General features: G+C 51.2%; 10 protein-coding genes across 14 annotated transcripts; 5 read left to right on the forward strand and 5 right to left on the reverse strand.

Annotated features, from left to right (window-relative positions):
* Nucleotides 1–19,684: 19,684 nt before the first annotated feature.
* On the forward strand, nucleotides 19,685–35,142 carry TSPAN16 (tetraspanin 16). The gene is made up of 6 exons (XM_087816166.1): nucleotides 19,685–19,753; nucleotides 22,812–23,009; nucleotides 25,024–25,098; nucleotides 26,712–26,816; nucleotides 29,558–29,707; nucleotides 35,086–35,142. The coding sequence occupies exons 1-6, from the start codon at nucleotides 19,685–19,687 to the stop codon at nucleotides 35,140–35,142; spliced, it is 654 nt and encodes a 217-aa protein (XP_087672292.1).
* RAB3D (RAB3D, member RAS oncogene family) lies at nucleotides 32,610–42,313 on the reverse strand. Its single transcript, XM_016207877.2, has 4 exons — nucleotides 42,052–42,313; nucleotides 41,240–41,358; nucleotides 41,028–41,152; nucleotides 32,610–37,098 (listed from the first exon to the last, which is right to left on the reverse strand). Exons 1-4 carry the CDS (start codon nucleotides 42,277–42,279, stop codon nucleotides 36,911–36,913), a joined length of 660 nt encoding a protein of 219 aa, XP_016063363.1. The 5' UTR covers nucleotides 42,280–42,313; the 3' UTR covers nucleotides 32,610–36,910.
* Nucleotides 42,314–45,695: 3,382 nt separating this feature from the next.
* Nucleotides 45,696–47,950, reverse strand: TMEM205 (transmembrane protein 205). 4 transcript variants are annotated; one of them, XM_016207838.2, is made up of 4 exons: nucleotides 47,837–47,950; nucleotides 47,293–47,401; nucleotides 47,025–47,188; nucleotides 45,696–46,055 (listed from the first exon to the last, which is right to left on the reverse strand). In XM_016207838.2, the coding sequence occupies exons 2-4, from the start codon at nucleotides 47,390–47,392 to the stop codon at nucleotides 45,750–45,752; spliced, it is 570 nt and encodes a 189-aa protein (XP_016063324.2). In that variant the 5' UTR covers nucleotides 47,393–47,401; nucleotides 47,837–47,950; the 3' UTR covers nucleotides 45,696–45,749. The 4 variants fall into 4 exon arrangements, with proteins under 4 accessions (XP_016063324.2, XP_016063320.2, XP_016063319.2 ...); XM_016207834.2 differs by having other exon boundaries at nucleotides 47,293–47,445; XM_016207833.2 differs by having other exon boundaries at nucleotides 47,293–47,453.
* Nucleotides 47,951–48,266: 316 nt separating this feature from the next.
* Nucleotides 48,267–54,932, forward strand: CCDC159 (coiled-coil domain containing 159). Its single transcript, XM_087816022.1, has 13 exons — nucleotides 48,267–48,346; nucleotides 50,494–50,612; nucleotides 50,706–50,932; nucleotides 51,642–51,675; nucleotides 51,935–52,020; nucleotides 52,232–52,313; nucleotides 52,490–52,679; nucleotides 53,221–53,288; nucleotides 53,372–53,448; nucleotides 53,791–53,912; nucleotides 54,143–54,225; nucleotides 54,582–54,695; nucleotides 54,859–54,932. The coding sequence occupies exons 1-13, from the start codon at nucleotides 48,342–48,344 to the stop codon at nucleotides 54,861–54,863; spliced, it is 1,212 nt and encodes a 403-aa protein (XP_087672148.1). The 5' UTR covers nucleotides 48,267–48,341; the 3' UTR covers nucleotides 54,864–54,932.
* A 564-nt stretch (nucleotides 54,933–55,496) lies between these two features.
* On the forward strand, nucleotides 55,497–63,719 carry PLPPR2 (phospholipid phosphatase related 2). The gene is made up of 10 exons (XM_087816023.1): nucleotides 55,497–55,661; nucleotides 56,848–57,022; nucleotides 57,721–57,801; nucleotides 58,734–58,922; nucleotides 59,047–59,182; nucleotides 59,942–60,213; nucleotides 61,594–61,770; nucleotides 62,293–62,415; nucleotides 62,685–62,736; nucleotides 62,850–63,719. Exons 3-10 carry the CDS (start codon nucleotides 57,736–57,738, stop codon nucleotides 63,191–63,193), a joined length of 1,359 nt encoding a protein of 452 aa, XP_087672149.1. The 5' UTR covers nucleotides 55,497–55,661; nucleotides 56,848–57,022; nucleotides 57,721–57,735; the 3' UTR covers nucleotides 63,194–63,719.
* A 5,138-nt stretch (nucleotides 63,720–68,857) lies between these two features.
* On the forward strand, nucleotides 68,858–70,530 carry SWSAP1 (SWIM-type zinc finger 7 associated protein 1). Its single transcript, XM_016207830.2, has 2 exons — nucleotides 68,858–69,106; nucleotides 69,819–70,530. Exons 1-2 carry the CDS (start codon nucleotides 68,858–68,860, stop codon nucleotides 70,332–70,334), a joined length of 765 nt encoding a protein of 254 aa, XP_016063316.2. The 3' UTR covers nucleotides 70,335–70,530.
* A 1,232-nt stretch (nucleotides 70,531–71,762) lies between these two features.
* EPOR (erythropoietin receptor) lies at nucleotides 71,763–76,809 on the reverse strand. Its single transcript, XM_016207829.2, has 8 exons — nucleotides 76,600–76,809; nucleotides 75,650–75,785; nucleotides 75,147–75,325; nucleotides 74,912–75,069; nucleotides 74,330–74,483; nucleotides 74,159–74,246; nucleotides 72,815–72,902; nucleotides 71,763–72,721 (listed from the first exon to the last, which is right to left on the reverse strand). Exons 1-8 carry the CDS (start codon nucleotides 76,712–76,714, stop codon nucleotides 72,116–72,118), a joined length of 1,524 nt encoding a protein of 507 aa, XP_016063315.1. The 5' UTR covers nucleotides 76,715–76,809; the 3' UTR covers nucleotides 71,763–72,115.
* A 3,687-nt stretch (nucleotides 76,810–80,496) lies between these two features.
* RGL3 (ral guanine nucleotide dissociation stimulator like 3) lies at nucleotides 80,497–93,737 on the reverse strand. Its single transcript, XM_087816167.1, has 18 exons — nucleotides 93,705–93,737; nucleotides 93,182–93,295; nucleotides 92,419–92,642; nucleotides 92,206–92,259; nucleotides 91,879–92,093; nucleotides 87,235–87,377; nucleotides 86,931–87,146; nucleotides 86,126–86,229; nucleotides 85,942–86,026; nucleotides 84,735–84,791; nucleotides 84,539–84,625; nucleotides 84,104–84,339; nucleotides 83,323–83,418; nucleotides 83,154–83,222; nucleotides 82,969–83,065; nucleotides 82,217–82,339; nucleotides 82,014–82,128; nucleotides 80,497–81,267 (listed from the first exon to the last, which is right to left on the reverse strand). Exons 1-18 carry the CDS (start codon nucleotides 93,735–93,737, stop codon nucleotides 81,149–81,151), a joined length of 2,187 nt encoding a protein of 728 aa, XP_087672293.1. The 3' UTR covers nucleotides 80,497–81,148.
* A 520-nt stretch (nucleotides 93,738–94,257) lies between these two features.
* ODAD3 (outer dynein arm docking complex subunit 3) lies at nucleotides 94,258–101,838 on the reverse strand. Its single transcript, XM_087816024.1, has 13 exons — nucleotides 101,451–101,838; nucleotides 100,107–100,228; nucleotides 99,918–99,995; nucleotides 98,505–98,675; nucleotides 98,297–98,398; nucleotides 98,075–98,200; nucleotides 97,754–97,876; nucleotides 97,400–97,552; nucleotides 96,334–96,494; nucleotides 96,027–96,252; nucleotides 95,316–95,471; nucleotides 94,774–94,858; nucleotides 94,258–94,595 (listed from the first exon to the last, which is right to left on the reverse strand). Exons 1-13 carry the CDS (start codon nucleotides 101,686–101,688, stop codon nucleotides 94,477–94,479), a joined length of 1,860 nt encoding a protein of 619 aa, XP_087672150.1. The 5' UTR covers nucleotides 101,689–101,838; the 3' UTR covers nucleotides 94,258–94,476.
* Nucleotides 101,839–102,268: 430 nt separating this feature from the next.
* PRKCSH (PRKCSH beta subunit of glucosidase II) lies at nucleotides 102,269–113,452 on the forward strand. 2 transcript variants are annotated; one of them, XM_016207876.2, is made up of 18 exons: nucleotides 102,269–102,355; nucleotides 102,700–102,852; nucleotides 103,058–103,174; nucleotides 103,736–103,831; nucleotides 103,927–103,984; nucleotides 104,853–104,970; nucleotides 106,693–106,822; nucleotides 109,039–109,123; nucleotides 109,902–109,980; nucleotides 110,686–110,772; nucleotides 111,057–111,233; nucleotides 111,305–111,398; nucleotides 111,819–111,888; nucleotides 112,154–112,243; nucleotides 112,458–112,532; nucleotides 112,617–112,716; nucleotides 112,823–112,984; nucleotides 113,121–113,452. In XM_016207876.2, the coding sequence occupies exons 2-17, from the start codon at nucleotides 102,777–102,779 to the stop codon at nucleotides 112,967–112,969; spliced, it is 1,599 nt and encodes a 532-aa protein (XP_016063362.1). In that variant the 5' UTR covers nucleotides 102,269–102,355; nucleotides 102,700–102,776; the 3' UTR covers nucleotides 112,970–112,984; nucleotides 113,121–113,452. The 2 variants fall into 2 exon arrangements, with proteins under 2 accessions (XP_016063362.1, XP_016063361.1); XM_016207875.2 differs by having other exon boundaries at nucleotides 112,823–113,452.
* Nucleotides 113,453–115,098: the final 1,646 nt, after the last annotated feature.

Raw genomic sequence — 115,098 nt, forward strand, 5'->3', positions numbered from 1 at the left:
TCCCACCTCATTCAGTATAAAAGCCAAAGTCCTTACCACGCCCCACAGGCCTGCCCTGCATGATCTGCCTTTGTCACCTCCCTGTCCTCCCCTCTTCTCACTCTCTCCCTCAATTACTCCACTCCAGGGGCTCAATTCCTTAATGTTCCTCTAAACTCTAGGGCACAGCTCTATCTCAGGGCCTTTGCACGTGTTGTTCCCCTTCCCACATGTGGGTGCCATCATCATCTCCCTTTTACAGATGAGAAAATTGAGTCCCAGAGAGGCAGAGTGACTTGCTGCATTTGGCCAGTGAATTAGTGTCAGATCTGTGACCCAGGGATGCTAACCCCAATGTGGTATCTAAATACCAGCCTGGCCCCCATCTAGGCCAGGCTGTGTAACCCAAGGTAAATCTCTCAACCTTTCTGAGTCTCTGTTTCCTTGCCTGCTTCATGAGGGCTCCTGGTCAGATACAGCATGAGGCACAGACATTGGGAACACCACGCTCCAGGCCTTGTGGGGGCTGATTCCACACCAGAGTCAATGAGAGCTATAAACTCCAAGCCCTGTCTTGGGAACACGCTGCAACGATACCAACAAGGAAAGGCCCTGCCCAGCTGCCTGGAGCCGAGTACCTGCCCTGGTGCCTGCTAGACCTGATTGGTGAGGCAGGTCCTCTTCAGGGTACACGCAGGCCTGACTCAGCTAGGCGGGGCCGGGTGACCTAGACAGCTGCTCGAACAGAGGCCAAGCTTGGTGGGAACTCTGGCCTCCTTTGGCTGCTGTGGGAGAACAGGCTGCATCTGAGGGCGGAAACCTGCAGACCTGGGAGGAGGGACTGCACTGGTCCAGGTGGGGGACGACTGGGCTGGGTGGGAGTGGGGCCGAGGAGATGGCCAGAGAGGGTGGGTTTTTGAAGATCAACTTGCTGGCAAGTGGAACATCTGTGTGATCACTGGAGTGGAGTTGAAGATCAGGTCTCTTCACACCGATCAATGTCCAATGCTGTTCCCTCCACCTAGAATGTTGTTCCACCTACTCCCCATCTGACTCCTTCTCCAACCTTAAATCTCACCTTGGACATGCCTGCCTCCCACAGCTGCCTGTGCATCCCCACTGCCGCCCTGGTCTCACTGCATCCATGTGGCTAGGTTATGTGTCTTCAAGAGGCCCCCAGCACCTGGCACATAGTTGGTGCTCCATAAATATCTACTTCTGGCCTCTTCTGTTTTCTAATCTGCTGTTCAGTGCTTGTTCCAGGACCTCACACTTTGAATCAGTGTAGCATTAAAATGTGCTTTTTTAATCTTTCTGCGCATGTGTGCATGTGCTTGGGGGCGGGGGGGGAGTGCAGCTGCTTCCAGAACTTTGCAGAAGCCTTACCCCCGCCTGGAGCACTGTTTCCCCTACTCTTTGCCTGAATGAACTTCTAATCATTCCTTAGGTTTTAGCCTTCCTTGACCACCTCTCTCCCCTGCCCAAGTTGAGTCAGGGGCTTGCTCTCCTGGGCCCCCTCCCCAAGTCCCTGGCTTTCCCATCGCAGCTCTGACCACCCTCAGTTGTAATCTCCTGGTATCCTTTATCCCACTCAAATGTCAGCTCCATCAGGGCAAGGATTTTTCTATTTTATTCACTGCTGTGTCCCTAGCACCAGAGAGGGCTGTGCATACAGCAGGTGCTCAATAAGAGAATGAATGAGGCAGAGTTGGACAGGGGTCTAGTGGCCAGAAGACCCTGATGCCTTCCTCTCCCCTGGTGCCTCCCATTCCCACCATCAGTGTGGTGGGAGAAGCCAGCCTGGTGGCAGAGGGATCAATTCCTCGGCTTCCCAAACTGAGGAGGCACTGGTGGTAGGTGGCCATGAGGATGGGGAGTGGGGGCAGAATGGGGGTGCCCACTGCCCCTTGGTGCCCACGGCAGGGGTAGCAGGACCGGTCAGCCCAGGGCACTCGTCTTGCCCCCAGCTCTCCTGCCCATGGGCAGGGAACCCTCTCACCACAAGGTGAGGTGAGTGGGGGGAGTAAGCAGATAACACAAGGTGGGGGTGAAGGGTGCAAGGACATCCATCCAAGCATCTCCTGAGCACCGGCTGTGGGCAGGCTTCGACTACCCCGGAGGTGGTGTCATCATCCTAGGCCATCAACCTATAGGTGCAGGAAACTGAGGCCAAGAGAGGAACAGCCACTGGCCTAAAATCACACACCAGTTGAGTCATAGAACTTGAACTGTGTCTGTTGACCAGGTCTGCTGTGTTCAGAGAAACCTCTCCCCTGGTTCTTCAGATGCATTTTGACAACTTGGTGAATCACTTGATGAATGAATTAATGAATGGGTGGGTGTCTTGCAGTCAATGGTGAACTCAGAGTAAGAACTGTCACAAGCAAGACTTAGAGTCCAAAGAGACCTAGATTCCAGTCCTGGCTTAGTCACAGCCAGGCTGGGTAACCTGGGGCCATTCTAGGCCTCGATTTCCTCATCTGTGAAATTTGGACGGCACTCTCTGAGCTGGCCCTTATGGGACTGTGATGGGGGCCCAAGAGGTGTTGTCATGAGAGCACAGAGCCCAGGAGACGCTGAGCACAGAACTTGGGGAGGTGCTGCCTTGTCAGATTGTTTTTCCTGCAGCATCCGGAGCCAGAGCTGGGGAAGGAAGCTAGAAGCCAGCTGGGGGGGTCCTGCCTTTGGGAGTTTAAAGCACAAAGGCTGGGCCCAGACAGGCCGGAGGGGCAGGCCACAGGCTTCCTGTTTGTCTTTGGACAGATGGCCCAGCTGCCTGTTCCCTGTCGCTTGTCTGCCTGGATGCCTGCATTATCCCTGGAAATCACTTGTCCCTCTTGGTGACACCTCTGTCTAGTTTGCTCATTTTCCGGGTGTTCTCACCACATCCCAGCATTTGGCGGGTTTTCATCAAGGTCCCCAGACACCCAAGAGGTCTGCAAATAGAATTCAGGGGGTTGCATAAACTTGGGGGGGGGAGCTTGTATCACTCACACTCACTCCGCTTCTAATGATAAGTCACTAGACCTGCCAATCTGCCTCACTATTTAGTATGCTTAGAAAGATGCACACATTTCATCACAATTAAAACATATTTTGATAACTGTATCCCAATGTAATGGATTTGTAATGGGTTTCCTTTACCATTGAGATCAAAGTGTTTTATCTTATGCACTCACAAACTTCCATTGTTGAGGGCCCATGGCACAAAAAGGGCCCCTGTAAATAAGAGGAATTTTCCCAACATGCCTCTACCCTGCTTAAAATCTGCTCTATTACCCCATTGCCCCGGGAGGGAGCTATGCCCTTCCCTGTGGCCTATAGACCCCCTCATCTGCCCTGTAAGCCTGTCCCTTCCCCTTTCCCCATTCATTCATTCATTCATTCATTCATTCATTCATTCATTCTACCACCATTTATTGAGCTCCTGCTATATGCCAAGCACTGGGGCTTCTGGAAGGAGGTGAGGCCTAAAATTCAAGTGGGTGTCAGCCAGGCAGAATCAGAAAGGGAGGAGTTCCAGGCAGTGGGACCAGCAAGGCAAAGATCCAGAGGAGAAGCACCCATGTAGAGAGCAGGGAGGAGAGGATGAGACTTGAGGTGGTGGGTTTTCAGGCCCAGGTCTTGCAAGGCCTCCCAGTGGGGGCCTGGGCATAGCCCTGCGGGTAGTGGGAGGCAGTGGAGGGGTGGTGGGCAAAGGAGCCCTGTGGTTTGTTTCAGGAAGATCCAATTCTCACGACAGTTGCAGGAAGGGGTGTCCTTAAGCATATGTCAAGTGGAGGAGAAATCAGTTGCACGTTTCAAAATTACAAACCTATAAACCCTTGGACGCAGAAAGTCCACTTCTAGAAATCTCGTCTTTATATAGAAAATGAGGAGGACATTTGTGGCAGTGTCGACTAAACAGCCCAGATTGGTAATGACCATCCATCCACATGGGGCTGGCTGCACTCTCTCCGCACAGTGGAAGGTTATGCGGCTGTGAAAAAGAATGAGAATTGTATTTCACTAAAAGAAACAATGAGAACACCATCTGTGCACGCAGAGCACGGAATGGGCAGCGATGAGAAAAACAAGGCGCAAAGCAGGGTATACAAGAAGCCACATTTTGTGGATTTGGGAAATAGGTGTATATACCCATATTTACTTGATTTTCTAGGTGTCCTCTTCAAAGAGCTCTAAGAAGATGGTGAGGCTGGGGTAAAGGGCAGGAGAGACACTTTTCTTTTCTTTCTTTTTTTTAATGAGTAGATGTTATTTTTTTAGAGATGTTTCAGTTTGCAGAAAATTGAGCAGATAATACAGAAAGTCCCCATATGTTCCCTCACCCCCCCCCCCACAGTTTCCTCTATTATTGACATCTTGCTTGAGTGAGATACATTTGTTACAACCGGTGAAGCAAAACTGATATATTATTAACTGAAGTTGGTCCACATTAGGCTTCACTCCTAATGAAGTTGTACATTCTGTGGGTTTAGACAAATGTACAATGACAAATATCGGCCATCACAGTATCACACAGAAGAGTTCCACTGCCCTAAAATCCTCTGTGCTCCGCCTAGTCATCCCTCCTTCCCCCAACCCCTTGGGACCGCTGATCCTTTGACTGTCCCCCATAGTTTTGTCTTTTCCAGAATGTGACATAGTTGCAACCATATGGTGTGTAGCCTTTTCAAATATGGCTTCTTTCACTCAGCAATATGCATTTAAGCTTCCTCCATGTCTTTTTATGACTTGAGACCTCATTTCTTTTATAGTCCAGGAAGGGACACTTATGCATCATATCCGTCATCACTCGGGCTGCAATACGGGCTCATAGTTTCCATCCCTTTTGGTGGTTGGACAGCCTGAAGCCACGTGAGCTGCCCCAAGTCCCCAGAGTCCTCAGGCCTACCTGGCTCCCCCCAGATGGCCCCTGCAATGACTTTCTCTTTCTGAGTTTCCTGGGCCACTTCTTCCACCACTGAAGCACAAGTGGAAGTAGACTGTGAGGAGCTAAGGCGAATCTTGCAGGAACTTTCTCACTAACTGGCCAGGGCTCCAGGGAACACCTCGCCCTTGCCACTGTGAGATGGGACTTCCAAGACGCATTCACCTGATGGGACAGCTAGGACTCAGCAGGACCTGGGCCACCCAGATGACAAGTGGTAGAGTTTGGGTTTGAACCCAGAGCCACCTCTTGCACCAAAATCCTGCCCTCCTGCCTGTGGTGTTTCCTCCTCAGCAAAACCCTTTGGAGCAGGCAGCAAAGATTTTGACAAAACTCCATCTTCTAGATGGATCAAGTTTTCTCAGCTCAGCTACCTCCTTTTTTCTCTCCTCAAGGAAACTGTTTTATTCTGATTGTGGGATATGAGCTGATTTTGAGGTTTTTTTCAGTCCCAACGTGGCTTCTTCTTCATATCCTTAGTTATAGGACTTCTGTTCAGCTAGTCCTCAGGTGGCTCTCCAGGTTAATTGTTCTATAATTTAGTTGTAACTTTGATGTGGTCGTAGGAGGAGGTGAGCACAGCGTCCACCTACTCTGTCATCTTGATCGGAACTCCCAGTTACTGCCTTTATCTCTAGAAGACAGCTCTGACTTCAGCTCACAATGCCAGACTTTAAAGCCTCGTTTCAATCCTATTAGAACAGCTAAACTAAAAATACTGACAACATCAAGTGCTGGTGAAGATGCTAAGAAACTGGACCCCTCAGATGCTGCTGGTGGGAATGCAAAATGGTAGGGCGACTCTGGAAAAGTTTGGTAGTTCTTAAAACACTAAGCATGCAACCACCACTCGACCCAGCAACCCCACTGCTGTGTCGTTAGAAACGAAGATTTACGTTCACATAAAAGCCTGTACACGAATGTTTATAACAGCTTGATTCATGATCACCAATAGCTGGAAACAACCCAATTGTCCTTCAGTGGGTGAATGTAAGACAAATTAGGGTCCTGGCTGGTGTGGTTCAGTTGGTTGAGTGTCATCCCATGCACCAAAAGGTCACTGGTTCAGTTCCCAGTCAGGGCACGTGCTCAGGTTACTAGCTTGATCCCCGGGGGGGGGAGGGGGGCAGGGGGCAGCCGATCGATGGATCGATGTTTCTCCCTCTCCCTTCCTCTCCCTCTAAAATCAATAAAAACATAGATAAAAAATTAGGGTCTATCCACACACTAGGATATTCTTCAGTAACAAAATGGAGCAAACTATTGATACAGGCACCAAAGCATTATGCTCAAATGCTTCATGCTGCAGGGAACGAGGCCAGGCTCAAAAGGCTACATATTGTATGAGTCCCTTTAGCTAAATTCTCGGGAAGGCAGGACTGCCTGTGGGAGCGGCCGGCGCTCCGGGGCTGGGGGAGGCGCTGACTACATGAAGGAATTGGGAGTGTTTTGGAGTTTTGGAGCCGCCTGGCAGGACAGCAGATGGATGGTAATCAGGGATCTCACTCCTGTGGCAGCCCTGAGGCAACGTCTGACCCAGACAGACCTTTATTTGCCTGGAATACAGAGAGGCAGTGTGTGTGTGTGTGTGTGTGTGTGTGTGTGTGTGTGTGTGTGTGTGTGTGTTTAATCCATTTGAGGGATGAAAACTGGAGAGAAAGGAAACTGGAGAAGTTGGTAGGATCTAAGTAGAATTTAGGGCACTGGGGAGCCTTGGGAGGGTTCGGAGCAGGAGAGGAAGGCAGCCAGACTTTATATTTTGTTTTAGAAAGATTGCGCTGGACCTAAAGTGGAGGGTGACTTGGGATGGGAAAGACCGAAGCTGGGAAGGACAAGCTAGTGACACCCTGAAGGAACAAAGCCAGGGGCTGGCGGTGAGAGAAGTGGGCAGACTTGAGACTCAGAACAGAGGGATGGAACCTGTGTGTAATGGAAAGTGCCCTCCAGTTGCCTGTATTATGGGAGGTAACATTTGCAAGGTCTGAAACTAACCAAGACTTGGGCAACTTGTGCAGATCAACAAGAACAGGGCAGCCCCTGACCCTAATGTAGAAAATGTGCCAAGAACAGGAACAGGTTACTCACAAAAGAGAGTCCCACATAACTCATCATATTGGATACATTAAGTATGTACAGCTTTTTGTATGTCAATTGTACCTCAATAAAGTGGTTTTAAAAAAAGGAAGACCAGAAGGTGCAAGAACTTGTAAAGAGATGATCATACCACCGTTGATCAGAGACATGCAGATTTAAAAGAGAAATCACTTTATAGCTACCAGGTTGGCCAACACTAACAGGATAATGCCCTGCCTTGCCCTGCTCATATGCTGGGTGAAAGCAAACGTTTGTGATGTGATTGAAAGCTTTTCTTAGCCAGGAGGGGGCTAGGAAATGAAAGCATCTATAATTGATAATGTAGGAAATACAGGAGGTACCCCCACCTCCCAACAGACAGACCAGTGCTGAGCCTGTGAGTTCTGCCTCCTTTGGGATCTAGCCAGAATCTACACACTTCTCTCCCCTTCCTCAGCCTCCCACCCTGGGCCAACCTCTTTCATCCCTCACTTGGACTTGCAGGAACCTCTACCCTTGTCCCCTGGCTCCTGCGGCCCTCACCCCCACACTCTGTCCATCCTGTAGCAGCCAGGAGGCACCGGTGAGCACCCGAGTAAAAACACCTCCCTCTTCTGGTCTGAACCCTCCATGGCTGCCATTTCACTGTGGGCAAAAAGCCCAAGTCCTCCCCATGGCCCACCTGCCCTGTCACCTCCGTGGCCTCCCCTCCTCCCACTCTCCCCTTCGCTCATTCAGCTCCAGGCACACCAGCCTTCTCGTTCCATTCAGCTCAGGGCCTTTGCACTTGCTGTTTCCTCTGCCTGGAAGGCTCTTCCTCCAGGTATCCATGGGGCTCCTCCTTCGTTTCTCTTTCAGGTCTCTATTTAAAGGCCATATCCCCTGCCCTGCTTTGTTTTTCTTCACGGTGCATCCCTCCACTTGACATTTCACATTATTTTACACATCTGTTTGTCACTGCCACCCCGCCCCATCTCCTCTCCTCCACACCACGAGGATGGCAGCTCCAGGCACGAAGGTATGCCTGTCTGCCTCGCTTACGTCTGTGTCCTAGAACACAGCTTGCCACATAGCAGTTACTCAATAGATCAAAGTAAGGCTCAGAGAGGTGAGGTCACCTTTTTGTTGTTGTTGCTAATCCTCACTCGAGGATATATTTTCCATTGATTTTTTAGAGAGAGTGAAAGGGAGAGAGGGAGAGAGAGAGAGAAACACTGATGTGAGAGAGACACATCAACTGGTTGCCTCCCACATGCACCCCTACTGGGGCCAGGGGTTGAGCCGGCAACCCAGGTGCATGCCCTTGACCAGGAATGAACCCACAACCCTTCAGTGTGTGGGCCAAAGCTCCAACCACTGAACCACACCAGCCATGGCTGAGGTCACCTTTTTAAGGCCACATAGCAGGTAAGTGGCAGAGCTTGGATTTGAACCCAGCCCCATGTGAGTCCAGCCTTGTGTTCATAACCAGCCTGTTTGTACTTCCCCTGAGGCAGAGAAGAGACCCTGCACTAGGTAGCAGGATTTACCTGGGATCCTACCCAGGCAGCTCCAAGCCAGGCTAAGCCCTGAGCTATGAACCCAGCCTGGCTTTATTCTCTCACTGTTCCATGGCTCCCATTTTACAGATGAGAAAACCAAGACTCAGAGAAGTGGTGTATTATCTCCTGCTGTGACCTTGGGGACAACAGGATTAAGTGCTCATATTCTGGGGTCAGTCAGGTCTGGGTTTGATGAACGTGTTTAAAAAGGGTGGGGAATTCAAGGAAGGCTGCCTGTGGAGGTGATACTGAAAGCTGAGGTATGAATAGAAGTTTGGTAAACTCAGACCTTGCCATTGAAATCCTCACAGGCTCTGCTCCAACACCAGGATGCCTTTGTCAGACAGTTTTCTCTGGAGGCTGCATAGAGCAGGGAGAAGTGCCTGAGGATTAACTCCTCCTGGGAGCAGCTCTCAGACAGTGGTTCACAGTAGCAGTGAGCTGGGGGCTGTAGAATCAATCCCCAGCTCCCTGGCCTAGGGGTGCATGTCCTAGGGGCTATCTCCCAGAGGTCCCAATTGCCCAACTGCCCATGAAGCTAACCAACCCTAAAACTCCCTTTACCAGTGCCTTTTCTTCGGGGTGTCACTTCCTTTTACATACTGAATTGTGCCCCTCCCCATTCATATGTTAAAGCCCTGCCCTCCAGGACTTCAGAATGGGACTGTATTTGGAGACAGGGTCTTTAAAGAGAAAATTAAGTTCGAGTGAGTCAAATGAAGGCAAAGCCACTTGGGGTCCAGAAGGTGGCATGAGTAAAGCAGAGGGTCTAAGGGGACTGGGGTCAGCAGTCAAGAGCCAGTGATGCAGAGGGAGAGGGGCTCCAGGAGGGTTAGGACCAGACCTCAGGGAAACAGAAGTCCTTGAGCTCGCTCCAAAAACCCAAGAGGCAAAACTTCCAATGTGGGATGGGAGATACCACAAAGGGAACCTCCTCCATGGCTTCAGGCCACAAAGTGAGGCCACAGCTCATTTCTTTAAGGCCACAGGGGAAATGGTTACTAGCTGGGGGCTGAGCTGACCTGACCTCAGCCTTCCGGGCTGGGCATCTCCTCCCTCCTCTGTGGTTCTAGTTTACTCCCAGGCACCTTGGGTCTCCTTCGACCAGCAGCTTCTCTTCAACCCCAGCTCAGAAGCAAAAACTATTTAAAAAAAAAAAAAAAAAAAGCTTTACCGAGATATAATTCATATATCATACAATGCCCCATTTAAAGTATGCAATTCAATGGTTTTTAGTACATTCACAGATACATGCAACCTTCATCATTTTCCTCATCTAAAAAAAACCAAAACCAACCCACAAAACAAAACAACAACCCTATACCCTTTCGCTCTCACTCTCCTGTCCCCTGTCCCTTGCACCCTAAGCCCTAAGCAACCAATAACCTAGTATCCTGGGCTTTCATATGACTGAAACAATACAATATGTGGCCTTTGCATCTGGCTCCTTCCACTCAGGGAAATGTGTTCACGGCTCATCCTCGTTGCAACCTGTGCGAGAACTGCATTCTGATTGTGGCTGAGTGATATTCCATTGTGTGGATAGACCCCGATTTGTTTATCTGTTCAGCTGTGAAGGACCTGTGGGCTGTTTCCACCTTGCAGTGACTGTGAATAGAGCACTGAATATCCGAGCACAAGGATTTGTGTGGATATGGGTTTTCATTCCTCCTGGGTGCATATCTAGAGGGTCCTTTGCTTATTCTATACTTAACCTTTTGAGAACTGCCAGGCTGTTTTCCAAAGTGGCTGCCCCATTGTATATTCCCACCAGCAGCACATGAGGGTATCAATTGCTCCCCATCTTCATGTGAAAACACTTCTTGAGCCCATTTTGCAGGTAAGATTCAGGTATACTGAGGCCAAGCAATGGATCTGGGTCCCACAGCCAGCGAAGGCCAGAGCCAGGGCTGCGCCCAGATCTCTAGACTCCAGACACAAAGGCTTTTTCATTTCATTGAAGCTTGAATAAAGAGTCCATGGGTCTTTATTGAGCTCCTACTGTGTACCAGGTACTGTAGACAGCCAGTGAACAGAGCAGACAGGAATTTTTGAAACTGTAGGCCTGGGGTGACATAATGAGGAAGGATCCAGACTGTTTAAAATAATAATAAAATAATAATAAGATAACCTTGGCCGGTGTGGCTCAGTTGGTTGGAGCATCAGCCCAAACACCAAAGGGTCACAGGTTTGGTTCCCAGTCAGGGCAAATGCCCACCTTAAGGGTTCAGTCCCGGGTGGGGCGTGTGCAGAAGGCCTCTGGTCAATGTTTCTCTCTCACCTTGATGTTTCTCTCTCTCTGTCTCCCTCTCCCTTTCTCTCTCTCTAAAATCAATAAAAACATTAAAAAAAGAAACAAAAACGGTCACCTTAAAAAAATAAAAATTAAATAAATAAAAAATAAAATAAAAGGGACTTTCCCTTTCCAGGTTGCTATAAATTTTTACAATGTTTAGATGTTTTAAGACTTTTTTTGGCTTTTAAAAATTGTGGTAAGCCCGGCCGGCATGTTTCAGTGGTTGAGCACTGACCTAGGATCCAGGAGATCGTGGTTCAATCCCTGGTCAGGGCACATGACCGGGTTGTGGGCTCGATCCCCAGTGGGGGCGCGCAGGAGGCAGCCGAACAATGACTCTCTCATCATTGATGTTTCTGTCTCTCTCTCTCTCTCTCCCTTCCTCTCTCTGAAATCAATAAAGATACATATATATATAAATTGTAGTAAAATATATATAACATAAAATTTGCCATTTTCACTATGTTTAAGTGTATGTGGCATTAGTTACAGTCACAATGCCATTCAACCATCACCGCTATCTATTTCCAAAATTTTTCATCACCCAAGCAGAAATTCTGTACCCATTGAGCAATAACAACTTTCTCCCCCACCTCTGGTAACCTTTAGTTTCCTTCTGTCTCTATAAGCCTGCTTATTCTAGATATTTCATATAAGTAGAATCATAGCACAGGGTGCTTTTGTGATGAAAGAGGGCCAGACTTCATTTTGTTTTTAAATAATGGAAGCTAGACATTGGTGCCAGCTGCTCCACTTGCCCACATTAAATACACAAAGGGGGTCTGGTGATGCCTCAAGGGTCTTCTAGTTTTCAAAGGGCGAAAGGGTAAGGGTCAGAGGCTACCCCTGGAAGACTCTGGAAGCCAGACCCAGGAGGAGGAGACAGTGATACAGATCTAAGGCTGTACTTCCAAATGGGACAGTTGTGGGTTCGAGTCCCCTTGGCCTCATGGAGGCCTGAGCACTTCTTCACCCAAGGAATAAGGGGGTCAGACAGGAGCCCGCCAATAATGAACCACATTGCTTTTCAGATAGTGAGATACCTGTCACCCAATGTTCTCAAAAAGAAGCTGGGCTCAATAATTTCATTGTCTGTTTACACATCTAGGTCCCTAAAATATCTGAGTTCAGGAAGGCAGGCACTGCGTCTGTCTTGTTTGGTACAGTGGTTGGCATACACTGGGCACTCAATTGATGCTTGCTGAATGAATTCGTGAATGGACAGGCACCACCCTTCAGAAAGAAGCCCTGACTTTGGACTCAGAAGACCAGGCTTCAAATCTCAGCAGTGTGACCTGGGGCATGAGGTTCTCCCATTGTGCCTCTGGTTTTACATCTGTAAACTGGGTGCAACCACAACACCTACCTCCAAGGATGGGAGGGAAGATTCCAGACTATTTGTTAAGTGCCTCGCATGGAGTAAAGACTTCAAGAAATGCAGACACCAACTCTTTCAGATCTTTTAGGAGAGAACCACAGAAGACAGCCTGAACGCAGCCTGCAGAGGAAATGCCTGTGCTGGGCGGGTTGTTTTCCCTGACCCCCAAGGTCCTGGCTAAGTTTGCGTCAGAGCTGGTTTTGTTTCTGAAACTTCTGTTTCACTTGAGGTCCTAGCTTCCAGTATCCCGCCAGGCTCAGCAAGGAGCATCCCCTGAGATAGTGAGAAAACTCTGCCAAGGACGCAGAGGCCTGGGCTAAGGATGGTCATTCAGCGACTTTGATCCTTCAATTCTGGTCTCTTTTTTAAAAAAAGTGTTTTTTTAATGTTTTTATTGAGTTTGGAGAGAGGAAGGGAGAGGGAGAGAGAGATAGAAACATCAGTGATGAGAGTCATTGATTGGCTGCCTCCTGCATGCCCCCTACTGGGAGCAAGCCCAGGACCTGGCCATGTGCCCTAACCAGGAATCAAACTATGACCTCTTGGTTCATGGGTCAATGCTCAACCACTGAACCACGCTGGCTGGGCAATCCCTGGTCTCATTTTACAAACAATCATAACATCCCACCATGTTCTTAACAATTTTTTTCTCTGTGCCAAAGGAATACATGCTCATTCTAGACAATCTGTGAACATTTTCAGAAAGGACTACGTAAGAAAAAACAGTGCCCTAACGCCCCCCAATGCTGGCATTTTTGTGGATTCCCTTCTGGCCTTTTGTTCTACAGGGCAGGTATCTGGTCTAATTTTTCAAAATTGAGATTGTTCTGAATGCACAATGTTGGAACCTGCCTCATCCTCTTAGCAACACCTTGGGATCATTTTTTCATACCATTGAACCTCCAAGGCCCATTGGGTTTAGGGCTCAAACCCACTCTAAATACAGATGGATTTCATCTCGAGATCCCTAATTGCATCTACAATGATCCTATTTCCAAATGAGGTCTCACGTTCTGAGACCCAGAGGGACATGAATTTTGGGCTTGGGGAGGACCCTCCACAGCAGCTGCAGGAATGAAACTGTGTGCTCAGCCCATTTCCACCTCTCCCCACCGGGAGGCTCTATTCCTGGCACACATAAAAGTTGCTGGTTTTTAAATTAAAATACAGTTAAGGTACAATATTATATTAGTTTCTGGAGTACAACATACTGTAGTTATTCAACATTTCTATGCCTAATGAAGTGACCACCATGATAAATCTAGTAACTATCTGTCACCATACATAGTTATGATATTATTGACTACATTCTCTGTGTGGTACATTTCAACCCCATGACTTATTGGTTTTATTTTTATTTTTTTAATTGATTTGAGAGACAGAGAAAGGGAGAGAGGGAGAAACATCAATTTGTTGTTGCACTTATTTATGTATTTATTGGTTGCTTCTTGTATGTGACCTGACCAGGGATTGAACCCATAACCTTGGCGTATCAGGACAACACTCTAACTAACTGAGCTATTTCGCCAGGGCTAGACTAATTAATTTTATAAATAGCAGTTTGTATTTCTTAATCCCTTGCCCCCCACTTCCATCAGCTTGTTTTCTGTATTTAAGAGTTCGTTTATTTTTAATGTTTGTTTATTTTGTTTTTTAGATTCCACATCTAAGTGAAATCACGTATTTGTCGTTCTCTGTCTGACTTATTTCACTTAGCATAATACCCTCTAGCTCCATTCATGGTGTTGTAAGTGGCAAGATTTCATTCTTTTTTATGGCTAAGTAATATTCCATTGTATATATGTACCACATCTTTTGTTGTTTAAGCCACTCAGTCTGTGGTACTTAGTTAAGGCAGCCCGAGCTGACTAATACACTTGCTTACTACACTCAGCTTATTTTCACTCATGTTGTAGCATGTGTCAGAACTTCCTTCCTTTTTAAGGCTGAGTAATAGCCCATTGTAAAGATATGCCACATTTTGTTTATCCACTCATCCACTGACGGGCACTTGGATTGTTTCCACCTTGTGGTTATTGTGAATAGTGCTGCTGTGAACATTGGTGTACAAATATCTGAGTCCCTGTTTTTCATTCTTTTGGGTATATAATAGGAGTGGAATTGCTGGCTCGTATAGTAACTCTATGTTTAATTTTTGAGAATATGTTCCTTTCTAAGACAGGAGATAAACCACCAGATTCATTCTGCGATTAGAACAGGCCTTGAAAGGATATTCACAATTTTAAAACAATGACAATTCTGGCTGGCATTGCCTGAGGGCTTGCCACATGCTAAGCCCATTGCATGGAGCATATGGGGAAGCCCTGGGAGGCAGATGCCATCATTATCACCTTTTGGCAGGTAAGGAAAATGAGGCCCTGCCAGGTGAGTGCCATGGCTTAAGTCACTTGGTTAGCCAGTGGGGACACTAAGTTCTGAACAAACAAGTATTAAGGCCCAACCCCCTGACAATGTGGCCTCCCTCAAGAGTTCACCAGCTCCATCTGTCAATAGTTGTTTGGGAAAGATCAAAATGTTTCTGCTTTTATGGGGGAGGTCAGGGTCAGGTTCTTTTTTTATTAAGGTGAAATTCACATACAGAAAGTTAACCATTTTTAAATGTACAATTCAGTGACATTTAATACATTCACGATGTTGTGCAACTCCACCTCTATCTAGTTCCAAAACATTTTCATCAGCCCAAAAGGAAACTGTCCATATTAAGCAGTCAGTCCTATTTCCCCCTCCCCAGCCCCTGGCAACAACAAATCTACTTTCTGCCTCTACAAATGATTCTGGACATTTCATATAAATAGAATCAAACAACATGTTGCCTTTGGCACCTGGCTTATTTCATTCAACCTGATGTTTGGAGGTTCTTCCACATTGTAGCATGTGGCAGAGCTGCATTCCTTTTTATGGCTGAGTAATATTCCAATTTGTCTATTCATTCATGCTTGCCATTCACGTGACTCTGTACTTCATTTCGTCTCCTAAGAGACTGTCACTTGGAAAGCTTCTTATGCCAGTACCTGGGTACTGTTGGTACTCAGCACTGGTTTTCTCAGCTACAGAGTATCCCTTGGTCGCTTGGACCATTGTAACAAATCACCACAGACTGCATGGATGAAAGGACATTTATTTTCTTATGGTTTTGGAAGGTAGAGGTCTAAGACCAACGTGCCAGGGTTGATTTCTGTGAGAGTCCTCCCTGGCTTGTAGCTCATGTCTTCTCGCTGTGCTTCACTGAACATTTCCTCTGTCCTTGCACAGGGAGATCTCTGGCGTCTCTTCCTGTTCTTATAAGGACACCAGTCCTGTTGAATCAGGGGCCCACCCTTATGACCTCATTGAATCTTAATTACCTTCTTAAAGACCCCTCCTCCAAATACAGTCACATTGGGGGGGTCGACTATATGAATTTTGGGGTAACACATTTCAGAGCTTAACACCTTTCCATGGCTGGATCCTGTCATGTTTAACCAGTCCCCTTGTGAAGGGCAGTTAGGTTGTTTGTACTCATTCGCCAACTCAAACTAGGCTTTAGAAGAGGTGTTGACAAAGCCACGCCTGCCACCTGCTTTTGTAAACAACATTCTCTTTGTTGTTTACACCATTGCACAGCCACGCCCATTTGTTTGCATTTATTTGCATACTGCTTATTTACTGTTTGTAGCACTACCTGGGCTACAAGAGCAGAGTGGTAACAAAGATGGTATGGTCTGCAAAGCCAATAATATTTACTCCCTGGGTTTGCCAACTCCTGTTTTCTGTTGTTGTTGTTGTTATTATTTTTTTTAATCCCGAGGATTTCCAGGATTTAAATATCCCTAGGATATTTTTTTTCCATTGCTTTTCAGAGAGAGTAGAAGGGGGAGAGAGAAACATTGATGTGAGAAAGACTCATCAATTGGTTGCCTCCCCCACTTGCCCTGACCCCAGGGATTGAGCCTGCAACAGAGGTATGTGCTGGTGGCAGGAATCAAACCTAGGACCCTTCAGCCTGTGGCCAGCACTCTAAGCACTGAGCCAAATAGGCTAAGGTGCCAACTCCTGGTTTATGTGTTTGAATAAATCTGTAGTAGAAATTTCTAAAGGGGAAACGCTCCCCACATAATTTTGAAAGTCCCATTTGCAATTGTTATAGGTCCCCTCTGAGACCTTAGAGGTGCAGAATCTCTGAAAGCTATTTATGAGCTTTTCAGTGCGATGGGAATAGTTTTGACTGCCCAGGGACCAGCCACCGGGTCAACAGAGGAAATTATAACCCAAGACCCACATGCTAACAAAAGCTGGAGCCCCCTTGAGGAGTGTCGCCTGCACCCACTGGTCCAGTGGCCACTCTGCCTGAACTCTCATCAGGACCTCCCAGGCCTCCTGGTCCTACACAGTCGACATCCCCGAGATCCTCTGCTCTGTCTGGCCCATTGCTGCCTGGGCACTACTTGGTGGGTCAGTATTTTGAAAATCATCCAAAATCTCTTGGTGTTCCTTAATTGACTCCCTCTTTTCCAGAAGCTCAGTCTCTGCTGAGCTACAGGGGTAGAAATTCCAGATTTATTTGTAGAGAGAAAGAGGACCTGAGGAGAGCAGCGAGTGTTCCTACAGGATGGAGCCTTCTTGTCACCCACAGGCCCTCAGCACTCAGAGCACAAAGGCTCAAAAATGAGTCAGAATGTGAAAAAGATGAAACAAATGTAATTTTTAAAACCAACCAGTCAAACAAACAAAAAAAATCCCTAATGGTGGAAATGCTGTCTGCTTCTCTTTCAGTTGGCAGCAATGATTGTTACTATGATCCTCTACAGTCTCACCGAAGATTGCAGCCCACAGTGTCACAACTTGGCAACATCCATGTGCTCATCCCTGGCTAAGGTTGAGACCTGTGGCCTGGGAGCCCCAGGATGAGTGAATGACCGGCCTCAGCATGGACAGCCGCCTTTCTTTCCTGAGCTCCAGGCTTTTCTGTTGGCTGGTGAATTCTGACTTGTCATCTCCTCCCCCAGTGATTGTTACTAAAATATCTTAAACCATAAAATGCCTCTTGTCAGGGGGTGGATCCAGATTTTGTGGGCCCTAAACACTCAAATATAGGGTGTTCCAAAAAAATGTATACACACACTTTGAATAATTATAAATGCAGTGGTTATTAATATACATTTCATTTTCAAAATTAGGCTATCAGCCGTTAAAGTATGTATACATTTGGAGGGACACCCTGTATATTCTGCAAATTTTACATGAACAGTCGACAAAATGCAGCTATCTCCTGAGACCCCTGTTGTTGCTGTTGATGACAAATCCATGAATTTAAGGACAGTTCATGGACTAACATGGGCTACTAGCATAAATTAGCATGTGTGCATGTATTTAAGACACTCCCTTTTCTTGCAAATTGTGCTTTTAAGAAACATCTCCTAAAATATCAGGAAGGAGACCAAGCACGTGGAGAAATAAACTAGAACTATGTCATCACACCCTAAGCCCTGTTAGTAAGGAAATACTGGAGCGGCTCTTGTGTTATTTCTACAATGGTATTTAAATGTCCTCCTAATGGCTCTGTAGCACCACCTCAAGAGGAACTTTTCACTGTTTTCTAGGACCTTATAACTGTCCCTGATAAATTTGTACTGGTTTTCTGGATGCTTCCACCCCCCCCCCCCCCCCCCCCAATGGCTCGCATTTGTAATTTGCCGGATGCCCGCACAATTCTGCCTCTTCGCATCAATTCAACGGATGTGTGTTGGGGGAGTCTGGGGATTAGGGATTGTCCCTCCATTTTCTCCCAAATGACACTCTTGGAGCTTTATGACACTCATGACACTCGCGAGCTGAGCTGCGGTTCTGGGGCACCGGTGTATCTGCCGGGGAGACCCCAGGGTCGAGGGCACCTTGCCTTAGACGACAGGCGCTGCGCCGCGCCGCTCCCTCCACGCCACCTTCTGTCTCCCACCCTCCCAGCCCTTATCCGCCCCTCATTTTCCCGTCTTTCTTTGCTTCCAGCCCAACCCTCCTTTGCACCTTGCATTTTCCCATGCGCCCATCACCCCCATTTCCTCGCCTTCCTTTGTGCTCCTTTATCCCTGGCTCTGAGGCTCCTTATTTTAAAAGACCATGTGGGCCCTGACCAGGTAGTTCAGCTGATTAGAACATCCTCTGGATATGCCAAGGTTGCAGGTTCCATCCCCCACTTAGGGTACATACAAGAATCAACCAAGGAATACATAAATAAGTGGAACAACAAAGTGATGTTTCTCTCTTTCTCCCTTCCTTCCTCTCTCAAATCGGTTTTTTTTTTAAAAGACCATTTAGAGAAAAACATGGAAGGACATACTCCTAGCTGTGAACATGGCCCATGGGCCAGGGAGGAGACAGTTGCTCTTCAATGAATATCTTGCTTAGTTCCATATGTTCCAAGAAGAAGGAGATTTGAGAAACACTCATTAGATTAATTCAAGTGTAAAGTATTTTCTTCCTTTGAGCTGGACCCTGGGGTCACAGAAGATTCTGAAAGCCCTGAGCCCTCCAGGATCTGGACGTAGACAAACTGCAGCCCAGGACTGGACAGAGGGGGCAGAGGTTGGTGTAGCCTGGACTTGGATGGGGTGGGGTCAGGGAGACAATGTGGGCTAGGGGCTGCAGGGGCTGGGCCTGGGGGCTCTCTGCCCACACGCACATTTTTTGCCCTGAAATGCTCTCTATGCCTCTGTTATCATCAAGAAAGCCCCAGGGATCAGTGACACATGGGCTCAAGGACAATCACTTCACCAGCTTTGGCTGAGCAAGCCTCAGATGGAGAGAGTGGGAGGGGCCACAGGTTCTGGCCTTCGTGACACTCTTGGAGCTTCAAAGCCCAGCCTTGATCCCGCTTCCCGTGTGGCCTCAGGCAGTTGTCTCCGGCCTCCCTGAACCCCATGAGAAGGATGAGCCAAATGAGCTTACGTGTGGGCAGGGGATTTGGGCACTCAGTGGCTTGTAGAGTCCTGCATCATGGTGCCTGCATCATGGTGCCTCTTGATTCATTCACTCCACAGTCATTTCTTGAGCACCTACTGTGTACAGGCTTTGGGAATATAGTCATGAGTAGGGCAGCCCAGGTCCCTTCCCCCTTGAAGCCCCCCAGTCTAACAGGGGGCATCAACCACATAAGTGGTCAGTGCTGAACACTCTATCCATAGGACCCCCATGGCATCTGGGGGTACAGGGGTGGCACATCATGCCTTTTTTCCACCCCTCATGTGTCCTGTTTGGAGGAGCCAGCAGGAAGGCAGTTTGGGGCATGGACTCCAGCATCCACTTGTGATGTGATAAAGGCTTATGAATGAATCCCCCCTGCTGCAGGTGATCAGGCAGCCAGAACAGAGAGGGGCAGAGCAAGTCAGCTTTAGTACCCCCCCTCCCCCAAACCTCTACCATCTCAGGGAACAGTAGCTCAGAGGTTTAGGAAGATGCTGACTTAAATGTCCAGGGCACCCCAGTCTGCCAACATGGCTGAAATGCACAGTCCCTATTCTTCTTTGAAGAGACTGTTATCTTTCCTCAATGGCTTCATGGCTGTAAGTATGTCACAACCCAGGCCCCGTGGCTTCACAGCCCTTCCTCCACGCCTAACTCCCTCAAAGACAGAAATAAGTTGATCCAAATTCATTGGCATCCAGATCTGTGGTCCCCAGGGAAGCAGGAGGAATGTGGGCCAGGCCGAGGAGGAGCAGGACGCGTTGGTAACAGGCGTAGTCCGCTGCCCGGAGCTGGTGAAAATCACAGAAGAGCGTGACCTGGGAGCCCAGAGGCAGTGGAGGGACAGCTTGGCTCTAAGTCAAATCCTGCAGAAACTAAATTGTTTTGGGAGGGCAGGAGGGAGTGGTCATTTTCTTGGTCCTTTAAATTTTTCAAAACGTTTTTTTCTTACTATAAAAATAACTTGAAATGTGCATTGTTCAAGAAGTAATTGTTTTGATAGTAGACGAGTATAAGGGCAGGCTACCAGGAAGAGAGGATATTAAATATCACTCCTCTTGTTACCTGTACTATGACATTTTGATGGGAATTAAAGGAGACAGTGCATTTAAAGGGCTTATGCCTATCATGGGAACATTGCTCAATAAAACTCACCATTATTAGATCCTTCCAGACTTCTCTATATATCTTGTAAAAACAGCATAACAAACATGGGAAGCTATTACTTTACAATCCACTCTTTTTACTTTAAAAAAAATTTATCTTTATACCCCTTTTCAGTAGAATTTCTTTTTTTAGAGCAGTTATAGGTTCACAGCAAAATTAAACAGAAGACAGAGATTTCCCATGTACCCCCTGCCCCTACAGTGCACAGCCTCCCCCACTATCCACATCCCAAGAGTGGTGTATATGTTATAATTGATCAACCTACATTGGCACAGAATTATCACCCAAAGTCCATGGTGTGCTTTGGGCTTTACTCCTGGTTTTGTACATCTTATGGCTTTTGATGACATAGCCATCATTTTAGTACCATATGGCAGTGATTTTCAACCTTTTCCATCTCATGGCACACATAAACTTATTACTAAAATTCTGCAGCATACTAAAAAATAGATTTTTTGCCGATCTGACAAAAAAAATAGGTAACATTTTGTTTCATTCACACCAAACGGCTATTGTTTTGTTGGCTGTTGTCATTTTTTGTTTGACAATCTAAGGGAAAAGAGGTCGGTGCCCTGACTAAATGGTCAGGTGTTGCATGTTTTTTAAATTCTTGTGGCACACCGGTTGAAAATCACTGCCATATGAAGGAATTTCACTGCCCTAGACTTAGAATCATACATCATATAGTCTTTCTTTCACTCAGCAATATGCCTGTAAAGTTCCTTCGTGTCTTTCCAAGGCTTGATAGCTCATTTGTTTTTAGCACTAATATTCCACCATTCGGATGGACCACAGTTTATCCGTCCATTCACCTGCTGAAAGACATCTTGGTTGTTTCCAATTTGGGGCAATTATGAATAAAGCTGCTAAGACATTCATGTGCCAGTTTTTGTGTGGACATGAGTTTTTAAAAATATTCATCCACAATGCTACATTTATTACATTCTCTTAGAAAAATGGAGAACTGTTTATGTACCCAATTCATACATATAAAACTTTATACAGAATATGTATAGCACATAAAGGCCTCTGGTACAGCTAAAATCCTGAAGCTACAATTCGGGTAATCCTGCTGCAGGGTCTCCAGTTTATCAAATCTGTGTGTGGACATAAGTTTTCAACTCCATTGGGCAAATACCAAAGGGCGTGACTTCTGACAGTCCACTTTTTTTTTTAAACTTTCACCCAAGGATATTTTTCCATTGCTTCTCAGAGTGAGTGGAAGAGAGAGGGAGAGAAACATCGGTGTGAGAGACACACTTTGATTGGTTGCCTCCTGCACGTGCCCTGACCGGAATTGAACCTGAGACCCTTCAGTTGGTGGGCCAACACTCTAACCACTGAGCCAAACCAGCTAGGGAACAATCCACTTTTTTTCTTTTAATATATCTTCATTGATTTTAGAGAGAGGAAGGGAGAGGGAGAGAGAAAAACATCAGTGATGAGAGAGTCACTAATCGGCTGCCTCCTGCATGCCCCAGACTGGGGATCGAGCCAGCAACCCAGGCATGTGGCCTGACCAGGAATCGAACCTCGATCTCCTGGATCCTAGGCCGATGCTCAACTTTTGAGCCATGCCCGGCCAGGCACGATCTACTTTAAAAAAACTGATTAAGGCATTGAAAAGATATTTTTGTACTAATAAACATTCTCCTACAATAGGGGTCAGCAAAGTACAGCCAGATAAGTAGACAGGTAGAAAGATGACAGATGATGATAGATGATAGATAGATAGATAGATAGATAGATAGATAGATAGATAGATAGATAGATAGATGATAGATAGATGATAGATAAATAGATGATAGATTGATGATAGATGATAGATGATAGATAGATAGATGATAGATAGATAGATAGATAGATAGATGATAGATAGATAGATAGATAGATAGATAGATAGATAGATAGAAAGATAAAGATAGATAATAGATAGACAGGTAAATAGAATTTCTAGGTAAAGATTTCTTTACCATAAAACCTTTAATGTTTTAAATATGAATTGCAGCTGAAGGTTCCTGGGTTCAATTCCGGCCAAGGGCACATTTTTCGGTTGCAGGCTCGATAACCAGCCCCAGTTGCGGCTCGTGCGGAAGGCAACCAGTTGATGTGTCTCTTTCACACTGACTTTTCTCTCTGTCTCTCTCTCTCCCTTCCACTCTCTCTGAAAAGCAATGGAAAAGATATCTTTGGATGAGGATTAAAGATCAATAAAAATAAATAAATAAATAAATAAATAAATAAATAAATAATAAATAAATAGATAGATATGAATTGCAAGTGTCCTCCTGTCCCTCCCCCCCAAAAAAGTTTGTTGCCTGGCAGCTATGTATAAGAATGTTTCTCCACCTCCTCACCAACACCGGGTATTATTTTTTAAATGTTTTTGCTAATTTTATTGGCCTGTACTCTCCTTTTCCTTCCCCCAGGAGAGTTTTATTTATATACAACTGACAAGCTGCCTTTCCGTTTCTGATTTCTGTTCTAAAGATGTCTGGTGTGACCCTCATTGGCCTAGGCATCTATGTCAAGTTCAGAGGGGCTTTCCTCACAAGAGGCCTCGGGCTGCCCTCTGCATGCCTGTTCCACACTGGCTCCCTGTGCCTGGTGATGGGCTGCATCACGGTGCTGCTTGGCTTCGACAGGTGGTATGGAGCAACCAAAGAAAGCAGAGGCACTCTCTTGTTTGTAAGTTGGATCTGCATGCAGACCCCAAAACTCCCTTCTTACATACAAATCCTCACTGCACATGCTGTAAATCCCTATTTTACAGTGTTTACGGTGTCTCATTGGATGGCATCAATACATTCATCTTTTCCTTTATGATGTGTCTCACTTAGAGCTCTTTCCTGTATCCTTCAGGGGTTTAATCATGTGTGGTGTGAGGTAGGGATCTGATTTTATTTTTCCCCCAGCAGATGATATACTACTGTATGTGGCCTGGGGTGTGGGAATGAAAGTTTTGAGCATGATCAGGCAGATAGCATGTCTCAGATTTTACATGCCTTATTTTCACACACAGCCTTGGCTAAACATCTCTTTAAAATCCAGCTCTCGGCTTCCCCATTCCCATTTCCCTTAGACTCTTGTCTGAGCAGATTATCCCACCTTATGTTTAATCTGTCTCCATTGGTTTGTTTCCCTTCCTCTACTGTGTTGCTACAAATATCCAGTTATTTCGATCTGAAGATTTCAGGGAGATTTTTACTCTAGTCACCTCTTAGAGCACCTTGCCCCCACCCTCTTCCTCCCTGAAACTCCATCATCTCTCATTTCCTTTCTTAATTATGTTCAGCAAATATTTATTAGCCATGTTCTGTGCCTGCATTATTTTGTCTTATTTTTAATATGATATGGAGACTGTTCTCACCATAGTTTAACTTGGAGGAATCAGAGTCCTCTCTATCACACACCCCACATCCAACCCATCTGAAAGCCTGATCTGCTTTACCTTCAATATCTGTCCCTCCAAAGCCTCTGAGATCTCACTCACAAAAGCAAAGTTTTTTTGATTGTGTTGGGAGCCACAGAAGTTTCTGAGCAGAGAAGGGACTTGCAGGGCTCAGGTGCTTGTGGGCGCCCTCTGGTGTCCATGGGGGGAACAGTGTGAGGGGACCAGAGCAGAGGCACTGTGCTTGTCCAGGTGGGATATGGTGGGGGCTGGACCTGGTGGAGTTGTGGGAGGGGGTGACAATGGGCAGCTTCTTTTGGGATAGATTCTGAAGATAGAGCCACTAGGACTTGCTGACACCCAGAAGCAGGGAAATAGTAACATTGATATTAATATTAGTCCTCATAATATGTTACATGAGCCACTCGTCTGGGGTTCTACAATTGCTAAACCCTGCACCCCCGTTTACCCCTGTGGGCTCTGGAGACCTCAAGGGTGTATCTGCTGCACTTTCTTGCCTCTCTGTGTCAAGGCCAGACAAGCCTGGCCATGAGCCAGCCTGGTGACTCAAAGCCTCAATTATCAAATAGATCTTTAATAATAATAATAATAATAATAATAATAATAATAATGGTACGCATAAATGGAAATAGGTGAAGCCAAGAGCTGACCTTACTTGCCCCTTTCTGGCCTCAAGAAATTCCACAGAACCCACAGAGACCCCTGGAGCTGGTCCCACCTCTATATTGTACAGATGGGGAAAGTGAGACACCGGGAGGGAGGGAGGTGGTTTCTCCTTAATGGGTCACTTGAAGACCTCCCCTCTTCTTGCCAAATTTCCCATTGTTTTTCACTGTGCAAGTAAATTTATTGGAAACGTTAGCAAATGTTGATATTTTTCTTCCTGGCACCCACCAACCTGTCACCTGTCCCCCTCCTTCAGGTGTCACCCCTCTTCCCACATTGGCAGGTCTGAGGCTTCTCCCCTCCTCCTGCCTCTGCTTTGTCCTACCCACCGCCTTTCTGCTTCCCACCGCCCCTGCCATCTGCAACATACAGAAGTCCCCACTTAAGCCTCCCTGACGCCCATAAAGTGCTGGGTGTGAAATGGGGGTCCAGTTAGCTGGCTCCTAAGAATACCCTAGTGCCGGCATCCTGGACAACATGTAGGAAAGTGACACATGAAGGAAATAACACCTCCCTACCCCACTGGGTGTGAGTCCTTTCAAACCGGGGCGGTTATGTGGCCTGCGGTGTGGGCAGAGATGCCCAGCAGGCTCCCGGCTCCCACCCACCCCTTGTGTCTTCCAGTGCTTCTTGTGCATGGTTGTCACTCTCACTGTGGAAATCGCGGTCGCCACAGCGGTTCTTGCCGTCCTCCCAGGTGTAAGTACCGTGCTGCTCCTCTCCTTCCGCATTAGAAACAGAACCAACTGAACCTCCTCACGCCCACCCCCGCCGGGAGGCCCTCAGGCTCTGCGCTGCCCGCCGAGATCCAGGGGTGGCTGGACCTCAGGTCCCTAGCAAGGGAGTTTGGACCTTCAGAGATGGGATGAAAAGCCGAAAACCTCAGCCCTCCCCTCGAAGGCTTCAAGAAACTGGCCCAGGTCATCCGACCATCTCTCCTGCTTTGGGTGGTGGGGTGGTAGGAAGTAATGGGAAAAGCTGTGAAAGTTGTTGGGGCTTTTGAAATACATTGAAAACGGGGCTAGTTAGCAAAATCCATCCAGATGACAACGAGAGATGCTTTGACCCATCCATCCCATTTTTAGGAATTATTCAAGGATTTGTTTGTTCGTGGGCAGAATGACATACATATGGGATATACAAAAGATTGCCCCTGGCCTAGTGAGCCTCACTGGTGGTGGGGTGTGTGTGTTTAATTTATAATAATCATTACAAGAGAGTCCAGTGCAGCTGGAAAGAAGGAAGGAGAAGGCTCTCTATGAATGAGATGGTATGTTCTTCAGGACTTAGTGATGTCCTCATTTGTGTCCCCCCAGAGGCCAACTCTGAGACAAGAATTGGAAGGCTCCGTAGGGACAGGGAAGTGAGGCAGGAAAGGGAAAGCAGTTTCTAAAAGGTGAACTGTGGGCAACTGGGTTCAGTTCTGCTGGGGGACATCTGGGGCGCAGTGCAGAGCACACATCTGCTTTTCCACTCAAGGGGCAAGGAAGCTGCGGCGTTGGCCCACCACCTTCCATCAGTCACGGCTTGAGTGCTGCTGCCAGGACGCATGTGGTCGAGAGGCCACAGAAAGCCCTTGGTTGCTGGCAGTGGGCACCCAGGCACCCCGTGCACAGAAATGCCGAAGGCCACAGGGGCATGAGCAGGAAACCAAGAGCAATTGCCACCCTTGTTAGAGAACAGCCAGATGCAGAACAAGAGTAGAATAAAGCAAGGGGGGAAAATAGAATATACTTGCCTTGACACACAGAATATCTCTTTTGGGACACAGGAAACAGTGACAGTCGTCGTGGAGTGGGAGGAACTTGTTGGCTGGGAGGAAAAGGTGGGAGGGAGCCTTTTCATGGGCTACCCTTCTGTGCTTTGTGAATTTTGAACCATGTGATTATATCACCTCTTCAGGGGAAATTTTTAAAATTTAGGCCTTTATTTAAAAAGTAGAAATTTAAATGTGTGGTGGTGGTTTTTTCTGTGCAGAGAGAAAGATTGAGAGAGAGAGAGATTCAGTTTCTAACGTTGATATTCAATCTTTAATAGAGTTACAGCCAAATTGGAGGGGGTGGCGGATGTGTGGGCGACTAGAAAGAGCAGATGATTCAAACTGGCCTGTGATGGATGCGACCAGATGCGCTGGGCTCGCGACCCACGCTCCCCGTGTCTCTCCCTCGGCTGGCGGAGCCTGAGTTTGTCATCCGAGGGGAGGGAACGTGAGGGAAGCGGAACCGAAGCCCCCACCGCTCTGCTCTGTCCCCAAGAAACCTCACCAAACGGGCACCTCGCTTGTGCCCATGGCTTCACGTTTGGTCTTTGAGGTTGGAGAAAGAGCCCTGGAACACCCCTTGGTGACCCCGAAGAATTACAGAGGTTACAGTGAGCCAGGTGACTATTCCGCGGGATGGAACCTGGTCACGGAGAACGTGAAAGTCACATCTTTTTTTAATGTGGTAAAATATACATAACATAACATTTACCATCTTCACCATTTTAAGTGGCATTAAGCACATTCACAGTGTTGAGCAGCATCCCCACCATCCGGCTCCGGAACCCTCTGGCCGTCCCGGGCTGAAACTAGGCCCCATTAAACCCCAACTCCCCTCGCCGCGCCTGGCTCCCACCGTCTACTTTGTGTGTCTATGGATCTGACTCCTCCAGGGACCTCCTGTAAGTGGAATCACACAATATTTGTCCTCTTGGGACTGGCTTATTTCACTCAGCACAATGCCTTCAGGGTTCATTCGTGTTGTGGCATGGGTCAGAATTTCCTTCCTTTTTAAGGCTGAAAAATATTCCTTTGTATGGATGCAGCACATTTTGCTTATCCGTTCATCCTTCAGTGGACACTGGGGTTGCTCCCCCCTTTTGGTTGTTATGAATAATGCTGCTGTGGACATGGGTGTGCAAGTTCTCCTTGAGTGTTTGAGATCCTGTCTTCAGTTCTTTCCTTCCTTCCTTCCTTCCTTCCTTCCTTCCTTCCTTCCTTCCTTCCTTCCTTCCTTCCTTCCTTCCTTCCTTCCTCCCTCCCTCCCTCCCTCCCTCCCTCCCTCCCTTCCTTCCTTCCTTCCTATCCTCACCTGAGGATATTTTTTCCATTGCTTTTCAGAGAGAGTGGAAGGGAGAGAGAGAGAGAGAGAGAGAGAGATCGATGTGAGAGAGACACATCGATTGGTTGCCTCCTGCATAGCCCCTCCGGAGGGCCTGGGATCAAGCCTGCAACTCAGGTACGTGCCTTTGGCCGGAATCATACCTGGGACCCTTCAGTCCAAGGGCCAATGCTCTAACCACTGAGCCAAGCCAGCCAGGGCTGCTTTCAGTTCTTTTAGGTCAGCGATTTTCAACCTTTTTCATCTCGTGGCACACATAAACTAATTACTAAAATTTTGCAGCACACCAAAAAATATATTTTGCCTCTCTGCCAAAAAAAAAAAAGGTATAATTTTAATTCATTCACACCAGACGGCTATTGTCGTGTTGGCTGTTGTCATTTTTTTATTTGACAATATAAGGGAAAAGAGGTCAGTGCCCCTGACTAAAGAGTTAGGTATTGCATGTTTTAAAAATTCTTGCAGCACATTAGTGTGCTGAAGCACACCAGTTGAAAATCGCTGTTTTAGGTGTACACCCAGAAGTGGAATTGCTGGATCATATGGCAAGTCTATGCTTAATTTTTGGAGGAATTTCCATACTGTTTTCCACAGCAGCTACACCATTTTACATTCCCACCAGCAAAGCACGAGGGTTCCAGTTTCTCTACATTCTTGCCAACACTTGTTTTTTTTGTTTGTTTGTTAGTAGCCATATGCATGGGTGTCAGCTAGTGAGACTTACAATTTGAATCTTGGTTATTTAAGGAGAAGAACCAGCATCTTTGTGTCATCTAAGTTCCTGGGGCAGGCAGTTGAGGAGGGTCTCTGAGGCCAGGGAGCATTTGGAAGGAGAAGCCTGTTCTTAGGGATGCTCCACATCTTAGTTTGGTTCAGGAACTGCTATGGGGCTTGGGAGGGATCACACAATGCGCAGAGGGCTTGCTGCACCCCAGTTTTGCCTTCTCAAGCTTGAGACAGTAGAAGATATCTCTCATTCATTCAGACAGCACTTCAACTAATCTTATTACGTGCTGGGTACTCCTCAGGGCTCTGGGAACACAGCTAAGCACAAAACAAAATCCTTGCCATTCTGTTGCTGATACTTGAGTGGGAAGATGGACAAGAAGCTACCAAGTAAGCATTGCTATAAGGGGTGATGAGTGCTATGAGAGAAAACAAGGCATGGAAAGGGCACAGAGAGCAAGGGTTTTGTTGACTTGCAAGTACTATTTGTCACATATTTTCAGCACACAGTAGAAGGGCCTGTCCTGGCCCCCTGGAAGTTAGTTGGGGGTCATGTGATGAGTTCTGGCCAATGAGCAGAAGTGACGTTTGTCACTTCCAGGTCAAATTAGTTAATTGCCAGTGCCAGGCTCTCCAGAGCTCTCCTTTATTTTGTTACAATAGTGGAACCATCTGGATGGTAACTGCTTCATCCACTTGAATCTCTGAGTAACTTTGATAAACAGAGTTCCCCTTCCAAGTTGTGATGGGCCCGGGGGGGTGAAGAGAAACAAATGGCTGAGATTGAGGAATTGTTTGTTACACAGCATCACTTTGCCCAGCCTGACTGATACCAGGGCTGTGGCTAACTTGGAAGAAGGGGTCAGGGCAGGCCTTCCTGAGGAGGGACATTTAAACAGAAAGCTGAATGAAGTGAGGGAGAGAGTCTTGCAGATATTTGATACAACAGCATTCCAAAAAGAGGGAATAGCCTGTCTAAGGGGCCTAAGGTTGGAGCTTGCTAAGTGTGTTTGAGAAACATTAAGGAGACCACAGGCTAAAGCTGAGTGAGTAAAAGGGAGAGTGGGCAGAGATGAGGGCCTGGAGGAGACAGGGCAGGTCATTCAGGGCCTTGTGGGCCATGATGAGGAGTTCAGCTTTTATCCCAAGTAAGATGAGAACCATGGGGGGTTCTGAACCATGTGGGGGTGGAGGGTAAGGGAGGCACTTAGCCAAGACCCTGGAATATTATGGCTGCTTTAGATGGTAGTCATGGTGACTGTGATTTCTATTGTTTCTGTTATTTTAATATTTGAAAGGAAGTCTTCAAGTGTTTATTTTCCTCTCTGCAGCTGAAGTGCTGTGGGGTGAAGAACTACACAGATTTTTCTGGCTCTTCCTTTGAGATGACGACTGGCTACACCTATCCAAGTAGTTGCTATAAATCCATCGGGACCAGGGCCTGGGACTGGCACGTGTCCACAGATGTCATCCACCAGATGGTAACTCCAGATTTTGTTGGCGATCACCATGGTAGACCCCAGGTTGTGAGTTCAATCCCCGGTCAGGGCACATACAAGAATCAACCAATGAAGTCATGAATAAATGGAGCAACAAATTGATGTTTCTCTCTCTCTCTCAAATCAATCAATAAAAAAAAATTTTAAAGAAAAATAAATAAATTGGAAAATGTATGATAGTGATAAGTGTTCAGGAGAAATATAAAACTAGGAAGCTGAGAGGGGAGGTCATTTTGAGCAGGGTCATCTCATTAATGGTTCACTTAGAAAGGGTGAGGAAGGCACGTGGGTGCTGGAGCCCTCAGACGTGATTCAGGTGAGAAACACCTTACCCTGGGGATATGCCCTCTTCATCCAGCTAATGAGTCTGGCCGGCACTTCTCTGGGTGGGCGAGGGTGGGGGCTTAGAACCACATGAGTCAGGACCACAGCTTCACTCATTTGTAAAATGGGCTGCCCCTTAGTTTGCTGTTAGGCATTGGTGAGGTGGAGCGCACTGGAGGCTTTGCACAATGCCCTGTGATTCCGGGGAGTTATTGTGATCAACTCGAGAGAGGTCTTATCCAAGGCAGGGATCACAGGGAGGCAGTGGCAGAAATATGATGAGTCCTTCATGCACCACTAGATACGCTCGGAGGCCGCTCACCATGAGAACACTATGCGCAGGAGCTATTCTCATCCCTGAGCCTGTCCAAGGAGCGGCTCTTTGCTCAGAGCCAACTTCAGATAAGCCTCTGAGAAATTTTTTTTGTTTGTTAAAATTTTTGTTCTCCTGCCCGGCAGGCGTGGCTCAGCAGTTGAGCATCGAGGTTCAATTCCCCGTCAGGGCACATGCCCGGGTTGCAGGCTCGATCCCCAGTGGGGGGCGTGCAGGAGGCAGCCGATCAATGACTCTCTCATCATTGGTGTTTCTCTCTCTCTTTCTCCCTCTCCCTTCCTCTATCTGAAATCAATAAAGATATATTAAAAAGTAAAATAAAAATTAAATAAAGACATATTTTTTTATAAAACCTTCTCTTCTCCTATCTTATTTAAAGATAATTGCGTAAGGCAATAACTAGAAAACTGTGTTGATAGACTTATGTTAAAATGTAATTTACGTGACAATAATAGCATGAAGAAGGTTGGAGAAAACAGAGCTATATTGGAGCAAAGTTTTCGTAAGCTATTGAAATTAATTTACCTTTAATCCAAACTAGATTTACAAACCTGACAGGAAGGAAGAGGGCAGGGGTTTCTGGAAAATGTAGTTTGCAGGACCCAGAGGAGAACAGTAGAGGACAGAGAAAAGACCTGGGGGAAGCGAAAGGAGAATGGCTCATGTGCATCATGAAAGGCCTCCACCTTCTACCCACCACTGAAACTGTCTGTTTTAACAGGTCCAAACCATCCCCAACTTGGCCCTGAGAGACCTTTGGCCATCTATAAAACCCTGCCCCTGCCCTTTCTGGAACAGGATGCTCTTCATCTCTGTGTATCCAATTTGATTCAGGTTCCAGAAGTCCCTCAAGTTGGTTCAATGTTTCTTTAGTCCCCAAGTTTAGCTGCCAGGCATTATTGCCACCTTGTTGCTGTTTGTCAAGCTGGGAGGACAGACCTGGGGAAGGCAGAACACCGGGGCCCACATGGTGCTGGAGATGTGGCCTCCTTTTTGTTTCTCTGTGTCACTCATTGCTTTTTGAAGGGAGATTGAAATAAGAGACTTGGGAAAGCCCTGTCAATCTGACTCCTTTCTCCTTTGCTTTATTTTCATACTAGCTGGCAATGATTTTGGTTCTAAGTGCCTGCATGGGGTGGCATGGCCTGCTTTCTCATGCAACTGTCTTGTTTTGTAAATTATTATGTGGGGGAAAAATTGAAAATGTTCACAAAAGATAACTTGTCCAAAGAACCCCCCATATTCCCCTAACCCAGATTCAGCAATCACCAAGAGCTCCACATGATTTGATTCACTATCTCCTTTTTTCTTTTGGTGAATTTAAAACAAATCCCAAACAGTATTATTGTCCCCCTTCATACTTCAGTACACATCTTTAAAAATGTATACAAAAATAAAATATAAAAAACAAATAAAAATAAAAATAAATGTATACATTTGTGTTGGCAACCCTAATGCCATTGTAAAATCAGACTGAATATGTGTGTATGTGAGTATCCTCAAAATTCATAAGTTAAAACCTAATCCCTAGAGTGATGGTATTAGGAGGTGTGGCTTTGGGAGGTAATGAAGACATGAGTGTGGGACCCTCATGAATGGGATTAGTGCCCATGTAAAAGAGACTCCAGAGAGCTCCCTCACCCCTCCCCACATATGAGAACACAGTAAAAAAAAAAAAATCCATCCATGAACCCAGGTGATTCTAACAGGTGGCCATGGTCACAGCTGAGAATCAATAAAACTAGGGCTTCATCCAGTGACCATAGCAGGCTGCAACAATTCTTCCATTGGGGATTGCAAATTTATCTAATTTTTTCATCTTTCTTTTAGGGAGATTTTGAGGAGGATAATAAAATGGGCACAGTCATATTTGTAATCACTGCAATTAACTCCCACTTCCGTAAAACACACCTAGCTTTCTTTGGAACCAGCCCATATCTCAGGTTTCTGTCCCTAAGCCAGTTGCAGGCAGGTACTTCCAGCCAGACAATCAGCACGTTTCATCTGTCTGACCTCAGTCATTGGTTCAGGCCTGGGCTGGGATCCAAGTGACCAAGAGAGCTGGTTTTGGGACGTTAGCTAGGGTGACCAGGAGAGAGCAGCCCCCCTCCCCACACAACTCACCTTGTTCAGAGGGGGCCACCTCCTGGGGGCAAGGCTGCAGAGAGAAGGCATGGAGACCAGGGATGAGAATCTTGGTACCGTATGCAAGTCCGAGGACCTGGCTCATTCTCGGGCTCTGCAATCCATTCATTCACTGAACCTACATCTATCCAGTACCTGCTGTATGTCAGAAATAAACTGTTTTTACTCATACTTCTGACACCAAATTGGGGGATTTTCTGTATCAAGCAAGCCTCTGCAGGTACCAACTGGGCGTCCTACCCTTTAATTCAATTCTGATACTAAGTACCCAGAGTCCATGTTAGAGGCTCAGTCCCACAGGAATGCCCCCATTTCAGATGCCAGTGGCAAGTATTGGGTCCCCAGGTGAGACACACTTCCGTCTGAGTTGGCTACAAAGTCAGGGGGTTTCAACCATCCTTCCATTTCAGGTTTGATAACTAGAATGACTCACAGAACTCAGGCTTTACTTGCTATTATGTTTATTATAAAGGATATAACTCAGGAATGGTCAGATGGAAGAGATGTATAGGACAAGGTATGGGGAAGGGGTGTGGAATTTCCATGCCTTCTCTGGCCACAGCACCCTCCCAGCACCTCAATGTGTTAACCAACCAGAAAGCTCTTCCATAGTTTAGGGTTTTCATAGAGGTTTCATTGCATAGGCATGATTGATTAAATCATTGACCATTGATTTTCACTCTATCTCCAGCCCTTCTTTCCTCCCTGGAGGTTAGGAGGCCGGACTGACAGTGCCAACACTCTAATCACAGCTTGGTCTTTCCAGAGACCAACTCCCATCCTGAAGCTACCACCCCCCCACCCCCACCCCAGTGCTCTTATTAGCATACAAAAGACACTTAGCACTTGCGAGATAACAGGGGTTTTAAGAGATGTGTGCCAGAACCAGGGACAAAGACCAAGTATTTCTGTTTTACTATAGCAGACAGGGACAGAGCTGGGTACGGTGGTGAAATATTCTTAAATCCCTGCAGTTGAGGAGCTAACCCTGCATTGAAGGAAACACTTGTTTAAGTTAAATGAGTAAATGATATAGTATTTTATATTCTAGGGGCTACGGGAAGGAGGGCACAGGGAAAGAGACATCAGAAATGCTGGGAGAGGGGTTGCAGTGCTAAAGTACTGAAGTGGGGGGCAGTGAGAAGGTGAAATTTGTAGAAAGACCTGAAAGAGGAAATGAGTGAGGGAAGCTTTGTGATGACCTGGGATAAGAGGGTTCCAGGCACAGGAAAGGGCAATGCAAAGGCCCTGAGACAGGGGCCTGGTCTATTCAAATAGCAGCAAGGAGGCCAATGTGACTGGAGCAAAGCAAGAGTAGGAGGCAAGTGGGAAGAGCTGAGGGGAAGGAGGTGGCAGGTCAGACCATGCAGTACTTTGTAGGCCACAGGGAGCACTTTGGTATTTAGTCCCAAATGTCAAAGTGGGAGCCATGGAGGGCTCTGAGAGGGATGTGACCAGACTGGGGTGCCCACAGGCGCCCTCTCGCAGCTGTGGGGGAGGACAGACCTTCCTAGTAGAATTCGTTGGGGCACCATTATCCTTCCTGCCCTCCGTGCAGAGGAACTTTCCAGAGCCAAGTTCCAGCTAGACACAGCCCCAGGCCTGAGCCTTCCTGGCCTAATCCGGGATCTGCTGCATCACGCATGGCCCTCAACCATCTGCTCAGCTGTGATTCAATTGCCCTCTTCCTGGAAATCGCATTTCACTAATGGAAATAAAAAACAACTGCATCTGGCACAACGGCTTTATTTTTTTTTTTTCTTGTGGAGAAAAGTGCACGTCTTTCCAATGGATATCAAAGAATCGCCTATGCTGGGGAACCACATCCAGGACAGGAACAAACAGGCTGAGAGCTCGCTCCGTAGTGTTTTGGGATTGTAGGGAAGAAGCCAGTTAGCAGAATTAGCGCTTCAACACTGAGGCCAAATTTCACCCTTTACTTGTTTTTCTAAGTGGAGCAGGAGAGAAAGACACAAGAATATGACCCCCAGAAAAGCAACAAGAAAAAGGAAAAAGAAAGCAGAACCCTAAACCACAGTGATCATGGCAATTTCCCACTGAACTGCCTGTGGAAAGGCAAATTGCTAAAAGCAAATGGTAGGAAGGGACAGCACCAACACAGGGCCCAGCCTCAGGCGACAGCTCCGGGCCCATCTCCCTGGAGCTGGAACGTGGTTTTCCCACAGCCTTTGGTTTAATTTTGTTTGTAAACTCAACAAACCTCCTTCCCCCAGTGACCTGGAGGACATCAGTTTCTGTTCCCCAGAGAGCATCTTGAGTCAAACCTCCCCTCAAGCATCATAAAATAAAATCTTGCCTTATTTTCAGAAGAAACAAAAATACGTTATTCTCCTGCATTAATCCCAGTCTCGAGAGAACCCAGAGGCAGCTGTCTCAGTTGCTACTTGAAACTGAACTGTTGAAAAATCTTGTGTAAACAGAAAGGTTGGGCCAAATCGGGTACAAGATAAAGCCAAAGCAGGTTTTATCACTCAGGCGGTGACAATAGGCTTGTCCCTCAGATAACTGCTGTCTGAACCACCATTTTTTCTGGCAGCAGCTTAGGGAAAATGGATTGGCCAACAGCATCCTGACAGCCCGTGGTGCATCTTAAGACATTCGGTTAATTTAATTTCACTTCTATATTAAAGCTACTAACATTTCTGACTCCCACCCCAAACATTCAGATCTTATACTTTGTGTGTTTCCAAGAATTTGACCATTTCACCAGTCATTTTACTTGTTGGTGTACAAAGATATCCTCACTTTGAAACTCTAAGGGCACACCCTGGTATGGGGTAAATAGGGCCCGCTAGAAACAGATTCAATCTAGAGTTTCCATAAAGGTAAGAGCTATGTTACACTTGAACCAGGCTTTCCCGATACCCCAGAGGAGGAGGCTGACATCTTTAAGGCTACAGGAGGTCATTTTGCCAGCAGGGCTGGGAGGGTAGAATTGGGAACACAGATTATCGGTTTAGGCTGTCCTCACAGTGTCTGTCAAGTTATGGGGCGTCAGTTAGTGTTCCAGGGCAGAAAGGGCCACTGAGCTGTGCGGGGTCTGTATGAAGACAGAAGATTCCCAAACTGCACATAACCTCTCAGCAGGAGCCCCGGGCAGCTGGGAACCCAAGCCTCAACCAGGGAGACTGACCCCAGCCCAGCCCCATCTGCCTGCCACTCCCAGGCTATATCACGAGGTGCAAGTGGCAGTAGCAGTTACACAACCCTACCCTCTCTCTCACTCCTCCGGCCAAAATCCAAAACATTCCTTAGAGTGACTCCTCCATTAGCAAAAACCGTCCCATTCCTGTGCCACACTGATGACATGGCTGATGAAATGGACGCTGGGTCTTCACCAGTCCTCAAGTGAAAGGAGACCAAGTCCTTACATCAGAAAGTCACCAGCGAGGGCAGGTTATGGGAACATTGCTCAATTTCCTTCTCTAGCAGGATGTAAGATGTGGAAAGACCTTGCTTAAAACATCAACTAGCCAAATGGGCCCTAGGAGGCAGGTTTGGGTGGGAGGTACAAGGTTCCAGGCTCTGAGGTTAAGTCCTGGCAAAAAACCCCAAGCAGTAAGGCCAGGAGCTAAGCAATTCTCTGCCTGGCCTAACACAGTGCATAATTCCAGAATTCAATCCCAGCTCAGGAATACCATGGAAAAGCCAACAGCAACACAGTGGCAGGGTCGTGGTGGTGTGAAATTCTAGGCAAACTCAGAAGGCACTTCTGGGGTCCCCAAAGCCAGGGGGCTCTGACTCCCTATCCCTTCACAACAGGAAAAGCTGCTTTAATACTGTTTTCACAGACAGAGGATCTGCAAGCCAGAAGGGAGGGGTCTGCCAGGGTCAGTCACCTCCCTACCTGGGAGCCTTGAGATCAGAGATTTATGGGCAGGCTTGGGATCAGAGCAGGGGACCCTGAGCAAGGAGCCACGTTCCTCTTCTCCAAGGATGAACTCTGAGAACCCACATGGCATGAGGAAGAAGGCAAGTCATCTTCACCGGCTCGTGAACTCCAGACAATGCCCAACACAGAATGGATGTGGACTGGCTCTCACCCAGAAGGCACTGTGGAAGCCCCACAGGCTGCCCATGTGCCCCCACAAAAACACCTGAAAAGCAGCAAGCTCATGCATGTCAACTTCCCCAGACTCTGCCTCTAATGCAGAGTCCCCAGGGTCTGGAGCTTGAGACAGGGGCTGCTAGGGCAGGCTGGCGGCTACGGTGAGAAAAAGAGCCATGCGGGGAGTGAGTGGCAACTGACAGCTGACAGGGGGGAAGGGGGTGCCCTGAGCTTGGAAACAGCCCTTGTGGCTCATGCCTCAGTCACATTCCCTGCCAAGGCAGGAGGGGGTGGGTGGGGGTTGGGGCCATCTCTAGCAGCTGCAGCTGCTAGGCTGGGGAGGTGGGGCATCCCCCAAGGTGGGGCCTTTCCCATTGCTGCCAGGGCTGGAGCTGGGTTCCAGGGACTCATTCATCTTCTCACAGATGACATCCACCAGGCGCTCGAAGACCTGCTTCACATTGATATTCTCTTTGGCACTGGCCTCAAAGAACTCGAAACCTGGACAGACACAAGTGGGGACACCTGTGAGACCCTGAGGGGCAAAACCTGGGCTGTGACATCATCCAAATCGGGTTCTAAGCCCACTTCTGTCTGTTATGCAGTTGTGGGATCTCAGCTCAGTGCCTTAGTCTCTCTGAGCCTCAGTGTGCTTGTCTATAAAATGGGAACCATGTTAATAAAAACCCGTGACAGCAGCCCTGCTCTAAACTGTCCTAAGAATCTCGTTGTCCCAAGGCAGTGGCTGCAGGAGTCCAGGCAGTAACATTCCGGTGCGTAGAGGGCATGGGTGCCCATGGGTGGCTGCGGCTTACCTTCCACCCAGTTATACTGCACAGGAAGGTGCAGCGAGGGTGCCCACAAAACTAGATGTTTATATGCACTTTTGAAATGTTCTGGAAAATGTGCTCAAGACCAAGTAAAACATAGCTCAAGACTGGCTTCAGCCCAGGAGGCTACCAGTCTGCAGTCTCTATCAGGCAGGTAATGGCGGGTTTCCCAGTGTTCGTGGAGAGCGCGTGATGCATAGTTCCTGGCCTACAGAATGCACTAAAATAGTGATAATAATGATGATGATAAAGAGTGCTTATATCATGCTTACTATGTGGCAAGCACTTTCTAAGAACTTTACATAAATAAACACCTTTAATGGTGCTCTGAGGTTCATCCTCTTAAAACCCATTTTACAGATGAGGAAACCAAGGCACAGAGAGGGAAAGTTACTCACCTAAATTCACATAGGTAACATGTGGCAGGGCCAGGGTTCACGCTAGGCTGCCTTGCTCAATAGCAGTTAATAAATATTAAATAAATATTTTAAATATAAATAAATAAAGAATAATAAATATTCCTATTATACATCCTTGGGTCTTGGCTGGCTGACTCCTTCTGGGGATGGGGGATGTGAGGTAGCTTTGGGTATATTCTTAGTGACCATCATAACTTGTTTGCTCTCCCAAAGGTGGGAGGTGAAACAAATGCTTTGGGGACTTGTCCAACGTTCCTCAGCTACAAAAAGTGGCCAGTCAGATTGAAAATAAAGATGTACATGACAATCCTTCTTGCATCCCTAAAAAGGCTGGTTAAGGATCTGCCTGCAGGGAGCTGCCCCTAAAAGTCCCTGATGTGTCCCCACCCGCCACACCCATCAAGGTGGGCCAGAAATTCAAACACACACCCACCATATTACACATAGCACAAGATAAATGGGCCTCTAACCTGGCACTTGTCATGCTACACTATAAAAATGTAATTGTAATTAAATAGTTAGGTGTGTAATTATCTGTTTCCTATCCGTCTCCGCTACTAGACCACCAGCTCCAAGAGTGCAGGATTTCTGTCTGCCTTGTCCACTCTGTAGCCAGTGCCTAGCACAGAGCAGGCACTAGGGAACTACTTGCTCAATGACTGGATGAATGAATGAATGAATGAATGAATGAATGAATGAATGAATGAATGAATGAATGACAAATAACAGGGGCAGGGCATGAACTCAGATCTTCTACTCTGAACCTAGTGGTCATCAATGTTACCCCACTGCCTTCCTGAGCAAACCTGGCATTTCCTTAAACATGTGTAGCTCTACCTCAAACAATCTCAGTTCTTTTCCAGCTCCCCATCATAAATATTTGCTAGAGAAGGTAAACACTGCTGAAAAAGATCAAGACAAATATAAAAGCCATTTGTAGTTTCATCACCCAGAGGCAATTATTATTGGTGTTTTGATATTTAGCTTTCTACTTTTAAAAATACAAATACAGCCCCACTAGTGTGGTTCAGTTGGTTGAGCATCAACCTATGAACCAAGAGGTCACCAGTTCAATTCCAGTTCAGGGCACATGCCCACAGTGCAGGCTCAATCCCCAGTAGGGGGTGTACAGGAGGTAGCCAATGGATGTTTCTCACATTGATGTTTCTCTCTCTCTCTCTCTCTCTCCCTTTCTTTTGCTAAGATTAATAAAAAGATATTGAAAAAAACAAAAACCAAATACACAATTGTTGGATTTGGGTTTGTAGGGGTGTGTGTGCACGCACATGTGTGTGTGTTGTTTTTTTTTTATTAGGATAAAATTTCATCTCCTGCTCTGTACTCTGGTACTTTAAACATAATGACAGAGTAAGAATTCCACCCCCAGCCCTGGCACTAGACATTCTCTGCAGGAAGGTGTGGGCAACATCCACAACTGGGTTGTAGGTGATTTTACCAGTTCCAGGCAAATTGGGGATTTAGGACTCTCCAGCACATCTGGACATGAAACCCAGGCTGGAGTTCCCAGAAAACACATGGGACAGAGGAGCAGGTTAAATGACACCATGAGGGAGCAAAGAGCCGAACCTCAAATGGAAGACATTCCATAGAACAAAGACCCAGTTTCTCTCACAAATTGATGGCAAGAAAAAAGAGAAAGGGGACTATTATAGTCCAGGGTTCTTTGGACTTTTTCTGTAAAGGGCCGGATAGTAAATATTTGAGGCTTTGTGGGCCATGAGGCTTTGCGGCCATAAGGTGCTCACAGTTTTACATGCAGGCATCAACGATAGTTCACAATCATGCCAGCTAACAGATGCAACCTACACATGTGCCAGAATCTTATAACTGCTACACATGTGGTAACTCATTTAACCCTCATGATAAGTCAATGAGGTAGGGTTGTTATTATCTCCATTTGACACATAGGGAAGTGCAGACCCAGAGAGCTGGAGTCACAGGTATACAAGATCACAAAGCGAATGAGAAACAATATGAGTTAATGTTCAACTGAGGCCAGCTTTTGCCTATTTAATCTTTCTAACAGCCCTATGAAGTAGACACCGTTTCACCCCTGTTTCCTAGGAGGAGAAATGGAAGCACAGAGAGGGGAGGCAATGTGCCCTAGATCACACAGCAGTGGGCTGCAGACTGGGGTTCTAGCTCGAGTCTGGGTCCTTAACCCACCCTACCCTACAGTAGTTACACCACCTCCTGTAAGGAAAGTCCTAGGAGAGCCTAGAATACTAGAATACTCCAGGACAAGGCTTTCATTGAGCTTAAATTTTGAAGAGATCATTCATTCACCTGATTCAAAAAGATAAACTGAGAAGTCCCCCTCCCACCCTGGTTTCCAGCCACCCGGTTCTCGGGCACACAGGTCACCTCTGTTACTAGGTCCTTCTGTATCCTCCCAGAGTTCCTGTAGGCAAACATAAATATATATTCTTACTCTCATCCTTTTTATACACTAATGCAGGTGTTGGCAAACTGCAAGATGCCAGCCAAATCTGGCCCATCGCCTGTTTTTGTAAAGAAAGTTTTCCTGGCAGTCACACTCATTCATTGATGTATTGTCTATGGCTGCTTTCAGGCAGAATTGAATAGTTATGAGAGACCCTATGACCAAAAATACTTCCTATCTGGCTCTTTAAGCATATGTTTGCTGACCCCTGCCTGAACTCAAGGAAGCAGCCATATCCACTATTCTGCAATTTGCTTTTACCACTTAACCATATATCCCAGAAATCCTGCCATAGTGAACATAAAGAATGCCCTTACCCTTTTTCATGGCCACACAGCATTCCACCACATGAATATACTTTATGTTTTGTTGCTTCCTCCACTGTGAGACACCTGGGAGGTTGCCAAGGTTTCCCTGCTACTAACAGTACTGCAATTTGACATACTTGCTGCTTCCCATGTGGGTGAGGATGTTTGTGGGATAAATTTCCAGAAATAGTTTTTTGAGTCTGGGTTCCTAGGGCAGGAGTCAGGGAGTGGGGATCAGTGGGTGAGTCCCTGGAATTAAATGGAGACGGTGGCACACATGTGGGCATTTTTCTGGGCAGATCCTCAAAGAGCAAAGGGTTGTAGACTGTGGTTGGACCTGGGATCTGAGCATGGGGATGGGGGTTTGTTCTGGGAGGTCCAGGGCCTAAGGCCCAGGTTGGGCACTCACCAAGGTCATCGGCAAGCCTCTGGCCATCCTCAGCAAGCACAACACGCTCATCCTCCAGGTCACATTTGTTCCCCACAAGGATGACCTGAGCATTGTCCCAGGAGTAGGTCTTGATCTGGGTGGCCCTGTGGAGTTTGAGGGCTGTCAGGCCAGAGATTTGGGGTTAAAGAAGAGGGCAAAGGTCAGGGGATCAGTGATCAGCAAGCACTCACCAGTCCTGCACAGCGGTGAAGGACTCCTGGTTGGCAACATCATACATGAGCAGGAAGCCCATGGCTCCGCGGTAGTAGGCTGTGGTGATTGTACGATAGCGTTCCTGTCCTGCTGTGTCCTGGGGAAACAGTGGGGTCAGCCTGCTAGAAGCCACCTGCAGGACACTGTGCTCACAGCCCCAGTCTGATGGGGACGACATGGACCTGCCCTCACTGCTGGGGTCTGATGGGAGAAATATGGGCCTGCCTATACAACCTCCAGTCTGATGTGAGACATGGTCCTGTGCTTGAGGAATTTCCAGTCTGAGGGGTCAGTGCCTCTCACAGACTTATAAGCCCCTATGACCTCATCTCCAAGAACCAACTTAATGACCACAAATAGGAGCCACCTGGGCCAGAGGATACTATCTTGATGCAGGCACCTTGGTGCTTGTTACCCTGACAACTGTTACCAACAGCTGCATTGCGGGGGTGGGGGGTGACTCTGACACCTGGCAGGCTCAATGGGAGCCTCTGGATTCACACTTGAGATGGTACTCAAACCACTTTCCCATTAGTCTTTAGGACTTCTAGCTGCCTTGGGTTACTACCGATTCCCCCTCAGACCTCACAGGGCAGGGCATATCCCCTCATCCTGATGAATTCACCTCAGATAATACTTCCCTGCTCTTCACACCTCCCCCACCTCCCTGACTCTGGGCTACTCTCTCTCACTGGGGATCCCTTCCCACAGCCCTACACCCTCCCATGAATGTCCCTAGAGGGACTCCAGGCCCTTCTAGCTGCAGACCCAGGACAGCAGCTGGGCCCACCCAGATCTGCAGCTTGATCCTCTTGTCGTGGCGGTAGACAGTCTTGACCTTGAAGTCAATGCCCACGGTGCTGACAAAGGCGGGTGTGAAGGAGTCATCTGCATAGCGGAACAGGAAGGATGTCTTGCCCACACTGCTGTTGCCAATGAGCAGGAGCTTGAACATGTAGTCGAAGTTCTGGTCTGCTGCATCACGTGAGCCGGTGGGGGGGTCTCCAGCTGAGGCCATCCTGGCGGGGAGCCCCCTGGGGTGGAGGCCTGGAGCCCTGCAGGGAAATAAAAGACAAGTAACCTGGGTTCAAACCTGGTTCTGCCACTTGGAGGCAAGTGACACTGGGTGCATCACTTGCTCTCTCCAGGACTCAGTGTCCTCCTCTGGAAAGCGGGGATGTTTGAAAAAAGCAAAGGCCCAGGTTGGGGGCCACATGGGGGAACCAGATGGCCACTGAGGAACCAGACCCTGGGAAGGTGCAGGTGTGGACTTTGTTCCCTGGTGAGCAGCCAGTGTGGCCCAGGTGTGAGCTAGGGGGAGGGGGCCCGCCAGCTGGATAGAGCCCCCCCTTGCAGACTGGGTGTTGACTTTGGCAGGTGTCAGCCACCACTAGGGTGCCTGCCCTGCCCCCACCCAAGCTGAGCTTAATCCCTTCCCTGATCCCCAGAGGGAGGGGATTTCAGTAGATCCAGCCCAGGGGTTTCAGTGATCCAGCCCAGGTGTAAGCCTAGCTTTGTCCCTGCAATGGGTACTGCCACCTTCTGTTTGTCAAAGGGGCCGGGCCCATTTCATTCTGGATAGAGCTGACTCAATCCAGCCCCAGCCCATGGAGGCTGGGGTGATGGTCCTCAAATAGAAAGGAACCACTCCAGTCACCTAATAATCAAGAACCCCACTACCAGGACCACCACTCCTCGCAATGTGTCCCCACAGCTGGGCTGCTTCTTCTGGGTCCAGGACACCCTCTCAAGCTCTCATGGCCTCCCTAGACCTCAGTTTCCCCAGCCGTCTATGGCTGCTCCCTGAGCCACACAGGGAGGTTCCCGAAGACGTGGGTGAATGGAGGACACACCTGCAGAGGAACCACGGGCAAAGCTCTTTCTCAACTGCCTGTGGGGCTTTTTTCCATTTTAAAGGACAGGACCGGCCCCCCTTTCCTGCCCAGCCCTCAGCCCCACCCCCTGTTCCGGGAGAACGAGTTTCAGGGGAAGACAAGAGACAGGAAGCCTTTCCCCAAGCTGGGCAGGGCTGCCAGGCTGGGCACCCGCCCCCCCCAGCCCACCTGTCAGCCGGCCCAGGGCAATGTGCCCATCCTCCCTTAACGCCTGGCACTTGGTAAGGGTCCTGGGATTTGGCCCTGTCCCTCTTTGCTGGATTTGGGGCGCCCCAGCCGGTGCAGGGTAGCTCTGGAGCTTCCTCCCATCACCATATGGTCCCATCTCTTGTTCCCAGCGGGGCTCTCGGCCCCGCCCGCGCCCCATTAACGCTCCCGGAGGAGCCCAGCTGGGTGGGGGCGAGGGAAGAGGCGTCCCCCGCTGCCGGCCTTTGTTCCCCCGGGGCCTCCCCAAACCCCCTCCTCCTCCCCAGACCTGCTGGGACGCGAAGGTGCGGAGCGGGGTGTGCTCCCTCCGAGGGGGTCAACTCGCCTGGGGGTCGTTGCCCGCTGGGTTTCCGCCTCTGAACTCGCTGCAGCCTGCCCTCGGCCGCAACCGCGACCGCGACCCTGACCCCGCAGCCACTGCCACCACAGCAGCCCGCAGCCACCCGCAGCCACCCGGATCCCGCGCCGGCTCCGCCCAGACCGGGGAGGAGGGGCAGCTCCCGGGGCAGGGCAGGGCGGGGCCGAGTCCGGGGCGGGGCTTGTGGAAAGCTGGGGCAGGGGCTGGAAGCGGCACCACGTGGGCAGTGGTCCAGAGTTCTCCCCAACAATGAACTACCTATAGAGATCCTACTATGTGCAGAGCTGTTGAGAGAGGGGTTTCTGGAGCCAGGTTCGAATCCCAGCTCCACCTCTTTCTAGCCCTGTGACTTTGGACAAGTTACTTAACCTCTCTGGGCCTCCGTTTCCTCTACAGCCAAGAGTCTCCACCTCACACGGTTGTGTATGGTTTCTGGTTAGAATTAGTGTTTGTAAATTGCAGCACCTGACCCTAAAGTGGGCTAGATCCCTTTGCCAAATACTGTTATGGGCCCTTGGAATTAATCCCCCTTTTACAGATAAGAAAACTGAGTCTCAAAAAGGGTCATCTCCTTGACTGAGGTCACACACTATGGAAATTTGGCACATCCAGCTGAGGTCCTATAGTTTTCTTTATGCCAGCAGGACAACATCTGCACTTACAATAGTTTAGGCTTTGCAAGTGTTCAAATTCCAACTCCACCTGAAGCCACTTGCTGAACTTCTCTGAGTACCACTGCTTCATGAGAACAGCAGGTGCGTCTAAGGACTGCCATGAGAATAAACAAAAATGACATGCATCAGTCAGTAACAAGCAGCCCCGAAATTTCCATGGCACCCAACCCCACTGGTCATTATGGAGAATGGAAAATGTGGCGAATCAAAGACTGGCTTGTATAGTAGTCCTCCCCTATACCCAGTTTCCTTTCTGTGGGTTCAGTTACCCAGTCAACCAGTTTGAAAATATCAAATGGAAAATTCTGGAATAAACAATTTATAAGTTTAAAATTGTGCGCCATTCTGCCCTAGCCGATTTGGCTAAGTGGTTAGAGTGTTGGTCCATGGGCTGAAGAGGACCCTGATTCTTCCCCAAGTACATGGTCAGAATCAAGCCTACCTTGGTTGCAGGCTTGATCCCTGGCCCAGTTGGGGCACATGCAGGAGGCAACCAATCGATGTGTCTCTCACATCGATGTTTCTCTCTCTCTCCTTTCCACTTTCTTTGAAAAGCAATGAAATAAAATTGTGCACCATTCTGAACAGCATGATGAAATCTTGCACCATCCTGCTCCATCCCACCTGGACATAAATCACCCCTTTGTCCAACACATCCACACTGTGGACACTCCCCAGTCATTAGTCACTTAATAGCCATCTCAGCTATTAGATCAAATGTCATGGTATCACAGTGCTTGTGTTTAAGTAACCCGTATTTTACTTAATAATGGCCCCAAAGCACAAGAGTAGTTAGTGATGCTGGCAATTCAGACATGCCAGAGGAGCCATAAAGTGCTTTAACTGAAAAAGTATGTATGTATAGGAAAAAAACATATATAGGATTTGGTACTATCCACGGTTTCAGGCACCCACTGGGGGTCTTAGAATGTATAAGGAGGGGACCATTATACCCTTCTCTTTGGAAATGACTGGTGGGGTCTTTGTTTACATTTCACAGGCCAAAGCAAGACACATGGCAACTCCCAATATCAATGGGGTGGGAGACACACTTGTCCCCCAGGGATCAAAACCAGCTATTGTTACAATAATATATGGTATGTACAATGGTTAGCTCCATGCCTGGCACACAGTGGGTGCTCAACAAATGGGCACTGTTATAGGAAGAGCTTAGGGGCTGCAATAGCTAACACTCCAAATCATTATGCCTTGTGAATGGGAAAATAGAGGCCCTCACCTCCATCCTTGTCCACCCTTCCCCTGCTTCCCAGCTGGAGAAAAATGACAGCAGCCATTTCCAAAGAAGGGTTTATTAACACTTGGGGCCCCAGCAGGGACAAAGCAGCAGTGGGTGCTAGAGACTCCTGAGGCCCAGGGCAAGGCCAGCAAGACAGAGCCCATTGCTCAGGAGGCAGCCCAGATTGCAAATGGAGGACAGGCCATGGTAGCGGAAGAAGATCTGGCGGAGGGCACTGTACTTGGGATCCTGCTCCCGCAGCTGGCGGTAGAGGTCAGGGCCCTTGTGGCTGCCTGGCACCTCCCCACCCAGGCCCTGCTTCTTCTCCATGGTCTGCAGGGCCCACATGGCAGCCGTGGTGCGGGGCTCCAGCCAACGGGCATTGATGGTGGCAAGCGTGAGGCTCAGGAACAGCAGGCAGAGCTGGCAGAGGTAGTGGGAGGTGAGCCATACCTGGGAGGCAGGAGGGGCCCTCCATAGGGTCCTTCTGCATCCTCAAAGTCCAGAGGGGATGGGGGATAGCCGTGGGTCAAAACTAGACCTCCCCCTCCTTCCCCAAACCCGGATTAGGGGCCCCAACCTAAGCTCCAGCTCTCATAACCTGAAGCCAGCAAAAGCTCCATATTAGCATCTCCTTTATCCCCCCAAAACCTTCTGAGCCTCCTCTCCTGTGATACTCAGACTGGAAGTATCCAGAGCACAGCCTTGTCTCCTCTTTTCCCACAAACTGAGGGTATCTCAGGGTAGAACCTCTCTTCCCCAAATTGGGTCAGCACAATCATTCCTCCAAAAAAGAGCCTAAGATAGCGTCCATCTCCTCTGTGGCCCCATCCCAGACCCCAGAAGCTGACATTGGGCCCACAGGGAGTGAATAAAAAGTCCTTAAAGTTCTAGTTACCCATAATACTCTCCTGTCTCTGTGGAATTATTCTTAAATCCCTCTCAGGCTTTACCTGCCCACATCTGAGGAACATAATAAGGGCAGAGGGAGGGCTGGATAGAGAAATATGAGATACAGAGATGGTCTCTTGCCTGGTGGCTGGGTAAATGTGTGGATGGGGGTGGGGGACTTTAAATTCCCAGTCAGGCTAGTTTTTAAACAATGAGCTGGGGTCAGTGCCCCAGCCCAGCTGAGTCACCACAGCTTGGCGGCAGGCCCAACCAGAGGGAGGAGAGGGAGCAGCAGCCAGCAGAGACACTGGGAAATAGACAGGGCTGCTGGGGATGGTCATGCAGGCTGTGTACTACTCAAGGGTATCCAGAGCCCAACTTTGTGTCCACCAGGAAGAAGGCAAAGTTTTGTTGTTGTTTGTTTAATTCTCACAAAGGAGTGGCCATAGTGGGATACTGGGAATGAGTCTTCAGAAGGTAGTGAAGCCCAAGTCTGCATACCTGGCTGGCCTCCCAGAATGTGAGCTGAGACCAGGTGTGCTGTGGAACCAAGATGCAGAAATTGACGAAGGCACAGGCCATGGAGATATGAAAGTAGAAAGGGAAGAGTTTGCTCTGCACAAGACCGAAGGTATGTCGTGGAAGGCCTCGGAAAAGCAGGAAGCCTGTGGGGTGTAGGGGACCACATGTCTGTTAGGATACTCCAGGGCCCCCTCTCATTACTGTCCCCACCCTGGGTATCCATGACGTCCAGACCAAGGGTCCCTACCTGAGATGAAGGTCACCCACATTTGCATGCCCCAGGCCCCGGACAAGACCAGTAGATGGACCACCTTAGTCAGGCTTCCCGGGTTCCCACCTTCCTCCATCTTGCAGGCCTGGGAAGGAGGCACCAGGTGGCTCAGAGCTTTGCCTTTGGCACCTGTGAGCCTGAGCAAGACCAGGGTCACCGCCAATCCAGCAGATATCCCGGGCGAGCAGCCCAGGAATAGGGGTGGGTAAGGCTCATAACAGTCCTGCGACAACCCACGACCCCATCTCTCTAGATGTCAGCTCTCAAGATCTCAGGCCCTCTGGACCCCAACATCCATGCCACCTCCAACACCCCCAAATTTCAGCCCCAGCAGCTCAGGCTCGTATCCCCAGATCTTCAGAGATCACCTCAGTGACTCAAATATCACCTCGAGGTCCCAGTTTTAACAGCAAAGGCTCCTGCTCACAAGATCCAAATATCTCTATGAAGATCCCCAAGGCACCTCCGAGACTCCATCTAATCCTGGGAAACTCCCAAATCTCATCCCCAAGACACCGACCCCACCAGCAGGAATCCGGACCTCAACCCGCAACACCCAGGAGCTCGAGACCAGAGGCGCCGAGGCCGGATCTCGGGGCCAGGGCGCTGGGCTGGGCGCCTCGCTCCCGCGGTCCTCCGCGGCCACCTCTCCCGGCGGGATCCAGAATTCGTCCCGCCTCCCAGCTAAACCCGAAGCCAATCCAATCGTAACCTATCGCCTCCTGTACCGCCCTGTTAGATATTGACTAATCGATTAGCAGAAACCAGCCTGAAATCCCGCCCCCTCGCGGGAATTTTATCCATTTACTAGGCGGCTCCTAGGATCCGCGGAAGCGGAAAGGCGCCGACGAGGCCGCGGGTTGCAACGGCGGGGGCGGAGCTAAAACGCCAGCCACACCCCTCTCTGTGACTCCGCCTTGGGCTCCGAGCGTTTTAAAGTGATGGTGTCCCCACAGGATCAAATTTCAGCATCACAGCTGGGGGCTGGCTTCGCGGTCCCTGATGGGAGAGCATGAGCAGGTGCTATGTGGTACGTGGAGCTGGAAAGGGGTCGGGAGCCTGGACGGCGCGGGATTCACGGCCCAGGGGGCGGGGCCCAGGCTAAAATGACCCCGCCCCTCCTCCCAAAGAATTCTCCCTGGAGGGACTTGGGAAGGAACAACCGATGTGGAAGGGGTGGGGGCCTCGTACTGGGGATCTGCCTGCAGTTGGCACTCAGAAATGGGTCTTCCCTTTCCCTCTCCAATCCTCTCAGGGCTCCTATGGTCCCCAGGTCCCAAGTTCTCAGCGTGACATTCAAGGACATACCCTGAGGTTCTCACTACTGAACGCTAAGCATTGGCATGGATTAATCTACTTAATCACAACTCAATTATGTGGTAGTATGATATCCCATTTTTATAGTTGGGGACACTAAAGAATGGACAGGTTCAGTAACTCTTCCAACATCACACAGCTAGGAAGGGACAGAGCTAGGATTTGAACCCAAACCATCCAGCTAGAGGGTGTCCAGTGCCTCTTGAAAAGGTACCCTAGAACATTTCAGGCAGAAGAATATATGTCACAGGGTAGGTGTGAAGACCCAATGAGTGCTGAGGGTGGTGCCCAGCACTCAGAGCAATACTCAGAAAATATGAGTTTAAAAAAGGATTAAGTTCCTGGCCCATGTTGCTCAGTGCTTAGAGCATTATCCCAAGCACCCGAAGGGTTTCCGGTTTGATTCCTGGTCAAACTCCTGTACCTGGGTTGCAGGTTCAGCCCCAGCTGGTCCATGTGTGTGCCCGAAGTAACCAATCAATGTGTCTCTCTCACATAGATATCTCTCTCTCTCTCTCCCCCCCCTTCCCTCCCTCCCTTCCACCCTCTAAAAATCAATGGAAAAAATATCCTCGGGTGAGGATTAACAACAGCAAAAAGGATTAAGGGCCCTGGCCCGTGTGGTTCAGTTGGTTGGGCGTTGCCCCATGCACTGAAAGTTTTCGGGTTCAATTCCCAGTCAGGGCACGTGTCCAGGTTGCAGGCTCTGTCCCCAGTAGGGGTCATGCAGGAGGCAGCTCATCAATGTTTCTCTTTCACATTGATGTTTCTCTTTCACATAGATGTTTCTCTCTCCCTCTCCCTTCCTCTCAAATCAGTAAAGACTTTTTTTTAAGGATTAAGGAAGCTGTTACAGAGTAGATGCTGAGTAGGGTTTTGAAGGGTGTATAGGAGTCTTCAAAGACTGAGCAGAGGAAGGACACCAGAGGGCTCAAAAAGGCCTAGAGCTTGGCCTTTCTGGCTGTGATCCAGGACAAGATCCCCTTCACCTGGAAGTTTTTCCAGACAGCTCTATCCCAGGTGACTCCATTGGTGCCAGCCCTGACTACACTGGAGGGGCAGGGGTGTGTGGATACGAGACATAGAGCTGACTTCTTTCTTGTTCCCAGCCTCACCTAGCATGGGCCTGGGCCCCGATTAAGCTAATATTTATTGAATAGATATGCCCTACCTCTCCTGTTCATACACTATGCCTCCTGTTTACCTGGGGAACCAGGTCCAGACTTCCCTGCTTGGCTTTCAGTGTCTGCTTGAGCTGCCCTGCTAACCTCCTGCTGCTTCCTCTTGGACTCTGCCTCCAACCATCCTGAATTTACCATCACAGAGGACATGGTTTCACACCTTCAAGCTTTTGCACATGACGTTTCTCTTCTTTTTTTTTTTTAAGAATAGTTTGTTGATTTTTAGAGAGAGAAAGGGAGAGGGAGAGAGAAAGAGAGACACTGATGTGAGAGTGAGCAAAACAACAATCAGCTGCCTCCTGCACACCCCCTAGCGGGGATTGAGCCCACAACCCAAGCATATGCCCTGACCAGGAATCTAACCAGCAACGTTTCAGTGCAGGGGACGATGCCCTACCAACTGAGCCACACCAGCAAGGGTTGCGCATGCTGTTTCCTACCAGGCCCCAATGTTAAGATTTTTTTTTTTTTTTTAGACTCTTCTGAGGCCTCACTTTCCCCTGTGGGGCCTTTTGGGTTCTCCTCACTGCCCAACCTAACCCCCTGCCCACCCTGTTCCTACCATAGCTGGAGGCCCTGTGTTCAGGGCTGAGGCCTCTCTGAGGTGATAGGGAGGTTCTGGGAGTGTTGGGACACAGGGGCTGGTCTCAGTGCAGCTCCCTGTCCTCCCTCCGTGAAGCGACCCTCTTCTGGCCGGCCTGCCCCAGGACCCTGACTACTCTGTGTCCTGCTACTGCTCATCTTCCTCGTCCTCCAACTTGTGTTTGCTTGCTAACAGGAAGTGTGACAAGTATTGGGGTTCGTTGAGGGGCTGCTCCAGGGCTGGGAAGCTGGGAGGGGCTGGAGTGCTCTGGGCTGGCCCTCAGGAAGCCCTCATTCACACACCCCCAGGTGATTCTTCAGACAAGACCTTGGACTATACGATTCACTGGTCCAGCACCCCAGAACCAGAGACCTTGCGGCCAGCTGCTTTAGAGAACACAGTGACGAATACAGACTGGAAGCCAGGGAGGGACTCAGGGCCTCAGTCACATGGGTCTCCTCCCTTCCCCAACTCAGACACTCAGGAGAACTGCAATGACCAGGAACTTGTGAAGAGGCAACAGAGCAGCGCTAAGGTCACCCCCACCCTGTAAACCCCTTCCTGCTGCACTGCAATCTGTTGCTGTGGGGTTTAGGGAAGGGATTGTAGGGGCAGGGAGGTCCTCCTCAAGAATCCTCCCACCATGTGTCTTCAGCACCAGGAACACCTCCCAGTGCGCAGCAATCCTGCGATGAAAATGTCTTAATGGATGAGGGAAAGAATGGAATGGATGTGGGACTGTGTGTTTTAGTGGGATCTTGTCTGTAATTGTCTCTGAGTATGACTGCCTATGTGTCTGTGTCTGGTTATGTATCTGAGATAGGTGTGTGTGGATTCCCTGGGTTTTATGACTTGGAGTACATGGCTGTGTGTGAGGTTGTGTCTGTGTAGCTGCAGTTGTGGAATTACGCATAGTTACGTGTCAGTGCTATTGGTGCTGCCTGCAGACATTGTCAATGTCGTTTGCCTCTAAGGAGGAGGGCCATTTCCTGAGCCCAATCATGCATGCTGTCAGGGGCAGCCCAGAGGCCCACACATGTAGGGTACAAGCCACATAAATGCACTTCTGAGTATGTACAGGCCAGGAGGGATTCACACATGTACCTGGAGGCGCCTTGCCTGCGCTCATTGTCTGGGACACCCAGAACTCAACAGACCCAACTTAGGTCCAAACACTGGGTTGGGGTGAGCAAAGAGGCAGCCCAGGGATGAATTTCTACTGCCCTCATATTCCCCTACCCTAGAAGCCGTTGGAGACCAGCTCCTCCAAAGTCAAAGGTGAGAACCTTCCCTCCAAACAAGACTGTGTGGAAGACCTGCTGGTTCCTACTTCCACCCTCTTCCCCAGCCTCCGTGGAACCCTACCATTGCTGCCCACTCAGCTCTGCTCCAGCATCAGCTGACTCTTGCCCTCCATTCCTGTCCCTGAGCTTGACCCCTACTCCTGCCTCTACCTCAGCCTAGGTGAATTCCTGCTCCAGACTTTGCCCTTGCCCCGACCCTCCCCAGCCTGGCTGACCCACACTTCTGCTCACAGTTAAGTGTACCATGATTCCTGACACCTCGAAGCTCCTGCGATGTGAACTGGAGTCACTCAAGAACCAGCTACATGCCCAGACCAAGGTTAGCTTCCTAAGCCAGCTCTACTCAAGCAACCTCTGTCCCTGTCCTCCAGCCCCCTCCTGCCTCCAGGTATAACCTCTTCCCCACAGGCTTTTTTTTAAAATAATACTTTATTAAATTTATTGGGGTGACAATGGTTAATACGAACATATAGGTTTAAGGTGTGGGTTTCTATGTTACAAGGTCTGTATATTGCTCTGTGCGCCCACAGGCTTTCGAGTTCCTAAATCACTCAGTGACCCTGCTGGAGAAGGAGAGCTGCCTGCAGCAAATCAAGATCCAACAGCTTGAAGGTGAGGACTGGCCTTGGGTCAAGGTCAGGCTGGAGGCTGCCAGGGTCAGCTGGGTCAGGGTGAGAGAAGTGGGTGAGTCTGGATTCAGGGTTGGGATCCAACCAGACTAGGGCAAGGTGGGTTCAAAGCTGGGCTTGGTGTGGTGGACCTCAGTCAAGCTCCCACTGTCCCTGCAGAAGTGCTGAACCCCACAAGCCGCCAGACAGAGGGACACAAATGGGGCATGGAGCAGGAACAGCAGGAGCTTTATGGGGCCCTGGCGCAAGGCCTGCAGGGACTGCAGAAGACCCTGCGGGACAGTGAGGAGGAGCAACAAGCCCGCACTACCCACTGTCTGCAGCTGCTGGCCCAGGAGATCCGAGACAGGTGGGTGCTGCAAGGGAGGAAGCCTGGAGGTTGTGGGAAGGAAGGCCAAGATGGGGGAAATAGGAGAGGCCTGAGTAAGGGGGGTGGGGAGCCATGGAAAGCTTAGAAGACAAGAGGAGGGGATGATGGGGGGAAGATAGGCAGTGCTTGTGTGTGGGGAGACTGGGGGGCCAGAAGGCAGGAAAGACAGGAAGCTGGAGGTGGGATGGGAAGGAGGCCAGGGGATCAAGGAGCTGAGGGGTAAGGTGGTTGAGGGGGGCTGGTTGGGAATATGGGAGGTCAGAGGGCAGAAGGTGGAGAGATAGAGGCCAGGCAATGGGAGGCTGAGGGAATGGGAGGCTGGAGAGAACTGGGGGCTGGGGAGGGGAAGTGGGGGAATAGTAGTTGGAAGGTAAGGGTGGGTGGGCAACTTGGGGAGGGACCAGAGCCTAGGGGGAATGGGTGGTTGAGGAGGTGGAGGAGGTTTGGAGAGACAGGTGGGCAAATTGGGAGACCAGGAAGTTGGGGACTGGGCAGGGACTGTGCTGCACTAACCCCTCAGCAAGAAATTCCTGTGGGAAGAGCTGGAGCTGGTTCGGGAGGAGGTGACCTTCATCTATCAGAAGCTCCGTGAGTGCCTGGAGCTCACAGGGGGTGGGGGGTGCAGGCTGTCCTGCTGCTGCCTGTCGCCCCTGAGTCCTCTCCCCTCACAGAGGCACAGGAGGAAGAGATCACTGAGAACCTGGTGAACATCCAGAAGATGCAGAAGACCCAGGTGAAGTGCCGTAAGGTGAGAGGGGCGGACAGACTCCACATGAGTTGGGAATATGGGGAGCTCTACCGGCCTCCACCCTTGGACTGGAGCCAGAAGGCCTGGACATAAATCTCAGCTCTGCCACTTACTGTTGTGTGACTGTGAGCAAGTTTCTTCACCTCTCTGGGCCTCATTTTCCTCATCTGTGTAATGGGTATAACACACACACCGCTACCTGAAGGGGTAGCTGTATAAACTGTTAAACCTTTGAGGACAGCCTGGCATGTAATAAGTGCCATGTAATGGTCACCTTGCACCATCATTATTATTATTACTATTGCTCTTCTCTCATTCCCTCTACCCCTCTTTGAGCCCCAGGTCTTAACCAAGATGAAGCAGCAGGAGTGTGAGACATCCAACTGGCTGGAGACAGAGGAGATGCCATTAGGAGGCAATGGCTTTAGGAGGAATGACCTCCAGAAGGAGCTGAGTGACATATGGTGATGCCCAGCTCCCACTCTGACCTCTGACCTCTGCCCCCTGACCCTCCTCTGCCGTGCCTTGCTCCCAGTCTGATCAAACAGTGACCACTAGAACCTGGAAGCCATCTGAGTCCAGACCTCAATCTCCAAATAGGACTCCCTTCCTCCTTTGCCCCCCAACAATCCCCTGCCCCAGCCTCAAGCAGTCCAGAGTTGCCTGGGACCCCCAGCTCCCCATCTTCCTGCAGGTCTGCTGTGCACATGCTACAGAACTCCTTTGATGGCCTCACCATGTCCTCGGGAATCCGCCCCAGGGCTTCGAGCCTCAGGGGTGAGGGGGGCTGAGCCATGCTCCAGGGTGTGTGTGGGGGGCCATTCTCCAGCTTCACACATGGAGGTCATGTTCAGACGCCATATTTGGAGGTCACATCTGTTGGATTTTAATCTGGGTCACATTAAGGAGTCCCTGGAGGTTTCATCTAGGGGTCACTCAGGGTAGGGTCACCAGGGTGTTTTTTAAGGATCATTGGTGTAAAATTCAAGGGTCATTGAGGTCATACTTTGGTGTCACATTGGGTCACATAAGGGACAAATTCAAGGGACACTGGCCCAAATTCAGAGGTCTTTCAAGGGTCACATTCAAGGTTTATGCATAGAGAGCCAGAATGGCACCTGTCCCTCCTGCAGGCTGCAAGGGGCACCGATGCCTGAGCCCTCCACTTCACTCCTGGGACTCTGACACCGACTCGGACCAGGACCCTTCCCAGCCACTGTTCAACAAAAGTTGCTCTTTCCCACCAGGTGTGGATCCTCCCCTGCTCCACCCACCCTGCCCCTCCTGACCAGCCCTGGAATCCCACAGTATGGGCCCTCCCAGCTCCCACCCCGGGGTTCCTGCACTCTGGCTGCCATCCCTGGGTCCCCTGGGCCAGACCTGGCCCTTACCCATCCTCTCTCCTCACAGCCTGAGCAGCTGGGACTGCTCTCCCCGAAGACCCTTCCAGAGAGAAAATAAACTAGGCGAGACCCTCCTTCACCTGTGGACTGTTGCTCCTGCTGCTTCTTGTGCCTGAGAATGACCCACCCTCACTTACTCCCCAGTGCTGGGGAGGGCATGGACACCCCAGGGACTGTTTGGGATGTGTGGGCCTAGGGTCAGAGGACAGTGTGAGGCCAGATTAGTACACTACAGGTCAGGGATTGATCTGTCCAGATATGAGTGCCTAGATAAGCTGTTTCACACTAGCCACCAGCCTTCCTTTCTAGGGGGCCTTGGCGGTCTGGCCTGCTGCCCCTACTGCCCAAATGGGGAAACTGAGGCCCAGAGAGGGAGTGTAGCGCCTCAGGGCTGCGCTCACACACTCCGCCCTCCTCTTCCCCTAAGCCCTCCCCTCACCCAGAGCCCTCCCTCTTAACCTCGGTCCTTCATTCCCCCTCAATCTGTTCTAACACGCCCCGCCCCCCAAAACGGCCGAGGCCCCGCCCTTATCATGCTAATAAGAGCTCTGAAGGCCCCGCCCACGATATTATGCAAATAAGGGGTCCGAAGGGCCCGCCCCTTGCTCCGCCGCGGAGTCTGCGCGGCTCGAAGCCTGGCCGACTGCATCTCCATTTGTGCGTCCGCCAGGCCAGCCGTCAGTCTGTCCGTCCAGCAGCGCCGGTGACGTCTAGACGAAACCCGAGCTCAGGTGGCAGAAACCTCGACCCGGTGAGGGGGAAGGGCTTGAAGCGCCCCCTGTACCCCCTCTCGCGGAATTCCGACCCTCGGTCTGTCTGGTCCGGGTTCGGATCCAGTTGGTCGCGTCCCCTGCGGGTCCAGCGTGGGAAGAGGGAGGGGAGGCGGGGAGCTGGAGCTTGGGGACTGGGCTAGGGAGGGGAGTAGGGGAGGGGACCCCGAGCTTGAGAAGGCAAGGGGTGGTGGTGAGGGTGACTGGGATTGTATGGTTATAATTATATGTGTGGTTGTGTAACTGTCATTGTGTGTCTGTATAGCTGTGATTGTGTGGCTTCTGGAGTGTGTGTGGTGTGTGTGTGACTCTCCTGTGGCTGTCATTGTGTGCTTTCATCATGGGCATCACTGATGGTGTATGTGTGGTTGTGTCGTCGTGATGGCTATCACTGTGATTGTGTCACTGTTTTGGTGTCTGTATGGTTGTGTGTTTGACTGTCATTGTGTGGCTGCTGTTGTGTGTTCCTTCTGATGGTGTGTGTGGGGGCATTTTTGCATTCTAATATGTGGCTGTGATCGTGCGCCTTTCTTGTGTGGTTCTGTCATGGTCTATGTATGTGCCCTTGTGTGGCCATGTGGCTGTGGTCTTGTCTCTCCCATGGCTGTCAATGTGAATGAGAACTGTTAATGTGTGTGGTTGTCATTGAATGCCTTGTAATTGGGGGTGTGACCGGTTCGGTGACCCCCCCAATTATGTGTGGTGACTCTCTTTTTGATGTTACTCTTAAGTGTGTTGGCAACCCTAGTCCCTGAGGGCTGAGTGCTCATGTGAGGCCGTGTGGAGCTGTGAGGTGTGTGGAGGACCTCCTGTTGTGTCCCTGTGACTGTGTTGGGGGGGAAGTTGTTTGATCTGTGTGGGTGTCTGTGACAGGCTGTGTGCACACTGTGCAGTGTGCATGTGTGATGTGTGTCTGCATGAGTATTCAGTTATGTGTGTGGTGGGTGGTGGGCACCTGTCTAAATGAGTGGGCCTGTCATGTTCACCACACGGTTGGCACTCAGTACAGTGCCTGGAATTCAGCAGGCACTTGGTCCAAGTTGGTGAGATGGATGAATGCTGGGCCATGGTGTGTGTGTGGATGGGGGTGGGATGGAGGCTGTGGCTGAGTTGTGTACTCTGTGGGTACCACTGTGGTTGATTGTGTCTCTGGGAGGGTGAAAAAGCTGTGGCCTGATAGACATCTGGGACCTCTAGCAACCCTCACCCCACATGTCACACTGAAGAGCAAGCCTCGTGGATGGAGCACTGGACCCAGAGCGCCTGCCCTCACCTACCTGCGCCTCAGTTTTCACATCTGTGCAATGGGGGTGACCATCACTGTCCTGCTGACTGCCAGGAGCGGCTGTGAGTCTGCGGGAGTGGCGGCCACCTGTGGGAAGCCATAGGGCTCTTTCACAGGTGAGGCCAGTCTGGGAGAATGACTCTAGTAGTGCTTCACGGCTAGGGGTCGAGGGAGCATGTGATGGGCAGATAGCCCCTTAATGATACAGGGAGGCAGTGGGCTGGAAAAAGGTAGAGAGGGAGAGGCAGAGAGGGAGAGGCAGCTGGGAGGGAAGTGGGACCTGGCTATCATCCGTGAACCATAGGCACAGGAGAAAAGCCCCTGTGGGCCAAGGGAGAAGGGGCTTGGGGGAAGGGCCTGGCAGGGTGAGGGAGATGGAGCATGGGGTCCCCTGTAAAGCATGTAGGGAAAGAGGATGGGATTCCCTAAAAACTGGTGGGTGTGAGAACCCTTCTAAATGAATCCTTTTCTGTGGGGAGAGGTGTCCCCATTAAGCTGGAGAATTCTCTTCTAAAGGCCAAGGGGAAGGATCCTGCTTGGTAAGGAGGAGTGTCCCTCCTAAAAGGTATGGGGTCAGAATCTTCTATGTAGGTTATAGGGAGTGAAGACCACTAGAGAATCTCTGGAGTCCCCCCACCCCCCAGCAAGCTGAGTTGAGTGGGCTGTGTCAGGGGAGGCTAAGTGTTTCCAGTGGGCAGGGGCAGGGCTAAGACCTGGATGTGCAGAGGCATGGCCAGAGGACTCCAGGGGCCAGTGACCTGAGCTTTCCCCTAGGCCCCACCCTGGCCACCCTACTCCCTCCCCACCTCCGCAGGTCCAGGCCTTCACCATGGCAGGAGGGAGACCTCAGCTGAAGAGGAGTTTCTCCATCATTCCCTGCTTTGTCTTTGTGGAGGTGAGAAGTCCATTACCTCCTTCAGACCCTCAGTGGGGACGGGGTGTACGTGTCTTCCTGTCCCCTCTCTGCCCAACCTCAGTCTCCCTCATCCTGGCCAATCCCTGCCTGGACCTATTTTTCTATCTGCCTGGCTCCAGGCCTGACTTCTCTCTCCCTGATCACTTCCTCCCTGTCTCTGGGGCATGAGAGTTCTATTTCCTTTCTCTTGAGAAGTGTTTATGAGCTTGGACTCAGAAGTAGCACTTCCAGAGTTCCAATCCCACTCTTCACATCCTTACTTCAGGACTCCGAGCATCTTACATATCCTCCTGAGCCTCAATTTCCTCTTCTGTCAAATGGGCATATTTAGAAAGTGAAATATATTCATTGACAGAAGAGGTTTAGTATGACACCCTGCACATAGTAAGGTTATACCTGTGGTAGCTGCTACTCCTACTAGTAGGACTAATTCTTTCCCTGGTGGTCTGTCACTCTACCACCCATGGTCTCTGTAAGTCTCTCTGGTTAGATTTCAGCCATGTCCTCACTCTCTCTCCCCAGCCCATTTCCTCTTTTCTTCTCTCCCTATTCTACTGTTCTAGTCCCTTCTCTTTCTCTTCTTTGCCTTTTATCTTTCTCTTTCTTCTTCTCACCTCCCCCCTCCATTTCTGTTTTCTCTCTGTTTCTAGCTCTGCCTCTTTCTCCATCTCTTACTTTTTATCTCCCAAACCCTGACCCTTCTCTGGCCCCATTCCCCACCCTCATCCATCTATTTCACTCTTTTTATCTCCCTCAGTCTTGATCACTCTCTATCCCCCTATTCTCTCTCTGTCTCTCTCCATGTCTGCATGTGTGTGTCTCTCTCTTTCCATGTCCCCAGTTCGGGCCTGACCTTCTCTCTTCTCTCTGTGTCTCTCTCCATCTCTGTCTCCACTCTGGCTGGACGGCAGTCAGTGCTGCTGGGCGTGGTGGTCCTGCTTGCTTACCGCCTGGAGTTCACAGACACCTTCCCTGTGCACACCCAGGGCTTCTTCTGCTATGACAGTACTTATGCCAAGCCCTACCCGGGGCCTGAGGCTGCCAGCCGAGCACCTCCTGCACTTATCTATGCTCTGGTCACCGCTGGGCCCACCCTCACGGTGAGACTGGGGTAGCCTTGGTAGACTGTGGGAGGACCTCCCAAGGAGGCAGGAGGGTCAAGGGGAGCTGGGTAGAGGGCTGGGCTTGAAGGCCAGGAAGACCCTGTTTTGGTCTCACCCACAGATCTTACTGGGGGAGCTGGCTCGTGCCTTTTTCCCCACACCACCCTCTGCCATCCCCATCATTGGGGAGAGCACCATCGTGTCTGGGGCCTGCTGTCGCTTCAGCCCTCCACTGAGGAGGCTGGTCCGCTTCCTGGGTGAGTGACAGGGCCAGGGTTCAGTCACCCACAGGGATATGGGCCAGGCTCAGCCATAATCAGGATTCCAGAGGGAAAAGGGCCTAGAATTGTCATGATAGTCAGAGGCAAAAAGGGATGTGGGCTCAGGCCAGGCATGATGGAGGTTTTAGGGACATGGATGGGGCCTAAGCCAACCATGGCAACTGTAAGAGGAGGGCCCCAAATTTCCACAAAGAGAATCTCAGTCAGAAAAGAGAAACACAGGTGAGACTTCAGCTGTGCTTTAAGCATAGTCCCAGCCAAAATGGGTGGCCATAGGGGAGGGGAGGGGGCAGAGCTCATCCATAATGGTGTTCCTGTGACAGAGGGCTCTGGCTTATTGGTGATCCAGAGAAAAGTGAGTAACTCAGTTAATAGTGAATCCAGGGCAGGTATAAAGAGGCCCAGAAATACCATCAGGATGGTTCTAGGAGGTTCCAGGCATGGGTCCGGTGGATGCTGATGTAACGCTGGTGAGGAAACCCAGCCCAGGTGTAATGGGGCTCCAGGGGAGGGCCCACTTCTGACACATTGGTAATCCCAGAGGGACAGCGGCAAGAGGCCCGAGGGCCATGATGGTGGCCCAGCTCTAATGGGGTACGGTATTAAGGGGAGTCCCAGGTGTTTAGATGGTGGTCTCAGACACAAGGAGAGAGGGGCCCGGATGAGTCATAAGGGGACTCATGCAGCCCTGGCGTCAGGGCCCCGACATGACGCCCCTCTCCTACCCGTTCCCAGGGGTCTACTCCTTTGGCCTCTTCACCACCACCATCTTCGCCAACGCGGGGCAGGTGGTGACCGGCAACCCCACGCCGCACTTCCTGTCCGTGTGCCGCCCCAACTACACGGCCCTGGGCTGCCTGCCGCCCTCGCCAGACCGGCCGGGGCCCGACCGCTTTGTCACCGACCTGGGCGCCTGCGCGGGCAGCCCCCGCCTGGTGGCCGCCGCGCGCCGCGCCTTCCCCTGCAAGGACGCCGCGCTCTGCGCCTATGCGGTCACCTACACAGCGGTGAGCCCCAAACGGGAGCATGGCCGCGGGGGGTGGCCAGCAGGCAGGAGGCCCCCTGGGCTGGAGCCTCTGATTCCTACCCAGGTGAGGTCATGCCCTGGCGCTGTTACTCCACTGCAACAGCCGAGTTGGCCCCGCTGAAGCGCTCACTCCTCCCCTTGGACCCTGGTCATGCTTCTGAATCTGAGTCTATTGCTGTTCTTGATGGGCCTTCTAGCCCTGCCTTCTGACCCAGTGATGCCACGCCCAATGGAGGCTGTTGGCTCCGCCCGGTGGGATCAGGACACCGTGTCTGGAGCCAGCCTAGCCATGTCCCCAGGATGCTACAAGTCCTGGATGTTGGCTGGGAGACTGGGCCCTAGCCCTCTGAAGTCCTCAACCCCCTTTCCCTTTGTCTTCACCTTTTGTTGTTGTTGTTTATTTTTAAGTCTTTTTTTAAAAAATATATATTTTTACTGATTTCAGAGAGAAAGGAAAGGAGAGGGAGAAATAGAAACATCAATGATGAGAGTCATTGATCGGCTGCCTCCCGCACGCCCCCTGCTGGGGATCGAGCCTGCAACCCAGGCATGTGCCCTGCCATGTCCTGGATCCTAGGTCAATGCTCAACTGCTGAGCCACGCCAGTCGAGCAAGTCTTTTTTTTTTTTTTTAATATATCTTTATTGATTTCAGAGAGAGGAAGGGAGAGGGAGAGAGAGAGAGATAGAAACATCAATGATGGGAGAGTCATCATTGATCAGCTGCCTCCTGCACGCCCCCCACTGGGGACTGAGCCTGCAACCCAGGCATGTGCCCTGACCGGGAATCGAACCTCGATCTCCTGGGTCATAGGTCAATGCTCAACCGCCGAGCCACGCCCGCCGGGCCGCCCTTTATTGTCTTGGTCTTTGCTAGGACTTCCTGACTCTCTCTTGCTTTTCCCTGGTCACACCCCATGTTACTTTTACTCCTTTTCCTAGAGTTTGGGTTTCAGCTTCTATTCCAATCAGTGGTGCCCTGGAGTTTGGGGATTCCACCTTCTGTAGCTCCTGGGCTTGCCTCTTGGGTCCTGACTCCTGACTCCACCTTCCGGTTCTGTAGCCATGCCCTAGTCCAGCAAGGGCCTTTCCCCACCTGTGACTGGTCCCTGGGAGACCCTGCCCAGAGAGCTCCACTGCTATTTGATGATCTGTCCATGCTCCCAACCCAGCAAGGGCCCACTGGGAGTCCATGACTCCAGCCCCTGAACTCCTGTCCTCTGGCTCTGTTCCCTGGAGCCCCTGACCACATCCTCCAGCCCCAATGGGATTCTGGCCATGCCCCCTAGCCCCAAACACAGTGGCCACTTCGGTTCAGCAACTGCATTGCCTGTGTCCCCTGACTAGTCCGGTTTCCGCAGATGTATGTGACACTGGTGTTCCGTGTAAAGGGCTCCCGCCTGGTCAAACCCTCCCTCTGCCTGGCCCTGCTGTGCCCCGCCTTCCTGGTGGGTGTGGTCCGAGTGGCCGAGTACCGAAACCATTGGTCCGACGTGCTGGCGGGCTTCCTGACCGGAGCGGCCATTGCCACCTTTCTGGTGAGCCCCTTTTGCACCCATTCTGGCATGGGAGACCCTCCATTAGCTCCCTGACCCAAAAGGGAGGACTGCATGATTGTGAAGGGCATGGACTTTGTGATCTTGGACAAGATCTTTAACTTTACCTTGCCTGATGTTCACCTGGGATAATAGGACCTGGATCAGGGTGATGCGAGTAGGGTATTAGTTTTGAGTGCATATTTTAAAGAAGCTAAAACATTCAGTAATTCAGATAAATAATATTTTATTGAAACATTTTAAAAATAAAAAATAAATGCAACGTATATAAAAAATTTAAATAAAGGCATGATCAGATCCTGCCCTTGCACAGCTGAGGCTTACTTGCCTCCTCCTAGTCCCAGCCCTGTGGAATAAATAATAATAGTAGCTACCTCTTAGTGGAAAAGAACATAAAAGTGTTAGCTGTCTTTGAAAACCTGACCCTCAGTTTCCTTATCTGAAAAATGGGGATGGTATTTACACCACTCTTACCTTATTAGCCTCAACATGCCTCTGTCCCAGGTCACCTGCGTCGTGCACAACTTCCAGAGCCGGCCACCCTCAGGCCGAAGGCTCTCCCCCTGGGAGGGTCTGAGCCAAGCCCCCACCATGGACAGCCCCCTCGAAAAGTTAAGTGTGGCCCAGGTAAGGGGTGCCGGGGACTGCTCCCGGCTGGAAAGGGTGGTGGGTGGAAGGGGACCAAGGAGGCAGGGAGTCAGGCAAGTGGTAGGGATGGGGATGACAGTCCCACAGAATAGAAGGGTGTGCCTCCTCTCTCCCTGCCAAGGGGACATGGTTAATCCTGAGAATCTGGTTGTCTTTTTCATCGGGCTCTCTACCCAATGAGCCCCTCATGCTGTGGCCAGTGGGGTCCAGGGGACCACTAGCCCCATCCCTCTGCCTCTTTGTCTCAGGAACCTGAGGCCTGCAGGCCGCATTCGACACCGGCACGGCTCACCCCATCCAGTGAGTGTCCAGGGAATGGGGGGGATAAATAAGGGGACTTTCAGATGGTGGTCACTGCCACAGAGATCTCACCTCCTCACAAGCTTTCTAATTCCATGATCTCTGACCCCCAGAGCCGCAGAACTGTGCCCGCCGTGGCCACCTGATCCCAAGCTGCGTGTCCTCCAGGGCTCCAGCCATGTGTTCATCACCCCGTGTGCCCCGCCCTCGGTTGAGATCTGAGCCAACACCCTTGCCGCTCCCCCTCCCCCTGCCAGCACCAACCCCAAGCCAGGGCCCCTCACCTTCCTCTCCTGGGCCTGGGGGGCCAGGCGGGGGTGGTGGACGTGGCCGGAAGCTGCTGCTGCCCACACCCCTGCTTCGGGACCTCTACACCCTTAGTGGACTCTATCCCTCCCCCTTCCACCGGGACAACTTCAGTCCTTATCTGTTTGCTAGCCGTGACCACCTGCTGTGAGGCCCAACCACCCACCCAGAATCTGCCCAGTCCTCATTTCTTCCCTGTCACACGTGTGCATGCATGCACCGTGTGAGTGCCAAAGCCCCCTGTCCTCAAATCAGCCAGACCCAAACATCAGAGGATGGCTGGAAGGACATTTGGCGGACCCCCTGCCTCTCTTGCCCTCTGGGACATACAAGTGGGCATAACTTGGAGGTGGACCCTTGCCCCCTAGGATTGCCCTTTTAAGGGCTAGGTCCTGACCCCATTAGCCATTGCCCAGCCAATGGGAGCCTCCAGTTCTTTGAATTCTAACCAAAAGGAGTTTACTCCAGCCAATGGGAGCCTCCTCCTCACTTCTTAGAATCCTCAGGCAAGAGGGCAACTCCAGCCAGTGTTCAGCAAATGAACAACCAATAGGAGCCCTTGGTTTTCAGAATTTCTAGGGTGGGTGGGTATGATTCCAGCCAATGGGGAACCACCCATGTCTAAGTATGTGCAAAATTGAGGAGGGAGATGGGGTCATCCTTTGTAACTGAGTTCTCTCTCCTCAGGATCAGAATCTAGCCAGAGGGTGGGGGCAGGTTCCCCCATGGCAGGGTCCTTGGTGCACCCCTTCCCCTCTCAGTCCCTCCACCATGTGCACCCTCTCACCCAGTCCCTCCTAACTCCCTACTTATCCAGGGCTTGTCCAGCTCAGAGGTTTTGTGGTTCAGGGTGCTATCACCCCAAACCCTTCTGTTTATTAAGGCTGTGGGAAAGGACTTTTTTTTCTTAGAACCTACCCCTGTTCTTCACACTGTCCCCATGCCTCAGCCTCATGCAGATGTGCCATCTTGGGGGGCATGGGTGGAGCAGAGAGGGCTCCCCATCCCCCAGGGCAGCCAAAGGCAGTGGGCAGAGAAGACACTGACTCCCTTTCCTGCCCCCTCCTCATCTTTAATAAAGACCTGTTTGTAACAGAAGTTTGGCCACATGCCTTCCTTCCTTGGGTACTGGAATGTAGGGGGCTTTAATTGTGGGTCTAGGTATCGGTGAGGCTGGGTGTGGGTATATTGTTACAGTGTATCTGAGGGCAACTGTGGAAAGGTACTGTGGGGCTGTGGGCCAGCCACTTGGGTTTAAATCTTTGCTCAGCATTTCTTGGCCTCAGAAAAGTTAATTAACCTCTCTGTGCCTTTGTTTCTTCATGTGAAATGCAGACCCACAAGCTACATGTAAGGCAACAAACTCACAGTGAGGGGCCTCACATGCCTGTCTTCCCCAGGCAGCTGGCCTGTTTTTTACCATGGCCTAGGTGCAGAGGGCACAAGGACTGGGGTGAGGGGACCCAGGATCCTGATAGTGTAGGGGGATGCTGAGGACAGTAGGAACCTCAAAGCCAAACCCCTGGATGCATGGGTAAAAGCAGGGATTCTGATTGTGAGGTTGTGCTGAAGACCCAACAGAAACCAGGGAGAGTAGGGGGCCAGGGAACCACAGACACTCCCCATCATGGCTCTGAGGGGCTTCAAACAGGCCAGTCAGGGCATGGAGTCATTCAGGAACCAGGAAAAGGGAAGCTGCTTTCCTCTAATTCATTCACTCATTCATTCAACAAACATTAGGAAGTGTCTACTGTGTGTCAGGTGCTGTGTGGTTAGACACAGGGACTGTATGTAGCAGTTAACAGAACAGACATGAATTTCTGCCCTCATGGAGCCCACATTATAATACATAAGGAACAAACAAACAGTAAACAAGATATATAAGCTATATATAGAACTACAATTCCAAATTGCAAAAAGGTCTGAAAACCAAAATTTTTTCTCATAACTCATCTGTGGCAAAAACCTAACCTGAACTGAAATGAGGTTATTATAGCTTTTTTAAAAAAATGTTTTTATTGATTTCAGAGAGAGGAAGGGAGAGGGAGAGATAGAAACATCAGTGATAAGAGAGAGTCATTGATGGGCTGCCTCCTACACACCCCCTACTGGGGATCGAGCCTGCAACCCAGGCATGTGCCCTGACAGGGAATCGAACCATTCTCTCCTGGATCGTAGATTGATACTCAACCTCTGAGCCACACCAGCCATTCTATTATAGCTTTTACTTATTTAACTTGATGCAAATATTCTTATGTTTCATTGATGATAAAGTGTTTGATTTTAAGATGTTATCCCAGACTCCACGGGGGAGGGGGGGGGAGGGTGTTATACCATAGTAATTTTTAAAAACCTGAAAAATTCTGAATTCCAAACTCTAGGATCACAGATTTAAGTCAGGGATTGAGATCTCTGATATATTAAATATTGATAGGTGATAAAGAGAAAACTCAAGCTAGAGAAGACAATGGGACAACTGTGGGATGGGGACAGTTGGCAATTTAAAGTGGGTGGTCAGGAAAGTTCTTTCTGAGGAAATGATACTGGAGATAAGGTGTGAAGGAGAGGAGGGAGGGAGCCATTAAAATATTAGGGGTGGTGGGAGGAGCATTCCAGGCAGAGGGAAGAGCAAGCACAAAGGCCCTGAAGTTGGAGTGTGCCTGCTGTGTTTAGGGAACAGTGTAGAGACCTGTGTGACTGGAGTGGAATAAGTGAAGGGGAGGTGGTGGGCCTGATTGTGGACCACAGGGAATGAGAGGGGAGCATGAAAGGGCTGAAGGCAGAGGAGGGACAGAATCATGGACCCCACCTGCTTCACCTACCAGAGCTCCTGTTTTCAGGGCTCATACCCCTGAGGTCCATGGTTCCTCCTGTTGCACAGCTGCCTCCACGCGGGACAGGAAGGAAGCAACATTTCAGCACGGTGGACAGCACCTCAAACAAACCAGTTGGCACTGTCCATGGTCCTGATGTTAAGCATGGGACAAGAAAGGGTAAAATGGGACCTGCAGGACACACAAGAAGTGCCTGGGCTGCTAGAGAGGGTGGTGGCAGCAGCCCAGGCCTTGCCCACACCCCAATCGCAGGATGGATAATCTTAGGGAGAGAACCCAGACTAAGATGTACCCATTTATTCAAAAGCTTTCTCCACATGCCCCTGTGGGTCTCACAACATCTCAAACTGCCCCCCTCTGCTCAAACCCTCTTGTGGATCCCCATGGCACTCTGTAAAAGTCAAAGTTCTCCCAATGCCTCAGGGCCTTTGCAGGTGCAGGGGCCTCCACCTGGAATGTTCTCCCCCCACATACCTACATGATTCACTCCATCACATCCTTCAAGGCTTTTTTCAACTGTCAACTTCTCATTGAAGTCTTCTCCTACTATGCTATTGAGAATTGCAAAAACAGCCAAATGATTGGTCCTCCTAACTTTCCTTCCTGTGCAAACTTCTTTTGTATGCACATAACATCCGCTCATAGACTGTTTAAATTCCTTATTATGCTTACTGGTCATTATCTTCTCCCTCATGAGAGCTGTCAGCTCAAACAGAGACTTTGTCATCTGTTCACTGCTGAATTCCCAGTGCCCAAAACTGGGCCTGGCACACAGCAGGTACTCAATAAATTAACTTGAGGGTGTTGATAAGTGAGGGAGAAGCACAGACTGTCCCTGAGCCATCCACTTCCCCATCCCCTCACTCATCAGTCCTCCCTCCTCTAGGGAGCTCCTCTATGTTAAGCACCCTTCTGTCAGGACATGAAGACAGGATTCTGAGAAGTGAGAGAAAGAAGTACTGTATGCATGAGAGGTATGCCAAATGTGTGCATCTCTCAGCCTCCATTTATGAGCACCTACTCTGTGCCACGTGCTCTTCTATTGGCTGGGAATCCAGTAGTGAACAAAAGAAATACCTTACTTTGGTGGAGTTGACATCTAGTGGGGCTCTAGAGATGTAATAAAATAAATACATAACATTGGATGTTATTTGAAGATATATAAAGACAGATAAGCAGCTGAAAAATGAAGCATGTGCAATGTTACACAGGTGGTCAGGGAAAGCCTCCCTGGTTGATATTTGAGCAGAGACTTGAATGGAGTGGAAAAATGAGCCACAGGACTATCTGGGAGCTGAGTGCTCTAGGCAGGGGAACAGCAAATGCAAAAGACCTGAGGTGGGGCTCTGTTCAGCATGCTTCCATGTATGCAACTGTGTGATACAGGTGTCACTACTGGGTGCTTGTGCATTTGGAGTGTTGCAAAGTAAGGTGAATCATGGTTTGTGTATCTCTTGGGAGGCTGAGGTGGTGCTTTTGACAAGGCAGTGTAACAGTGTACCTCATCTGTGTGTGTGTGTGTGTGTAGAAAGAGCTGCCCAAATATCAGCTGAAAGGAAATGTGTCTCTGTGGTGGCAATGGTATAGTTGAATCAGTGTGTTCTGGTGTGTGTGCGAGGGAATGGTGTGGGGGTGTGAAGGTAGGAGAGAGTGTGTATGGGATGCTTTGTGTCAAGATAGGATAGGGCTGTGAACATGTGGGTGATGGGGATTCTTGAAGTGGAATATATTCAGAGATGCCATGGTGTGTGTGTGTGTGTGTGTGTGTGTAGGGGTGTAGGGGTACCTGGCTGTATGAGTGGGTGTATTGGGGGAGGTTGTGGAGCTGTGTTATGGTCCCAGAGGGAGAAAGGAAGCCCAGGAAATCTCAGTTCCGCCCTGTCCCTGGGTCTCCTGGCAACAGCACTACTTTGAAGTTACCAGGAGACAGAGTTGCCAGGGCAACAGGACCGTGAGTGGCAGCTCTGGGGCAAAGTCGGTTGAGGAGCCTCAGCAAGCAATCACTGGATCACTCACCTTGGTCCCCCTTCTTATCAATCCTACCTTCCTTTTTTCATTCATTTATTTGAGGAATGTACAAGGTGGGGCAAAAGCAGGTTTACAGTCATTCGTATGGAAAATAATACAGCAATTAATAAATAATAATACAAGAATAAACTGTGTTTCGAGTACTCACAACTGTAAACCTACTTTTGCCCCCTCCTGTATATTGAGAATCTACAATGAGCTAGTCACTGTTCTGGGCGCTGGAGTTACCAAGTAAATAAAGCAAAAAAGGTCCCAGTGTCCCAGCCCATTTCTTTGTTTCTCCTGGCCCCTTCTTTGTTCTGTGGTGCTGTCTCCCCCCTACCTCCTTACTCCTAGCAGGACTCAAGGATCCCCAAGCCAATGAGGAGCCAGTTGAAACCCCTCACAGACTCTGAGACAGCTTCTGGTGTTTTGCACACGAATGTCCCTGAGCCTGCAGCCCCTGACAGACACTAGTTCCGGTACTCCGACCCAGAAGAAGAAGTACACAGCTTCTCTTTCTGCTTCTCAATTGCCATTGGGTGACATCAGCAGAAACACATGATATCGCAATATTCCTCTGCGATATCATGAGTTCCATTTTACAGGTGAGCAAACTGAAGCTAGGAGACTTCAGTGTGTCACTGATTCGGGAGGGTGGGCTCCCTCCAGCTCTCAACCCTTACATCTGTTACTTTAGCCCATTAGCTCACAATAATAGTATTCGTACTGCTCTCCTCTGCAGACTCAATCAAGGGAAGGGCCTCCCCCCCCCCCCCCGACGGCCGCGTTCTTCCCTCAGACTAGGTTAATTGCCCCTGCACCAGTGTGGGAGCTAGCAAAGGCCGATCTAACTTTGATGGACAGATCCATAGACCAATGGAGAAACTAACTGCACTGTAACCAATGCGGCCTCGGCTTGGGCGGGACTAAGGGCAGGAAGGGGGCGCGGATTGGACAGAGGTACGTTGTGGATGGCGGAGACGCTGAAGTGGGTGCTAAGCCCCGGTAGGGCGGCCAGGCCGCGGGAGGATATTGCAGCTGAGGTCGGACCACCTTTGCTGCTGCTCGGCGGTCCAGGGTCTGGAAAGACAGCACTGCTATTCGCGGCGGCCCTGGAGGCGGCAGGGGAGGGCCGAGGCCCCGTGCTCTTCCTAACCCGGAGGCCTCTGCAGAGCCTACCCCGCCGGACGCCTGCGGCGCTCGACCCTCTGCGCCTACAGGTAAAAGGGGGACGGGACCCGAGGCTGACCAGCCAGTGGCGGGGCGGATCGAGGATTGAGTGACAAGTAGGCAGGCCAATGGAGGGGACAAAGGAAGGGCGCTGGAACAGCCCTTCTAGAGAGGAGTCTGGAATGAGTAAGGGGAGGGACATGTGAGTTTTGTTAAAATTGAGTGAGAGACTATCCAATGAAGGGGCGGAGTTAGCGAAAGGCGGTGCCCAAAGGGTGGGACCAGGGCCGGTGAGGAACGCGACTAATCCTGGTTGTCTAAACGGAAGTTGGTTCCAGGGAAGCCGGCCTCAATGATGGGGTCAGACTGGGAAGCTAGGGGTGGGTTTTGCGTGGAAAGATTATCCTAGAGATTTGGCAGAAAGACATACCTTGCATTGAGGGCGTACTATCTCTTTTCACTCTAATCTTGCCACTATCACTTAAAATACCCGCTCCCCCAAATAGAAAAAAAAGACATACCCTGTTCTGAACTAATATCGAGCAGTGACGAGTGCTAGATAATAATTAAAAAAAGGTGGAAGGGAGGCGAATAGAAGAATATATTCGATCATTATGAGCTGCTTCACTCTGGAACCAGCTGTCTGGGGAGTGAGAGCCTTGCCCAGGAAAGTACCCAAGGAAGCATGGCTGTTAAAGCTGGGAGCCTGGCTTCCTGTGCTGAATCTGGCCCTCTGGCCCTTTCCTTTTTTTCCCCCTCTAGAAGATCCGTTTCCAGTACCCACCCTCAACCCATGAGCTCTTTCGTCTCTTGTGCTCTGCCCATGAGGCCCGAGGGCCAGCCCCTTTCCTTTTGCTGCTTGATGGCCTGGAGGAGTACCTAGCTGAAGACCTGGAGCCCCAGGAAGCCGCCTACCTGTCTGCCCTGCTTCTGGATACAGCTGCCCACTTCAGCCACCAGGTTGGGCCTGGAGGAGGCTGTGGGCTCATTGTGGCCCTCCAGACCCAGGAGGAAGGAGATAGTGGGGATGCCCTGCAGCTGTCAGTTCTCCAGAGGTATTTCCCTGCCCAGTGCTGGCTGCAGCCAATTGCACCAGGCTCAACACCACGCTCAGGAGAGCGCTGCTTCAGAGTCTGCCTGGAGCCAGGGGGGCTGGGCCCCAGGGCACAGTGGTGTGTGGCTTTCCAACCAGATGGGGAGATGACAATCACCCCATGGCCTACCCAGGCTGGTGACCCCAGCTCAGACAAGGGTTCAAGCTCTGGAGGTCAGCCTTGAGCTTTGGTGTGTGATCACCTCTCTATGCCTGTTTCCCATGGCTGGAACACTCAGGGACATGTACAGATGTAAAAATCTAAAGAATGTAAAGTGCTTTTTCTCTTTTCAAAATACAATTATCATGTACATATTATACCCTATCAACATATTGTTTAGTTTTGCTGTTTTGAACTTTATAAAAAGAGTTTTATGAAAATTATAATCTTTGAGACTTCTTTTTTCTCTCCCTCAACATTGTTACTAAGAATTGGCTACATTTTTTATTTTTATTTATTTATTTATTTATTAAAAATATATCTTTATTGATTTCAGAGAGAGGAAAGGAGAGGGAGAGAGAGATAGAAACATCAATGATGAGAGAGTCATTGATCAAGCCTGCAACCGGGGCATGTGCCCTGACCAGGAATCGAACCCTGATCGCCTGGATCCTAGGTTGACGCTCAACCGCTGAGCCATGCCCGGCCGGGCTGGCTACATTTTTTAGTTCATTTCTTTTTCCCTACTGCATATAATTCTAATTTATCCATCAGATTGACTTATTTATTGCTATGAGCATTCTTGCACACATGACCTGGTACATGTGTGTGAGGGTTTTTAGGCTGTATACCTAGAAGTGGAATTGCTGCAGCAGAAGGTATGCATATGTTCAGCTTTCGTAAGTTATGTCAAACTTTTAAAAAGTGGTTAAACTTGCCCTGGCCAGTGTGGTTCATTTGGTTAGAGTGTCATCCTGTGTACCAAAGGGTTCTTGGGTTTGATTTCTGGTCAGGGCAAATACCCAGGTTGCAGGTTCCATCCTTGGTGGGGTATATGCAGGAGGCAACTGATCGATGTTTCTCTCTCATATTGATGTTCCTCTCTCTCTTTCTCCTTCTCCCTTCCTCTCTAGAATCAATGAAAATCATATCATTGGTAAGGATTAAAAGATAATAATAATAAAAAGTGGTTAAACTTGAACTCCCATAGAGCCACTTGATGACATTTGGTGTCATCAGAATGGGGCCTGATATAGAATAAAGACCTGTGAATTAATGTTGTTACTGTTATTATTAGTTGCAGAGGCCCATTAAACAGCTTTCCTCTCCCTGGGTGCCCAGCTAAACTACATTTTCGAGCCACCCTTGGTTCTACCTGGGGTCACGTCACCATTTCTGGCCAGTGGAATTTGTGAAGAGATAGAGCCCACTTCTAGGCTAGATCCCTAAAATGGCCCACAGAATCTTTTCTGTCCCTTTACTTGCTGGCTGGATGCAGAGGATCTACCTAAAGACCCCAGGTGGCCTTGGAGGATGGTGAAGCTATAGACCGGAAGAGTCTGGGCTTCTGACTCATCGTAGAGATGGCTGCCCACCTGTTTGAATTGCAATATGAGAGAAACTACTAATTGTGTTAAGCCACTCAGATTTAGAAGTTGTTTGTTATGGCAGCTAGTGTAACAGAGTGGTTAATTCATTTTATTATGATTATTATTCAGATTTCCAGATCCTGAATTTCAGACTGAGTTCACAGCCTTTTATACTGCTCCCTCTACGGTGTGAGCCATAGGAGCAGAAATATATATATATACACATAATATATATACACACACACCAAAAAACAAAAGAAACCCTATACATTTAAAAATACTGCAATGTTATGACTTCCTGAGTAGGATGGATTAGGCACATAGCCAAAGTCAGAAATAGCCTAGGCACACAGCCTAGTCCTGAGAGAGGCCTCACTAACCCTGCCAAATAGGCCTTGGGGTCATGCTGGGTCCCAAGAATCTGAGGACTAGAGTCCTAGGAGCAGGCCACACAGCTGGGAGGTGAAGGCTCAGGGGCTGGGACAAGACTATTCTCATAGGGGTTGGAATAGGAGCCATTGGATGAGCCTCCCTTGGCTCCCTGGGAGCCCCCTGAGCTGTAGTCAGTTGAGATTCCAGAGTCTGACACCACGAGGTACAGGTACTTAAGGTGGGGTGGAGTGGGGGGCAGCTCAGGGGGCAGTGCCCTTGGGCACAAGAGCTGGGAGCTGGGGTCCAGGATGGTATACTCAAAGCTGGCAGCTGAAGCCCCCTCTGGCTTCAGGGCCAAAACAGATGAGCACGAGGATGCTTCTGAGCCTTCATCCATGGCTGCTACGTCCAAATCACCACCATGCCGCGGGGAGTCCTCGCTGGGTGGGCTCCGGGGCAGCAACCATTTGTCCAGCACCAGGTAGGTGTCTTGGGCATGCTCACTGCCCACTGGCTCCAGCAGGGGCCCCTCGTCATCTGTCCCTGGCTCCACTGCTTGTGTCACCCCCCAACAGCGTTCAGAGAGGACTTCCAGGGGGATGGGTGTGTCCTCTGCGAAGGGGGTACAGGGGTTCCACCACAGACAGCCGTCGTTTTGATACAGCCACAGCTGGGGAAACAGTACCAGCTGGCTCAGAGACCTGGGGTTTGGCCACAGGAGCAGGGAAGCTGCAGGCCCTGAGGGGACAACCAGGCTACCTACCTGGAAGTTACCTTTGTGGGTGGTGAAAAGACCCTCAAACTCACTCTCGGGGCTTGGGATGCCTGGCCAGATCTTCTGCTTCAGAGCCCTGGTGAAACCAAAAGAAACAAGTACATGGGCATGTGTCACTGAACACACCTATATCACTTCTGTATCCAGTCAGTGACACAGATACTCCTAGCCCTTGGTGGTCATGATGAAGATAGACGGAGTGCATAGGGGAACAGGGGCTTTGGCTGGAGCATCTGTAGGGCCCTACAGGAGGACAACTGAAACAGTTTTGAAGGATGTATAGGAGTTCAATACACACTGCCTCATGCCCCTCTAAACCCGGCCCAGGCTTGCCTGGAGGTCCATTATGTCACTTCTCTCACTCCTTTCAATGGTTGCCCAGTGCATTCAGAATAAAATCCAGTCTCCTCCCCACAGCCCTGCAGGCAACCCTGCAAATTTTCACCCGTTACTTCATTCACCTCATCATCCACCACTCCCTCTTCACACTCTCTGCTCTAGCCACAGAGCTCTTCTTGCAGCTGCTTCAGTGTTCCAAGCTCATTCCCACCTCAGAGACTGCACAATTGTTGTTTCTTCTTGTTTTTCATGGCTGCTTCCCTCGAACCTTCAGATTTCCACGATGTCACCTCCCAGAGATCTTCCCTAACCATGCTGTCATGTCCCCATATTCCATTCATTTCTGTCATATCACTCATCACAATTTATAATCAAGTATCTGTTGGTTCCCTTGTTTGTTGTCTGACTCAACTATGAGATCCACAAGGTCAGGGACATATTTGGCTTGTTCTCCACTTTCTTCCCTCTTCCGAACACATAGTTGACACTCAATATATATTTTCTAACCAAATAAATGAACAGAGCCTTTAAAGACGACTAGGAGATTGCTGAGGGGACAAGGCAGAAAAAACACTCCAGGCAGAAGGAACAGCATGTACGAAAGCTTGGCGGTGTGAAACCACATGGTATGTGCTTAGAATTACAAAAACCTCAGGTGGGATGGTCAAATCATAAAGCATCTGAAGAGCTTAACAACGGGGATGGGAACACACTCTGGGGCTTAAATCTTTCCATTAAGCCCATCTCGTTGACTTTACAAAAGTTGATGAAATCGGAAAAAGGAACTTGCAAAGGACTCTAAAAAGGGAAAACCAGATGACTGTCACCCAGAGCAGAATGTTTTAACTAAGTCTGGGGTCTGGTCTGCTTTGCATCCCAGCCCTGCCACGGACTCCTGACTGTGACCTTGGGCAAGTTCCCGCCTCTCTGATGCTAGGTTTCCACAAGGAAATGGGAAGGGGCCTGGACCAGGTGTCCGAATGAAGTGCTCACCGGCGGTGGGAGAGGAGAGCGAGCACGGCCAGCAGCAGCAGGATGAGCACGAGGATGAGGGAGAGCGTCAGGATGAGCGGGTCCAGGTCTGGAGAACCAGGGATAGGTCAAGGCAGCGGGCTCGCCCCACGTCAGCTCCAGCCCCTCCTCCACCCCTACTTAGGGCCTCACCGCTGGCTGTGAGCAGCGACGCGGGCTCGGACCACGCACTCCAGAAGCCGTCGAAGCTCGGCTCCGCCATACGCGCGCGCACCTTGAAGGTGTAGCGCGTCCCGCGCCGCAGGTTGCTCAGCACGCACTCGGTGCGGCCGTCCAGGATCTCCACCTGCGGGCGGGGCCTGGGTGAGAAGCGTGGCCAATACGAGCCGAGCGCACGGACCCAGGCGTGTGGGGCGGGGCGACCAGGGAACCCGGGGACCTCTCCTACCCCGCAAGGAGAGTAGGAGGCGGGGCCCAGGCAGGTTCGGGACCAATCAGGATGGGGCCCCGGGTAAACGGCGGGGCCAGAGCGCGGAGGGGGCGGGGCCCTGAAGGTGGTCTAAGATTAGGGACTAAGATTCAGGCGCGCGGGGGAGGCTGCGAGAAAGGCGCCTTCTCCGCCGGCGTGGAGCTGTCTTGGGCGCCAGGACTAAGGGAACTCGGGCGTCGGGGGAGGACCTGGAGGGGCGGGGCCGTGGCGACCGTCTCGGCGGCACTTAGAGGGGCTGGACCTTTGGGAGAGACTTGGGGCCGGGCAGTAGGGGCGGGCCTCACCTTCTGCGTGCCCCCTGAGGCGCTGCCTGCGGAGATGTTCACCTCGTAGCGGATGAGGCTCGCCATGGGGGCCCCAGGAGGTGGGAGCCATCGTAGTACCACGTGGCCGCCCTCGTCCGCCCGCCGCGCTTCTAGCCCCGCAGGGGGGTCCAGGAGCACTATGCAGAAGGGTAGCTCAAGTGGGCGGAGACGGAGACCCCCCTCCCAACCACTGCCCCATTGCCGGGGAACTTACCCACTTCGTTGATCTGGATGACTCGGCTGTAGCGTGGAGCACCGGACGAGGCCGCTGTGACCCGCAGTTCTAAGGGTACGAAACTCGACGTGTCCGCCGTCGGCAGCGAGCACCAGAAGCGCACAGCTCCGCGGGCCGCGGGCGCCTGGTGCAGGCGGCACGGCTTCCACTGCTCACCCCTGTTTGAGGAGTGACCGGGGAGGGAAGGGAGCAGGTTGGGAGGTATTGACAGGACCATGGGTTCACTTTGGTCACTACCAGGAGGGGGCGTCCCAGACCCACCTACGCGACACCTTGGACCTGACTTAGAGGTTGTCCCAGCCCCGAGTTCGGAGTCGCGCTCCACCGGCGATCACCGGAGTGTTCCAGTCCGGGCCACTAGGGGATGTGTCATCCCGGACACCGCGGGCTTCCCACCAGCAGGGGAGGTGCCAACCAGCCCCGGCCCGGCCCGACCGCCTCCTCCACCCTTGGGGGCGTTGCGCCCGCCCCGTCGGACTTACTCGAGCTGGTAGGAGAAGCTGTAGTTGTGGAGGCTGACCCCGGCGCTCGCCGCTTCCTCCCAGAAGCACACCAAGTCCTCCAACCGCTCGGTGAAGCACAGAAGCTCTTTGGGCCCGTGGGCCGCCAGCAGGGCCGCTGTGGGCCGAGGGAGGGGCGCAAGGGAAGGGGTCAGGCAAGCCGAGCCCTGTTTTAGGACCACAGCGCCCTCCCCCTTTTTCCCGTCGCCTGTGCGGCCCGATAAGACAAGCGCCCCACCCAGCTCTCTACCCCAGCGGGGCCCCAAAGGGGTACGCAGAGGTGGTGCCTCCGGAATCCCCAGGCTCACGTTACTTGCCTCTCTGTTGCCCCACACATACCCGTCCATCCCGCAGCCAGCTGAACTGAGCGCAGCGTTCAAGCCCTCAGTCTCCCGCTGCCCAGCCCGGCGCGGCCCAGGACAGCCGAGCCGGTGGGTGTGTGTGGAGGAGGCGGGGCCCCCTATCTGACCTGGCAGGCTCCGGGCCTCCCGATAGCGCCAACCGTGTCCCCCGCCCCCTCCCTCAACCCAGCCTTGCAAGGGATCTGGTGCCCGCACCCAAACCGTGTTTACAGTGGCCTGCGGCCGGCCCCTGGGGCTGGGACCCGGGCTTTTTCCTGTCTCCCTCACTGGAGGGCCCGCTAGCCCTCTCCCCTCAGGGACTCCCGACCCCGGAGCCCAGGCCCAGCACCACTCCTGCCCCATTAGGATGTAGCATGTCCCAGGCTCCCTGAAAAGATAAAACAGGAACCTTACGTTTCTTTCCAGCATTCCCCCCAGAACCCGGTCTGGGGACTTGGACCCGGCATGCCCCACCAGGACCCACCCTAGGGGTTCAGACACCAGCTTGGTCCCCAGGCTGGAAGGTCAGGCCCCAGCATTGCCCTCCAGGACCCAGTGTGGGGGTCCACACACAGCTCCATCCTTCCTTACCTTTGCTTTCAAACTTGGGGCCAGGGAAGTTAGGAGGGGGAGCCAAGGCGGCCCCAGTGAGCAGAAGCCAGAGGGAGCCGACTCTAGGCCAGAGGGGCGCCGCGAGGGGACCCATGATGCAGCCCCCTCCACGGGGGGCCCAGAGCGCCTGCCCCACACTTCCTTCACCCCTGGCACAGTCCACAGCTGGGTCAGCAGCTGCCTCCGCCGGACGCAGCTGACCAGGCCCTTCCCGGCCAGGCGCCTCCAAGTGGCAGCTTCCCCGAGGGGGCGGGACCAGCAGGGAGCCTGGACTGATAAGCGGAGGCGGCAGCCCTGCGGCCCCGCAGGACCAGGCAGGAGCCCTCTCAGCGCCGCCGCGCAGGGCGGGAGCCCCTCCTGTTTCTGCGTCAGAAACACTTTCTTGCTGTGTGACCCTGGACAGGTGACCTACTTTATTTGAGCCTCAGCCTTTTCATGTGTAAAAATTACACATGTTTGCATATAGCAAACATTCCAAAAATGCAAGCTATTGATATTATCATATTAATCAACATCTCTTCCCAGTCTGGGTAGGAATAAATAATAATCATAATAGTGACTAGCTCTGGAGTGTTTGCACAGTGCTAGGCAGTGCTGCCAGACAGTACGTTTGATATGATTCTGTATTTGTAAAATTACATATAGTCTGAAGTGTGAGATTTTGTGCTTTATTTTTTGGAAAAAAATTTACTGTTTATGTTTGCATGATCGGGATTTTATTTTACAAGGAGTGTGCAGTTCTTTTCATAGTGGGGAAAGTAATTACAGAACAAACCATAAAAGCTATTTGCTTGGGCTGAGCTTAGACTGGGGTAAACACAGAGGTACATGCCTCGGGAGGGGTGATACCTACCTGATTGCTCCTGCCAGCCCCAGATTAGACAAACGCTCCATTCCCTGGAGCACAGTGATTGGTTTGGGGTGGGCATGTAATCCAAATGCAATCAATGAGCTTCCATCCTGGGATTTTACCTGGCCTTACTGGGAAAGGGGGTGCCACTTTCTATTGGGCAACAAGGTGGACAGATGGAGTAGCCAGGAACATCTTTGCCTGGAGGGAAGAAATTGCCAGATGGTGAAGCTAACATGGGCTTTTGCACCTGCTGTTCCCTCTGCCTGGAAGGTTCTTCATCTTAATATCAGGTTTCACTCCTTCCCTTTTTTTTTCTTTGAATCCTCACCCAACGGTATTTTTCCCATTGCTTTTTCAGAGTGGAAGGGAGAGGGAGAGAGAGAAACATTGATGTGAGAGAGACACAATGACTGGTTGCCTCCCGCAGGCACCCCAATGGGGCCCGGGGATGGAACCTGCAACCAAGGTATGTACCCTTGGCCAAATTCCAACCGAGATGCTTCAGTCCTCCGGCTGACGCTCTAACCACTGAGCCAAACTGGCCAGGGCCACGCCTCCACTTTATTCAAGTCTCTGCCCTAGTGTCACCTTCTCAATGAAGCCCTTTCTGATCATCCTATTAAAACAGCAACCCTCCCATCCCACACTCCCCATTGCCCGTAAATGGCTTATTATATTTTGCATCCCCAGTGCTTAATATTACCTAATATGTATGATGTTTTGTTATTGACTAACTGTCCTCACTAGCCTGTTTTGCTCATTTTTGTGTTCCCAGCATATAGAATAGGTACTGGCACACAATAGGACCTCAAGAAATATTTGGGGGGGGGGAGAAACATTTGTGAAGTAAAGATTAGAGGAAAGCCCAGCTAAGAGATGTAAAGACACAGTTGAGCCCAGCCAGTGTGGCTCCGTGGTTGAGTGCCCACCTATGAACCAAGAGGTCATCATTCTATTCTGGTCAGGGCACATGCCTGGGTTGTGGGCTCAATCCCCAGTCGGGGACATGCAGGAGGCGGCCGATCAATCATTGATGTTTCTCTCTCTCCCTCTCCCTTCCTCTCTCTCAAATCAATAAAGATATATTTTTTTAAAAAAAGGGGGAGAGAGAAACATCAATGTGTTGATCAGTTACCTCCTGTACACACCCCAACCAGGAGATGGACCCCTGAACCTGGAGTAGAACCAGGAATCAAACCAGCAACCTTTTGGTGCAAGGTATGATGCTCAGCCAACTGAGCCACACCGGCCAAGGCTACCGGCGCACTTTCAAAAAACAGAAGTGATTCAGTGAGAATCCATCTCTCCCTCAGGAAATTGGCATTTGGATTGTGTGGGTGAGAGAGAAAGGCAGAAAGTGTAAACTGTGATCATGAGAGGCTAACTAGCCAGTTAAGTGCACGTGTTCTGGCACTTCGAACTCCAGCTGTGCCACTTACCACATCACTTTGGGTAAGCAGCTTAACCCTCCTTAGTCTCAGTTTTTCGTGTATACCATGGGTAAAATAATAGTGCCTACTCCATAGGGTTATTATGAGAACTAAATGAGATGAACAGAACCTGATACACAGTAAGCACTCAGTAAAGATAGCAATTATTTTATTTTTATTGAGATATAATTGATATATTACATTATATAGCAATTATTTGCTTAAGCTAGTTCAAGATAGTTATTTATATCCAATTAGTACTAAGGTCTTAATAATCATAGCAACCCCTCCTCCCAAAAAAGCCTGTAAAGTAGCATGTTGTGTACTGCAGTCTGTCTTTTAAGAGACCCTACATGATGCTTAGATTCTTCTATCTCCTCTTTTACCCCAGACAGGACCTGAGCACCCCCCATTATTGCTCCAAAGACAATGTTTAGAATCCTAGTAATTCCCCCCCCCCATTCACCAGAATTCTCCCTTCTCCTAGTAACAACACCCAAATGTAATTTCAATTTTTGTGCCCTCCCAGACTTCACTCCTATGTTTTGAACTTTCTCTGCCAGCTCAAAGGATGGGCACAGGGCCCAGGCCTAGTTAATTAGTATATTACATTCCTCTAAACAGTAGTTTAGAGGACAACATGATACAAGTTGTCCCAATGGGCATCTGCTGTGGGACTTTTGCTGGACCTGATGGGAGAAAGGGGTTTGTTCTCCTTGCATGGGAGGGTGGAGATGGTGGGATGTAAGCCTGGCACTACTCCCAGGAGGTGTGAGCCTGCCTTGGAGTGAGGCTATGTTACTTAAAATGTTCTTTTGGCTACTGTAACAGAGACCCAAATAATAGTGGTTTCAGTAAGGTAGACATTTATTTCTCTATTATGTAACAATCTAAGTAGCAGCAATACAATATGGCAGTTCCCTAGTCTCAGACAGCCATGCTCCTTTCAGTTTGTTGCTCAGTTATTTAGAGGGTGTGAACCGCCAGACCCAACACGATCCACTCCATGTTTTCATTCTAAACAGCAGGAGGCAGAAAAGGAGGAAGGGGGGGAACTACACCTCCCGTCTCTAGGGGCATTTGCCCACATCCTTTCCCTTTATATCTCATTAGCCAGGACTTAGTCACATGACCACATTTTGCTACAAAGGAGACTGGAAATGCAGTTTTTACTCTGGGTGACCAAGTAAAAATCACTGGTTCTACCACCATAGAAGGTGATTGGATTTGAGAGTACAATACACAGTCTCATTCTTAGAGCAAAATTAGAGCCAAGAGATAGCAACAAAATCCTGATGACATCTTTTCAGTCCCTGGATCCAACTGTACCTTAAGTGGACCCATTAAACTTTTTAATTACACAAGCCATTAATTTCCTTTTATGCACATGCCTATTTGAATTGGATTTTTTGTCCACTTGACACTTAAAGAATCTTGGTTAATTCAGTGAAATATAAAGTCCCTAGTTATTGTCCAGCAGAGTAGAGTTCATAAGTGGGCACATTATTATTGTTGTTATCACTCTGCTGTATGGCCCTACAGCTCACTCCATCTCTGCCTTCTCTACCTGTTTCTTCTTCCTACCCCAGCACTGAGAGACAACTTAGCTTCACCTTTTGTCTCCATGGCCCTTACTGACTCACGGGTGATGATGCTATTTGTCTCTGATTCCAATGGAATTTCATTTCTTCATCTCCCATATACACAGCAGAAAAGAAGCATATTACCCCAAAAATGTTGGGGGAGGGAGTTCTGAAACCTGTATGACAGCCACCCTCCCCCAGTATTCGGTCATGCTTCACCAACCCATTTTTTAGGGCTCTTAGGTTTTTTTCTTTTCTTTTCCATTTTTATCTTAATGAAGAGTGAACATGAGGCACAGGCACCAAAGAAGACTGACGCCTGTTTCATATCTTTGGTCACTGTTTTCATCTATTTCTGTTCGTTGTGATGTATCTCCAACAGTTACAAGAGTTCTCTGGGGAAGGGTCTGACCCTCAGCATGTGAGGGAGCTCTCCACCAGCCACCCTGTGAGCTGAAGACTTTGGAATAGGGATCCAGTGCCAAGAATGTCAGAGAAATGGGGTCCAATAAAGTTGGGGGTAGTGGTCACAGGGTATGGAGCACAATGGGCTCTACTGGGGGATGGGAGCTTTCTGGCAGAGGAGTGCCCTCCCCGCCCCCCTAGTGATAGAAGCTGCCGATGGGACCTGCGTCCTGGAGGCAGGAGAGGGCCAGTTCAGTTCAGGTCAGGGAGACTGAGGTTGTGTGCCCGGCCTCCTCCTTGCGCCGCAGAATGAAGTCTCCGGAGGCAGCTGGACTCATAGCATAGAAGACGTTGGCGTTGTCAGGAATCAGGAGCTCTGGCCAGGTGTGGACATCATAATGAAAGGCTCGCACAGCCTTTTACTTCCCCCCAACAACTTCCTTCCTACCCCACTCTCCTCTCACAGCCAATTCCCAGCCAACCTCATGCCGCTCTTACCATGACCTTGGGTAACTTCTGACTTCCCCCTTCTGGCCTGCACAACCTGTGGCCCTTGACACCTGAACCTCATGCGTTCCTTCCTAACATCCAGCCTACTTCATGTCACGTCCTTTAATAGAACCTCTTGGCTCTCCCTTGCAAAAACTGGACAACCTCTTACACTGAACAACCTCACGTCCCCCTACCCTGAATTTCAATACCTTATGGCCTTCTCCTATGCCAAGTTCAGATAACTTCAGAGTCCCCAGGCTGAGCCTGGACAAACTCATTTTCCCTCAGATCAAACCCAGATCCCCTTCAGTCTCACACTCCACCAGGTTAAGCCTGAACAACCTCATGACCCTATACATTTAAGCCTAAACAACCTTCTACAGTCCCTCTCGTTTAACCCTGGACAATTTCATTTCCCCATAAATCCAGGAGGACACTTTTGGTGCCCTCTTACCTCACACTGAGCCAGGATAACCACACAGCCCATATAACTGAGGAACAAACATTTTACTGCCTCTTACTCCCACCCTGCTTCATCTTATCCCTACTCTGTGCCTGTGCCACCTCATGGCCCTGTTAGGGCCATCTCCCAGCTGTCCCCAGCCAAGGCTCCCAGCTGTCTCTGCTCACCTCTGCCCCCAGGAAGGACTTGGAAGAGCTGGTAGTCACGGGCCCAGGACTGGGCCATATTGTGCTTCTGCAAGGCTCTCTGTACCACACTGGGGGCCTTGTCTTGACTAGTAAGCTGGGAAAAGAAGGTGGGAGGTAAAATGTGAAAACCTGAGCCCCAAGGGCAGGGCTGCCCCCAGGAGGTCGCTAGCCCAGCTCCTCACCAGGATGCTCCGATATAGGTTCCCGTGGTCGTTGTCGATGCTGACTCGGATGACCCGGGCCTCTGAGCCCTGCTGCCCCACAAGGGGTATTCGAGGACAGCTCAGGGTCAAGGCAAGGGGCAGCTATAAGCAGGGGGGGTTGGGGACTGAGCAGTGGGAGAGCACTAGGCCCTTCCTCATTAATGTATTCAACACACGCCCCTACACACCCGAAGCTGGAGGACGCACAATTAGGGTACACATACGCAAGCTCACATCACATACAGACCTTCATTCCCTGTTACACACAAGATTGATAAACATGCAAACCTATGTTCACACACAAGAAATCCTGTGTATATAGAACAATGAATACATACATATGCTCACATTTGTTGTACACACACAAGTCTATGAACAGACCTGCACGTCGGCCTGTGGATATTCTGGATATTCATGCCCACATTTCCCCTTCAGAAATGCAAATTCCTGGTGATACACATGTTCTTGCAAAAGTGTGTGATTGTACCCCAGAGTACAATCGCCTGTGGGCGAGTAGACACATAGGCCAGGTCTGAGCACAAGCCAGGTGGAGGGACAATTTCTCAATCAGGGCCATGAAAATGTACATGGTCCTTTGGACAGATACCCCAAGTGCTGAGCTAAGCATGGGTACAATCTCCTATGTACATGCCTGTCCTCAAAATCACACACACACACACAGAGCCTTGGGTGCCCACAGTCCCACATGCACACACAAACAGTCCTGCTACCTTGGTACTGGGGCCCTGGGGCCCTGGAGAGGCCGGGGGACTTCCAGGAGGAGGGTCCCTTGTTCTAGGACTGGATGGGGGAGACCCTGGGGACAGACTGGGAGAGATGCAGAGCCTGAGGTGGTGTGGCTACCCCAACCTCTGACCCTGCTATCTCCAGTTCCTCTACTAAACAAGATGCTCACCTGGAGGTGGGGGATGAGGGGTCTCCAGGACTCCCACCAGGGGACGAGCCTCTCTCTCTGGACAGCTTCCTGAGGATGGGGACAGAGGATGAGGCTAAGGCCAAACTCAACCCCAGGAGCAGCCCCCCATCTCTGCCCATCTCACCGCACACACACACCCAAGACTCACGCACTGAGACGCTTGGTGAGGCTGATTCGTCGTCGCACACGTGGGGAGCTGGGACAGGAGGCGGCTGGTGGTTCAATGACACGGGAGACACGGTAGCTGAGGGACCAAGGTGCAGATGGGTGGGGGGTTTGGGAGAAGAGAGTTAGAATCAGTTGAGAGCTGGGTTTTGGGCACTGTGTGGAACACCCAGTGGTGGGCAGAACTATTAGGGTCAGAACTATTAGGGTCAGGGTAGTAAATGGGGTCATAAAGCAACAGGGTCTTATTAGGAATGAGATGGGATGGTTTGGTTGGCAGGTCACACAGGATTCACAGAGTGAGACTGAGGAGTCGAATTGGGTCAAAAATAGAATTCAAGGTCAGGTAATCATTGGGGTCAATAGTTAGGGTCATGGATTCCATAGAATAAAAGGAAATAATTGGGATAGTTGAGTTGGACGGTCAAATATACATCAAAGTTGGAGTCAGTTACTCAAAACTGGGGGTTAATGTTTGGGCTCAGAGAGTGAGATGTGGAGTCATGGGTCAGATAGGGTCAGAGGTGGGAAGAAAACAGAAGGGATGGTTAGTTGAAGTCAGAAAGTCAGAGTCAAAGTTGAGGTTGGAGGTCATTTGGGGCCCTCAACTGGGCTTGAGATAATGCAAGGTCGCAGGTTGGGAGTCAGGGCTCGGGGGGGGGGGGGGTCTTAGGAGCATTTGGAGAGGAATACAGGGTAAGCAAACCCAGTGCGTAATTCAGGGTCAGCTGAGGTGGGGCTGGGACAGGCCACAGGGTGGTCACCTCTGCTCCTCACTGAGCTGGCGCTGGGCACGCAGGGCAGCCAGGATGGGTGGGCAGGGGCTCAGGCAGTAGCTCTGACAGCGCTTCTGCAACTGCTGGATTCGGGCCAGGATCTCCCACTCCTGAGGGTATGGCTTCTGAGACCTCACTACTGCCCTGACCCCACCCTGGTCCCTCCTACACCCACCCCAGTGCCCACTCACCTTCCTCCTCTTCTCAAAGTTGATGAGATCCCCCTGGGGGCAAACTTTGTCTGAACTGGAGTCTCCAGGGTCAAGGGTCAATTGAGGATCAAGGTCAGGGGTTGGGATGTCAGGAGCCCCACTGCACTAAGGGGGTTGGGGTCAGGAGTGCAGGTAGGGTCAAGGGTAGGATGTCAGGAGGCCCACTGTGCTGAGGGTAGGTGGTACTGGGGTCAAGGGTCAAGAGTCAGACCTCTAGCATGTCCGGCAGGGCTGTGTCCAGCATAACCAGGTCCGTGAGAAAGGTGCCAAGGTATGGGACCGGGCCTGGGGGTGGTTTCTGTGGCCCCCAGAGCTCCAGTCACTCTCAGCCATCATGGACCCCATCACCCTCCATCTCCTTCCATGAGGGTCCCACTTGTCCCCCACCCCAAACTACCATCACTCACTGAAGGGAGGCTTCCTGGGGGAGTATCCTCCTCTTGGGGTCCCTCAGTGGCCTCCTCCTGGGGGCAGGAGAAGAACTGAGCAGTCCTGGGGTCTCTTGGACCTCTCCATACACATCCATTTTGCTTTTAGCAATTACAAACCAGTCGCAAAGGCCATGCTCCAAGGAAAATGAAGGGGGGGAGGGGAAGGAAGGGAGCAGATAAGTGGCAGGGGGCAGCCCCAACTGAGGATGACCAGAGGTGGGTCTTGTGGGTGCCATGGCCCCCAGGGACAGTCTCAACACAGGTGAGAATCCTTGTCCCAGGCCTGATGGAACAGGCCCTCAGGCAATCCCCTGGGAATGCCCTGAACCTTGCCTTTGTGGCATTGCTCTGCCTGGTAATTAATCATATCATCACTGGGGCAGTTATTATTGCCAGTGTGTCTCCCCTGTCTGGGACCTGAATCCTCCCAGGGCAAGGAAATATATCTCTCTGGTTCATGGGCAAGCCTCTTGGCACAGTGCCAGGTACATAGTAGGTGCTTAATGCAGAGCCCCTTGTGAGATCATTCTTATGTGAGATTTTTTTCACTCATTCACAGATATTTATTGAGAGCCCACTATGGGTCCAGCACTGTTCTCGCTCTTGGGGAAGCAGCAGTGAGTAGAACAGACAAAATCCCTGGCCTCAAGGAGCAGACGTCAGGGGGGAGGGAGCAACAACCAAACCTAACATGTCATTAAGGGTGCTCAGACACAAGAACAATAAGGGGGGAAGATGGGGGGCAGGGAGAACATCTCTGAGGGGAACATTTGGGTAGGGACCTGCAGAAGGTGAATGTGAAGAATGTTCCACCTATTCCAGACTCACCCTAACAACCAGTACTAACTGCATTTAGAACCTTAATCTTGCCTACAGTACGTCTGATCTGTGGGCACACGTTTGCTAGTTTTGCTTATTAAAGTCAAATTTTTTTTTCCATTCTTTGCTATGACTCTAGCCTTAAGCGACCTTTCCCTTGTAACTTCTGGTATTTGTTGAATGAATAAATAAGGCAGTTACCAAGTGTGAACTATCATGAGGGCAGCAGAGGCAGTAAAAATGTGGGGCTGCCCACATACAAGGGCAAGGTCATTTCTGGGGTGTAGGGGAAGGACGCTGAATGGAGGGACAAGGACAATCTATGCCTTGCTTTGCCCCAGGCCCCCTTCCTGGGCCTCTGTACCTGGGAAAGAATCTCTCTGCTGCTGAGATGGTTGTTCTCATCGGAGAAAATCTGGGAAAGTTTCCTGAAAGTGGATAAGGGTTCCCTGTGGGGGACAGGAGAGGGGTCAGAGGCTGGGAGGGTGAGGGTTAGGATTGGGTAGGGAGAAGGTCTCGCCCCAGCTCCTCTCCCCATTCTTGCTCACCTGCTCACAGCGCCCCAGCTGCTCTTGAGCCGATATATGGGGTTAGACTGCAGGGCCGACAGGATGGCGCGCAGGGAGGAGAAGTTCCGAAGTTCCCTGCAGCGCTGGGGGGCGGGGGGCACTGGTCAGACCCCAATCCCGAGCAGGTATAATCTGGCCTCTATGATCTCGTGACTTCTGACCCAGATCCAACCCCTAGGACTGGCCCCACATCTGACAAGCTACCAAGACTCAGTTCTCCTCCCGGAGCACCCCTCTCCCCACCTGCATGCCCGCCCCCCCCTGAGCCCCCCCTCCTCTTCTAGCTGCCCCTCCATCCCCTACTTCTGACCTTGGTTTCTTGTGTCCTGACTCTTACTTCTCCCTGAGCACTAGGGGAGCCCACAGCATCTCTCCTGGACCCATTCCCCTGCCACCTAAACCCAAGTCTCAGGCCAGGTTCAACCTTTCCCCCTCCCTCTTCTTGCCACTCCCCCACTCTCTCTCCTGGGCCCCATTTCTTTCTCTTCTTCTGCCCCCCGAGGTTCCTGCCTTGCCCCTGCCCAGTCTTTTTTGGGATCCCTGCCCTCTGGCTTTGTTCCCTGCTCCAATCCTATTCCAGCCCCATCACCCCTCATCTCATCCTCTTATCCTAAGACCCACCCAGCCCCTCGGTGAGCACGGCCCTCTCCTAGGCTTTTCTTTGGCACCTTCCAGCCCCAATGCTCTCCACACTCCCAAGCACCAGTCTTCTGCCTTCCACCCACCCTCTGCCTCTCTTGGCACCTCTGCCAGGCCCCCGCATCTCCTCCCTCTGAACATGCACCTGGGCGATGCGGATCCACTTTTCCAGCCGCTGTGCCCTCTGCGGGGCAGCCAGGCCAGGCGCCCCGAGCACCGAGCCCAGCACGCAGCCGGTCACCATGTTGAACTGGGTCACAGTGGCGCGCACAGTAGGGGCGATGCCCGCGGCCCCTGGCCGGTCCCGCTGCGACCATACGGAACCCAGGCACTCACAGGGCCTCACGCGTGAGAAGAGCTCCTGAGAGGGGAGGGTGGGAGGGCAGCTCTGTGCTCTGCGGGACCTACCCCTCATCCCCACCACCCCCGCGCCCCTCCAGTGTTCTCACCACGTCCATCAGAGTCAGCTGCTCAGCCACTTGGTCCACACTGAAGTCCAGGAGCTCAGGGCCTTCTTGCACCAGCCCTTCCTCCTCTCCCGGGTAGCCTTCCGGGGAGTCTGGGCTGGGGGGCTGGGTAGTGCTAGGAGGTCCTGAGGGAGCATCAGAGGGGGTTAAAAATTCTCAGGTGTGAGTCCAGGCCTGGCTGTATGACCCAGGGCGAGTCCCTTAGCGTTTCTGAGCCTCACTTTCTTCATGAGTGAAATGGAGACCTCCCTGAATGTTTGTAAGGACTTAGAGCAACAGTAGCATTCACTGAACACCTAGTGTGGATTAACTTGGTTCTTTATTTATTTATTTAAAAAAAAATTTTTTTTTTTTTTAAATCCTCACCTGAGGATATTTTTTCCATTGCTTTTCAGAGAGTGGAAGGGGGAGAGAAAGAGAAACATTAAAGTGAGAGAAACACATCGGTTGGTTGGTTGCCTCCAGCACAAACTGACCCGGCCGGGAATTGAGCCTGAAACCAAGGTAGTGCCCTTGGCTGGAGTCAAACCCTGGACCCTTACCATCCAAGGGCCAACGCTCTAGCCACTGAGCTAAACTGGCTAGGGCTTAACTCAATAATTCATCACACTGACGAGTGAGCCAGGTACTATTATCCACCTTCTATGGGTGGGGAAACTGAGGCAGGAACAATTTACCCTAAGTCACTTCAGTAAATGACAGGGCAGGGATTTGAAGCCAGGTACTCAAAGACTGGCACAGAAAATAGAGCTTTATTACTTTGAGACTTTATTAGAATGATATCTCCTGCCCTTTTCTTTTGGTGAGAGATGGTATAGCTTTGTGATTAGGGGAAGATTATGGTCAGAAAATGCCAAGTTCAGATTCAAGCTTGTCCGCCAGGCTTGCTGTGAGAACTAAAACAAGCCTTTAAACCTCTCTGTGCCTTCTTCTCTTCATCTGCATTTCTTTTTAAAAAACCAAATGAGATCACATATACCAGGCTGCTATAAAGAACTCAAATATGAATGATTACGGTAGTGGGTTTCAACTGTGGCATCTCCTAGGGGACACCTTAGAAGCTGGAATCTTGCTTCTAAGCACGATTCTTCATCATGCACTGTGAAGAATTGAGCCACCTGACCCCCAAATGTCCCTCTTAGACACTTGTGTCCTTGCTTCTTTTTGTTTGCTTTTTGATTTTTTCTTTCTTGTTTTATTCTATTTTTTTTTTTTTTGGTTTTCTTTTTTCTTTCTTTTTTTGTGTGTGTGTTCATTTGTGTCCTTGAAAAGCCTGTTTACAGTAATCTGCACCTTGAACCCAACTATCTTGCTCATAAACACTAATTATTTTGGCTCCAGGAATGCAAGGACTGTGAAAGTCCTAACTTTGTTTTGTTTGGAAATTGCAAGTGTTGCTCGGCATTTTGGAATACGATGCCACTAACATCTATGCTACTCCGTCAGTGTCACCAGTGCACTCTCCTGCATTCGTAGGTGTTTGTGCCTGTCACATTCACCATGATGTTACGACAGATGAAACTTCACCATGTCTCCTCATGAGGCATGCCCAAGCAGCAACACAGCAATAAGCATAGTTTATGGTGTAAATTGCTTTCATTTTATTTTTCCTTGGTATTAGAGTTACAGCATCATATTATTATTTTAAAATTATCTGTGTAAGTCTGCTCGATTATTTGTCTTTCATTTAAAATTAGGACAGGTGGCATTACAAAGTATTAGTTTTAAAAAGTGGCATTGGGAAAAAAAAATTGCACCTATATCTAATCAAACCTTCACATCTTACAGCAAATATGGGGTATAGAGGAACATACCACATGTTACCATGAGAAAGCAAACAGGCAAATGCAGAAGAATGTGAGAGACATTGCTCAGGACAAATGACCCATTTTGTTCCCTAATGGCATTAACAAAAGGCAAAGAGGGACTGTCATAGAATAAAAGAGACCCAAGAAACACAACCAAATACCTTAAGTGGATCTTTGGGTTTCAAAGAAACAACTCTAAAAAAGACAATTGAGGGACAACAGGGTGATTTGACTGCAGATTGGGCATTTTGTTTCGTTTTGTTAATACTCATCTGAGGATATTTTCTCCATTGGTTTTTAGAGAGAATGGAAGGAAGGGAGGGAGAGAGAGAGGGAAACATTGATATGATGCCTCTCCCATGAGCCCCAACCCATCCCGACCCAGGTGAGGATTGAACCTGTAGCCCAGGTACATGCCCTTGACTGAGAATTAAACCCATGGCCCTCCTCTGGTGCGCAGGCTGACGCTCTAACCACTGATTCATGCTGGCCAGGACGGAGTGGGCATTTTTTTATATTAGGTAATTGTTGCCGATTTTGTTGGAAATGATTGTGGGCATGAAGGTTATATATATAGTTAAAGTCCTTGCCAATTAGAGGTGTAAAATGAAGTATTGATGTGTATCTGGGATTTGCCTCCAAATCATTCGAAAATTTTTGTCAAATTGATAATTGTTAAAGATGAGTGATGGGTGTTTGAGTGTTCTTTTTTTTTTTTTGAATATATATTTTATTGATTTCAGAGAGAGGAAGGGAGAGGGAGAGATAGAAACATCAATGATGAGAGTCATTGATGGGCTGCCTCCTGCACGCCCCCCGCTGGGGATTGAGCCCGCAACCCGGGCATGAGCCCTGACGGGGAATGGAACCGCCATCTCCTGGACCCTAGGTCGCTGAGCCACGCCAGCTGGACTATTTGAGGGCTCTTTGTACTATTCTTTCTACTTTTGCATGTATCTGAAATTCTCTGTAGTAAAAAGTTATCCCAAAATAAAGATGTTGAGGTTCCCAGAGCCTGGCACACAGTGGGTGTTTGATAAACATTCATTTTCTGCTCTGACCTCCAGAACTCATAGTTTAGGGCAGCACTTTCAATAGAGTTTTCTGCAACCGTGAAAATATTTTTTACTTGTGCTGTCTGATGTGGCTGCTGAGCTCTAGAAATGTGGCTAGTGCAACTGAGGAACTGAATTTTTATTTTTAATGTAATTAATTTAGGTTCAGTTTCAATACCACCTGGGGTTAGCGGCCACTGCATCAGACTGTGCAGTTCTAATGACATTGAATCAGCTGGTGAAATCTTCAAATCAGAGGAAGAAAAGCATTTAGTAACCAGGAGGAAAGATGGAGGGATACAATATACAGGGTGGGACAAAATTAGGTTTACAGTTGCTCATATGGAAAATAATGCAATAATTAATGAATAATACAAGAATAAACTCCGTGTTTCTTGAACTCACAACTGTAAACCTACTTTTGCCCTACCTTGTGTATAAATAACTGAGACATTGTCACCAGGAGGGAGAAGTGGCTGCTACTTTGTAAAGGGGAGAGAGATGTGGCCACTACCTGAGGATTAAAGGAAGGGGATTAGGGATATAGATGCTTTTGTGATAGGAATCAGATGGAACACAGATGGGTGAAAGATGATACTTTATAAGCAGGATGTAATTATTCAGTCAACAAATCCGCATTGTTCCTGTCCCTGAGGACAGAGGTGGAGACAAAACCAATGAGTACTATGCAAAAAAATAAGGCACGCTAAAAGGACACAGAGTAGGAGAATATATTTGTTGGGAGGGGATCAGAAAAGGGATGTCTGAGGAGGTGACAACTGAACAAAGACCTGAATGAAGTATGTGGATATTTTCTCCTTCCTCCCAAAGCTTTCTACAACAGAAATTGGTAGATTTTTCTATAAAAGACCAGACACTTTGCTGACCCCTACTATACAAGAAAATATCAGTATGGCTTCTTGTACATATTCCATTATAAGTGAAGTGGTAGGTTCTAATAAGTAAGAATCATTGATAACAACAATACTGAAAATATTACTATTTGCCAAGCCCTCATTGTTTATATATTTACTTGTTTACTGATTGTCTTCCCCAGGGAACTGAGAGCTCCTATCCACTGTTAGGTGCCCAGAGGCCAGTGGCTAAATATCTGCTGAATGAATGAAAAGGCAATGAGGTAAGTACTGTTATTGCCCCCATTTCACAGATAAGGAAACTAAGGCTCATAGAAGTGAAATGACTTATCCAAGGTCACACAGTCAGCAAACGGCAGAACTGGGATTTGAATTCAGCTCTCTGTGGCTCCTAAGGTAAGTAGTAATGGAATGATTTGTAGTTAAAATGCAGGGCATCCTGAGCCAATGATGAAGCATCTTTGTAGTTAAGATACAGGGGGAAGGGAGGTGCTAGATAAATGCCAATATGTTGGACAAAGGGCTGTTTTCCCCATTTTACTGGTGAGGACACTGAAGCCCAGACAAGATTAAGAACCTTGTCCAAGCCCGGCCGGGCGTGGCTCAGCGGTTGAGCATCGACCTAGGATCCAGGCGATCAGGGTTTGATTCCCGGTCAGGGCACATGCCCGGGTTGTGGGCTCGATCAATGACTCTCTCATCATTGATGTTTCTATCTCTCTCTCTCCCTCTCCTTTCCTCTCTAAAATCAATAAAGATATATTAAAAATAAAAATAAAAAAGAACCTTGTCCAAGATTTGTAGCTCCCTGACGGGAGGAGTCCCTTGGGGGAGGGAGCAATCAGGAAAGGCCTATTTGGGGCACTGTCAGTACCCCAAACCCCTCACCTGCCGAAGCCTGGGGCTGCTTCTCTTCTTCCTGCTCTTGCTCAGCCTCCTCCAGGAAACCTCTCAGCAGTTTCTCTGCTTCCAGGGCCTCGGCTCCCAGTGGGGCAGCCCAGCCCAGAAAGGTACGCACACTGCTCAGGTCCAAGTGGGCAGGGGGGTCCCAGAAGTCCTGAGGGTGGTCCTGCAGCCAGGAGCCCAGCACAGACACCACAGCCCTGGCCAGAAGGGCAGGGCCTCAGAGGCCAGCCAGGAGCTCTGCAGCCCCCACACTTCAGATCGGGCTTTTGACCTCTAGGACCTTCCACCACTATCAGATGGGAAACCAACCTCAGGTTCTTGTTGAAGCTCAGATCTTGTCCCTCTGTCTTCTTGATCTCTACCCTGGAAGAAGCCCCCAAGTCAGGTGAAGAAGGGTGTGGGGGAAGGGGGATGCTTAGGAGAAGGGTTCTGAGGTTGGGGGATTTCCTGTTTCTAAACCTGAGGGAGGGCCCAGGTGAGGGTCAGGGGTGGGAACATGGAGATTTCCCCATCAGTACTGACCAGGGTGGCAGGGGTGGCGGCGGTGGTGCCAGGAGAAGGCCCAGAACGCGTGCAGTGGGCACGAAGGCCTGGTGGGTGGCCAGGAAGGCAGGCACGAAGCCTGGGTCCTGCTCAGGGTCTACAGACACCAGCTCCTGCACCAGCCGCTCCAGATGCGCTGCCCTCAACACCCGCACCTTGCTGGTGCGGTAATGGAGGAAGGTGTCAGCGCTGGGGCTGAGGGCCTGTGAGGCAGGGGGGTGGTGATGATTCAGAGGAGCACCCCTTTTCCATTGCTAGCAGGGCTCTTGCGCCTGATCCTGCCCATTCGTCTGAATCTGGCTCCCTGGATTTATCATTCTGCACCATGCACAAATGACCTGGACACCTTCTCCCTCCTGGGCCCGCCCTCTGCCTCCACGCCTCACCTCCCTCCCCGCCCCCAGGCTGCTCGCAGCTCCCCAGCTATGCTTCACTGGCCGCCCGGGTCCCCGCCCTCCACCTCGCCCTCGCTCACCAGACGCTTCTAAGGAGCACCCATCCCTCTCTAGCTCCGCCCCACTAACCTGACGCACCTGGCCTCCGTCCGCAGGTCCTGCCCGCCAACTGGGTCCCGACCTGGCCCCACCTCTCTCATCCACCCCACTCACCTGGACGCCCGCCTTGCTTGGCCGCCTCCAAGGCCCGCTTCCCTCCCGCTCCCGCTCCCGCTCCCGCTCCCCACTCCAGCCCGCCCTCACCTGGACTTCACCAGCCCCACCCTGCCCGCCAGTCCCCGGCTCACCTGGCCGTCCCCCGGCCCTTCCCGGGGGCTCAGGCGCTGACTGCGCTGCCGCCGCAGGGAGACACTGTACACCGCGCCGTCCTCGGTCTCCTCGCCCCAGTCCTGCAGCGGCGCCTGGGTGCGGAGGAGGGGCTCAGGGCGCCGCGGGAGGTCGGGTCCCGGGCCTCGGCTCCCCTCTGTCGCGGGGACGCAGGCCGGGCTTCCCGGAGCTTGTGAGACTCAGGCTAGGAAGTCCCCTTGGCGATGCTGGTACCCTCCCCCCTGGTCCTGGGAGGATGGGGTGGCATTTGGGGACGTCCCAGGGTCCAGTCTCACCGAGCCTGCCTCTGGCCTCCTCCCCTCCATCCCTAAGAGGAACCAGCCACTTCACTGAGTCGGAGGACGAGAGGCCCGAGGTAGGGAGTCCTGAGCGAATCCGAGGGGTCCGGTTTGCCGGGAGATAGGGCCCCGGGGACAGGCACCTGGAATTTCTGAATCAGGGGTCTCCAGGGATGTGGGATCCCGGGACCCCTGGTCCCCTTACCAGGGCGAGCTCCTTCCCTCCCGTCCGCAGCATGGCCCGTCCAGCTCCGCGGCGCGGCCGAGTGAGGCGGAAGGGCCGCTGGCCGCGGGCAGTGTCGGGGCACTTGGGGGCCGCGGGGCGGGGCGGACGGGCCGCGCGGGGGCGGGGCGGGGCGACGGGGACCCACGGCTCTCGGATGCCCCCAGCTGGACCCCAGCACCCAGTCCAGACCCACAGGGTGAGGTCCAGGTTCTCCCTATAGGTGTGTGTTAACCTGTGCCCAGAAGAGAGGCCACCTCTCCCCCCGGGGGAGGGTTCTTTTCCGTGTCCCAGGTATGCGGGAGCTACTGTGTATAGCGAAGACGGCGACAGATCTGTGCGCCCAAGTGGAAAGCCCTGTCCTCAGGTGGGGAGCGCCGGTCCACCCCAGGTGTGGGGCGTATCTCTGGAGGGGCGCAGGGAGCACAATCTGTGCTCGCAGCTGATGGGAGTCGTCAGTCCCCAGGTCGGAGGGGGCAGAGCCGGTGGCCCTGAGTTTGAGAAGCAGCGGTCTTTGGGGAGGTGCAGGGTCAAGGAGAGGCAAATACCAGGAGGCTGGTCCGTGACCTTTATTTTGTGATTCCGAGGCCGGCGCGGCCGCCTGGGGATATTTATTACGCGCCGACGGCCGGCTCTGCTCCCCAGTCCGGGCCGCGCTCAGCCCTTGGAGAGGCCCCGAGAGCCGGTGGCTGGGCCCCGAGGGGTTGGGAGCTCCGCGGGGGCCTGGAGGCGCCAGGTGGGCCCGGGGGCGAGTCTAGGACCTCCGAGAGCGACTGCGCTTCTTGTTTCGGGATTCGATTAATTTCTGGGAACGGATCTTGAGCTCCGCGCGAGTCACCACGTCGTTGTCTTCGTCCTGGGACTCCTCTTCGTCTGCGAGCGTGGGGGGGGGGGGATAAGGGGTCCAGGTTCCCCTCCCTACCCCAGACTTCCCTACCCAGCCTTCTATACCCCACCTCACCTTGGCCCCGATCCCGGCCTCGGACACCTCCCACCTCCCGTTGCTCTCCTTGGGCCACCAGACCCGTCCTTTTTTCCTACCCGTACTGACCAAAGAACTTGTCCTTGGGACGGGCAAGGGGCAGGCTGATGCGGGTGTTGTACATGGGCAGCTTTCCCTCTAGACTGGAGTAGAACTGGGAGGAGGGGAGCAGGAGAGAAGACTGCGGGTGGGGCAGGGGCTGCAGGGAAGTCCTGTTCCCCCTCCTTCCCGCCCCATTCCCGTATATACCCTGATTCCATGCAGCTCCCCCGCCCACCCGGTTAGTTTTCCTCCGGCCCAGCCGCCTCCTTCGTTCTCAGCACGCACCCTGATGCCTAGTCCCCCCTCCCCGCACCCTGATGCCCAGTCCCCCCTCCCCGCACCCTGATGCCCAGTCCCCCCTCCCCGTCCCGGGTCTCCGGGCCCCGCCCCTTGACTCCAGGAGGCTCCACCCCTCTGGCCTCTGCACCGCTGCTCTGGCTCCTAGAACCTTACTCGTCCCTAAGGTCCATTCCCGGCCATCTGCCTTCTCCCCGGTCTCTGGACCGTGGCCGCGGGCTCCCGAGTGCCCGCCCCCTCCTCCTCAGCCCACCCCCTCCCTGCATGGGTACCTCACGATTCGCGATGTGGCGCAGCATCTCCGGAATGTCGTGGCTCTGGAGTTGCGCCTGCAGCTTCAGCAGCTTTTCCTCCACGAGGCCCAGCAGGTTCGGCAGATAGTCACTTGCCTTGGGATCCAGCTCTTTCCCAGCTAAGCTAGGGGCCACCTGCGGGGGTGGTGGATGGTGGGTGGTGGGTGAGGAGCCCTGTCTGCCCGGGGGTGGGGGGGGGGGGCTCGTGCAGTTTACACTCGCACTAGGCTTTTACTCCCAGGTCAGGTCTTTGAAGGTGAGGGGCCACTCATAGAGGTGGTGTTATCCTCTGTGGGGCGGGGCCTCCGCAGTCAAGGGCCACGCCTGTGAGGACAGCGCCTCCTAACTCCAGACAAGGAGTGGGGGAGGTCTTTTTTTGGGGGGGGGGGACTGGATAATAACTCGAGAGAAGCCATTGCAGGAATGACCTGAAAAAATAGTACTTTGTTGTAGACAGGGTGGGGCTTCTCCTGTCTGGGGCTGCTCCAGGATTGCAGCGGGGCAAGGTGGGACTTTCCTCTGGGGGCGGGACTTGAGGCAGCACAGGGTCCCTGAAGTCTTGGGCCACTTAAGGAGTAAGGGGTTACCCCAGGAATGTGGGGTAGGGACTCCCTTGTAGGCAGTCTTCTGACGTCCTGGATAGGGCATGGGGTGGGTTCCTTTCAGTGGGCTATGGGGCAGAAACCCTACCTGAGGTGCTGCGCTGTCTCTTAGGTCCTGGGAGGTACCGAGTAGGGCTTCCTCACCGACCTGGCTGCCCACTGTGACATGGTTCAGCTTGCCTGCCAGGTGCTCCAGGCCCTCCTTCAGGGTTTGCATTGTCCGCATAGCCTGCTCCAGCTGGCCCTTGGCCTCAGCCCTGCGCTGCTCCTCTGCATTAAGGCCACCCTGCAACTTTGCCTGAAACTTCTGTTCACTGTAGGCAGTGGGGAGGCAGCTGTGCAGGTGCAGAAGACCCCACGGCCCCCACCCTCTCCTTGGGGCACTGGGGCCTCACCTCACTAGCATGGCCTCCCCCGAGTACTTGAGGTTTTCAAGCTCCTGCTGCAGCCGCTGCTTCTCTTCCTTCAGCCTCAGCAGCAGCTGCATGTTCTCACTCTTGAGAGTCTCCAACTGCGTGAAGGTGTCACCCTGCGCCAGGAACCGCCGCACCACCACCTAGGGCCCACCCAACCCCAGTCAGAGCCAGGGCCTGGACAGGCCCAGGTGCCACCTTCCTCCTTAAGTCCAGCATGAAGAACAGGTGGCCCGAGCTGGTGGCTTCTGTGCAGTGATGTTTAGTGACTCTGAGTAGGACTCAGGGCTGCCTCATGGGTGGGTAGCCTCGACAAATAATTTTTGCTGAGCCCTTCCCTCTCTATATCAGGAATTTGGGTCAGCCAGAAATCAGTGTGTGGGGTGGAATAGCAGTGACCATAGCTGCTTTCCAAAATCAAGGTACCAACAACATTACGGGGGCAAATCTCGCCCAATCCCATGAAGAAACACTGGCTGGCTGTGGAAGCAATCCACCTACCAGGCCAATTTCTGAAAAAGTGACCAGCCACAGTGCCTCAGATGACACCATAGGTCCAAGTCCTGGAATTCCTCAGGGGTCATCCCATGGGAAGAGTGGAGGGCTGGAGAGTGCTAAATAGGGGGAAACCAGACTGGGGTGCAGCAGGATCAGTGTTTGCCAGCAGGGGACATAGGGTCTTAGAAAATCTCAAGGAAGACATTGCAAAGAGGGGGCCCAGGGCAGGAATTTGGCTTGTCTGGGGCCTAGGGTGGCACTGGGAAGTTTGTTGGGCCCTAGACCATGTTACAGGTGATGTAGACACAGGAGAGGAGAGACAAAACTCCCAGTTCTTACAGAGCCTACATGCCAAAGAAGTCAGTGTCACTGGTGTAAGAATGAACAGAAGAGGAAATCATGGTGAGTATAGACAGTTTGCATGGGTTTTGCTGTAAGGAGCAGCAGAGAAATGGAGTGGTAGCTGGAGGAGGAAGGTTGTCTTTTAAAAGAGCAGGTTTGTGTGCTGAGAAATTGATCCAGGGCCCAGAGGCCTGCGGGCAGCACTCACATGTGCTTCGGCCACACCGGTGGCATCCTTGACCTTGCCGAAGAGCACCTCCACCTGGTACATGCTCCAGCGCTGCTGAAGCTCCTCCTCCTTGGCCTGTAGGCCATCCTGTATCGTATCTTCGGACTGCAGCAGCAAGTGCTCACGTTGGGTCTGCTCCAGGTTGAGGTCAGGTACAGGGTTAGGTTGTAGAAAAGGGCTTAGGACAAAGGCCAAGAAAGGGTATCTGGACAGAGAGCAGGTGGGGCCCAGTCTGGGGAGCCAGAGTAAAGGCTTGGGCCAGGTAAGGACAACCAAGCAGGGGTCAAGAGTGTGGGACAGGTTCTTGGTCCTGGCACTCCTGGGTGCACCCACCTTGCGCTCCATGCGTTCGTTCTGCAGTTTTCTCTCCTCCGAGAGTTTCTTGCACTCGGTTATGAAGTGCTCACGCTTCTTGCGCTCTAGAAACACAGTCTCCTCCAGATATTGCAGCTGATTCTGGAGGGTGAGCAGGGGAACAGCAGGGCCAGCTGGTATCTATCATGGCTCAGGGTCAGAGTGGCGGGCCCAACTGGGCCAGGCTGCAGGGTCCTGGGAGACAGATGGGAGGGCTCTGGGACAGCTGAGGTTCAGATCCTGGGGCCAGGAGACCATGGTGTCCCTGGGCAGGATCCCCAGGGACCAGTGGGTTGTCACCTTGGCAATGTCCCGGGCATTGAGTGCCTCCTGGTTCACCACATGCAGTTCCTCCAGCTCATGTTTTGTCTTCACCACTTCAGCCTCCATGGAGTCCAGACGGTTCTCCAAGTGAAGACTCTCTTCCTGGGGTATGAGGAGTGGGGCAGATCTATGACCGCTGTCCCTGGCTAGGCTGGCCCTCCCACTTGCCTCCCCGTCCCCAGCCATTCTGGTCCCTACCTGTAGATAGTCCTTGAGCTGCAGGTACACATTGGTGATGTGTTCCGCCTCATCCGCCTTCATCCGGGCCTTCTCCAGGCGGTTCTCCAGGTTCCGCAAGGTCTAGAGGGAAGTAAGGCTGGGCTGAGTCCCCTCCCCACTCAATTCCTCCTCCCCAAGGATCAACTACCCCTCTGCCCTGCCTACCTCTGCACCTCAATGGCCCCACCTTAGCCACCTCAGTGTTGCCATCTTGCACCTCCGCCATCTCTAGCTCGCGCAGGCTGTGCTGCAGCTGAAGCTCCCCCAGCCACTTCTGCTGCAACCCCACCTGGTGCCGCAGAGCATTTCGCTGTTTTACCTTCTCACTCAGCCGGTGGTCCAGGTACTCCAGGGCCTGCTGGAGGGAGGATAGCGAGAGCAGGGGCCTGAATTCCCGCTAGTCCTTCCTCCATAGCTTCCTTCTCCCATATTTTGGTTCTCATCTCCCTGTCTCTGAGCAGCATCTGACCTGGCTGACTCTCCTGCACATTTTCTAATTTGGTGGCTTCCAGAAGCTCATTCCCCGGTGTTCCACCCACCTCCCTGTTTGCCCCTACTTTGTCTTCTTTGCCTTTGGAGAGACAGCCCCAGGCTCTTCTTTCCTATGTCTACATCCACCCCCATCATGATCTATCCAGCCTCAGGGTTTTAAAGGTCACCTATACACTGAAAACACCCAAATTGAGCCTTCCCCTGAACTGCAGGCTCATATGTCCATATCTACACTGCCTTCCAGATGTGTCCACAGGCACCTCAAAATCAACGTGGGCAAACTGAGCACTTGATTTTTCTCCAAGCCTGCCCTTTTCAAGTCTTCCCCATCTCAGCTCATGGAAACTCTGTCCTTCTTTCTAGGTGCCCAAGTCCAAAACCTTGATGTCATCCTCACCTCTTTTTGTTTCCCATCTGTATTCAATTGTTAGCAATTATCTGTTCTATTTCAAAGGTGCCCCCAGAGCACTCTTTCTTCCTATTTCCAGCTTTCACCCTAGTGTACCCAACGCCATCTTTCATCAGAATGACCTCCTCCTGACTTCCACTCTTGCTTTCTCACAGTCTACTTTCCACTTGCCTGAGTCTTAGTATATAAAATCTGCACTCTTCATCATGGCCTGCTGCAAGATTCGGTCCTGGTGATTTCCCTGACCTCACCTCCTACCAAGACCCCTCACTCACTCCCATCTAGTCACACTGCCCTCCAACACTTTATACTTGTCCCTACCCCAGAGACTTTGCATTTGCTGTTCCCTTTGCCTGGAGCATCTTCCCCCCAGATCATTTCCTACCTGGCCCATTCTCAGCTCAAACATCACATCTTAGAGAGAGGGGTCTTTGCTGACTCCCACCCCCCAAATGAAAGTGCAAATCCTTGTCCCAGTGGGGACTTGGTCTGTTTTTTTTTAATTGCACAATCAACAACACCTAATACCATGCCAGGCACATGGTTGGTATGTGATAAAAATTAACTGAGTGAATAAATGAGTGGTGGCTGGTGCAGAAAAAGGACGAGAGGGAAGGTCAGGAGGCAGGGAGTCTGGTGGGGAGGGGATCCAGGCTGGAAATGAAGGGAGACTGTCAGTGGAGTAGGGGTGGGGCAAACCTGTCCTGTCCTGTTCTTCAGGTATGGCTTCTCTGACTTCCATTCTCGAATCACTGCCTGGACCACTTTCTCATCTCCCTGCAAGGAGAGGAGCCCAGTCACCACTTACCTAGGCCACCTCTACCTGAGGCAGTGCCCTGCCCCTGGGAGTGTTGGTACTGCCCCCTTCACCTACTTCTGTACCCTTACCTGGAGCAGATCCGTCAGCTGTAGTTGCAGCATCCTGGTCTCCTCATGTAGCTGGTTGATGGTTTCCTGATTCTTCTTGATGTTCCACTGGGTGCTCTCATAAAAGGCCTTCTGATCACTTTCTGGGGTCAAGTGATGTGGGCAGGTACAAGCAGAGCATCATCAGGAGTGGGAAAGACTTCCCAGAGGGATAAACTTTTTGTAATTATCAATTTAATATTATAACAATACTTCATACTTTGAGCATTTATTATATGTTAGATGCTGGACTAAGAACTTTCCAGGTATAAAATACCGTATACCAATAGGTGCATATCTGTATCATACCCATTTTATAGATGAAAAGATTGAGGTTCAGGCTTATGAGATTGTTCAAGGTCACAAATAGTCTGACTCCTGACCCTCAACCACTATGCCAGATTACCCCCTATTGGTAATAAAACAATAACAATAATGGTTTACACCAGGATTTCCCAACCTTGGCCAGACTGACACTGGGATGTACAATTATTTGCTGTGGTGAGCTGCCCTGTGCATTGTCAAATGTTGAACAGCATTCCTGGTCTCCACCCTCTAGATGCCAGTAGTACCCCCCCCCCCTCCAATAATGTGACAACCAAAAATGTCTTCAGTCCTGGCTGGGTAGCTCAGTTGGTTAGAGTGTTGTCCTGATAAGCCAAAATTATGGGTTTAATCCTCAGTCAGGGCACATACAAGAATCAACGAACAAATGCATAAATAAGTGGAACAACAAATTGATGTTTTTTTCTCTTTCCCATCCTCTCTCTCTAAAAATAAATAAGTAAATAAATAAATAAATAATTTTTAAAGCCTCCAGATTTTGCCAAATGCCCCTTGGGGAGCACAATAGCCCTCTTCCATTGAGAACCTCTGGTTTACAATTTATAGTGTGTTACTATGTGCCATGCACTGCTCTAGACACTTAACACATTTCAACTACCTATGGGGGTTGTACTGTTATCCCCATTTTACAGATGGGAAATTGACACCAATTAGGTTACTCTTAGTCGTCCAAGAGCAAACCACTAGTATATGCAGAGCCGGGATTTGAACCCAGAAAGCCTGTCTCTAGAACCTATTATTTTCACCGCACCATGCATAATAGTTGGAATTACACAAAAGAATAAGATACAGTCCAGTTGGCTCTGAGCCCCGGAAAAGTTTTGAGATGAGAAAAACCAAGAACAAGTATGAGTTTTTGCCTCCAGAATGGACCACCTGGATGAATACTGGTGAAGAACCCTTGTCACACCATGCTTAGTCACAGGGCTGAGTGGACACTGTTGACTCCGGGCCATTTTATGCCCTTTGGAGCCATCTTACCTAAAAGTTGTATCTTCTTTTGTAACTCAGCCACCTGCGCGAGCACAGCCGACTTCCCCCCGCTGGCATAGATGGGTCCCTGGGAATGGAGTGGAGGCCAGGCCTGTGCCGCGCCCTTGCCTCTAGGGTGGCGGCTTTTGGTCTGATCTTGGTTGATCTTGGCCTTGGAAGTAGTCGACATCTGGTCCTGAGAAGGCAGGCGGTTGGCGGCGGCCGCCCAGCACAGGGGCGACGTCATGATTGGGTTGGGGCCAAAGGCTCCTGAGGGTTAAAAGGGAGACTAGGATTCGCCTCTGCCTGGGATCCGTCAGTTCGGGTTTCTCCGGCTCAGAGAAAGCACTTTCCAACCGTTTGGCTGGGCCTCGCAGCATCTCCCAATTGCTAGGTAACCTCCTCCCCTCCTTCCTTCCGCGCTCCCATGGAAACCGTCCGCGTTCTGCACGTCTGCTCTCATTGGCTGATGCTGCGGGGAGGGGCGGTTCCAACAGGGGGCGGAGCAGAGTCCCACAGCCTTGCGGTGGGGGAGGGTACTTTAGACCACGTGTCCAACCCGTTTTTCTCCTCCCACGGCAAACCCACCTGCTGTTCGCGGGCTTTTTTCAGGAACTTTCCTTTGCGACTGTAGAATCCGCCACTCCCAAGATGGCGGCACCTTGAGCCGCCATTAAGCGCAAACCTTCAGAACTATTCCCTTTAAGGCTTCATAGTCCTATCCAAGATGGCCGTGTAAATTCTGGCGCCCCATTTGCCACTCCCAACATGGAGTCCCTGAGCCGCCGTTCTGGGGTTCAGCGTGTAACCGGAAGTGACACATACCGTACGTTTCCGCTTTTTTTCTGCCGGAAGAATAGTTGGCTGCTGGGCTAGGGGGGCGCGGTGGATATTGACCTTTACCCTTACTTCGTGTAGGTGATGAATTAGCGGGCGGCAGGGCACCCCAATTTCCTATTGGGGTAGCCCAAGGGTGTGCGTCGGGGGACGGGGAGACTGTTTACCCTTCGGCCTATTGGCGGGAATTGGCTAGTTCCCCCCACCCCCCACCCCGTAGGGAGCGGAGGTTTTGAGATCCCCACCGTTGATATGCGCAAAGTGAGACTCCCCTCCACTGGGCAAGGCTGGAGAGGTATCTCCCGGTGTCTTCCCCCAAGAGTCTGGAAGCGATGGAGGAATCCAGTTGTCTGAAAGAAGAGGTGATTTCCTTTGGCTGGAAGTAACCCTCGGCCACTGACCAGCCGCCCCTTTCTTGCAGCGTTGGGGCACAGCGTGTCTCCCCGCAGCCTACTTCCTCCCAAAGAACCGGTTTCCGGCCTCTGAGCCTCCAGCGAGATGTTACTGTTGGTGCTGCTGCTCCCCGTGTGCTGGGCCGTGGAGGTCAAGCGGCCCCGGGGCGTCTCCCTCACCAGTGAGTCTGACCCTGGATGTGGGGGGTAGGGTGTGGAAGGAGCCACTTTGGCTCCTCGGGTAGGCATTTACCGCCTTTGGCCTCAGTTTCCCTGCCTCTAGGTAGGGAAGGTGGCAGTGCTCAGCCAATGAGTGAAAGCAGAGGTGCCATTAAGTTGAGAGGGCCTCTTCCTGCCCTGGGCTGAGTTTCTTGCTCACCTCCCCAGACCATCACTTCTACGATGAGTCCAAGCCTTTCACTTGTCTGGATGGCTCCACCACCATCCCTTTTGATCAGGTCAACGATGACTACTGTGACTGCAAAGATGGTTCCGATGAGCCAGGTGAGTTTTTTCTCCATTCATTCGTTATACCTTTGTTGAGTATCAGGTGAATGCCAGGTCCTGTGTGGTGACTAAGACAGACCCAGTACTGCTCCCTGTTCAGTGGGGAAAGTAGGCACAGAAGCAGGTGGTCGTTGGCTTGGTGAGGAGAGCCACGGATGCTGTGGGAGCCCAGAGAGGCCCCCATCTAATCAGGGAATTGGGAAGTGAGGTCTCAGCTGCATCCTGAAGGGTGCTGCAAATGGAGAGGCCAGCATGTTCAAGCACCCAGAGGTGGGAGAGAAGGTGGGGCATACGAGTAGGCAGAGACAGGTGAAAAAGAGGGAGGGAGCAATTGGTGGCCCTGTTCTGAGGGCCTTGGTGAGGAGAATCAGGAGGAAGCTCTGGAGTTTTGTTTCAGGTGCTGAGTGTGCAGCTGTCTCTCTTTTTGTTACTCAGCATTGATTGTTCTACTTTTCTTGTGCTCTCTGTGTGCATGTGTGTCCAGGATTCTGTTTGGTGGATGTGATGGGTAAGGCCCTGAGCACACTCTGAAAACTCTCCCTTCCTTCTTCCCCACAGGAACAGCTGCTTGTCCTAACGGCAGCTTCCACTGCACCAACACTGGCTACAGGCCCCTGTACATCTCCTCCAGATGGGTCAACGATGGGGTTTGTGGTAAATGAGATCCCTTTGGGGTTGGGGAAAGAGAGGTGGGTGGAAGGAGAAGGAGACACTGCTAGATCTGATGGTGCCCCCTCTTCTGCCCTAAGACTGCTGCGATGGGACAGACGAGTACAATAGTGGGATCGTCTGTGAGAACACTTGCAAGTACGTGGGTGCCCCACCCAGGACATTGCCCCTACCCCAGGAATCAGGCCCCCTCTCTTTTCTTTTTTTTGAGTATCGAGCACTCAGTCTGTGCCAGGTCCGTTGTGAAGGCTCTACCACCAGTTTTTCCCTCTGGCCGGGAAGCAGGTGCAGTCATTTGCCTGTTCAGTAGGTGAAGAAGCTCAAGTTTAGAAAGGAGAATGACTTCTTTGGGGCCATGTAGCTAGGAGATAGCAGAGTTGGGACTCAAATCCAAGTCAGTCTAATTTGAGACTCCATGCTTTTAATTGCTACACTGTGGAGCAAGACCTGAAAACTGAAATGTCTACAGGCAGGTAATCTAAATTCCAGAAGTAGACTGAGTATAAGTCATTAGAGAGTGGTGGCATCTAAACAGACAGCTGCCCTCGACTCCTGTCAGTTGAGGGCAGGTGACAGGGCCTGATTCATTTTTCAATGAAACCAAAAGTCCTGATATTTATGTAAACTCTCCTGATTGAAGATCTTTTCTTTTAAGTAGAGGGTTGATCACACATAACATGCTTACTGGCCAGATTGTCCCAAAGCCTGTGACTTCTGTGCTTTTCTCTCCTTTCTCTCTTGGGAGCCAACTTCCAGCCTCACATCCCAGCACTCCCTATTCTCTCTCCTGACCCTGAGGGTGCGAACTCTGCTCACAGTCTCTTCTCCCAAGGACAGGGATTCGGGTCTCTGAGGCCAAGGGAGTCTGGGGACATGGAGGAGGAGGGTTTGCTCTCTTATCTTTTCCAGTATGGGGGTGGCAGATGGGCTTGAGCCCTTTTGGAAGAGGCAGCTCTGATGGGTCCTAATTGCCCCCTGGTGGTGCCTGTGTGTCCCCTCACCCCAGAGAGAAGGGCCGCAAGGAAAGAGAGACATTGCAGCAGATGGCAGAGGTTACCCGCGAGGGGTTCCGCCTGAAGAAGATCCTTATTGAGGACTGGAAGCAGGCCCGAGAAGAGAAGCAGGTGAGGGGCTCCGCGGGGCTGACCCAGGACAGTCTGGGCCCTGAGACCTGGAGGCATGCGCTGGCAAGGCCGGGCAGGGTTGGCAACTCCCTATGAGTGGTGTGTAGCGCCAGTAATTGTCTGCACCGTGGTTTACTCATTTGTCTACTTAGCATTTAGTTGTTGGTTAAGCCATTACCAAGTGGACAGGGTCAGCACAGGCGTTGTTGGAGCTTTAGGTGGCAGGCTGAAGTGGGCTGAGGGAGCTTTGCTGCCTCCTAGAACAGGAGGGGTGCATCTCTGCATTCTGGGTCTGTGGTTCTGTCATCTATAAGGTGGGGCTGATGACTGTGTGACTGGAGGAGGACTCAAAATAGTATCAGTCAGCAGCAGCTGGGTTAGTTCAACAGGGTGGGTGCTTTGGGGGCCGGAAGAGGGTGTACCCCCAAGTGTGTGTCTCCCATGCCTTCCATCCCCTTGGCTGTTTGATGGGTCAGAGTCCTCGACGCTGCTTCTGTGCTCCTGCTCGGCCCAGTGAGCAAGGGTTCCAGTTCTGTGTCTCTGCCCAGGAGAGGTTCCAGGTCTTTCTCTCCCATCCCCATGGCCTGGCTAGTGAGGCTTCTCCCAAATTCATGGGGCAGTGAGGCCCTCCCAAGTTTGGGGACAATGAGCTTCTTCCTGAGTTTAGGGGATAAGGGGAACTATCTGGTAAGAATGTCTCCAAGTGACCTTTGCCCTCCTGGAGAGTTGGGAGGATCATAGCAGCAGTCCAGGCTGAGGCGTCAGCCAAGGTCTTGGGAGGAAAGTGATCTTGTGGGCACTCAGGCTAAGACCTACAGCTTGGGAGCCCATTCCTGGGCTAGAGTCCATCCAGCACACTCACTTCTTGAAATATACACAGAGGCCCAGGGTGTACTGGGCACTGGGCATGAGGCTAGAAGCTTACCAGGAACTGCCTCAAGGGTGCATTGTTCTGTGGGAGGGACAGACAGAAAATGATGCAAAGGGTTGCTGGGCATAGAGGAGACACTCTCACATGGTTTTTGGTCTTGAAGGCAGGAGGATGACGCGTCTTAAGCTGAAATCTGTAGGGTAATTCAGAGGTAGTCAGACGGAGTGTTCCAGATAGGAGGAAAACGTGTGAAGAACTGGAGGCAGAGAGCATTCGGAGGTCTGAATGTTGTTGGGGCAGTTGGATCCTAGAGTTTAAGATAGCAACAGGGCCCTGGCTGGTGTTGCTCAGTGGTTAGAGCATCGGCCCATGCACCAAAGGTTTGCGGGTTCAATTCCTGGTCAAGAGCATGTACCTGGTTTTCAGGTTTGATCCCCGGCCCTGGTCACGGCACGTGCAGGAGGCAACTGATTGATGTGTCTCTCTCGCATTGATGTTTCTCTCTTCCCCCTCCTTGCTCCTTCCCTCTCTTTCACTCTCTCTCAAAACCAATGGAAAATTATCTTCCAGTGAGGATTCACAAAAAAATAAAATAAGATAGTAATGGGGCAGATGGAACTGGAGAGGCAGCAGGGACGTGGTCACATGGGGCCTCATAACTACATTAAGGTGTTTGGGTTTCTCTTCATTGGGCTGTAGGAAACCACTGCCGGGGTGGGGGGGCACCCAGGAAGGTGTGAGTTTTTGAAAGATCCTGCAGGTGCCCTGTAGAGTAGAGGCAGGGAGGTGGCAGTCTATGAGGAGAAGGTAGAACAAGAGAAGAGCTGGTCCTTTGCCTTCTGCCCACCCAGCAAAAGCTCACTGAGCTACAGGCCAGAAAGAAGTCCCTGGAAGACCAGGTGGAGATGCTACGGATGGTGAAGGAGGAGGCTGAGAAGCCAGAGAAGGAGGCTAAAGACCGGCACCAGAAGCTCTGGGAAGGTATGTCAAGGGTGGCTATGACTTGCCTTTTGTTCCCGGCCAGGAAGAGCCTGGGCCCAGGAGACTTGCTCATCATCTGTTTGTTTTTCTTGCTGACTTTTTTGATCATGGTGCCTCATTTCCCCACGTGCCTAGTTATCTTTGACTGTGTGTTGGTCATTGTACTGGACAGTCATTTACAGGAATAATTTGCAACCTAAGATGAGAAGTCATTCTCTAGATAGGAGGGGCTTTTCTTTCTGCCAGCCACGCGGGAACATGACCATTCAGGGGTCCCCAAATCTAAATTCAGGCTGGAGCTGAGATTTGAGTATAGGCTGGGTGATTTCCCATCCTGCCTCTCTCCCTCTAAGGGGGTAGCCCATGAGGGTCACAGTGTAGTTACTTGTGGGGGGGGTGGAGTGTCTGCTATTATGCTTCCCACCTTGGACTTTGATTTCTGTCTCCTTGACCTCACAAGTTCTCATCAAGACAGACACCCAGATTCACCAGGATTGGCAGGTCCTTTAGGGCAAAATCAGCCTCCACATCTCTTACCTTTCCAAGTGCCTCTTTGCTCTGGTAATTCCTACTGCCTTGGTTGGTTTTAAGATGGTTTTTTACGCCATGCTCAGCATTTTCTTGCTATTGGCAGGTTGTGTCACATTATGGGATATTGGAAGCCTTGGTCCTTGTACTCAGTCTGCTCTTTTGGAGGACATACCATGGAAGCAGATAGAAGGGGGAGGTGGAACAGAAACCCTCTAGTCCAGACTAGTTAAAGGACAAAGCATTGCTGGAAGGGTTTGGATGTGTGGCTCCAGCTGTTCGTATGGCTGGTAACGAGGAACTGGGCAGCCCCTGTCTGAGGCCAAGCTGTTGATATCCTCCATCTCTCTGGGCATCTGCTGCATTCTTTCTTCCCTTTCTCTCTTCCCTGACGTCTCATAATCAATAATTCAGTAGTTTATCTAACAAATATTTGCTGAGTGCCTGCAATGTGCCGGGTGTACTCCAGATGCCAGCAATACAGCATTGAACAAGCTGGAGAAAGCCGCTGCCTGCAGAGGGAGCAGGTGCAAAGGCCCCAAGTTATGACCATGTCTGGTTTTTAAGGAGCAGCAAGGTGGCCATGTGGCTGGAGGGAGGGAGGAAGGAGAGTCGAGGAGAGACAAGGGTAGGGATTAACGGGCAGGCCGTACAGGACTTTAAGGACCATGGGGAGAACTTGGGCTTTTATCCCAAGTGAAGTGGGGGCCATAGAGGATTTTGAGCAGAGGAGGAGGGGGAGCCAGGAAATCAGGGAAGAGCTGACTACCGAGAGGCTCCTTGTCCAGAATCTCAGTGGCTTGTTGGGTGGAGGCACCTGCAGGGACTCCCCCTTCTTCTCTCCTCAGTGGAGGCCATGTCCACCCCACTCTCTGGCCTTCCTTTACCTCCTCTCTTTTCTGGGTGGTCATGTTTGGCAGCCACCTTCCCTCTACTTAGAAATATGCTCAGATTTCTACTGACCAAACAGCTGTCCCCAAACTTGGCCTTCCCCTCCAGTTCCGTGAATCCAGGTAGCCTCTTTCTCTTCGTCCTGACTGAGCCGGCTTCCTTTACACTGTCCTGGTTTCTGAGGCCTGTATTTCCTGTTTCTTAGCTCTGTGAACTTTTTCTCCACCTCCATGGAAGCCACTGCTCCATGAAGATGGTTTTCCTGTTTTATTCCTGGCGGCCCACATGCTCCTCCTCCTGTTCAGTGGGCCCAAGACCCTGGAGCTTCTTCTGGGCTGGGACCCGGACCTCTGGCTTCTTCTCTTTTTGGTTCCCCACCCACAAATCCAGCTGTACCTGAATGTAACTGCCCCTAGATGTCCCACAGGGACTCCAGACTCACCAGATAACCTCCCTTGCCTGGCCACACTCCCACCCCAGTCTCTGTTCCCCAACCTCTTTCATGTTGGAAAGAGAGCCTGGTGAGGTGCTTGGGCCTCTTCTCCTGGGAGCCACCCAGACATGACAAACCTAAGGCATGGTCCCCCTACCTGCCCCTCGCATGGTCTCTGACAGCCCCAGCTTGTTTAGATAAAAATCCAGGGCTGTCCTTGACTATACCCCACAGTGGCCTCAGGGCCTCAGTGCCCAGCATAGGGCCAGGCACAGTCAGCTGCGTGGGGTGTTAGGGGAGGGCAGATTTTAGGGTCGGGGGAGCCAGCGGGCAGAGTGAAGAGTGACAGCTGGCCCTTCCACAGAGCAGCAGGCCGCCTCCAAGGCCCAACGGGAGCAAGAGCTGGCAGTCAGCGCCTTCCAGGAGCTGGATGACAACATGGACGGCGTGTGAGTGTGCCCATGCTGCCCACCCTGCCCAGGCCTGGGTTCCCCTCCTCCCACCTATCTTTAGAAACCAGCCAGTACCCCACCTCCTTGTCATGGGGCCTGAGCTGGTCCCAAGCTCTCTCTGAATGAACCTTTACTTATGTATAAAATGGGTCTAGAACAGGCAGGTGGTTGTGGAGGAGATGAGGTGAATCCGATCTCCCAAGGAGCTGAGTGAGGTGATGAGGGACCCTACTACTCTTTCCAAGCCTACTCTGAGGTCAAAGCCAGAACCCTTTGGGTCCCGGCTGTGCCCCTGGGCCCAGCAGTGGAGGGCCTGCTGTCGGGAACAAGAAGGCTGGGCAGGCACCCTGGTAAGGAGCAGGGAGCTTCACAAGAACCAATGGAGCAGAATGTGCAGGGTGGGCCATTCCCTGGTTGGTAATGGTGACAGGTAGGGGACATAGTGTGGTTTCCAGGCCATTGTGGTTATGGGCTCCTCTAGGTGGAGGGCACCAGGAGGCAGTTTGGATGTGTTGGCTTCTGAGGGTAGAAGGAAATGGATGCTGCTGGTAGGTCAGGAGAAAAGGGTCTTGGGGGACATAGGGCCCTTTTTGCCTCCTCTGTGCCCCTTAAGTGTTGTAGAGACTTAAGGAAGGGGTAGGAAGCAGGGGACTGGGTTGCGGAGACCTATTCTTCCCAGGAGTAGGGGCTGGAGGGGGGCCCCAACCCTAGAGCTCACATTCTCCCAACTTGCTGCTTCTCACCCCTCTGTTGTTTTCTGCCTGCACCCATGCAGGGTCTCAGTGGCCGAGCTGCAGACTCACCCAGAGCTGGACACAGATGGGGATGGGGCCCTATCAGAAGGGGAAGCCCAGGTAAACTACCCTACCCCTTGGCCGGGACTCCTAGAGGGGATTGCCCTAGGGAACTTGAGGGCCAGGGAGTGGGGGACAGGCTGGCTGTGGGCTGCTCCCATGGAAAGCTCCCTGTTGGCCCCAGGCCAGGGTTGCTGGGGCACCTGGCCTTGAGTGAATGAGCCAGGAAGGCAGCCTCCTAGCGTCACTTCTCTTTGCCCTTTGGAGCCTGGTGGGATCATGTGGGTGCTATAGGGTGCCTGGTTAGGACAGAGCCGGGTTTCCTACTCACTTGGCCCCACTGGCTCCCACGAGTATGTGTACCCAATTTGCACTCCTCACGTATGGGCTTTTGGCTCTCTGCGCAGTCTGGACGCTGCTCCTCCGCCCTTGTGGTCATCTCTGTCCCTGCTGAATGCCTTCCTGATTCTCCTCTGCCTCTGCCTCTCTGCCTCGCTGCCTCTCTGCAGCCTGGTGATCTCTGGTGCTTGTGCTCTTTCTCTTTCCCTCTCCTCACTCTCTCTGGCGAGGGGTTCCTCTTTCCTCCTGGCCTGTGCTGCCCCCTTCTGGCTGCTGCACCTCACTCATCCTGGCCCAGGCATGGCCTTGGCTGTCAGCTAGTCGACACCTGGCACTGTGGCCTGAGGCTCCCCCTTATAAGTGGCTAGGGCACAGAAAGGGCCCCTGGAGGCCCCATCCTGATACCACCCCAACACATGCACACAGACCCTGCTTGGGGGAGACACGCAGATGGACCCTACCTCCTTCCAAGACCACCTCTGGGCTGCCATCAAGGACAAGTACCAGTCTGAGGTTAGTGGGGGAGGGGAGAGGATGCAGTCGTGCCCTCGCCCTCCTCCCCAGCCCCCTAATGCCTCACAGAGGAACTGCTTCCAGTTCTGGCACCAGGCCACCTTGGCCAGCTGGCCACCCCAACCCCCCCACCCTCCAGCTGTCTATTCCTCCCTCCAGGCCCCTTGGAAGGGGCAGAGGCACTGAGGCCACCCTTGGGGCGATGGTTTGAGTGTGGATGCAGCCCCACGGGGTGGAAGGCCGACCCCAAGTCCACAGCACTGAGCACCCTACATACCAAACAGGTTCTGCCCACCAGCCCGCCAGCACCTTCTGTGCCTGACCTGATGGAGCCTAAGGAAGAGCAGCCCCTGGCGCCCCCACAGCCCATGGAAGAGGAGGAGGAGGAGGAAGAAGGGGAGACAGAGGAGGAGGAGGAAGAGGAGGAGGAGGATTTCCAGGTGCAGGGGGAGCAGCCCAAGGTGTGTGTATGGGGGAGAAAGGGGTGTGGGAACTGGGGCAGGGTCACTTGCTGATTTTGCCCCTTCCTCAGGAGGCACCACCCCCACTTACACCCCCCCAGCCAGCCAGCCCCACCGAGGACAAAATGCCACCCTATGATGAGCAGACACAGGCCCTTATTGACGGTGAGTGCTCACTGGGCCTGGAAGGAGGAGACCTTGCCTATACCTGCCCCCCATTGCCTTTACCTGTAGGCACCCAAGAACCAGGCCTGGAGGGGTATCTGGGCCCTGGAGAGGCCAGTACCACCCCTGCCAGCCCCAAGGGCCCTTCTGCCTCCTCACTGGCTGCTGTTTGTTTGTGCCACGTTCACGGGTGGGGAGCCAGTGACGCTGCAGGAGCCCTAGCACTGATTCCTTGGGAGCCAAGACCTTGGGCAGTGGGGTGGGATCTGCAGCTGGCGAGACTCACGGAGTTTCTGGGTGCAGTCCTACCCAGAGCAGGCCTGGGGGGCCGGAAAGCAGACGTGACCAGCCACCCCTTCCCCTCTTCCTAAATTGGGTGGGGGCGCCTCTGACCTTCTCCCCCATTCCACCTCCCACCAGCTGCCCAGGAGGCCCGCAACAAGTTTGAGGAGGCCGAACGGTCCTTAAGGGACATGGAAGAGTCCATCAGGTATGGGAACACGGGTTTGGCCACAGCAGGGTGGAGTCTCCACCTGCCCCACAGTCGGGCTCCCCAGAGGTGGTGATAATGGGTTGCCAAGGATACTGCTGCTACCAAAGCTGGCAGTGGCTCCTAAGGGGAGGGTCCCCAGGTGGCAGGAAGCCAGAGCCCAGCTCCTAAGTGGTCCTCCATTAATCACGGGGACTTCCAGCATTGTCCTGAGTCGATGTGTGGCTGCTCAGCTGCTTCTTCACCACTTGGCCTTCCCTTGCAGGAACCTGGAGCAGGAGATTTCCTTTGATTTCGGCCCCAGTGGGGAGTTTGCCTACCTGTACAAACAGTGCTACGAACTCACCACTAATGAGTGCGTCACCCCTTCCCCCACCCCAAGGGCAGACGAGTGAACTTGGAGGGTCTCAGCATGAGCAAGGTCATAGGGGAGTGAGGGGGCAGCTTTAGGGGCGGTCCGTGGAGTTTTGAGGGCCTGGTTCGCACCCCTGCCCCTACACCATGTCTGGGGATATGAGGGAGGCTGGGGTCCTGTGTCTGCCCCACCTACCAGTCCCATCCTATGACAGGTACGTCTACCGGCTCTGTCCCTTCAAGCTTGTGTCACAGCAACCCAAGCTCGGCGGCTCTCCCACCAACCTCGGGTGAGTGGGCTTAGGCTGAGCCCCCCTCCTCTTGATACCCCAAGTCCCCAGCCAGCCCACCCTCAGCACACCACTCTCCCGCAGCACCTGGGGCTCGTGGGCTGGCCCTGAACACGACAAGTTTAGCGCCATGAAGTATGAACAGGGCACTGGCTGCTGGCAGGGCCCCAATCGCTCTACCACTGTGAGTGGGTGGGGGACAGGGTGGGAAATGGGGTGGGGGTGGTGAGGGGGGACCCAGCCCTGACTGAGCCTACCTAAGCCCTCACCTGCCCACCCATCCTCCCTAGGTGCGCCTGCTGTGTGGGAAGGAGACAGTGGTGACCAGCACCACGGAGCCCAGTCGCTGCGAGTACCTCATGGAGCTGATGACGCCTGCTGCCTGCCAAGAGCCACCCTCCGAACCCCCTGCAGACAGTGACCATGATGAGCTCTAGCCCTCCCCAGAAGAGGTGGGCAGGGAAGTGGGTCTCTGCCTGCCTGGACCTGGGGTACAGTAGAGTCTAAGGAAAACAGATCTAGGTTGGCACTACTTCTCACTTGTGTCCTATCATCTTTCTTTCTTGTTGGGTCTTTCTCTGGCCCCAGAACCTCAAGGCATGGAACCAGCCCCCAGTGGTGCTGCCTACCCACCCCACATTCTGTGGATGAAGGCCTGCCCCTCTGAGTCTCCTTGACCTCCCCACAGGCAAGAACTGTGAGGGGCCCCCTGCCCTGCTCTTAGGGGGCCAGGTTGAGCAGAGCCATTTGCTCAGGCCTCAGTGGTCCCCAAAGATGGACTAAAGGAGTGCATCCTCCCCAGGCCCCCAGCCTGGTGGCTCACTGCCAACCCCCCCCCTGCCCAGGGCATCTGCCTCCCCTGCTGGCAGGGACAGTGAATTGACTGTGACCTTGAAACAATAAATGATATTCCCAACCCATCTGTGTCTGCCTTGTTTTGCTTGTGCCAGGGGGGAGCATAGGGCAGAAGGCAGGGGCCACAGCTGTCTGCAGATCCTGGGCTTGCCTTCTGCGCCCTCAGGCTGGCTCCACAGGTGAGGCCTTTTCACAGCCTGAGTCACATGTGAGATGACTAACACCTGAGATGCCCACAGACAGGAAAGTCAGGCACCAAGGGACAGATGGACCATGGGCCATGTCCATCTGGGTTTCGCCCTGGGTCGATCTCACACCCACCAGTCTCATCTGTGTTGTGGGTAGGCCAAGGAGCTTGAGATGAAACCCAGGCCTGGAGAGGGACAGTGGCTTGAGCAAGGCTATGCAGCCAGGGCCAACAGCACACACTCCAACGCTCCCCACCCACCAGTGCACAGACACCCGATCAAGATTGTAAGATTCTGAACTTTTATTTTCTGGCATGAAAAGTACAAATAATTAAACAATTCCATGTAAAAGTCTGTTACCGCGGCCAGGCCTGTAATCCGGTAATAAATAGTCTAAACGCAACGCAAAGTGTTCTTGTTTTTTGTTTGTTTTTTTGCAGTTCTTTCTCATCTCCAACATATGGACTCTGTCGTGATGTGAAACCTTCCGAATAAATAACAGGATGAAGGGAGGGCTTGAGGGCCTGAGCCCCCTCCCCAAGGGCTCTGCCCCTGCCCCCCAGGGACATGGAAGACCCCAGGCCCCCTCCCCTGGGCTGGCCTCCTGATAGGGGGCCTGGCTGGCTGGGCTGAGTTCTGTTTTAGAAAAAGAAGTGCCCTCCCAGTCTTGGGGGTAGCAGGGGCCTAGGCCTCAGTGGGGGTGGGGGGGGGAGGTGCCCTCTCCAGAACCCAGCCCCCCCAGGGTGGGGGACAAACCCAGCCCTTATTGCTCACAGATGCCCCCGGCACGCTGCCCACGTGTGCACACGTGTCCCCGCGTGCAAGGAGGGCAGAGGGGAGAAAGCCCCAAGAAACGGAGAGGGAGAGACCCACTGGGGGGCCTGCCCTGCTGGAGGGGAGCAGGGAGATCAGGAGGACTTAAAAACCACAAGAATAAATAGGTTTGTGTATCAAGAACAAGCTAGGGTTTCACCAGCTAAATAGGACTGAAAAAATTCTCAAGACAAGCAAAAATAATCCCACTGAGATCAGACGTCGCTGGCCAGGTAGGGGACTGCCCCGAAGAGCTCACATGCCCCACCGCTGCCACTCGGCTACCGTTATTGTTATTAATAATTATTACTTTAATGATTCCACTTCCCCTTTTATAAATAAATTAGGCATAACCACGTCTTAGCAAAACTTAAAGAAACAAAGAGAACATCGTGGTTCCTTTAAACTTGCAAACTGGATGAAGGAACAGAAATATACACAAATGTCCTTACAGGGCAACAAGAATAAATAGTTAACATAGCAATAAGTTAAAACTACAAGAAGCTAAATTCGGCAAAAAAGTACAAGAAAGTTAACTGGTGCCAGTTTATGTCTTTTTTTTCTTCCTTTTTTTTTTTTTTTAAATCTCTTCTGTGTGTTTTTTTCTTCCTTTTTTTTGTCATTTTTTTCTCTTCTGTTTGTGTTTTTTTGTTGCTTTTTTGATTTTTTTCTTTTTGTTCCTTGCAGCAGAAGCTCCACAGACGTATAAT

Source organism: Miniopterus natalensis, chromosome 4, assembly GCF_054644295.1.
Source record: "Miniopterus natalensis isolate mMinNat1 chromosome 4, mMinNat1.hap1, whole genome shotgun sequence".
NCBI lineage: Eukaryota > Metazoa > Chordata > Mammalia > Chiroptera > Miniopteridae > Miniopterus > Miniopterus natalensis.

Excerpts from the sequence above, each read along its gene's own strand:
- PRKCSH (XM_016207875.2), top strand. The coding sequence starts at position 102,777 with ATGTTACTGTTGGTGCTGCTGCTCCCCGTGTGCTGGGCCGTGGAGGTC. Across the intron at positions 111,234-111,304 it reads TGCAGGGGGAGCAGCCCAAG|GAGGCACCACCCCCACTTAC; the intron begins GTGTGTGTATGG and ends CCCCTTCCTCAG. Across the intron at positions 112,717-112,822 it reads GCCCCAATCGCTCTACCACT|GTGCGCCTGCTGTGTGGGAA; the intron begins GTGAGTGGGTGG and ends CATCCTCCCTAG.
- TMEM205 (XM_016207838.2), bottom strand. The coding sequence starts at position 47,392 with ATGGAGGAAGGTGGGAACCCGGGAAGCCTGACTAAGGTGGTCCATCTA. Across the intron at positions 47,189-47,292 it reads GTGGGTGACCTTCATCTCAG|GCTTCCTGCTTTTCCGAGGC; the intron begins GTAGGGACCCTT and ends TACACCCCACAG. Across the intron at positions 46,056-47,024 it reads CATTCTGGGAGGCCAGCCAG|CTCTGCCTGCTGTTCCTGAG; the intron begins GTATGCAGACTT and ends TACCTCTGCCAG.
- PLPPR2 (XM_087816023.1), top strand. The coding sequence starts at position 57,736 with ATGGCAGGAGGGAGACCTCAGCTGAAGAGGAGTTTCTCCATCATTCCC. Across the intron at positions 57,802-58,733 it reads CCTGCTTTGTCTTTGTGGAG|TCAGTGCTGCTGGGCGTGGT; the intron begins GTGAGAAGTCCA and ends GCTGGACGGCAG. Across the intron at positions 58,923-59,046 it reads CCGCTGGGCCCACCCTCACG|ATCTTACTGGGGGAGCTGGC; the intron begins GTGAGACTGGGG and ends TCTCACCCACAG.
- SWSAP1 (XM_016207830.2), top strand. The coding sequence starts at position 68,858 with ATGGCGGAGACGCTGAAGTGGGTGCTAAGCCCCGGTAGGGCGGCCAGG. Across the intron at positions 69,107-69,818 it reads TCGACCCTCTGCGCCTACAG|AAGATCCGTTTCCAGTACCC; the intron begins GTAAAAGGGGGA and ends TTCCCCCTCTAG.
- RGL3 (XM_087816167.1), bottom strand. The coding sequence starts at position 93,737 with ATGCTGCGGACGGGAGGGAAGGAGCTCGCCCTG. Across the intron at positions 93,296-93,704 it reads GAGGGAAGGAGCTCGCCCTG|GCGCCGCTGCAGGACTGGGG; the intron begins GTAAGGGGACCA and ends CTCCGCACCCAG. Across the intron at positions 81,268-82,013 it reads AGTCCTTCCTGGGGGCAGAG|AGCTCCTGATTCCTGACAAC; the intron begins GTGAGCAGAGAC and ends ACACCTGGCCAG.
- TSPAN16 (XM_087816166.1), top strand. The coding sequence starts at position 19,685 with ATGGCTGAAATGCACAGTCCCTATTCTTCTTTGAAGAGACTGTTATCT. Across the intron at positions 23,010-25,023 it reads GCAGAGGCACTCTCTTGTTT|TGCTTCTTGTGCATGGTTGT; the intron begins GTAAGTTGGATC and ends TGTGTCTTCCAG. Across the intron at positions 25,099-26,711 it reads TTCTTGCCGTCCTCCCAGGT|GTTGGAGAAAGAGCCCTGGA; the intron begins GTAAGTACCGTG and ends TTGGTCTTTGAG.
- CCDC159 (XM_087816022.1), top strand. Across the intron at positions 50,933-51,641 it reads GGCAACAGAGCAGCGCTAAG|AAGCCGTTGGAGACCAGCTC; the intron begins GTCACCCCCACC and ends CCCCTACCCTAG. Across the intron at positions 53,289-53,371 it reads CTTCATCTATCAGAAGCTCC|AGGCACAGGAGGAAGAGATC; the intron begins GTGAGTGCCTGG and ends CTCCCCTCACAG.
- EPOR (XM_016207829.2), bottom strand. The coding sequence starts at position 76,714 with ATGGGTCCCCTCGCGGCGCCCCTCTGGCCTAGAGTCGGCTCCCTCTGG. Across the intron at positions 75,786-76,599 it reads CCCCAAGTTTGAAAGCAAAG|CGGCCCTGCTGGCGGCCCAC; the intron begins GTAAGGAAGGAT and ends CTCGGCCCACAG. Across the intron at positions 75,070-75,146 it reads CATCCAGATCAACGAAGTGG|TGCTCCTGGACCCCCCTGCG; the intron begins GTAAGTTCCCCG and ends CCTTCTGCATAG.
- ODAD3 (XM_087816024.1), bottom strand. The coding sequence starts at position 101,688 with ATGACGTCGCCCCTGTGCTGGGCGGCCGCCGCCAACCGCCTGCCTTCT. Across the intron at positions 100,229-101,450 it reads AAAGAAGATACAACTTTTAG|AAAGTGATCAGAAGGCCTTT; the intron begins GTAAGATGGCTC and ends ACTTGACCCCAG. Across the intron at positions 97,553-97,753 it reads ACGAACGCATGGAGCGCAAG|ACCCAACGTGAGCACTTGCT; the intron begins GTGGGTGCACCC and ends AACCTGGAGCAG.
- RAB3D (XM_016207877.2), bottom strand. The coding sequence starts at position 42,279 with ATGGCCTCAGCTGGAGACCCCCCCACCGGCTCACGTGATGCAGCAGAC. Across the intron at positions 41,153-41,239 it reads TTCACCGCTGTGCAGGACTG|GGCCACCCAGATCAAGACCT; the intron begins GTGAGTGCTTGC and ends CAAACTCCACAG. Across the intron at positions 37,099-41,027 it reads GAGGCTTGCCGATGACCTTG|GTTTCGAGTTCTTTGAGGCC; the intron begins GTGAGTGCCCAA and ends GTGTCTGTCCAG.